This window comes from Syngnathus acus, chromosome 2 (assembly GCF_901709675.1).
Source record: "Syngnathus acus chromosome 2, fSynAcu1.2, whole genome shotgun sequence".
Taxonomy (NCBI): Eukaryota; Metazoa; Chordata; class Actinopteri; order Syngnathiformes; family Syngnathidae; genus Syngnathus; species Syngnathus acus.
The window spans coordinates 7839681-7953251 of record NC_051088.1 but is presented as its reverse complement, the minus strand read 5'-3'; the positions used below and the strand labels follow the sequence as shown (position 1 = coordinate 7953251).

General features: G+C 39.9%; 4 protein-coding genes across 5 annotated transcripts; 1 reads left to right on the top strand and 3 right to left on the bottom strand.

The window, feature by feature from the left end:
- Window positions 1-3856: 3856 nt before the first annotated feature.
- nadka (NAD kinase a) lies at window positions 3857-22781 on the bottom strand. 2 transcript variants are annotated; one of them, XM_037245692.1, is made up of 12 exons: window positions 22647-22781; window positions 21880-22028; window positions 19139-19222; window positions 11496-11625; window positions 11297-11405; window positions 10684-10769; window positions 10496-10598; window positions 10298-10416; window positions 9111-9210; window positions 6731-6888; window positions 6141-6223; window positions 3857-5888 (listed from the first exon to the last, which is right to left on the bottom strand). In XM_037245692.1, exons 2-12 carry the CDS (start codon window positions 22026-22028, stop codon window positions 5741-5743), a joined length of 1269 nt encoding a protein of 422 aa, XP_037101587.1. In that variant the 5' UTR covers window positions 22647-22781; the 3' UTR covers window positions 3857-5740. The 2 variants fall into 2 exon arrangements, with proteins under 2 accessions (XP_037101587.1, XP_037101588.1); XM_037245693.1 differs by lacking the exons at window positions 19139-19222; window positions 21880-22028; window positions 22647-22781 and adding an exon at window positions 16655-16984.
- Window positions 22782-23445: 664 nt separating this feature from the next.
- On the bottom strand, window positions 23446-47095 carry gnb1a (guanine nucleotide binding protein (G protein), beta polypeptide 1a). Its single transcript, XM_037245694.1, has 11 exons — window positions 46692-47095; window positions 35806-35912; window positions 34550-34588; window positions 33730-33836; window positions 31368-31431; window positions 30734-30896; window positions 28837-28903; window positions 28292-28493; window positions 27696-27912; window positions 26222-26337; window positions 23446-25348 (listed from the first exon to the last, which is right to left on the bottom strand). Exons 2-10 carry the CDS (start codon window positions 35860-35862, stop codon window positions 26231-26233), a joined length of 1023 nt encoding a protein of 340 aa, XP_037101589.1. The 5' UTR covers window positions 35863-35912; window positions 46692-47095; the 3' UTR covers window positions 23446-25348; window positions 26222-26230.
- A 5280-nt stretch (window positions 47096-52375) lies between these two features.
- On the bottom strand, window positions 52376-83132 carry cfap74 (cilia and flagella associated protein 74). Its single transcript, XM_037244294.1, has 39 exons — window positions 83055-83132; window positions 82709-82808; window positions 82325-82415; window positions 81689-81841; window positions 80086-80184; window positions 79878-79982; window positions 79377-79550; window positions 78542-78649; window positions 78155-78257; window positions 76927-77084; window positions 76384-76591; window positions 76168-76308; window positions 74544-74699; window positions 74349-74467; window positions 71898-71964; window positions 71669-71758; window positions 71140-71334; window positions 70918-71044; window positions 70306-70412; window positions 69444-69566; window positions 69235-69356; window positions 65297-65425; window positions 61003-61090; window positions 59548-59721; window positions 58962-59095; window positions 58639-58888; window positions 57881-58003; window positions 57665-57786; window positions 57311-57445; window positions 57107-57219; window positions 56968-57023; window positions 56497-56616; window positions 56204-56359; window positions 55835-55973; window positions 55339-55493; window positions 54648-54780; window positions 53480-53598; window positions 52907-53041; window positions 52376-52729 (listed from the first exon to the last, which is right to left on the bottom strand). The coding sequence occupies exons 1-39, from the start codon at window positions 83070-83072 to the stop codon at window positions 52625-52627; spliced, it is 4950 nt and encodes a 1649-aa protein (XP_037100189.1). The 5' UTR covers window positions 83073-83132; the 3' UTR covers window positions 52376-52624.
- Window positions 83133-84604: 1472 nt separating this feature from the next.
- gabrd (gamma-aminobutyric acid type A receptor subunit delta) lies at window positions 84605-99145 on the top strand. The gene is made up of 9 exons (XM_037243638.1): window positions 84605-84998; window positions 91484-91599; window positions 93492-93559; window positions 94080-94300; window positions 94780-94862; window positions 95545-95682; window positions 96099-96254; window positions 97208-97419; window positions 98179-99145. The coding sequence occupies exons 1-9, from the start codon at window positions 84931-84933 to the stop codon at window positions 98500-98502; spliced, it is 1386 nt and encodes a 461-aa protein (XP_037099533.1). The 5' UTR covers window positions 84605-84930; the 3' UTR covers window positions 98503-99145.
- The last annotated feature ends 14426 nt before the right edge of the window (window positions 99146-113571 follow it).

The window sequence follows — 113571 nt, the reverse complement described above, 5'->3', positions numbered from 1 at the left end:
AGGGCAAGGAAAAACTCTAAAAACCCATACTAAAAGAAAGAAATAGTCGTATTATTTTATTTCATCGTATTTATATATTTATTATAAATGTATTATTTATTTATAGAAATGTATTATTTATTCATATAAAGGCCGGTCCGCGAAAATATTTCTGACACGTAACCGGTCCGTGGTGCAAAAAAGGTTGGGGACCACTGATCTATTACTATTTGCTTGTGAGCTGCTCCATAAAACCATATATATTCCATGTAACGTAAGCGAGGGTTCCATAGGGTAAAGAGTCTGTGTGATTCCCTCGATAAGTGCACCTGCGTGAAAAGATTTAGCTCCTGCAGAACGTGAAAATGACCAAAAACTTTTCATGCAGGTGGAGTTAACGAGGGAATCTTGGAAAACATGTTGGAATGCGGCCCCGAGGACGAGCGCTTGACACCTGTGACCTTTGACCATGATATTTCCCTAATAAAGTGGCTTGTTATTAGGTACACTTGAAAATGGCGATGTACCTAATGGAGTGTCCGTGTGATTCCCTCGTTAAGTGCACCTGCGTGAAAAGTTTTAGCTCTTGCAGAACGTGAAAATGACCAAAAACTTTTCACGCAGGTGGACTTAACGAGGGAATCTTGGAAAACATGTTGGAATGCGGCCCCGAGGACGAGCGCTTGACACCTGTGACCTTTGACCATGATATTTCCCTAATAAAGTGGCTTGTTATTAGGTACACTTGAAAATGGCGATGTACCTAATGGAGTGTCCGTGTGATTCCCTCGTTAAGTGCACCTGCGTGAAAAGTTTTAGCTCCTGTAGAACGTGAAAATGACCAAAAACTTTTCACGCAGGTGCACTTAACGAGGGACTCTTGGAAAACATGTTGGAATGCGGCCCCGAGGACTAGAGCTTGACACCTGTGACCTTTGACCATGATATTTCCCTAATAAAGTGGCCTGTTATTAGGTACACTTGAAAATGGCGATGTATCTAATGGAGTGTCCGTGTGATTCCCTCGTTTAGTGCACCTGCGTGAAAAGTTTTAGCTCCTGCAGAACGTGAAAATGACCAAAATCTTTTCACGCAGGTGCACTTAACGAGGGAATCTTGGAAAACATGTTGGAATGCGGCCCCAAGGACTAGAGCTTGACACCTGTGACCTTTGACCATGATATTTCCCTAATAAAGTGGCCTGTTATTAGGTACACTTGAAAATGGCGATGTACCTAATGGAGTGTCCAAGTGATGTCACAGATCAAACAGCCAATCAGGAGGTGGGGGTGAGGGCGGGTGCGGCACTTTTCACTTAAGCTTTTTCCCTATTGAAGTAGCCTGTGATTAGGTACACCTCGTGGACACTACAATAGGTACACTACACGAGGTAAAAAAAAGAAAAAAGAATAAATAAATAAGAAAGTGTAGTGAACGATTCGGTCAACGATTCTTTTGAACAAATATTTTGAGTGAACCGATTCTAAAGATTCAGTTCACTTTACTGGAATGCACATCACGAGTACAAAACATTGCAGACGACCACACGATTCCAGGTCGAAATAGCCTACTGGATAATAGCACGGGCACTTGCTCGGCAAGAACTTGGTTCGATCCTAGATGTGAGAATGTACATAAATGTGCTTTTATTGTGCAATGAACCCTTTATTTATTTATTCTTTTTTTTTTTACCTCGTGTAGTGTACCTATTGAAGTGTCCATGAGGTGTACCTACACATATTGTCATATAAAGCAGCTAACCAAATGTCTGATTTTTATGTTTTATTTGGCGAATAAAAAAAACAAGGAATTTAGCAGATGTAATCTAGGGGAAAAAAAGGTCAAACAGTGGTGAAACTTTTAAACTACCACCCAACTTTTTATATATTCATATATATATTTTTTAAGAATTTGATTTTTCATAAAAGCGTCTCATCTTTCAAAGGTAGATTAACGGATGAGAAAGGCTTTACCTATGCAAAATTGTGGAAAACATTGCCATCTACAGGCAAAAAAGCACAATCGCAGTCTCTCAAGGTGGAACGATGAGCCGAATGAAGGGTCCACCATTGATTCAATAATGGGGTCAATAATCATCTCTGTCATGGCATCAGCAAAATCGGAATGCAATATATATTTATAGAAGAATATGCCAGTTGTTATGTTTCTGTACGGACAGAATCAGCATCAATGTTGGGCCCTCAACTATTTATTTTGCATATTGATACAATTTCTATGGTGTCAGAGGTATTGAAGGTGGTGTTTGTTGAAGGCAGCAATTGTTTTTGACAGAAAAGGAACAACTCCTTCGTAAGCTTAAATAAAACAAAAATAATGTAAGTCAGTCAGGAGGAACAGGACCCAGTTCACTCGTGACCGTCATGGAGTTAGTGTGAAATGGATGGAAGGCTGTTGATTTAACATGTTCTGCACAGGGCGGCTCGGTGGCGCACTGGGTAGCACGTCCGCCTCACAGTTAGGAGGGTGCGGATTCGATTCCACCTCCGGCACTCCCTGTGTGGAGTTTGCATGTTCTCCCCGGGCCCGCGTGGGTTTTCTCCGGGCACTCCGGTTTCCTCCTACATCCCAAAAACATGCTTGGTAGGCCGATTGAAGACTCCAAATTGTCCCTAGGTATGAGTGCGAATGGTTGTTTGTCTCTGTGTGCCCTGCGATTGGCTGGCAACCGGTTCAGGGTGTCCCCCGCCTACTGCCCGATGACGGCTGGGATAGGCTCCAGCGCTCCCGTGACCCCCGTGGGGACTAAGCGGTTCGGAAAATGGATGGATGGATGTTCTGCACAGACACATTGAGAACTCCGAACACGTAAACAGGAAGTTGCCATCGTTCCATGAGTTTGTTTTTGTCAAAGTGAGCATTTCAACTATGCGTGAGCCAAAAACTTGACATGCAAGTTACTCAAGGTGTCTATATTCTCTTGTCAAGGGTTTGACAGTTTGATGATAAGAATCGCTTTTCAGGTTAGGGTCATCTGTTGGATGCCACTACATGAAACCTTTTCTAGATTTAAAATCTTCAACTACTTCACTGTAGGTGTGTGTGACCATTTCACGACCTTTTCCGCTTGACAAAATGATGTTCTGTGCGTGCGGCTTCTGTTAGACCTGCAGGCCCAGGGACTGCAATAATTATAATAATATTGCTCAAAAATTTGGGCTTTTCGTGAAATTTTACAATAAACATAAAAATGCACTATAACCTTTGCAAGTGAACTCAATTTAACCTTCACTAAACTTTTGAAAATACATATCTAACTGCTCAGTGTACATTTTACAACTTGCTGTTCTCCAACAAAGAACTGAACAACAAAACTGCCCAATTGTGTTATTTTGGGAAAACTGGGGGGTTAACTTCAAATTAATGGAGAGGAAATGCCCGGCTTGCTGCTCAACATAATGTACAGTAAGTGCTCAAGATAGAGACTGGGCAATATGTATTTAAAAAAAATAAAAAAACTGTGCCACTGAGTCAAAAATGGATGCAATAGCAAAGAGGAAAGTAGTAATTGGTACTGTGAAGTGGGGAATACTCAGTAATTGCGATCCAGTCGCCTCCACTCTTGGATTTGTACGGAGATGAAATTCCTTAAGCATGTCTGTGTAGTGATCCAGTCGATACACATCAGAATTTTTCAGAATGTAGGCCAAGAGTACATTGGGGATTTTTCTTTTTATGGTTTTAATCATGGTGTTCACACAGATAGATGATTTATTACCAGCTATGTTACTGCTCACAGCTCCTCATTGAGGAGCATTCCCACATAAGTCACACCTAACAAAGGAATGCAATTTGTGCAACTAAACCCTCACTAGAAAAAAAAGAAAAAGAAAACCCAAACACTTCCTGGAAACATGAGGAGCACACACCTTTTTTAATTGACAAGCCTGCATACATTCCTTCCTTGAGGGAGGTTTTGAGGAGACTTCAATTCACTACGCTGGTTTAACCAGGTGTGTCGTCCTGGACATGTTTATCGATAATTACTGACTGGACTTATACACTTCCCTATAGCCTAAGTTGGATGAATGATCCAGATCAGTTTAATGTTGTCTTGGCCAAAGAATATTCAAAATGTATTTATTTATTTATTTTTTAAACAAGGTCTGTATAGGCTCATTATGGTTTCAGGTGGACAACTGACACCTCCTTCTGAGACCAGGTTGCCCGCTAAGGAGTTCAACATATGAAGCATTGTGACTTCCTAGGAATGTGGAAGAAGTGATCATTAAAAAAATGTAAACAATTGAAGAGCAATTGTGTTGTATATTAATTCTTCTAACTCGGTAAATCACCGTCCTAACACAAACCACATACAAACTTGGTATTCACGTTAAAAGTTATCTTTTACAAATTCTGACATTGCTCTTACTTAAATGCTGTTACTTTACACATGCAGAAATGGCACTTGTTGTTTTAGCGACCATTTCATTATTGCCAATTTAAAAAAGAATACACACCCAAAAAGATGTTGAGCTTTTTTCCTAACCCACTCGCAAGGTAAGCGTGGATTTTGAGCAGATTGGGTGAATTATTTTGACCAGAAGATTGGGGTTTGCTAAAGCCGGTCGCCATTTTAGACACAGTATTGTCCCAAACATGGATAGGAAGAGGTGAGTTGAGAACCTGAATATCTCAACAAGAAGTCACACTCTTCACATTTATTAATAGAAACAAGAGTAACAGACTAGCAGTCCTGTGCTGTGCAATCTTTGAGGCCAAAAGACTTTTCAGGTGTTTTTTGCACCCTGAATTGCTAAAAATTAACCTTGTTTTCCTTCATCTGAACTACCTTTGGAAAAGTGTAGACAAAAACATCTATCCTTTTTCCTATACCAGATTGAAAAAGAAGTTCAAAAAAAAAACGTACCAGATTTATTTCCCCCTTTGATACAGTGTAAACGGGTTAATGAAAAACATGTTACAAAATACATCTTATTAAAGCGGCACATATATCCAGTATGTACTTTTGAGTTTAAGAGCTCAATTGGTCCTCTGCTTGTCTTTTCATTCTAAACTAACAGTCACGCGGAATGTTGCCATGCTGACAAGAGAAAGTATCTTGGGTTCGGCCAAACAGATGCTTTCACTATGGCTTACAGGTCTAAACAAACAAATTGAATTTATCATATAAAATAGGCTGCAACTACAATTGTGGTTGGCTACTGTCAAAATACATTGGTATGATTGTTTTTGTTGTCGTTTTGTTACCCCCGCAAAAATACCCATGATATAAAAATGGAGAAGTATTGTTTTCACATTTTCCACCATTAATCATTAGTGTAAGGCACTGTGTGCAATATTGTCTCACACATGAACGATATAAACAAGAGATTTGGCCATGAAGGTGCAACACCCTCACCTTGAAAGAAAACGTATAGTTTCTAACCAAGTAGTAGGTTAAAAAAAAAAAAACACCCGTTCTTAGTGGTATCATAATAATAACCTTTGAGGTTGTGCATATTAGCACAAGAACATCCCAGAATCTTGATTTGGCGCCTTGGGAGGACAAAGAAAAAAGGATGGTCCCGTGCCAAAGGTCAGCGATTCAAGTCCATTCTTACATCTTTAGAATGGAACATCTTTGCATTTATCAAACATCTGTCTTCCCATTCTAATACGATACAGAACTGGTGCTGGTCTTACAGTAAGAAGTTTTTCAATAATGCTCAAGACCTACTACCGTTTAAAAAAGGGGAACGTTTAAGAGAGCAAGGTGACGTTACAACAAAAAGTCGGAGTCTCAGAACTCATCGTCTTCTGAGCTGAGGTAGTTCTGCTTCTTTCTCACGTTCCAGTGCAAACACTGGGCCAGGCTCTCGAACCAGTCGTTGACCGGGTTGCGGAAGCAGATACAAGGAACGGGGAAGCAGGAAGTTGTGATGGCAATACTGGAGCAACGAGAAAAACAAAGAAAGAGATTCCGAGGTCACATGAGACTGCCAGACTTCCTTGTGAAGCAACACTGTGAATTTGTACAATGATTATGCAACAAGTCAAAGCAGTTAATTGACATTGTGGGAGTTACACAAAAGAAGAGGTGCCATTCTTTGAATGTTCAGATTGGATTATGCAAATCAGCGCATTTGAGTGCAAAGCTAGTTCCACTTCCAATTCCAAATGGTGTCGGTACACGGACCCACCTGTCTCCGTGACAGACCTCCTGTCGCCGTCTCCCGTCGAACGACACCCATGCCGTGTTTCTGGCATCATGTGACAGCATTATCTAGGAAATGACACACGTCACATGAAAAATTAAGCGCATACATTTGTTTGTCACATAAGAGGAGACATTATGTTTTTAATTGTTTAGTCATGCATATTTTAGATCAGGGATTGGCACACTTGTACAGTGTGTTTGGGCCATGTTTGATTTCTAAAAAGGCCAAACCATTCAAAGATGCAAAAAAAAAAAAATGTAAAAATTGTTTATCTAAAAATGAAAGAACTTATGCACATTTTAAAATCTAGAATTGATTAAATTGTAAAGATTCAAACAATTACCTAAAACATTTAATGAGTGGCATATGTCAAATTTTGCTTTTTTTTTTTTAAAGAAACACTTGAACCTACAGTTTACAATATCTCTATTAACCCATTATTTAATCTAATATGTATTTTATTTGACCAAATTTAGTGGACGTAACTATACTTTGGCTAGCAAGTTGTATTGCGTATGCTCATGTCCACTTAAAAAAATCTCGCAAATGGCTTGAGTCAATTGTGCACGTACTTTCAACTCCACTCCGGCAGGCACCACGATGGGTCTGAAAGAAAGGGAGTGCGGGCAGATGGGCGTGATCATAATAGCTGGCACGTTGGGGTGAATCATGGAGGCCCCCGCAGCCACGGCATACGCTGTACTGCCCGTAGGCGTGGACACGATCACGCCTATGGGAACAAGAAATGTAGCATTGCAGGTTCAAGACTAATTTAAGACTTTGTTGAGCCACTTTGATCAAATAAAAGCTTTCATTTAGTCAAACATGACTATTAGGAGACTTCGCAATGCAGAAGTTAATTTTTAAGAACTGGTGATAGTTTCTTTTTACTACTTTGATATCCATTTACAAAAAACCCTATTTACTGTTTACATTATAGACACAACAGCCACATTATATACTTTACCCCTCACACACACACTTGAAACATACGTTAACCACTCTTTGGAGGGAAATCAACAAAGATCTAAGTGCAGGCATCCAACCCCCACGAAAACCTATCATCCAAAATGGATTGAATTGAAAACATGACTACCTACATGCTTTACGTGACTTGTAAAACGACTGCATGTCAGACGCATTAACCTGTTTGAAGCAATTTTGTAATCGGCTCCATGCATCGCTGTTTGTCCGTCTGATTGCATTTTCAACTCATTCCTAATGACATGGAGCAGCAAATGGACTAATCGACTTGACAAACATCACTTCAGCAACATATATATTTTCATTCGTCAACAATTTTGCAAAGATTGCAATGGTCTGTCAGTGTATGTGTACGAGCTGTCACCCGGCTGGAAGCATAGTTGTGACGTGATGTTTACCATGTTGACGAGTCCACGTGTTTTTTTGTGTGATTATGAATAAGTCAGAAGCAATGCGATCAGACCGACATGCGTATAGCGGTTATGCGTTTAGTCGTTCTCAGAGCAGATTACAATTTTGCTTCAACATGTTAATGCTTCTGTTTGACATCATTTTTTTATTACATACATATATGCAAACTTGTTCTTGTTATCATTGATTTCGGCGCTTATGAGTCCAAGGGTGTGTCAGGTGTGACCTTTAAAACAACGTGATTGTGACGAGAAGCCAGTTTACATGGTTGACACGTATATGTTGAACAATTAACGTGCCTTTGCTGGGGAACTTTACAAGAACATATTTGCACTTCTTGATTTGAGCTTCCTACAGCGTAGTGGCAATGCTGCTGAGCTGAAGGTGTTTATTTCTTAGGGTTATGGTTTCAAATCCCGCTCCGCTATTATGGTTTATTTTTTTACTATATTTACAATTTCTTGCAGCTAGACTGAAGTTGTAGAGGAAGTTTTGTTTGTTTATTGAATAATTGACCTATTGAGCAGTTGAAGAATTTTGACAGATAGCGTGTGACAAATCTATAGACAGGAAATACAAAATTACTGGATTGACTTTGCCACATCTAAAATTGGGAGCGAGTGAATCTGGAAGCCAGTTGAACGTAACGCCACAAAAGGACCAGGATCACATGTGCCACCTTGATAGTGATCCAAACTTGTCTTTAGTTGTTTTGTTTCGGTATTCAAACCAATGTCGAAGGGAATGATGGCACCAAGCGTGTCAGCAACAAATCAGGTGTTACCACTTGCCCATCAAACTTTGATGGATGTGTTTGACAAATAAAATTAATTCATGAAATATTGCAACACAGGACCATGATCATAATTAATTAAACAGAGAAATAATTAAATATATACATATTCGTACATACAATCAATGCTAATTTAATAATGACACATTGACTTGTTTTATTCCCTATTTAATTACTAATAAATGAAACATTTGTTTAATTAATGATATATTTAACTAAACTTTTAGTGGCCAATTTATTTATTTTTAATTGTGGCCCTGTCAGTCCTCCACATTAAAATTCCTCTAATTAATTCAATACTTTTTCTATTTGAGTCTAACCTAAAAATAACAATTACTACTTCTTTGCAGGGTTTTACACATAGTAGTGTTGTCTTTTGATTATGTGATTATTGATGTTTGATGAAGAGTCATTTACATTCGTATGCAAAAGTTTGGGCACCCCAAATATTTTTCAAGATTTTCCTTTTAATCATTGGTTGTTTGGATCAGCAATTTCAGTTAAATATATCATATAGCGGACAAACACAGTGATATTTGAGATGTGAAATGAAGTTTATACAGACTTTAGGGATGATGAAATGTGTCATTGCACCGTGTTGTAGCTCGGAAATGTTTTGAAATACCGGTGTCTCAAGATAAAAAGTACATTGAGCAGACTTTACAGCGTCACGAAAACACACATCCTTGTTAAGTCTAACATAAGTGAAGAGGTATGAACAAAGGCCAAATTCTGTGTGGGAGACAAATTATGTGCTTGCTCACCATCTCCCTGCACGGTGGTGATAAGGTGGCCATCCAGGAAAAGGTCCACGTTGGAGAGGTAGGAGGAGGGGCCTCTGTCCACTACCACCTCATTCAACACCTCAAACATGTAGAGGGACAGCGTGCCATGATATTTCACATCTGTACCTCATGTCAGTGTCTACTAGCTCAAAATGTCAGCGTCTACTAGCTCAAAATGACTTTTGGTGAGGCTGCCACAACATGTGGATTTATTTCAAAAGTCACACTTCCACTGCAACTCAGCTCTGCTCATTAGCTTTCCACTTAGAAAAAGTAAACGGTGATGTGGGAAACTACAACAACACATTTATGGGGTAGACTGGGGACAGCAAGAAAACAGACCCTTGCAGCAAAATGGAGATTCCCATATTCATGAATAATTTCAATAAATCATTGAATATAACTGCTAAAAAAAAAAAAAACTGAAACAATTACTACTGGATTCTTGAAAATGCGGGCCGAATTACAGAATAGGGTGCGGGCTGTGTGGCTCGTATACCATACCTCACACCTGGGATAAGATAAAGTCAGGATGTGCACGCATTTCATTTTTTTAATTGTCTGTTTTCATGCTTAACGTTAGCCTTCCGGCATCAGACTGATGCATTTGGAACACAAAAAATACCTTAAGGCGTAATGTGCTTTTGTTAATGGAAAAGCCTGAACAGCAAGTTCAGCTACAGTAAACTAAGTACTGCAGGCAAGGTGCAGTGGAAAAAAATTGAATGGAATGTAATTAAAGACAAAATGAACATAATAATTGTCAATGGAAATAAATTAAAAATAAACATAACTCCCATCACACAACCGTCTGTCAAATCTGATCGGATCATGTTGTAAACTGTTTTGGATGACTCTATCAGTCAATACTCCCTGTAGCAGATAATTTTCCGATCACTCTCAAGGAAGCACATCTGAGATTACTTATTACTCTTGCTTGGTATGGTTTTAAATCAAACCAAACATACCTGCTGGTTGATAATGTTGAGCTGCTCAACTCAAACGGACAGGTGTCACGCAAAGAGTTGACTCGATGTTACGAAGGGGAAGAACTGCTCTAGCAGCTTTGGATTCCAGGTATGTAAACCAGTTGGATTTGAGCTTGTAATGTATCGTGTCTATGGTTGTGCAGAAGAGCGGTGTGCAATGAGCAGTGCTGACATTACCTGATAGTTTGTGGTTTTGCGGCCAAGGTCCGTCTCGCCATTGGTCAGAATAACACCCTTGTCCCTCTCCCGGTGCACGCGCACTTTCAAGCGACTTCGTAGCACTATGGCTGCATTACCTAAAACAGTGCTTATTTTAGAAATGACAGTGTTTTTCAGCCTGTTTCTAAAGCTGTTTGTTGGAGCAGCATATGATACCTTCAATAATTTGAGTGACCTGAGATTGATAGGTGTCAAACTTGAAAGGTGTCAGGAAGCCAAGAGAGCCCAGATGGAAGGCCATCACTGGTGGAACGCTCTCCTGCATGGCGATGATAATGCATAAAAGATTGAAGAGTTGGGCTTCACAAAACTGATTGTGATAATACACACAGTAAGACATGTACCTGAAAAAGCGAAGACGCGTAGAGCAAAGTTCCGTCTCCACCAAGACAGATGATGAAGTCCACACGGTTGGAGATGTCGTCAAGCTCTATGAAACACAAAGGTACACTATTAATAAGTGACGCGCACTCACGCACGCACGCACGCACGCACGCACGCACGCACACACGCGCACACACACGGTAACATATACAAAACAGGTGATCCATGCAGTGTGATAGCTCAATTAATATTACACGCTTGAACATTTTAAAAATGTATTAAGGGTGGTGTCTCCGCAACAAAATGGAAAATTGTTTTATGCATAAAAATGTATCAGAATTATGAAGTTGATATTAGTTATTGCTGGTTGACTTTTCCTTTGAAGTGCATGGGACTGTTATATAAGTATAATAAGTATACATATATAATAAGTACAATATGTAAGCATAATAATATAATATCCTTCTGTATATTGGTAAAACAAAAGACACACATATTTTGTCCTTATTAAAAATGTCTTTTCATTATACATCTTTAGGTTTGGAAGTGCATGGTGCTATGTGGCCACCCAGCAACGCTGATGAAAAATTGTGGCTCGCTCCATTATTTAAGAGTTGTTTAAGGTCTTCATACCTTCTCTGAAAGTGCAGAAATTCTTTGTAAGGGTCTTAAAGTTGTCATCGCCAGAAATAGCTGGGTCGTCCAAAACTTTCTGTTCTACATAAACAACCATGTTTTTAACCTAAAACACAAAAACAGAGACACAAGAGGAGCCATTTAACATGTGCATAACACCAGTGCCAACTGTTCAGCATCCACCTCTCTGCCACACCTCAGTGAGGAATATGCAGAGCTCCTTGAAAGGCTGAAGCAGGGACGCGTCTCGGATCTTCTTGATGACGAGGACACTCTTGGGGGGCGTGTTCCAAGTCAGCCGTTGGGTGGCGGGATCTTGAATGTGCCTGGTAAACATGTAAACAAAACCTTTAACAACACATGAGCCTGGCCTCTTAGGCTGATGTAAGGCCTCTTAAGGAGCTGAAGCGTATGCAAACAGCAGTGTGTGGCCGCGATCCTATTAGGCTTAAGGTCTGCAGTAGAATCTCATGCACCGTCTGCTGGGCTTCACCCTTTTGCAAACTCTTGACAGCGATTGACAGATATTTTGGGCATGACACAACCAAAGACAGGGCATAGTGACAGCATATGAATTAGAAAGAAGATGATTACACAAAGCAAATAGGAATTCATTTTTTATTACAATTTTGGGATAAAATGTTGGAAAAAAGATCTGTGGGAACACCACGTTTCAAATTATTATGCAAATGTTTTTTCAGTTTTAGAGCCGCTGTTCCTCCACGTTGAGAGGAGCCAGATGAGGTGGCTCGGGCATCTCACCAGGATGCCTCCTGGACGCCGGGCCGGGCATGTCCCACCGGCAGGAGACCCCATGGATGACCCAGGATACGCTGGAGAGAGTATGTCTCAGCTGGCCTGGGAACGCCTTGGGATGCGCTGGACGAAGTGACTGGGGAGAGGGAAGTCTGGGGGTCCCTCCTAAAGCTCCTGCCCCCGCGACTCAACCCCGGATAAGTGGAAGAAGAAGATGGATGGATGGATCAACATCCGTTTTTTTTATCCATTTTTTTTTATAGTGTATGCAAATGGTACTCAGCCTAAATTTTAAGTTTTTAAACAAACCTCCAAATGCAAACAGTATTTAAAAAAACTATTGTGTGTCATTTGTTGAGTTTGCAGAGGCATTATTTGGGAAAATAAATGTAAAAGACCAAACACTATTTGTGATTTGGACAAGACCTGCTTGAATTTCTTTCCGCCCAACCTCAAACATCTTTGCTTGAGGATCCTCCAAAGGTTTCTGAACAGGATTGAGGCATCGGATGATGGGGGCCACAACATAGGTTTGGACACTTTTATAGCCATAGCAGCCAATGATGCAAATGGACATGAAGAAAGAATTCTTGGTTTTGTTTATGATTTTGCTAGGAGCATCAAAAAAATATACATTCACTGAAAATCAAGCCAAATATTTTGGGCAACTGAAATAAGGCCTCCACAAACTCAAAGTCAACAAGCAACTTGGCCTTGTGTGATTAATATTCTAACTATCATTTGAAAGCTTAAATTAAACAGACCTCATACTTTCACCTAACACGTGCCTTTTTTTCTTAGCTCAAGGCCATTTGAGCTGTTGCACATTAGTTTCTGCACGCCACTGTGACATTTGGGCTAGTCACATGTGGAAGCTGGTGGGCTCATATCCAATTAAACCTGACTAGCAAAATCAATGAGAGGGTTGTTTTTTGATTTTACATATGCTATGACTGTGCTGACAATTCCTGGCTCACACCCAAAATCAAATGGGACAGGCTCCAGCTCACCCGTGACCCCAATAAAGACAAGGAGAACGAAAAATGAACAGATGAACAAATGGATAAACAAAAGAAAAATCTCAGATTGCTGGATAATGTTGTTTTTGGATACATTAAATTCTGTTCAGATACAGTATTTAAAATGGGGTTACAGCAGTTGTTGGTGTTTACTTGCTTAGTGGTCCTTCAATGAAAGACCCAGCCCAAATCGTCCTCACTTCGACGTGAACTCGACGTGAAGTGTGAAAAGAATGTTGGCTTGGGGCTCAATACAGAAAAAATTAAAAAAGTATTATGAGAGCTGTGGGAAGGCATGCGTGCAAACTGTATTAGTCATGAATCAGGATGCTTTAGAAGATTCTAACAGCTATGGTTTCTCTTAATTCATTCAGGTTGAGGGTCAATTCGACCCATTTCAAAACTTAAATAGCCAGATTTTTTATAATCTAAGTGTGACAAACTCTTAATGCCACCATTCAACAACATTCACATGGGTTTGCGTTCTGATTCTGTTTAGTTTATATCAAAAATTTTATCAGAGGCATTTTCTATTGATATTGATCATGTGTCAATGGTGATTCATATTAATTTTATGTTAAGCATGGACTTTGCAGGGAAAGATTTTTTTTTATATTGTTTTCCCTCAAAAGAAGAACTGATTCCTTCTCCACCCCAAGATGGTGCAGGTACTTTCGAATGCAGAAGTTTAACAACTACAAAACATGAGTTGGGGAACTTTATTACGATATACAGTAGCAGTTACACAACTTCCCTTCATTGACCAATGGAAATAAGTAATCAATAAAAAAATGCAGTTATTTATGTCATTTAAATATTAATTTCATATTTTTAATATTAGTAAATTTCGTACTCATTTTAACCTTCTGCCACATTGCGCAAGGGTGTCAAACTCTTTTTTGTCACGGGCCGCATTATAATCATAGTTTCCTTCGGAGGGTCATCATGACTGTCAATGCTATACATCAGTGGTCCCCAACCACCGGGCCGCGGACCGGTACCGGTCCGTGGGTCACTTGGTACCGGGCCGCCAAGCCGCACAGGAAAAAAAAAAATATATATATATATATATACCGTAATTTTCGGACTATAAGTCGCACCGGAGTATAAGTCGCACCAGCCATAAAATGCCCAAAAAAGTGAAAAAAAACATATATATGTATATAAGTCGCTCCTGAGTATAAGTCGCCCCCCCACCCAAACTATGAAAAAAAACGCGACTTATAGTCCGAAAATTACGGTATATATATATATATATATATATATATTTTTTTTTTTTTCATTGACGATCAATTCATTCAGGTTAAGACGCTCGTCCCGGTCACGTGACATGTTTCCCCAGTTGAGCCCGCAAAGCTAGCAAAAATGAGTAAGAATTTATTTTGAAAAATATAAAAAATTTGGCGAATCTCTCCCAATTACATCTGTCGGTGCATCTGAAAAATAAGGACTCTTGACACAGGGCGCTCGTCTCGGTCACGTGACATGTCACCACAGTCAAGCCCGCGAGGCAAGCAAAAATGAGCAAGAAACAGAGAAGTTTGGAAAGCTTCTTCGGAAAGGGAAAAACGTCCAATGAGGACACTGAAGAAGAAGAGGCTACGACTTCTAAGAAAAGGAAAGCTGCATTTAAAAGAACATTTCTGGAGTCCTACTTAAAATATGGATTTATCGCCACAGGTGACTCTGACGCGCCAAGTGCACTCCGCATATGTGGCGAAAGGCTAGCTAACGAGGCAATGAAGCCTTCAAACCTGCTTCGGCACATGGAGACCAAGCATCCTGCATTTAAAGACAAACCTTACCCACTTCGGGTGTCATTGTCTCCGATTACGCCTAGATGGGAACGGCTCATTTCTGAGAAAAGAGCTCGGTGCTCCCACTAATTCAACGTTTTATTTTTATGTGGTTTATATTTGTTTTTATGCCAGTCGTATCATTTTATTTCATCCTATTTATATATATAAATATTTAAATAATAAATATATAAATATATTTATTTATATAAAGGCCGGTCCGTGAAAATATTTCTGACACGTAACCGGTCCGTGGTGCAAAAAAGGTTGGGGACCACTGCTATACATGATATACAGTAGGCTACAGGCTACACAACAAACTGATAAGTTTTGAAATCAGAGACAAGTAAAAACTGCTCAAGTATTTTAAAAAGATGCATGGTGATAGAAATTGAGCAATATCTCTAAAAAGTGAAGACAATTTGCAATTTTTGTATTGACACATGAAGTCGATGCAAAATTTGTCTTCGCGGGCCACATAAAATGATGTGGCAGGCCATATTTGGGTCCCGGGCCTTGAGTTTGACACCTATGCTATACAGTGTACCCTCACTATCCACAGGGAGGGATATGGACTGGGTTGACCTCGAAATAGTGAATACTTGCATATAATTGATACCCATTGAAATGCAACAATGAGGCAGGGGGGTGAAATAGAGAGAAAAATATATTTTTTTAAAGAAAGGGGGGGCGGCGATAATAATATGCCAACTCGTGCGTTTCTAATGGTCCACTCTATACTTCTAGCGCCCACTGGCAGTTGCCATAATTAACAGAGTTCATGCATTACAGATTTCCGGTGCATTGGCAATCTCATGGTGCATGTGTTAAGAGAAACGGAATTCAATTTGGATAAAATAAAATAAAAAAGTGGATAAAATCAATACAGGATCAATGGACACACTACAGCTGATTGTTTACTTTTCAAACTTGCAGCAGACCTGTGTGACGTCATGCACGCTGTGGTCATGACACCTCTGATCCACTGGTGAAATGAGACTGATTGTCTCATCTCTAACTGCTTCAAACAACGAGGCATAGGTAGGAATATGTGTTATAGTTGTATCATTATCATCAATGTTTGTGATTTATTTTGTTGTGTTATGTTATACTGTATGCTCTGTAAAGCTCTTTGTTACAGCAACAGCTGTTGTGAAAGCACTATATAAATAATGATGTACTGTATGTGTGGCATATAAAAAGTTATGGTGCAAAGTTTAAGGACCGTATGGATGGAAGAATGGATCACACCACTCTCCACAATAATTGGTTCATCATTAAAAATGAAATGCTATGCAACAAATCACATTGGTAAAGTCGCGTTACTTTTATCACAAACCTTTTGAGACGGACGGGATCAACAGCGGCTCTGCTGTTGCCACTACTTAGTGCATCTTGATTTTCAATTGCGTCACGATGCGATCAAAACCCCAAAATTCAAATTCGTCTTCAATTAGTAACACAGATAAATGATTATGCCAGTCCTTAAATGTAATGCAGCAACTGTTGGTAGTGAACCTCCACATGATTTAAAACAGCCAGATTGCATTGAACCCCAATCAAACACTGACATCTGTAAACTGCCGCAATTTCAAATATCAGGACCTCAAACAGAGATAACCTATGATCTATTCATCAAGCTCCTCATTGAACACCTCAATACACGCCCCGCTTCAGCAAGCGAAACCAAAACCAGACCGTACCGAGTTGGATATTCCTCACTCACCACTTTCACTCGGCCTGCATATACTGACACAGCAAAGATGCTTAAATAGTCCTCTTACCATTTCCATACTTTGTTCTTCTTACTGCCCGCTGACTCCTGAAGTACCACCTTCCTGGCTGTACACATGTGACACGCTTGGAAGTCACTTCCGTCTACAGACAAAGCTGGGGAATGGGGATCTCTCAGAACGGCAAAAACATCCTTGAAGCCGAGAGATGAGCCTCTGTCCACTGTGAGGGCCTCTGCGTATGCGAAGAGGGGGTGTGTCGGGGGGCAGGGCGCAGCAAACAACCTTACGAGCTAGACTCACAAGTGCTATATTTGTCCCAGAGAGGACTTAACACTAAACCCTTCGAGTGCATTCTCTTGCTGAATCAAACTTCTCACTTGTTTTAAGCTTCCTCTCAGCCATGCCCACTCAGCTCTCTGCTGGCCACGCCCATTCCAGGGCAGGGCTTGCCTACATTCATTTCTTTTTCAACAGGTGTGTTTAACAGAGCTCAGTTGAAGACTGGTTTTGCCCAGAAGCGCTTCATTCACTGTAATGCTACGCCGCTTTCAAACAGGAAGAACAGTTCCCGACAGGTCTAATGTGTGCAAGAGCGTTTCAAAACAAATGAAACAAAGAGACAATAGGTTCTACTTTATGCTCTAGTTAAAGATGGAAAGGTTTAAGACCACCTCCCGGCCGGAGGAAGTAAATCACACGAAATGACCTTATGACGTATTTTTGGAGTTTATTATTGCACTTGCCCACTTTGCACTTTACCATTGTTTGTAACATTTAAATGTACCTTTCATGTTATACAAATGTTTGATATTCATGGTATGAAATGGAGTTGGAAATGGCTTGTCACCACTCCACAAAAACAACAAATGTTATGTGCTTCGTGCTGTCATCAAAGTAGGTCAGGTGAAATCATCAGTCAAGGCATGTGCGTGCTTTTGTGCGGTAGAAACGCAATAGTGGAAGCAGACCATAACTGAGAAGTCTGCGCATGTTGTAAATTATATTTGCCGCTGAAGGCTTTAAACTTTTCAAAGAACAGACAAGAGGTATTACTAAATATTTCCAAAACCACAAACTTGCAGCTACATGACCTGCTGATGGCGTTGGCTGTGAGCAATGTTACAATGAGGACCATTTTCTACATCACGAGATTGTGCAACATCAAGTTTCAAAATAATAAAATCAAAGTGGGAGATCTTTTTAAAACTGATTCCGTCACATAGGATTTCTGAATACCGTAATTTCTAGAGTATAAATGTCCCCCCCTAAAAGAAATCATGAAAAAAAATCAAGATGGGCGTATACATAGAGCTAGGGGGGGAAAAGCGAAAGGCTGAATCAACATGTTGCATCAATCACTGACTACCTGTTATCTTGCAAATGAGTGCCGAAGTAATGAGAAGATAATCGTTAAATTTTTGGGCATGGGTACCAGCTAACTGGAGGAGCATTATATTGCATATACACGAGTAGAGACAAAAAAAACAAATTTTGAAGGGTGATTTGGGGGGGTTATATTTGCGAGCCTATTGTACTGGAGAAAGGACGATACACCTGCAAATGGTTTGTATGAAAACAGGTGAGGTCATGCTCACAACCGCTGTGGAACTTGGCATTATCTTCCATATAAAGCAGAGACAATGATAAAAGAAACAAAGCAGTCAAAAGATTTCATTCCACTGATGATGGCCACATTATTGAAATTCACTTCAGGGTGTGGGCAGGAAATCAAAGGAACCAAGATGACTGCTGGAGCACAAAGTGATGGTCAAAAAATAATAGAGGTGACCTGCAGAATTGCCAGAATCTCAACCGCAGCCCTTTCGTAGGGTCAACAAGGAGTGTGGGAAGGAGGTGAAAGCAATCAAGATGAATGCTGGAGCACAAAGTGATGGTCAGAAAATAATAAAGAGGTGACATACAATATTGCCAGTATCACAACCGCACCCCTTCCGTAGAGAGTCAACAAGGGTTTATCATTTCCAGTTTGGCGAAGTGAACAATGCTTCATGAGCTTGACTGGTGCAATACTGAGTATGAAAACGATTTTAAAACATTGTACTGAAAAATAATTTAAAAATACCTAATTTTACATACATTATTTATTATAAAAGAATTGTTGGATACTACAAATCTATTCTTGTAAGCTTCTGAGAATAAAACATTTTTTTCTGAAAATAGCCATAATCTTGGACCAGAAAAAGAACTAGACTAAAGCTGTAATTTGAACCGGTCACAGCCAAAATTGCCACACAAACAGTTTGTATTGTCGTAATTGAGCAGTAGCATTAACAAATATTTACATGGAAGACATAGAAGGATTTTCAGCATATTGTAATTTCTCTGCAACAGGCGCAACCATTTCCACATTCACAAACGGTAGAAGGTAAATTAAAAAAAATACTCAATTATTCAATCAACCCTGAGATTGAACTCAACCAGCCATGCCTTATGTCTGCTGTTGTCACAGGGTTCATAGTTAGGATAGGACAGCTAAATTCAAATGTTAGAATAATGCCCTGCTGTACTTACATTACTGTGTGTGGATTCTGTAGCATGCATGCCTTTGGGCCAAATGTAGTCACAGGGCTTGGTCCATGTAGAGACTGGGTCCTCCTGAAGGGAAAACAAAGAGCATCAGACAATACGATTATCTTGAAAGAATCAAATATAAAGACTTGATTGGACCTGCGGTATTTTACAGGAAGAAAGCACAAGCTATCTGTCTTTTATGGAAGGTCAAAGAAGCATTAAAAAAACATGAAAATGACAAAGTGAATGCTGCATCACAAAAGACAATCCTATTTGTTCTTTCACAATGGGGGGCTGAAGAAGCATGCAACTACAAAAGCGCTATATATATAAATTGAGTTGAGATACAGTGATATCTAGTGGATTTCCTTAGCATAACATTACTCAGCCAAGAGGAAACTGGCTCAATCAGCTTGAGTTAATTAAGTTTGCCACTACTCTTTTTGAGATCTTATGACCGAAAATATATTTAACCAAAAGGTTGAAAGGAAGCAAAAGATTTCACTTTTGCTTAATGCATAGTCTACAAAATATTTTGTTTTACAACATTTTTGACAAGGTGGGAAGAATAAGAGTTGAATGAGGATATATACATACACACACATACATACATACATACATACATACATACATACATACATACATCGAAGCAGCAATACATATATACACACATACATATATACACACACACACACACACACATATATACACACACACACACATATATATATATATATATATATCCGTCCATGGTCTAAACTTGTTTCTGGGCCAAAACAAAACACTCTTTTTAATCTCACACACACTCTTTCACACACACACACACACATACATATATATATATATATATATATATACACACACACACATACACATATATATACACACACACACACACCTACACGCTTCTAAAACACGATAATGTCATATGCCACAGATGAGTGTCACTGAGAAGGGGTGGATATTGACAAAATGAATGTCAACATTAAGTTATTCGAGTATACAGTAAAAGATGGAACAATTCAGCTGGACGTTGACAACATTGGAAAACAATGTCTTTCAATTTTACTTCCTACACAGAAAAATCCCATTGCAGTTGCTAAAGCACACCCGGATAGATTTTGCAACATTGATGGTGAACAAATGTCGATGACTACATGGGAATTTATGCAATGTGATGCAATTGAGCTCAGTCACTTGTGTTTTTGAAAATACCACAAATGAAAGACAAAAAAGGGTCTGACAGTGAAGCTGCTGCTCTGATTGTGTATCTGTACCACTCCCTTCCGTCATCATTAAATATCTCACCTGAGGACGGCAGTCTTGAAAGCAGAAATTTACATACACTTAAAACACATGCTCCCCCCCTCAATGTCTGATATGAAATCAGACAGATTAAAATCCCTGTTGTAGATGCAATAAGATTACCAACATTATTTTGATTTTCTACATGCTGGAATAATAACAGAATCACATTTTTCATGGCTCTCTTTAAAGTTAGAAATTTAAATACATTTAATTAGTATTTGGTACCATAGCCCTTAGGAAGTTGGCAGGAATTTGGGTCCGTCCCCCTCCCAGAAATGATGTAACTGAGCCAAGTTTGTAGGCTGCCTTATAGCCTCTCTAAAATGTTGCCTTTGTTATTCTTTCTAACCAGGTAGGCAGCATGCCTCAGGTCTTAGTTTGGAAGACCCATATGCGGTCAGGTTTCAACTTCCTGACTAATGTCTTGAGATGTTGCTTCAATATTTCTACATAATGTTCTTTCCTCATGATGCCACCCTCCAGGGCGATGAAATAGTACACTTGCCTTATTTTTAAATTCTTCCTTTTTTTACATACTTTACCCACTTTATTGGTGAGAATTTATTCTAGAAAATATCACGCAAAGGTAACTCAAGTAAACACTTTATTGATGAGGATTTCTTCTAGAAAATGTCAGGCAAAGATAACTCAAGGGTTTTAAATGTTTAAAGAAAACCCCAAAACATTCAGCACGACCAGTTGCTGTGTGAAAAAAATACTTGCCCTGCCTCTTAATGAATATTAATGAAATAAAAGTCTGCTGTTATTTTTGTCACTGACCACACCCAAGCCTAATTACCCTGATATCTGTTCCATCAAGAAACCACTGAAATAGAATCATCCAACGAAATAAATTTGGCCAAAATATCCTATAATGCTTACAAAGGTGAGAACTATTAAACATGAATGGACAAAAACATTGAACCGTGCTGAACTTTCCCAGAAGTGGCCTGCTACAAAATGACCCGACCAGCGACAATTCATCAAGGTCACAAGGGACCCTAGACAGGAACTGCTGGCCTCTCTTGCCTCAGAAAAGATCAGTGTTCATGATTAGCGTTCCAATGTAAAAAACACTGCTGACCAAAAGTGCAGACTTCTGATCCCCCTCCCCGCAAAAGACAAACAGAAAAGGTTTTGGAGGGTGTGCTTCTCGTTAGATCTGCTGTAAACTTTGGAAACAGAACATCCGTACCAACTGTTAAACATGGTGGTAGTGTGATTTACTGGGGCTGCTAGACTTATTCGGGACTTGAACAACTTGCTGCGATTGATGGAACCATGAATTCTGCACTTTACCAGGAAATGCTGAGGGACAATGCTCGGCCATCAGTTTGTAACCTCAACCTGACCACGCCCCCTCATACTCTCCGCCGTATTAAAAACACACCAATAATTAGAGTGATGGTAAAGGCATTTGAAATGGGACTTACTTGTACTCAGACGAGCTGGTGGCTGAGGAAGTGCTCAGGCTGCGGGTCTTCTTGCTGCGCCGGGCCAGGCGCCCAGTAATATTCCCTCCATCACGCGCAGACCAGCAGTAAGGAGCCGCTTTCACTCGCACCTCATCTCCACCGTCCATCTCAAAATCCAACGGGATACATTCATCATTCATAGTCTAACACTTAAAGATGGAGTCAACTTTTCATCGAAGCATCAATTACGTACCCCAAAGCGCTAATAAACCGCAATAATTTGCAAAACCTCAACCAAAAATGAGCTATCATAGGGTGCAATATATGTTCAGCTTTGTGGTACTTCATTGGCTGGGTTAGCGATTTGCGCTTAACAAAAATAAGAAAAAAAATGGCCATACGCTTAAAAAATACGTCGTTCCACACGAAGGGACTATATTATGTCGCTGTCGCAGGATGAACAACTGGATGAACAAAGTTACATATATCTTCAGATCTACTTCATTATGTAAATGCGGCTTAGGCAGCTCTGTTGTGACGTACGCTAGTTATATTGCTTAAAATACTTTGACACTGCTCAAACATTTAATTGCTTGAATAAATAAGCAATTTGGGGGTGAAGCCTTAATGTTGATCATGAGACCTACTCAGATTTGAGCGATGAGCAACAAGTGACTGAATGATGACGGATCCAACTGCCGTAGTGCTAACAATGCTACCACGAAGCTACTTTGCAAAATACCGTTGACATACAGTGCAAAACCTAACAGCTTGCATTCTATTACCTGAATTTAGCTTGTCCTCACGATGTTCCAGTCGGCGACACAAATGCGGATCTTAATTCACCGTCGTAGAGTTTGACCCTCGCTCAATGGTCATTACCAATTCACCCTCTTAACTTCAACTATCAACAATCACCACTTCCGGGTAGGCACCGACCAATCGGGTAGCGTACATTCGTGACGCAGTCGGTAATTCAAATGAACTCCAAATGTGGTAAAGGTAAATCACCTTATTGTAAATTGTATAATTCACACAATCTTTATAATTCAGCCTAAATATGTGAGCTTTGTTGTAAACATTGGAAACTTGTCACTGTTCATTAACTCCAACATTACTAAACTGAACAGGCATTTTTGGGACGTGATCTCGTTAAACTTGAGCAAGGAGTTCATGTGACTGGTGCATGGACTTGCACTGGGTTCAATCGGCCGCAGGTCAAGTCATTTCACACTCTATCCATCAGATGGCGACCGAGATCCAAAGTCAGCAGGTTCAACAGGGTTATGAGGCAGGTAGAAAAGGTGATTTATACTCTCGAACTTGAACAAAAATATTTGAAACCGAGCAGCAAAAATCAATCAAGTGTCACAGTTACACATCTGAAGACAATGCACGGTCAACATGGTCAGATGATACAAATCACCAAGTAATGGAAAAATAAGGACGCAAGCCAGAGGGCTAGAACAGTGAATAAGAAATTGTTTATTTATCGTGAACATAATTACAAGGAAAACCAACCTGCCCGTAACATTCTAGCTTCAGTGGGAACCACTCTAAGTGAATCACACTCAACACAGTATGTCATCTCAAACTGCTTTTTATTACATCTTTAAATAACAGTACATTTTAATATAGTTTCTATCTTGCATCCAGCTTTCGGTTGTACACTGACTGACTTGAAAATGAAATACAAATGGTGAAAAGGGAATAGAAGGGGTGCAGAGCTCTATGGTTATTTGATTGAGAATGAGAGAAAAGCAAAGGTATTTAATGTTGCCTTTTTTTAAATTCAGTTTTAATTTTTTTGCCAACTCCAGGCCTAAAACACAATCACAGCACATCTTTTTGTACAGACTGTTGCAGCGAAAAAAACAATGGCACTACTGCTAAAAGGAAGAGCGTCTTAAATTTACAAGTGAACAAAAAAGTCTGTCATCCAGATGCTGCAAGTTTTTTTTAAATTATTATTAAAGAACAGAAAAAAACCTTTATGAATTTTGTTTGCTACAGAAGGAATGAAAATTTGCCCTATTGGTATGTTTAGGTGATTAAATGTATTTATGCAAGTGTGTACAATTTACATTTGGTTCTAAATAATTTGTGTAATCCCTCCCAAGTATGGACTAAGCAACCTTTAATAATGCTGAGTTTGCTTCTCGTGTGCATAGCTTTGACATTTTAGTTGTATTATGGTATGCACGGAGTAGCAAAAACAAAGAAAGTCAAAACTGGGGGGAAAGAAAAATAAATACCACTGTATTTCTATATTCAACAGGTTCTTTTCTTAAAGAAAACATCAAAGGACTTAATTCCATATTATGCACCTTTAAGCAATTCTACAGCATGCGATTCTAAGAGATAACCCACCCATTGCAGACAACCAAAATCTTTTTTTTTTTAGTTTTTAACTTAAAAAGTTTCAATATTATTTTCAAACATTGATTTATACAACATGTCATTCACAGAGTAGTAACTGCATTTCCAAGCAAAGAATGGGCACCTGTTCGAGAAAGTTCTGAAACGCAGTTTGGCTAAAATGGAGCAACTCCCTACCCGACCACATTCCCTGGTCCCAACCACAGCAACACAAAACTACAGGAGGGGAAACAAAATAAAATAAAATATAGAAAGGGTTGGCTGGATTATGATCAAATAGGTTAATGTTCATTTCATTAGTCTAGACTGACGCGAGACCAAAAAAAAAAAAAAGAAAAAAAAAAAAGAGTTTCAAGAATTGTTAAATGGTTTTGTTTCTTTTTTGTGGTTTTTGCATTTGAAAAATGAGCATTCATTTATAACAGCATGTGCTTGGTTAGTTAATTTTTTTTTTCTTTTGACAATATTTCTATATATGCAAAGTTTACATTTTTGTGCAAACAAAGATTTGCGGACTACACTGAGGGGGAAAGAAAGATTTCATGGGTCTAAATATACAGCAGGGCCAGAAGTGGCTTGAGGACTCCCTGTTGAAACAAAATTCTCTCACTTTGTTCTCCTGTGGGATAAAGCTGAATTCCCAAGGATATCTTCAAATTAAAACATTCTATCAAACATGTAAAGATTAGCAAAAAAACAAAGATTTGATCCTCATTTGATCCTCAACAGACAAGCTAAAGATCTACTTCGACAGAGATGAAGGGGTGAAAAAAACAAAAATTGAAAGATGGCCCAGACGCTATGAAGCGGTAAATCGCTGTCGTGTAATAATCTTCACTCAAGCTGTGGTCATGAGTGGAATGAACAACTTTTCCATTCGTTCATTCAGAGACAACCAAATTCCTTGACCTGCACAGTTAGAGCTGAATGATTGACAGACAATTGTGCTCTTTTAAAGAGGAGGAGAAAGAGAGAGAGATTTTTGCCCTTACTAGTTTTTTGGGTGTTTTGAGTCAGTATCATGTTTTGAAAAGATTGGATATGCAATACAATTAAACATTGTGATGTTGGAATGGTCTTCCACGCAATTTTGGAGTCCGGATATAATCTGCAAATGAACAAACCACTGTTAGTTGCAGATAGAATTACTCAACAAAAGGCTTGATGCTCAAATAGAGTGATACGACCACAATGTCCTTTGCGACGGCTGCTAGTTAAAGCAGCCACAATTAGTGGGAGACCATGAAAACACAGGCCATCAAAATTCCCCAGATTATCAATGACAGCGATTCCTAAACGTGAGCCGCAACACAATTCCTTCAGCATCACTGCATAGTAATCACCTCTGCTCCGCACAAAACATAGCTCCCACACATAGCTCATTTTACAACATAGAAGATGACCGGTTTTATTTTAGGAACCCTTTATAGTTAGTTTTGACTAATTATAATTATTTAATGTTTTTATTTCATTTTATTTACAAGAAATTAGTTAACCAATTATTTTATTAGATAAATAAAACAATATTTTAACCAACACATTTTATAAAAAATGGTCAAATGAATGCAATAAACCTGATCAAATGTGCCAGGTCAGTAATAGATGGAAGTGGGAATAAAAAAAATAGCCTATTTTGTTAAATTAATGCATTTTCATTTTTAATCACATCATTACAATTAAGTGAATCATCATTAATCAACCTATTTAATTTAGAAAATGTCATGCTTATTTTACCAATATATTATTGTTTACAAGAAATCCTTTAATAAATTATTTAAATGCTACATGGATTAAAAACAGCAACACTGAAGACATTTTAGGGGGAAAAAACAGCTGCATGAATGAAACTATTATCATATTTGTGGACTCTTGAATGTAAATGGTCAGTGGGCCGGATTACAGAAAGGCACGAGCCCCCCGAGCCATTCTTTGACTTATGTGAAAAAAGCCACAATGTGAACATCCTGGAATCTTTTCATACCTTCAGACTCTAGTTCCAGATCTTGAGGAAGCTATCCCAGGACCCTGTTGCCACTGCCATGCCATCGTCAGTCACACCCAAGCAGCTCACCCGGTTATCATGACCAGCCAGGACGCCTGTGGACACAGTGAAGACTCAAGAAAAGCACAGCCAACTCATCTGCAGCTATGTAAATAATTAGAGATGGCCTGGTCGAGTTTGAGTCTTTGGTTATAAGTATCTGTCAATACCTCAGCCATGCATTTAAAAGAGTGTGAGACCCGCATGCGCAGAAGAGATGGCAGCAGCACGCAGAACCTAGTAAATGTGGTCCCGTGTGTATCGGCTCATCTTTTCATCATCTCATATCTACAGATGAGCCATGCAAGAAATGTGAATAAATATTTTGGGGAAATGAGGCAAGGTTTTTCTATCTCCAACTACACTTCCCCAGAGGTCTTCAAATTTAATTTAGGGCTTTAATATTCAAGATTTAATGATGGCAAAAACTGACAATAAATTGTCAGATTCTATATCCTATGGTGTATTCCAATTGTAGTAGAAACAATCCAGAATGTAATATTGTTAACCTTTAAGGTTCCACACACTACAGTCACAATTGTGCTAAAAATAGCCACAAAACACACAGGTGTGTGTTTGAAGTGACCACAAAGTGATCAATAGGTGTAAAGTATGCATGCCTTCCTATGGGGCTCATCAGCTGTTGCAGGCAATATCTGGTGTTTTAACTACAAAATGGAAAATTAACCTTCAAGTTATGTCATTGCACACTAATGCTATATTAAACAAATGTGACAAATTATTTGTCTAAATTTAACCCAACAAATGTTTGAGAAGAAACAATGAAAATCAATCAACAAAGTATTTAACAATCAACAAGTACTGCCTGGCAGAGCAGGCCTAACATCTTGATAGGTCACCTTTGAAATAAAATCAACACAAAAAATTCAGTCTCTAACACAGTGGTATAACTCAGCCTACGTGTGACCCAAGTTATTCAAGATAACAATCCACAATTGCAAAACGCACTTGACGCACTAACAAATCTCGCAATGCAATTTCCGCTACTTATAACTCTAAGTAACGGATATTTAAACAATCAGTAACAATAAGAAGAATCACCTGTGTACAAAGACGCGAACGTTTCTCATCGTTCCCTTGCTCTTACACACTCGCAACGCACAATTTTTTTTTTTGCCATGCCAAGGAAACTCAAAAATAGCCGGAGATTTATGCAGATTGAGAAGGTTCAGTTCTGGAAGAAAAAGAAAATCTGCGCAAGAATGAATTCGCAACTGCCTAACAGTGAATGTGACCCTGCCCAAAAAAAAAAAAAAAAAAAACTCTGCGAACAAGAGAACTTGTGGGTGCTCAACTGCAAGTATGCAGGGGTCCACTGAACATCCACCAAGCTAGCTATATAAAAAAAAAAGTCAGTAACATGGCAACATGAACCACATCAAGCAAAGTTTACCTGCACGATCGGCCTTCAAGGTGTCCCAGACATTGCAATTGAAGTCATCGTAGCCAGCCAACAGTAGGCGGCCACTCTTGGAGAAAGCCACAGAGGTGATACCACAGATGATGTTGTCATGTGAGTACACCATCAGCTCCTGGTCGGCACGCAGGTCAAACAGCCGGCAGGTGGCATCGTCTGAGCCCGTGGCAAAGGCATTGCCATTGGGGAAGAACTGCAGACATTGGCAATTGTCATTTTCAAATAAAGTGTTGATTGTATGCAATGTGGATTATTGGAGGCACTGTTAGGAGAATGATGATTCAGAAAATTTCAAAGAACAATTTGGGCCACCGCACATTGCGCAATTCTGTCTAATCTGACTCAGACCCGACAATTGGAAAATACAACAGCTGGTAACTCTACGCCCCCCCCCTCACGCACACACATTGGGCGAGAGTAATGAATGGACGTGCTGTAATGTGACTGGTGTGAGCATGTATCGGGTTCTGAGGCTCACACATTTTGAACCGCCGCTAAGCCAGTGGCCAAGACTCAAATTATCATGGCGATCTTTAGTATGTGAATAATATGTACGAGTAAGGGAGCCTTACGCAAATGGCATTGATGTCAGACTCATGGCCAGTGAAGGTCTGCCGGCACATTCCTTCTCTGATGTCCCAGAGTTTGGCTGAGGCATCGCAGGCCCCAGACACAAACAGCCTCGTGTCGGGTGCCAGAGAGAGGCTCATGACATCACCGGTGTGGCCAGCAAATGTAGTTGTCTGCTGTCCAGTCTCTATGTCCCACAAAGCGCTAAAATGAAGTGAGAGGGACACAATCAAAATAAGGAAAATGGGCGAGTCAATCTTATCAGCTGCAAGAAGGCAAAAGAGATTGTAAGCGCCAGAGTGAGACCAACATTTAGTCCTAAATCGAGGCGGTCAACTACAATCAGCAATGTAACTGCAAAGTGGAGACAAAATGACATTAAAAATAACATTAAATGAGACAAATACTAAGAAAAATGAATAATCTGAATTCCATAGAGTTGAATAAAAAAAAAAAACCCAGATCACTAATAGAGTTAAGAAGTGTAAAGTCGTGCTTGAGGCAGAAGTTATGTGCAAGCTACATTGGGTGCAATGTAAGAACTCACCAGGTGGTGTCTCCAGAGCTGGTGACAATCTGGTTGTCATCCAGGAAGCGACAGCAGGACAGGTAACCTGGTAACAACAGCATCAAGACCCAGTGTTTGTGGCTCCTTTCGGCTTTTTCCCCGAAGGGGTCGCCACAGCGAAACACCCGTTTTTGTCCAGATAATTCGCATGAGAAGTGTTTGGCACAGTTTTTACGCCGGATGCCCCTCCTGACGCAACCCTCTGCATTTACCCGGGCTTGGGACCAGCACAGGGGAGACACTGACATGCCCTATGGTTGCATATGGTTCCCTGACCGGGAATCGAACCCAGGCTGCGGGCGATGAAAGCTCCGCATTCTAAAACTGGACCATCAGTGAAAAGACCCAGTGTTTATTACTGATAAAAACTTTTAAGTGAAAAATAAATCTTGCTTCCTTTATTCTTCTTAAGTTAATCAAGATTGTGCTTCCCTCCCTACGGTGAAGGAACAAGAACATAAATGCTGACACTTCCTGTGTCATGTGACACTGATCAGATGAATTCTTGCCTTCAAGCACAAAACTTTCATTGGTAAAGGCTGTAGAGCTACAATATATTGAGCTACAATATATTCAGCTACTGCACAACACTCATTAGACCGTAGGATTAGAATATCCCTGATGTGAAAATCAACCAAGAGCGCTAAATTATGAGTGAACGCTTGGTCAATGTGCATACGGAGAAAAAAACTGCACCGGAAGTGTCCGCATGACAAAGACATGGGACCTTTTGCCCTCTATTCTTGACTTCTTTTACAGTATTTTCCGCACCATAAGGCGCTTTGGGTTATAAAGCGCATACTCAATTGCGGGGACTATTCTGTACTTAATCCACACAGGGCGCACCGCATTATAGGGCGCATGTACACTACCGTTCAAAAGTTTGGGGTCACAAAATTGTTTGGGTGACCCCAAACTTTTGAACGGTAGTGTATTTATTTATTTAGATAATTATTTATAGATGATATATATAATCTTCTGTGTAAAAAATCTTATAATATATATGTATACTTATATTCATAGATTATATATAATCTTATACAAATATAAGATATAATTTATAATATTTAATTCATAATATTTTATTATAATAATATTTACACTACCGTTCAAAAGTTTGGGGTCACCCAAACAATTTTGTGACCCCAAACTTTTGAACGGTAGTGTATGTCATGACTTACAGTAAACGAAGGAAAACGTCACGGAAGCAAGACAGTGAGTTCGGTTGTACTTTATTCTACTATTTAACCATGTACTGGTAAATTGATATTAAAACACAAATCTAAAGTCCTCATCTTCTCGACAATAAACATGCCAAGTTACGGGCTGTCATTGTCTCGTCGTTGTCACGTTGCTCTTCGGCAATGATCCGGCTTTCCAGAAAGCTTGAATTGTGCCTCGTAGGCATGTCTCTTTATCAATGTCATTTTAGAGGGTCCTTATGCTGTTTGCTTTGCACAAACCGATAATATTCATTTTTCAACCGCAGTGGAGGTACATACTTTAAGTATTACGTGCAGTTCTCTGATTGGTTTACCGCCCGGTCTATGTATTTTACGTACAACGTAATGTCATCTGATTCTGGTTCATTGGGTCTACATATTACATCCCCTGTGGTGGCAGCCACACAACATTTAAAGACTTTGGAATTCGGTCCACACAAAACATACACCTTATAAAAAGGTGCAACTTCGGTTTTTGAGAAAATTAAAGGCTTTTAAGTGCGCCTTATGGTGTAGAAAATACGCTAATTGAGTCTTAGGATCCCTCACCAAAATTTCCAAGAGGAATTCGGACAATGTAAAGAGTAGTAAATCGGATTTTGCAAGGCTGTGGTGACTGGAGATTAAGCAAATCAATCTGGTGTGCAGCCTACCTGTGTGCCCAGCCAGCTCACGGCTCACCCGCACATTTCCCTCACGGGTCTTCAGGTTGTAGATGGAGCAAATGTTGTCCAAGCCACCACATGCGACATAGTTGCCAGAAGGGGCGTAGGCGCACGTCATCACCCAAGAGGAGCGCAGCGGGATGGCGTGGACCTGAAGAGAGGGACAATATTGAATGTTATAGAGCATATAATGACATATGTTTCAATGTTTACCATTTTGAGGGAACAATATTAGAGGAAATGCTTCTTGGATAAAGAATCAAAGACTCTGAAATTGGGCACGTGGCCTTAAGTACAGTGATTCTCGACTGGTAGACATGAAATCCCAAATGCTTTATGTGCATTTGATGTCTTATCAATAATTACAGTAGTCACGTTCCCCCTCAGTTTGTGTTTAACATCAAAATGTGAACATACCAAATTTACTTAATTCGTTTTAATACAAGCAGTCCTTCCTCACTTTATTAATACCCTTTGCACAAGTAAATGTCAATTTAGGTTAAAAATGGGATGACCATACATTTTCACAGGTTATGGAAAAACACCTTTTCTCCATATCTATTCGCTTCCAAAATAACAGGCAGTCAGGCCATTGCCAATGATATACAGTTAACTAATTTACCTTGTTCGTGGTGTAGCTGTCCCAAATAATGAGTTTTCCATCCTGGGATGCACTGACCAAAAGCCTAAGGGGGGAGGAGTAAATATTGTTTAAATTATTTAGAATTTTGTCACTCACTTTTTTTTTATAACAGGGAAAAAACCAAGTGATTAGTACTATACACAAATCGGTGGTCGTACGAACAGAGTAGCTCTTGGGCATTAAATTTGGATTATCTAAACACAAACTCGAACTCTATGTTCTTATTCGCCTTCTACTTCCTTTCTTCGTCTTGCCGGCAGCCACAAGGACCATTTACAACACCAATGTGTGCAATAATAACCGACCCAGTTCCTACCGTTGGCCACAATGCAACGTGAGATTCTACTTAAGTTGACCCATTTGGAACAAAAATAAATAAATAAATAAATAAATAAAAGACAACAATAACCCATAGTTGGAAAGTAATGGCTGCAATCTGAGAATTATACTACATTTTCTAACAACAATGTGTGGCTTTTCAAAACGTTTTGTGCAACGTATGGTGTAAATAAAGCGCTGCATAAGTCTTCTGGAATTACTATTTAGGATATTTTTTTTTATTTTTCTGGGAAATGGATACATAGACGTTTTCTTTGAACAAAAATGGAAAGCTCTGGGTAACTGGGGCTGAGCTCTGTTGGGCAGGTGAATCCAACAAGTAACTACAGTGACAGCTCCAATGCACAGAGGAGCAGGAGAAGCAGTGAGCAAAGTACATCAAGGCCCACTGGGAGCCTGCTAATCTTAACTACCGTATCTCCGCACCATAAGGGGCACTGAAAAGCCTTTAATTTTCTCAAAAACCGAAGGTGTGCCTTTTGTGTGGACCAAATTCCAAAATCTGATTCCGATTGAAATCATTCCAACCGGAGATCTGTGGTCAACTGTTTACATGTGACGAGCTATTTCTGTAGTGTTGTGCACGAATAAGTCGTAATTTGTTCACTCATTCGATTGGGCGTGGCTTATCGATTTATAATTTTGTAGACTTGAATGAGATGTGTGATGTCACTGGAACTAACATTTTGTTTACATGGCAACTGTTAGTAGCCCTTCTCATCTGTCAACTTGTGTGGGAAATAGCATTTGCTTCCTCCAAAGAAATCTTTCTTCCTACTAATGTAGCGGAATAGGAGTATGAGCCTTTGACACAGTAACTTCAGCAATTAAAAGGAATTCGATCACTTGTTGGATGCCCGGAGTGAGCCGACCGGTTAGCTTTGTGCTAATAGCAAAAGGAACACCACAAGCGGATGGATTTAAAATTGGACCAAAACAATAACTAGTTCAGGAAATAGGGGATCTTGGAGATTAAAGTTTTTTTTTTGTTACCTTAAAACTAACATGTACGATGCAGGTAGGCTGCTGCCGGAACAGACATCAATACATAAAGCTTTTACGGCAATGGTCTTTTTGTTAAGGCCCCGATTATAATATGACACGGACGGAAATATGGCTCAAGAGAGATTGAGATTTTAACCTGGACCTCAGAACTGTGGGGCAGAAATGCTAACCTAGCTGCCGTCAATATAAATATGTTGCTCAAAACATTTGTTTTTAAACCAAAGATCAGTGGTACAAATTTCTAGATGTTTGTAAGGTTAACAATGTTCGCAGACATCCAACTTCACCATTTTGTGTCCAAGGGGCTAAAAGGCGGACACAATCGAGATGCTGGGTCAAAACATGTGACCTTTTTTCTTGGAGTCTAAATCTCAGCTGGTAGTCTAATAAATACCAAAGCCTTCAGGCGAACGTTAGTAGATGAATCAGAGGAAGGCTGACACTTTCTCATGGAATTTAGACTGCTACGATGGTGGGGTAACAGTATTTTGTTTAGTTCCAGTCATTGGGCTGTGAAACAATCTACGCAAAAGTTTATTTTTAAGTAAGAAATACTGTTCAATGAAACTCAATGACTGACCTCACCGCCATCTTGGGTCGTTTCCCTACCCACATGCCCAACACCAAAACCATAAACAGGACCCATAACATAAGACACACTCTAGAGGGGTGTGATTAATGCATGTCCAATAAGCATTCAACAAAAACAACAAGGATTATACTGTTCAAATACATTACAGTTGACTTGTTAGAACACTTGGTTTATGTTAGTCTCATCGACGATGGCTTTGGGCAGATGTTAAAAATAGAGGAGAGCTTGTGGATGCAAGCTGGAGCTATTGTGTAATTCTAGGACTTGACAAGTGCCCTAAGGAGAAACTCTCAGCAAAAAGACATTCAAGTAAGCTTTTACATCTACTTCCTGCATTTAGGCAAGGGCATGGGTCGATGGCATGAAATATTTAGTTAATGGACTGACTGCAACTGAATAGAGTACCTTGAATCGGTGCCCCAGTGCATGGCATAGATTTTAGCCAGATGCCCCCTCAGTGTTCGGCGAGTGCGCATCTGAATTCGGCCAACGGGGTCAATGTTAGCTGTGATCTAGACGGGATTAAGAGACATTTTTACTAAAAGGCAACATATCACCATAACAGTTAAAAACACTACTGTGTTTCAGAGTAAATCAACGTGAAAGGCATTTATGAAATAAAATATCTTGACTACTGTATTTTCCACAGCACAAGGTGCATTAATAGCCTTTAATTTTCTTTAATTTTGAGTGCACCCAATTCCAAAATCTGTAAATGTTGTGTGACTTTGGTAAGTGCTCTGCTTGATTGATTGCCGGAACATTTCCTGCCAACACAGGGACATCCAATACGTACGCTGGAGCGCTAAACCAATCAGAGAACATTAATTAATACTTAAGAGTACGTACTCAGTTCCGCCGTGCCGAGGTATACTGCCAGTATGTGCAAAATATTATGTTTGGCTAATGAGCCCCGAAAATGGCACCAGCGGATCGGTTGTACATGAAAATAGAGCAGTCATGAGTTCAATTTGGATACAGAAGATAAGGATGGATTTGTGGATGAAGATTCATCAAAATAATGTGAGTAGCACGTCCATTGTTAAATAATAGGATAAAATACAGCCCAACTCACTTTTTGGATACCGTATGTATAATGCAATGCGCCGTGTGAATGGGTTAAGTACAGAAATAGCCTCCGTAACTGACCTTTTGAACCGGAGCGCCTTCAGGTACAGAAAATACAGCAGTTTTACATAATAATTTGAGAAAGACATTTCATTACCTGAGACAGGGTAGCATCAGCACACGCTTTCCTGGCATCCTGAAACACAACACAAGTACATTTGAATTAAGGAAGACAATTGTTTCTATATTTGTAACCCACGCTACAAGTTGTACTGCAAGTTATGTACTGTTGAGTGCACCTTAATATAAGGTGCAACCACTAAATTGAAAAAAGAAGATAATCCTTACGTGAATAGGTCACACTTGATTTATAACCCACAGGCGTCCATGTTGCGACATGGGATATTTACAGAAAATGACATTACAAGGACCAAGTTTTAAGAAAAATAAACTATGTTACCCCCCTCAAAATTACTGTTCAAAAGCAGTTTTTTCTCCGTGTTCATGTATTATGCACTCCCCTGATTTGCTAGTATCCATCCTCATAAAGTGAAGAATTATTGGGACTGGGATTATTGGGGCTGTCCAAACCTGTATTTTGTTGTGTGGGCAACAATTTTCCCCCAATGCTCTCTCACCTCAGGCACACTGTAAACATTGGGGATGGAAGGTTTTTTATTTTATTATTATTATTGTTATTATTATTATTATTATTTTATTAGGATCTTTTGTGACATCACATGAAAGGGCTTCATCCCACATCAGAATGTACCTTGCTCACTCGCAGCATGTATCTAGGAGCTGTCACCACTTTCTGATGCGAGACAAAGCCCCCTGAGAATCGGAACACTTTTATTCTTGTCAATGCGCACAATCGAGGGCTCGGGGTTCAAAAGGAAGATGTAGAATTGGAATTGGCCCTTAAAATGTATTGGCAGCAGGAAGCTTGTTATCCTGTAAAAATGCATATATTAGCCACATCATTGTTTAAGATGCAGGGTCTTAGTTCAAAGGATGTGGGGGGGGAAAAAAGCACCCTGAGTTGGTGGCCAGCAAATTGCAGGGCACATATAGACGAACAACCATTCACTCCCATACACATACATAAGGTCAATTATAGAGTGCTCAATTAACCTACCATGCCGTTTTTTTTTTTTTTAGAATGCGGGAGGAAATTTAAGCACCCTTGGCAAAGCCACGCAGGCACAGGGAAAACATGCAAACTCTACATGAGAAGGCCGGACCCCGGAATGGAACCCACAGTCACTGCACTGTGAGGTGGACGTGCGAACCAGTGCTCCATTGTGCTGTCTGATCTAATTTACATTTAACAGCTTTTAATACTACTTTAAAAAGTTTAAAAAAAAAAGTCCTGTAAAGCAAAAACCTGATGGCGGGTTGCAATTGACTTACTCGGATCTGGTTCTTCAGCTGCTCAGCCTCCTGTCGTAGCTGATCCAGTTCACTCATTTTCCTCTGCTAATGGTGTGCTTCGCTCCGCCGCCTAGATTCTTTCTGATCTGGAGGTGACAAGATAGTAGTAGTTAGTAACTTTAAAAGTTGTAATGTGGCTGTGCAGTAACACTACTGGAATAGGAAGTGCAAACTTTGTGCAAATTCATCAGAGGATGTGTCCCAAATCCAGTCAGCAAAACACAAGATAGCTGAAAGCCCTTAACACTACGACAGTAAGAAATTATTTCAACAAACAACAAAAACATAGGACTTAACATTACCCAACAAAAGGTCACCAAAAGTAGGCAAGGTTCCAACTATTTAGAAAAACAGAAGGCTACACCACTGCAACACTACTTTGGCTTTTGCAGAACTACAGATAAAAACACCGGTGCTCACCGATTGGTGAGAGGCAGCTGATGAAAATGTTGCTGCTCTGGCCTCAAGACTCTCAACTATCCTCTAATGTCATTCCTGTAATCCTGGGACACAGTTGATTCAGCTCCTCAAGCCAAATCCGTTTAAGACAAAACCTGCTGATGATCTGAACAGCAGTGGCTATCCAGTTGACCCCAATCCTTGGGTTGAGGCTCTTAGCATCAACACGTTCACTTTCCATACAAACAAGTCATATTAAAAAGTAGAATGCAAACAGTGGGGACAGGGATATACTACAGCTTTCAGTAGACCCAACCACAACGAATGCAGGAGAAACTGTTTATTCACCTTGCTCATCCAAGTTGAAAACTAGCTCAAGGATGAACCAATATATCAAAGGCGACAAAATGTCCATTTTTGAGACGACCTTGTCAACTCCAACACTCAAACGGTCAAATTCTTTGGCGAAAAACAAACATTAGCTTATCCTACCTCAAAGTTTCTCTGTACTGCTTTCCAGGTAGCGTTGAGAAGTTCTAACGGAACACCTCCTTGAGTGAACAAGCCTCCAGCTACCAGTCAGCTGATTGGTCAGTGTTGGGTCTACATCTCGGCAAGGCGCCTTAACTACCTACGGTAATCTTCCCGCTGAAAGATGTAATCACAGGCTAATTCTCCTCTTATATATTGAGGAGATAAAGGTTGAAGTTGAATTGAAGATACAAATGGAAAAGATAAGAGTTCAGTGGACTATTATTCAATAGGTGAAATGTGATACGCTATTTGTTCAATTGGAGTGCCGTAGTGTGACATCGCACACAAGAACATAGACTCTTATTTCTTCACAAATTATTCACAACTTTTTACTTAGGTTAGTTCCTGTTTGTATTTTGAATGCATGTTTCGCATTTTCATTTTATGAAACCATGACAGCGACCGGTCTCGGAAACAGACTTCTCTATGTGTTGTTGCAACTTTGAGAATGAGAGACATGGGTTTAAGGGTCTCTCCTGGATTTGGGAGCAGAAAAGGGTCAAAATAGCAGGTGTACCTTGGGAACAACCAAGTGAAACAACGTACGACTACAAATATTTACAAGTGATTTTTCTAAACAAGAAGCCCAAAGCAACCGATGATATGCGGCCCTGGCAACCATGGCCGCACAGACCCTTCTACGGTTACAAGAGCATGAGTGCCAGCCCAAGCACAACAGAGATTGGACATAACTTCACCGAGGGATTGCTTCTCAACTGCTTGAACAGGCACATAAACATACACGGTAACATACACATAAATGTATGCGTGTAAAGGAAGTACCGCGGTCCATTAGGGCGTATTGTACCGCGCAGAGCGAACCAAACGGTTCAATATTTTGCCGTGTATCGTTTCACCACAAGTTGCGAAAATTGTTTTTAAAACTATTCGATTGTGTTTGACAGCCCGAACAAGAACATCAAACCACTACCTACTGTTGCAGTTACGGGTGAATAACCTACTGAAGTGTTTCTGAGCTTTTTGCCATTTATTTATTCTATACCACTTATTGTGTGCAGCAGAAACCCATCACACTTCAACGGGACAATATACATATAGTGTACATTTTAAAAAAAGATAAAGGACCTCAAGGTCCGGAACGGGACAGGCAGTTTTCATGTCTCAAAATGATCAAATAATGTCAATAACTGATATCAGAATTAAGGCGTGACTGAGGACTTTTGCTGGTGTTGAGGCCACACTGTAGCAGCCGAATAGAAAATGCATTGACTTCAGTGCCTTCTCTTTCTGCCTGCTATTTTTAGAGGTAGAGGGGGAGGGGAAGAGAAAGAGGGGAGGGATGGAGGAAAGCAGACTTCACATTTTCCAGCCACCCCTATCAGTAACGACATCTCGTGCACAGCATAGTAACGAGTAGGGAGGAAGTGCCATGCACACAGGCACATATCGGCATTTCTCATAACTACAGAACAGACCACGTACATCTCTCTCCTTTTCACACAGAAAAGAAAAATCAAGCTGAATCTACTACGGCAACCTAATTATGACCCCCCCCCCCCCTTTGGATAATATGGGTGTGTGCCTCCCCAGTAAAAGACACGTGGTGCAACACGAGTCAAGGAATGTTGATTTTAAATTGGAATTGATTCAGCAAGATTATGATTCAATGTGGTACGGTTAGGTTTACAAAGGTATGTTGCAATGAGTTTCTCGTCATTTTACACTATGAATGACCTCGTCAGTCGTAAATTAGTCATTTATCTCTGTTATATCTCTCCATTACAAAATTATTTGATACATACTTCGATACCCTATTTTAAAATAGAACCACTCTATTCGTGTCGATGCACCAACATCCTTTGAACAAAACCGATTTTCCAACTCAAATAATTTTTGTTACACCTCTACTGAATGTTACAATCCTGCTTAACTAGTACATATACAGAATAACACCTTTCAAACATCCATAAAAACTGACAATCCTGCTTAACTAGTACATATAAAGAATAACACCTTTCAAGCAGCCATAAAAAGAGTAAAGGGACTACAGTATTCTTTTCAGGTGCATTTCTTCATATGAGTGGTGTGCAGACGGAACATTTGGGGTTTCACAAGAGGCTTCTCTATGATGACATAAGGGGTGAGCAATGACCGTCTCCGATACAAAAGAGGATCGAGGCAGAAGAATCAAGATGAAGGACAGGGCCAGATTAAACTAATGCGAGGAAAGAAGGCGAGAGTCGAAACCTCAATTTAAGCCCCGGCTGCACAAATAAGTGTAACTCATCGTATATATGCACAGTGGGTTCAAAATGGGCACCAAAAGAATGCAGGTTAGTACATACATTCATAAAAGACAAATCACAATTCCAACACAGCTTTATTAAATGTTCTTCGCCTTGTCGAGGTTAACTCATTATTTGTCAAATAATTCATTAACAAATATATTTGCTATTAGCAGGGAATAGAGACCGGTCCTAGGGTGGGCACTCCACATACACTGCCTCGCTAATGATGAGGTGAAATAAGGAGTGGCGTGGTAAAATATTTCCCACATTCACTAGTGGCCAATATGTCAGTTATAAATGACCTTATTTAAAGAAAAAAACAAATTGCATAGTTAGGGGTGTCACGATCCAATATTTTCACTCCAATAAAAGGAATCTAATTATTCACTTGAATGCAGCCGATACGGTACATAGCTCTCACTACATTTTGGCCACAAACTTTTAATTTGACATCAATTCATTCTCTGTAGTACTGACCCTAATCTGTCTGTACCAAATTAAGTACCAACTTCAGTTCCCATGCCTCCCATCCGATGAAAGTACCAAATTCCTTATACCTTGTTTTTAGGGGTGCACCCAAGCCCTAGTCTACCAGTTTGAAAAAAATAAAAATAAATCTAGACTGCATACAAATCCTTACACCACCACTGAGTGTTGATTGCAGATGATCTTTGCCAGAAGTCTGTCAGCAGCTAACTGCAGTTTCTTCCTGGAATGATGTTTACAAGGTGCCGCAATCTTGAGGACGGAGCATCACGGTACAGGCGTTTCCCCCATTTTTCTGTTTCCTTTGTCAAAACATTCAGCGGATGTGGCGATAAGAGTATACAAGCACACGGTGGTTTCTCTTACTCCAAAAACGCTTGCCTGTGCTCATCCAGGCTTCAAAGAATCATACTGTATGACATTACCAGGTCACAGGATACATCCTGACGGAAGAACTGATGTCAACAGCCAAACATGGAGCTGAAAACATGCCACAGAGGTTTAGGGCTGTAGTCAACCCCCCAATTATTTGTCGACTTTCAGTCGTCAATATTTTCGACCATCCGATTCATTGGTCACTGGGGGAAAAGAAAAAATAATATCCATTATCTCTAGATTAATTTAATGGGCTACAGTGCACCGACTGGTCCGTAACACAACGCTAAATCAGACCAAATAATGAAATGTGGCAACATGCTAATTGGCATTGAATAGGACAAGATGAAAAAGGGGATTTAGCTGCGTTGCTCAGCGTCATGACCGGGTTGCGCTGGTGCGACCACACACATGGGCCAGTTGACTGGTAGCACATATCAATCCAGACAGGCTCGTCACTCAGAATCGTCTGGTCACAATTTTAATCCCGAATGCCATCCAAATGTTGGCTGGGCCTCCAGCGCCAGCCAATGCATTGGTCTCTCCTGTTGGTTGAAGAGATCAAAACTGTGAAAACTGTGGGGCAGATGCTTTCATGCCTATGACTTTAAGACTGTTATATTTGTGAAGAAAAATACATCTCAATTTTACAGTCTAATTATGTCTCCCGCACCCATAACAATGATTTAATTCGAAGTCTTTTTCATCCCGTGAAACTGACATCAGCGATTGCTGAACTAATAAGAATTTGGCCGGACAGTGCTTGTCAAACCACCATCCAAACAACCAAACAGCAGACATCAGACCTCGATGGGTTGCACACAGGAAACTCCCCGCAAGTTTGACGTGAGCAGAGGCTGATCATTCACCTGAATTAAGTCGTCTGATGTAGATTAGGCCATTGTCTTGTGCCAACAGAATCAGAATTGTCTTCATTTGCCAAGTATGTGGGGAAAAAAACAAGGATATTTCTTCTCCTGTAGTATGTGGCAAACTAGTATGGCAGTAACAAGATGTGACACAAAGGTGGAGATACTTAACGTAATGTAAGGATACCATTAGTACTGTCATACTGAACGACGACAGCTGTGCAAATGATGCGCAGAAACTAAATTAACCAGTTGTGTAAAAATTACACACAATGCAGAGAATCGTCACATAGTTTAAAGTGACCGGTAGAGTTGTAATTATGATCAAGTCGAGAGTCAATAAAGAATGACTGATAGCAAGATGCTAAGTATAAACCAAAGCTAAAAGGTTTGGATAAATAATTTGTGGAAGTCATTTGAGATTCATACCAAGAAGGGGCCATCACTAATGGCACTTCAATGTGACAAAAGATTTGAACCCTTTGCGCATGTGTCTTTTATCCTCCTCTTCCTCCTGGTTGTTGGGTGAAAGTCCCTCTAAGTGCTTTTAGGAAGTGGTGCATGTCAAATGTGGCTGAAAAGTAACCAGGTCACAAAGAATGCTGCTACAAGGGACTAGGGGTAGTAGAGAAAAATACTGAGGGATATTTGCTCATGGACATTTTATAAAATCATCATCAAGTCAGTCTGACATCCCTGGCAACACACAGCTTGTTGTTGGGATGCATATCATAGTGTAAAATTATTGTGCAATAATTTGACAAGTAAGGGAATTCCAGCTTGAGCTATGTTCATTTCATTTCAGAAAAATCCCTAGACCTGCTGCAATGATAACTCATTAATTTCCCTGACGTTTATTCTATTAATTAGTGTCCTATGTCCAATGACAGAATCGGACGTTTGAGACATGACCGAATCGGACGTTTGAGACTCTGAGCTTAAACGGTTTTTGAGTAAAAAATAAACCACAACAGTGTTTAGGGACAAGCCGAATTTTTGTGTCGAGTCCATCATTGTGGTAATGTGATGCTGATAATGTCTGATTACAGCAGAACTTACATGGATAAAGTTGGCAGCAGAAGTTGATTGATTTGGGAAATGTTTCACGAGGGCACTGACTAGACTGAGTACAGTGTAGATAAATATAACCAATACATTTTGGCCTCGTTCAGACTGCCAGCCAAAATCAGATATTTAGCCCAACCAGATTGAAACTGACTTTTTTTTAATAATCTGAACAATCACAAAGCACATAAAATGCAATTTTTGCATTTGGATCGAAACCACATTCGGGATATGATTTTAAATCCGATTTGGACATGATGCATCTCAGGCTGAGCAACTCCAAACATGCAAATTCATTTTGGCTCTCCGTAATGTCACTACACGACACAAGTCTCAACACAGCAGAGCACTCCAAGCAAAGCAATGGGGTGTGAGTGCTAGTAAAGTAGGGGCGGGTGAGTACCGATACTAGCCTTATTTCAAGGTAACAGTACTCCCGGAAATTGCCATTAATTTCATCAAATTTGAAGGAAAATGACAATACTAGGATACATGCGTCTTCCTTCAAAATTATCTCATTGTCTTTGGGGTGGGGACTTTTTATGTATCATAAGTGCCGGTTGACTCTCCAACTAAAAAGCGATCACCGACTTAAAAGAACGAGACGTACTTATTGCGTGTGTGTGTGCGTGCGTAAAAGCAAGTGGCGCACTGAGATCACTTGTGCTATGTAACAGGTTAGAGGCTTACTTCACCTAACTAAGCGCTGTGGGCTGGCTAACAATCTATAAAATTATGGGGGTGATATCAATTTGCTTTTATTACTTCATACTTTTTACAGTAATGTACGCAGAGAAATAAAATTATGTGCGAAAGATGCTTGCATTGCTACCGATACATCAGGCCAATATTCGCTATTACTTAATTCATCGGCCGATATTCGTGTTTAGTAGCGCTGACTTAAAGTCAGGAACGTCAGTGGGTAGCCCCGTGTAATTGGTGCGGAGGAACATAGAACTCTAAATATCGGCATCGGCAATAGAACACCCCACATCGGTTGATCTCTAATTGCTATTTTAGCTGCACCAATTAGTAGCCAATCTGTCATCCTGCTCATCAATTTGTACTGTAATCCATTGTCGATCAAGTCCACACAATTGTAGTATACAGCAGCCATTTGAGTATCGGATCGAAACACCCTTAATAGTGACAAAGTGGTGTGCACCGTAGGAGATTACATTATTTTTAACACTCTGTCAGCATGGTGTACTTCAAAGTTCCACTGGTCTTTGCCACGATCCGGCTGCTAAAAGAAGAGATTAGTTTCACTCCATAACCACCAGTGTTGCATACCCCCACTTTATTTTGCCTTGTCATCACTACTTCTTGGTTCATTGTCATCTTTATCACTTCCTGTGTGATTCATTCACTTTAGATAGGAGACAGAAGATTCATTTACCAAAGGGTCCATGAGTTAAACTGAAATGGTTATCAAAAGCCGTACCAACATGCCAGCCTAAATTGCGATCAATATGAATGTGGCACTATATTTTATTGTTGTTATAATTAGAAAATGAAAATATTACAAATTTCATCCATGACAGCAAGTTGGCCAAGGGAGAGTGCTGTGACAGTCTGATTTTCAAGTTTCCTTGGCTAGGAGTGCAATGCATTTGTTAAACATAGAGCACTAAGACTGGGTTCTAGATGGGTGATAGAACATAATCTTTAGATGTGTGGTGTTCTGTGTTGAGATTATCTGAGCAAAACACAAACAACTTGGCCAAAACTGTTAAATGTCTGATTATCTATCTTTATATGTAAGGTCTGTCACAGAAATAAAAAAAAATTATGATTAAAATAATCACCATTTCTGTCTCCAGTTTTAATGTACACAAAAGCATCCTACCACAACAGGATGATAAAAACAAACAAAGTTGGTGCCATATTCCAGGATTGTATACTCCAGATTTTTTAAATATAAGAATAAACAAACCATTAAATATAGCTAAAAACAGAATGTCGTTAAGGGGAAAAAAATCTGAACGATTAACCGACCAAAGCCATATAATCCCACAGAGTGGAACACAGACTAAGAATATAATCCCATTTCTATCTAGCACTTGAAGATTAAAAATACACAATATGAAAATCCTTTTTTTTTCTTCTTTTAAACAAAAGACCACCCCCCCCCCTTGCGCAAGTGGCTAATAATACTAGCTACAATAACAAAAAGGAATGTTGCGGTGACGCTTGCCATAATAAACACTAAACACCCATGAAAGACAACCTCCTGACACATACAAGTAGAAAAAGTCATTAAGCCACAAGAAGATGTTGACCCAGGATAGCAATAGTATTGAGAATTGGACAACGTTTTAGCGAAACACTCGGCCACTTGATTGACTGGCGATGACATTATTTTATTTGTGTCAGAGAAGGAGGAGCCCCTTCTCTTCTGTTGTGGCATTGTATAGATGAAGCAGCTATGTTCCTATTTCGTAATCAAAGTTATGCAAGAAACGCAGGACCAAGTGACATTTCGACTTCGTTCTGAATGTAGCAAAAACAGAATGCCTCCTTAAGTAAAAGATAATGTTAGAAAGTGCTTGTCGGGACAATAAGCGGAAGCATATGGTGCGCTTTTTCCTCACTCTGTGAATCAGTAAGGGAGTAAAAAAAACTGGATTTGAATTAAAAAGTTGAATTGAAGTTAAAATATGCTAGCGCATTAAATTCATGAACAGGCATTCAGCCTCTTGTGTTCAGTGCATGTTCATGACCCCACATATGCAAAAAATAATGCTAACAGACTAGAAAGACCATTCTGTTTTAAACAAAATGAGATTGGTTAAATTCAGCACAGCAATTAATTATGTTGAATTGTTACTCAAATTCTTGTTGGTCCTTTTTTTAAAGTTTTGTTTTTATTTATGGGGCCACTTTGGCAGTGCAAATCGTTCCAAAAAGGAATGGATCTTGGATCCGATCTGAGGTTTGGTAAAATGGATTGTTAATAGAACAACAAAAAGGCCACAAATTACAAATAGTTATGTTGACATACATACTGTCCAACCAGAAATGGATTTGCAAATCTCACTGCTATTCATGCTCAGTCAATTCCCCCACCATGTTGTCCTACATCTGACTGCATACGCCAGGAAACATGTTTCTGAAAAAATACTTGATAAAATTAAAACGGGATATTTTCTAAACAACAGTGTATTATTGGAGGCTAGCAGGTCCCAGCTACAGGCCCTCCGACGCTCGGCAGCTGACTACGAGTGGGAGAAAAGGCGCTGATGAGGAAGGCTTTGAACGCCATCTTGTTGAGTGCAGCTACACGGGCCCTCAGTACAGGAACCCATTCATTGGGGGCGGTGGAGGGAGGGAGGGGACACACTGCCCAAATGAAGCCCCACCGACAAAATTCTGACGATTATTAGAAGACAAGAAAAAAAAGCGCACACAAAAATTAAATCGACAAAACGTTCGCGAGTTTCCGGCTCGACGCAGCCCGGCGGGAAGTTGCTCAGAGCGGCATCTTGTTGCCCCTTAGTTAGGGGGAGGCGCACGACTCAGCAACACGTCCGACTAGCCTCTTAACTTGCTAGGCACATTAACCTCCTAATATCATGCAAACGAGGCCACAATAGTGCTTTAGCGTCAAGAGAAATAGCATTCGATCGGGTTCTATATCACGGTGAACGATAGAAAGCATGAGTCGGCCGGGTATGGGACATGGCCGGTGGAGATGCTAACAGCTCGCCCCGCAACACATCCGAGGTCGAGATAACAGGATTGCACAGAGCCAATTAGACTAACTTTCTCTACATTACAAAGAAAAGATCAGCCACGACCTAAAATGGAAAAACATTTTACACATCAGGGCCCAGGGTCAAAATTTTAACTCTTGTGATTTTGGCTCGAGTCAACAATGTTGCCATAGGCTAATTAAGCTAGTATGAAGTGGCATCCCCGTAAAGCCTGGTCGCCGTTTATCTTAACAGTAAAAACTGATCCAATAGCACCTTCAGATCGGTTTTGCTTGGGACCACTGAATTAAAAAAAAAAAAAAAAAAAAAGACGAATTTGACGAATATCCTCCAGCCACAACACTACGCAAATAACGCTTCACGCAAATAATCTAAGCGGAGCAAATATTAGCAACGCCCTCCAGGTTTAAACAAACGCCGTTCCCAAAAACACCCCCCAAAATCTGGCCTAAATATGACACACGATCGAGCGAAACACACCCATGAGAGCCACGCCAGGCTGCGGCCACCGCTGGGCTAACTTGCTTGGACTCGCTATAGAAAACAGGGGGTGGTGTCGGCGGTGGTTCGGGTTGGCGAAGAAGCCATTTTTAGACTCAATTCATGCATGATGCTACGATTTGCAGCACGGCAGGAAGGAAACACAAATTCAGTATTTTTTAAAAGTGTTTCGCAAATGCCAGAAGTTGCATCAGGAATCTTACAGTTTTCAAGTTTCGAGGGGAAAATATTACCATACGATACGTGGACGAGTTTGGGATTTAGCGTAGACATGGAAAATATGGGCCGACATGTCGACTTGTTGGCAACAACTGGGATAGGAATTTGCACTTTAAACTAGCCCCCGTGCTGTACAGGAAAATTGTCTTAAAAGGGTCAAGTTAGTTGGCAGCTAGGGGAACTCGTTAACATTGCAAACTCTTACCTAATCATCTGTTTTAACAGTAGCGCATAGTGCCGACTTGAGATGGGTGCATTTAATTAAAAATCTAGACTAATGTCCCAATTACAATCTATTACCTTTCTATACTGTCCTGGTTGGCGAGTGGCAGGCTAACGACAACCAAATAAACTAACTAGCTAGGTAATCAACTAACCAACATAGTTAACCTCTTGTTTTAGCTGAAACATATATGGATTACATCGAGTATGGGTAGAAAAAATATCCTTACCTGCTTTCAAATGAAATCAGCGCTTAGAATCACATTAGCTGGAAACAAGTAAGAGCTCGTCTCTCCTCTCTCCAGCCAAGCGCTCGGATTTAGCTCAGTGAAGCTAGCGAAGAGCGGCACTCCCCGAACACAGTTTTGACCCGCCGAGGAGGAGGAGGAGGGGGGGCCACACCGGCACAGTAGAGCAGATGCGAGGTGGTGTTTCACCCCGAGATAGGCCTTCTGAGTCCCACGTGAGTGCTCTCCGGAGCCTCCACAAAATTCCACCTTCACGGCCAAAAAGATCCCCTCGTCCTACGGCGTCGTCGTCCCTCTTCACTTCCTCGGCGTCAAGATCTCAGTGGCTTCTTCCTGCGGCCATCAAACAGCAGAGATGGGCGCGGTAACCCTGCACTCAGCTCCGGGAAACCCCACGCTCAGGAGGCGTCACAACGTACGGGCCAAGGGTCGGCGACCACTTCAAGAAATCAGGAAATACTACTATCTTTGGTTAATCCTGTCAGACAGGGTGGCCCAAAATCATTTCATTACAACTTCACGTCTTAGGTCCATTCAACATTTTTTCATCTTGTATAGTCATAGTGTTTCCAGCCAAGATTCAGGTTCCTAATGTCCCTCCCTTGCTTCTTTCTTAAATAAAGAAATGCCTACTTTTTGCCCACTCTATGTAACTACAAAAACAGTTTTTAAATACAAGTACCCCTCAAATAATATGCTGTACAGTATAGCATACACAAACTGCACACTTCATTACAAAATTGGCCCTGCCTGTTCCCCTAACGCTACTTACTGTTGCATATTTTCTCAATAATCAGACGTGTCAAAATTATGTTATTTTAAATTTAATTTGAGCTCGGTAAATTAGATTAACAACTAATTGATCATCAAAATTATATATTTTTGATAATGGTTAATCATTTTGAGCCAGTGTAAATTGCATCACTAGTTATGTGCAAAACATGTCATTGAAATGCAGTCGAACCAGAAACTAGTATCCATTTGCATTACTAATCAGTAGCCAACAAGAAGTTGCTCTCAAATTTCAAAAAGGCTGGTGAGAACAACATCCCTCGCTTTTGTGCAATACTGGCTCAATTGTTGTCTATGCGGTTTGGTTTCATTTAATAATTAAACAATACTAAATGAAAAAAACTCTGTTAATTAAGAGCAACCAGAAAAGTTGTATTTTGGTTTAAACTAAATCCAATTATTCAATTTATCACTTTATGAATAGAAAAGCAATGGCATTTGCATGCTATTAGGCTGTCATGTGCAGTGGTACGTATCCAGCGTTATCAATTTCTCAGGCATTTCAGTTCAATAAGAGCGTATCTCACCATTCAGATGGACATGCACACTTACCATGCTGGTCTGTAGTTTTTTCTACACATTAGTGTGATTAGCACTGCTACACTAAAATTGTACATAACTGGCCATTCCGTGCAGTTTGAATGTTTTTTTGTTTTTGTATGTGTTGTTTCCTCTCATGATTTGTTTGTCAATATGATATGGTGGAGAAAAGGGTCAGCGTGTGGCGTACATTTAACGATACATAGAAAGGTTGGGAGGTAGTATTGATGAATGACTTACATTTTTTTCCCCTCTAAATTTTAATTGCAATTTAAAATGTGAGCAATCAATATATTTGCGAGACGTTAATCTGTATTACAATGAATAATATCAGATGTGTGAGACATAAATGCCTTGGCTTTAAACACTTTTACTTAATTTACTTCTTTTAACACTATGGCAACTATACAAAACTCTACCAAACAAGTGTGTCATAAACATGAGTGAGCAAATAATAAATCAGATTAAATCTGCTACTTTATTTCAAAATGCCATTAAAACATTTGAATCCGAAAATTCTGCTTCGGTGTTTGTTTTTACTTCCTGCGCATGTTTGTAGAATGGAGACAGAGACCCCTGAGTCATTTTGACCTGTAGTGCTCCCAGGAGAGTTAATACTGCATACTGAGTTAAAAGCGGTACTTGGGGAGATGTTGTCTTTCGGGAGTGTCTTAGTTGAACGGAAGACGGCAACTCAAGTTCGACCGGCTCTGGTTCGGATGTCTAGTGAGTAAAGTTGTGCCAAAGCCCAGTGCTTGAATTGTGAGAACTGCAGTCTTGTGATGTAATTTTAGATGCATATTGTCATGTTAACATGTTGGGGAGTTTTTATGATTTGGCACATTCTCAAAACATGCATTTTAGGTTAATTGGAGACTAAATTGTGCTCTAGTGTGAAGAGTGGTTTGATTACACGTGTCCTGCTAATGGCTGGCAACCAGTCCAGGGGATAGCACACCTGGGATAGGATCCAGCTCACCTGAGATTTGGCTGATTTGGGTGGTATCGCCCTTTCTTTGCACTTTGTTTGTGGTTCTTGCAGGCTTTGTCTAAAATGTCTTTACTGTTCCCAAATGTGCCTTGCACTTTATTTTGCATCCATTGATAGAGTATAGCTTTTAACAATGACAAAGTAAAAATCTTCCATAACTGCAGTAATAGTCTAAAATGTGCAAGGTTAATGGAAAAGCTGAAATACCTCGTCATAATAGTGTGAATGTATACCCATGGAAGCTTGTTTTGTGCTAACCACTAATTTATGGAGCATTGTGTGCACATAAGCACCTTCTAATCAAGTCCCTGATCAAACCACGAGTTGGAAACACTAACCCAGTGTGTGTTTGCTTGTCATGCAGAGTCCCTGGGTGTGAGTTTCCATTGGGAGTCATCTGGCCGAGGGAACTGCTGCTGAGATTTAGTTGCCCCTGGATACGCTCCCTCCAGTCTACATGCATGTGTTGTGAAGCTGCTTAAGCTGGGCTTCAGGCCACTCAGGGGAAAAGTTTATCGTCAGAATTGACGCTTTTGATGAGCCGATTGCAAAGGAAGAAAAAAAAACCCCACATTTGACCATTTAAAAAACATGCATGCACTCACACATGCAATAGTAATCCTCATAATACAGGCAGTATGCTGAGCACACGCACTTACTTACAATATAAGCGTTATTAAACCATGGCCGGCTTTGGGTAAATTGAACATGTCTTTGCTGAAGGTGAGTTGAGTTGATGTGGGCATTTTTCCATATGGTGGCATGTTTGGGTCTTGTCTCTCAAACACCAACCGCATCAACCAGGCCTTTTAAACTACATTTACAGGAATAGTTAAAAGAAGTAAATCAGTGGACCCCCAACCACTGGTTACCACGGCGACAGGTTATATTACCACACAAGGAAAAATCTGCTGCGAACAGCTCTCCAATGAGCCAATGATGCCTTCAAAACTGTTTCGCCAACAAACGTCAATGCCTTGAGAGCGTCATACTTGGTGGCTAACCCGCATTTCTGAGATTAAAGGGGGAAGTCAATCCCCAAATTCTTTTGCCAATCATATGTTGTATGTCCTCACTAGTCTAAACATGGTTTTCTTATTAATATTGTGTTTGTGGTATATGAGTTAAGCAGAAAAATCCACCTGTTTTTATCCATCTCAGGGGGCGGCCATTCTGCCACTTGCTGTCGACTGAAAATGACATCACAGTTGCCAGGTCTCAGTTCTCCACAGATCATGGCTCATCAATTTACTAAAGCTGAGCCGTGAAAAATTATATGCATGATTATAGATTATATGTTTAAATGTGTTTGTATCAATACTAGGGTATTTCTTTATTGTGGATTTCACTGACTGCTGGGGTTGTCTGGAACAAAACCACCGCGTTGGAGGGGGGATTACTGTACTTGGATTAATTTTAGGGGTGCGAAAGGTTTCAGCTCCCCCATAAATGGACTATACACACCTCTGATTCATTGCATATGAATTTTCTAATATTAATCCAGTGGGTGTTCAACATACAGACACACCACAGTCAGAGGTAATAAGTAGCATCATCGCTTAGCATTAGCGCTAAGAGATCACTGCAAAGATTAGATTAGAAAAAGTGGCAAAATAACGCCGCCAGTATTTGTCTAATATGATGTTGCACACGCTTCGTAAAAGCCATTGACATTACACGAGGCTAAGCTCATAATGACCTTGCCATTTATAGGCAGGTTGGAGTGCATTAATCTGCTTTAGAATAATCTCCTACAATCTGTGATAACTGCTTACTACATGTATCTGAGACGAGGCAACAGAGGTCAATGGACTCCTCTGAGCCATTGCTGACATCTGCTGTTCACATGTATAAACCAGAGGGGCATTTTCTGATGGCTTTGTGGAATTCATTGGGGCCAATTATGGTTTTTGTCAATAGGATTGAGATAAGGGCTTTGTGATGGCACTAATAAAAAAAACAACAACTTTGTTATTTTAGTTCGGCCACTTTGTAACCAGTTACTCGAAAAATAAAATAAAAATGTCCCTACATAGTTTTTGCAGAAGACTTAAGAAGCGCTTATCTACATCCAAAACGTTTTAAAAAGCTCGGCACTTGCTGGACTGATATGTCGATCAACCAATAGGCATAGAGGTTAACCCATTAAAGACTTAGTATCCGTCTGCCTAACAATTCTTTCATTTCATTTCTTTCCAAAACTATCAAAATATAAAATAAATAAATGTGAAAATAAAAATGAATACAAAAAATTGAAATTGAAAAAAATTGAAAACTGAAAAATGGCGGCACGGTGACGCACTGGTTAGCACGTCCGCCTCACAGTTCGGAGGGTGTGGGTTCGACTCCACCTCCGCCCCTCCCTGTGAGGAGTTTGTATGTTCTCCCCGTGCCGGCGTGGGTTTTCTCCGGGTCCTCCGGTTTCCTCCCACATTCCGAAAACACGCTTGGTAGGCCGATTAAGCACTCCAAATCGCCCCTAGGAGTGAGTGTGAGTGCGGATGGTTGTTCGTTCCTGTGTGCCCTGCGATTGGGTTCAGGGTGTTCCCCGCCTACTGCCTGATGACAGCTGGGATAGGCTCCAGCACTCCCGCGACCCCCGTGGGGACAAGCGGTACGGAAAATGGATGGATGGATAATTGAAAGAATATATGTATGGGGAAAAAAAACACCAAAGAATTCATTACTATAAAAGTAAATATAAATATAACAAACATAAAAAAATAAACAGCAAAATGAATGTGGAAATACAAAAATAAATATATTAATATAATTAAATATCAATTTATCTACATTTTAATGTATTTTTATAGATTTATTTTCAATATTACTTTTATTCATTTTTTATTTTGGCAGTTTTGGTCCTCGATAATGTCATTGAACGTAGAATAAAGCTTTTGGTTTGATTTTGGACTGCATACAGAAAATGCCATAGAGAGAGGCCAAGGCAGACACCAAGTCAAACATGCAATATTTTTGTTGCAAGGCCACAGTATTAAGCACTCAATGACTGTGCTGTTGTAACAATTTCCTTTTTCACAGCTGAAAAGGAATGTAGTTTGGGGCCAACGTTACACATGCATTGCTCTGCACAGTAAAACAAAGTGCACTAAGTGTTCAGCCAACTTATTACCTCAGACAAATTTTCTGGAAGCAAGATGATACAAAGACTACTTAACTGATCTCTAAGAAGTCATTACTTGGTACAAGGGAGGATTTTTTAAAAAATATAGTTGGGTCTGGATCTAGATAAAGGTGCAGCATCAGGAATTTCTTACGCATTTGTAAAAAAAAAAAAAAGAAACGATAGCAACTTGTGCTGTCTGCTGTGACTAAATTGTTCTAAAGGTTGTGCACATGATCATATCCAACAGAAGATCTACTTCAACATTTACAATGATTTCTTAATGTTTATTATTTTTGTTTCAATCTGCAGTTGTGTAGGATGACACTCCATGATATCAAGATTCGTTTTCAATTTCTAGTGTAAAAACAAAAGTTGGGCAACATATTGTGGTTTACTGCTGTTCTGACTTTCGCTTCGCCTTCGAAAACCGAGCTACTTCTTTGGAAAAAAAAAAAATCCAAGGAATCAGTCCAAATGAGTGGAGACTAAAGCCAAGAGAGTGACGCTGTACACACTCGTTTCATCACCTTTTAATGCGAGAGGCACACACATCTTCACCACTTCATTAGGCTGAAACACAAATTGTTTATATCATTACTACACAATTTTGCTGAATCTGCAGCAAAAATTTGGAATTGTATTAACTTCACTTTGCTGTTGGATGATCACGTTTCATTTGTTGACACCACCGCCCTTTTTTGTCTTCGTATTACATAACACAGAAGCAAAATGTGAAAAATGTCTTACCTTGTGTCCACTCTGCGGGGTCCAGGTGAGCTTGATGGTGCGCCTGGTGCCTGCCTCTACATTGCCTTTGCTGGGATCCACATCGAAGCCCTTCTGCTGCAGGGACGCCATGTTGTCCCAGTTAAACTCACTCCCCTGAATGAGTTGATCCAAATAAGCAATCAGGATATAATCAATGCATTGGCTTATTGTATCAAAAGCCAAAATGAAAATCCTCTTTTGTGCCGGAGTTTGGGTTTAGCCACAGGTGTCATTTCTTTTTTGGCACAGGTGCTTCTTTCTACTCAAGAGCAGGTTGGTTGAGTAGAAGCATCTGTAGCTTAAGCCAAAACCCGGCAGGGTTTACTTTCTGGCCAGGATTTCACACCTCTGTCAGATCGGAAGATTTGCATTCTGCCTGTCAATATTCCATAATTATAATGATTATTTAACTTTTAAACGTTTTGATGTATGCCTTAAATGCTGCTCCATCAGGATAATAACACACAGTAGAATAATTACAACAGTGAGGACAATCGTAAAGGCTCTTTATAACACAATAGGTTTTTACAAGTTTCATATCAGCCTCATTACCTTCTTAGTGGCCCGTATGCAGCCTACTTCCAGCTCTCTAACTGCGGGTCTGATGGTCCCCATGCTGTAGCTGGCCCGCAGGGTGACTAGTACAGGGATTTCCGTGTCCGATGACTGTCCTGGTGAGGAAGAGCATGAAATGTTACCTTTCCCTGAAGTTGCGTTATGACAACTAAAGAATATACCAGCTGCTACAATAAACATCAATTGTGGTATTTGGATATACAATTTGCATTAACAATGTCTTTGTCTCCTTTAAGAGGCTTGCTGTGAAATGTAATTGAACATCATTCCATTGCTATCCACAGAGTAGCATTTCCATGCACACCATTAATCGTTTCGGGGCATATTCTCCTGTTTGAGTCGGAAAAAGTGTGCTGCTGTGCTGAAAATGTGTCCCTACTATATTACAATGACAGCCGTATTATCTTAGAAATTGGTGGGGGAAAAGGATTGGCGCGAGCTGACGATATTTTTTTTCTTCAGATGTGAGGAGCATTTAACTGACTGAACGCTGATCACAAATACAGTCAAAGTCAAAGTCTGCTTTATTGTCAATTTCTTCACATGCCAAGACACACAAAGAAATCGAAATTACGTTCCCACTATCCCACGGTGACAATCATCGTAATATAGTTTTTTTTGTATTTAGATTGTTATTTATGCGCGCATTGTGTTGCTTAGCAACATGGTCAACACTCAACTTGCATCTTCTGTTAGGCGTTCAGTTATGAGCACGGTATTCTTATTAAATTGCTTGTACAGGACTGTATTGAATTTATTAAAAAGCTAATGCAAAAACACAAATAAAGTAGCTTGTTGATGAGCTATGCACACTGGTAAAGGTCAGTATAAGCGCTCATTTTCACATTTAAAGGCTGACTACTTTCCAAATGAAGCTTTACGGAATTCACTTCACATGAAAACTCCACAATCGGGAAACTAGGTCAAACCTTAGCCTTCACCGAATCATGCCTTTTTGGTGGTCGAACTTATATTTGCAAGGTCAGATAAGGTGTACTAGAAGTCTGGATGGAAGAATTGCGGCACCTTGAAAGAGTGCCAACAATTTGACTTAAGCGCAAAAGGGAGAATATGCCCCCTAATGTATTTTATAATTACAGGCTGAGAACAGCAGAGATGAAAGAAGGAGATTTCGTATATATACCTTCGAGCTGAGTTTGACTCGTAATTAGTGGCGGAAGAAGGGATTCAACAGGAACTGTCAGTGGATCTCCTCCACACAGATACATATTGTGGGACGACGCTGCGCCTTTCAGATCCAGTACGCATAATTTTCTCTGGCAGACAGAAACAGAACCACACTTAATTTGGTTTATTTGGTGCAAACTATCAAAATGCCAGGGTTCTCAAAATGGAGCACACAAGACCCCCAGGGATCCAAGAGCCGTAGCTTGAGGGTATACTAAATAATTTGTAATGCATAATTATGTTGTATCTTTTTTTAAAATAATGCAGAACCACATATGGACACCAGCATGTGAATTAAATAGTAAACAACTAGTCACTTTATTCATGAAATAATTCACTGGATTTTAAGCTAAGACGAAAAAAATTAAGTGGACCACCTCACCACACAGCGAAAATCTGCTATTAATTGATAGCCACTATAATTGTCTTTAAAAACATGCAAAACAAAAAAGGAAATAAGTGGAGGTTTCGGTGAATAAGCAACCCATAGAGACCAAAAATACATTTAAATAGGTGAATTAGCAAATGCTTAGCTGCTAATATGGTATGTTTAAAAATACATCATATTTAGGTTACACATGGTAGTTACAGTAAAGATTTCTCCCTTCAAACTGATCTTGTGGCCTTTGTGTGTTGCTTTTACCGACCTTATTGACAAGCTCAATGGTGAGTTGATCAGAATAGTTGACGGAAGGGTGATCAGGGTGAAATGTGACTACAACGTCCTGGCTTTGTCTCGCGGCAATGCTTCCCTCCACTGGCAGAACACTGAAAACACTAAGCCCATTGTGGTTCTGTGTCCCTGCACATAGTCCAACAAAATGCATGTTTTTACCACTGCTGCTGGCTGTCTTTCAACTTATCACAGCATACACAATGTATATTTATACTACCACGTTTAGCACAGCTATATCTACTCATTTTACTGATACAGAAGGCTGATTGTAAAACACGCGATTACCACGTTTGTCGACCACAATTACACCAGATTCACATTTACAAGAAAACTATTACTTCTTTGTCTTATGAAGTAATTTCACGCAGAAAAACTGAACGTCAGTATGCGATTGTGTATACCAGTTTCCATGCACAACCTTTAGCTTCTTCATCTGTCTTCCGCATGCTACCTACTGACCTACTTACCTACAACAGGCTGGATCTTGGAGTCCGTGTAACCACCCAAGAGGAGGGCCACGCCTTCATCGGCACCCTGAGTCTTGGAGGGCGAAAGGCTGTACAACATCGCCTTAAATCCCACTGCAACAGCCGAGCTGTTCTGGAGCTACAAGTTGTCACGGCGACAGACACAAAACCTTACAGTTGCGGCATTCAAAGTTGTTATGCAGACTGTGCAATGCAAACATCAAAAGTAACCAACTTATCCAGAATACCATTTGCTTAGACATTACTGGCAAGACCATTGAAAGAGTAACCCATTTCAGTTTCACATGTTTACTTTATGATCACCAAAATGGAAATTCAGTTTGTGCTGATGTAAATATGCTGGCTCACCTTCAGGACATGTGAGGTGCTCTCCTTCTCCAGCACATAATCAAAGTCCAAGAGCCCTCCAGGGTGGGAGGAGGTGATGGCCGGCACTATGCCCTCCCCACGCAGAGTCACAGCCAGGGTCATCTTCTGACAACGCACTTCCAAAGTCTCACAGTACTAACAATCAAGGGACCATATTAGATTTGGCTCAACATATAAATCATTCCATAGAGAGACAACTGAGCTTAATTCACGTTAATCAACTGTGCAAATGACTGACCCAGCAATGAGCAGCTGTAATTTAAATGTGGCACCTTTTTCTCCAACGTAGGACAGAAGGCCAACACCAAGGTGTGTTGCTCTCCGGGTCCTATCCCTCTGAGAGCGTTAAGAAGTAAAAAGGGTCCATATATATCCAGCAATGATGACTTCAACTTGAAAACAAGCACAGAATTGTGGTGACATGATAACAGTGTTTAGGTCTCAACACCAGGAGTTTAAGATTGACAATACTATTTCTGAAAAATATGCATATTTAGTCAGTAGCCAGTGATACAAATCTAAATAATAATAAAAAAATAAATACATATTTGTCATAAGGATTTCATATTTCTTTTTATGTACAAAGTCTGGTGTGTTGAATATATGCGTAATACTACTCATACTGCTACTACTATTAATGATAATACACTCTTTTGAGTGTCTGTTAGAAGGATATAAATCATAAAACTGTATAAAGTATCATTAAGGAAAATCATATTCAATGGTTGACCACGAAAAGCTACCTCTAGAGATTCCGCCGAAATGTTCTTGACCGAAAACCTTTTCGTCACTCTCTCTCCTAAAAATCAGAGGCCGAAAAGCATGGATGACGTTTAGTGCACAACTCTACATAGGCCTGACACATGGGCATTTTGTCCTCACCTACTGCCACTTGCTGGAAATCCAAGGCATAATTTCTAATATTGCTGGATACCACCACTAGAGGGGGCTGTACAGCAGGGCACTGGAGCTTTAAGTAGACTGTATTGAGAGGACTGTTGACATGTTGGATGGGAGATATAAAAGCGTTACTTGTAAAATGCTTGGCGATGTCACAAACTTTGGATGATATTTCTTTATTTTTACCTCCACGTTGGCTGAGCTTGCCTGTCCTCCTCGGGAGGGTCACCATCTGACACAAAACACGGGATGGTGTACTCACTGTAGCGTGAGGTGAAGGAGTGCAGCAGAGATGCCCTAGCTTCCTCGAACCTCTGACCTCTAGGAAAATAAATTTCACCACAATCTTCAAGGAAGATGAGATTGACTTATGGTGAGCTTTATAAATTTATGAATTACAGCCAATTTAGACCCTCAAATTGTAGGGCCTATTTTGACAACTTGACCAAGTTGGAGACTTGGCCAAGCACTTCCCAGATGTGTAAGATGGTTCTTTTAAAAATAATTAATTCAACGTACTTTGGTAGAAGACACTCTTACCCTGCGTCGATGCTGTCGGTCGGTGACGTGTATATTGGGCTTGCAGTTTTGGCAGAAACTTTTGATAATTTGCTGCTCTTGGACAGTTTATTCCCTTTGCTGGGCTCCACCTCCCGTTTAGCCTTTTGAAACATCAGTAATAGAAATGACATTATTGACATGGAAGTGAACCAAATATCAATGAGGTTTGCGTAGCACATGCGAGAGAACTTGCACCTCTTCTTCAAGTAATTGTTTAATGTCTGCTTTGGTCTGCTTGGCTCTGAGGAGACGCAAGGCCTCTTCCTTGATATTGCGGTCTTCAAGTTTGGGATTAAATGTGACCAGGACCAAACACCTCTGGAGTGCAGGAACAAGAAGACAAACACTGGTTAATATTGTTGCATGATTACAAATATTTATTTTTTGCCAAATAATATGTAGGCACATATATTTTGAAACTCCATTTTCTACACCGCGTCCTTCCTTATTGTCATGGGTGAGGTGTAGCCTATCCAAGCTGACTTTGGGGTGTGAAGCTGGTAACAAACTAAAGCGCATTCAGACGCCACAGGAAGTCTTGAGCTTTGATTGGAAACCTGAACCTCAGAACTGTGAGGCAGGTGTTCTGTTCTGCCTGTATTTTGAGAAAGATGTTCACTTCTGTCACAATTCCAGTAGAGGGAGTCCTAACCCCAAAGAAGAGTCATACCCAATGACCTAGCAGCATCCTTGTGGTGTACTAATTTGAGCATGTATCTGTTTTTGAAATTCTATTAGCTTATTGACATAATTAAATTTAAAAAGAGAGAAAACTATGTGGTGCAAGAATAACAGAAATGAAAAGTGAAATTCAGATGAATGCACAAGCACACACACACAAACGCTATAAATTGCAAGCAGAAAATATGTCACCACTGAATCAGGTCAGAGTACTGATAAAAATTGCCCATTAAATGTCAGCCTGAACTTGTACGAGGTGCTCCTCCTCTCACCTTGCCAGGTAGCAGGCGTCCTGCAGCAGGAGTGATACTGATGCTGGAGTCTCGAGGTGGGGTGAAGGAAAACAGCAAGGCCCCAGTAGAGGGTCGTTGTTTGGACTGGTTTGGGACAGTTTGGTTATAGGTGAGGTAAAGGAGAGCGGTGGACTGGTCGCCAACTGCTGTGGGTCCAAACTGCACCAGGGAATGGGAGAGCGCCAACGTAGGGCAGACACCCATGGCACGGCAAGCCAGGGGAAAAACTCTGAAGACAATTACAAATGGATAGAATTTAATCATCCATTTGGTGACATTACAATAGAGGGCTACAAGGTCACCTGTTGATTCCTGATTTGCAGCTCAGATGGAAACGGTACTCTTTTGCTTTGCTAGCACTAAAAATGATATCAATCTCCAGTGTTTCTTGCGGGAGAAGCGTGCCGAAGCCATCATTAGGTTGAACGTCAACAAACTGTTGAGTGAGCAGAATATAAAGTGCGCAAAAGTCTTTTTGTACTTTTGGATTAATCGAGCAATCATTTCGAGACTGTTTTAAATTCAAAATTTTCCACATTCTTTGGATTTCAGCTTGCCAACAATTTAGATTCTCCATGAAAGTAAATGTGCGTTGAATCAAAATAAAACTTTTGCATTTACTTGGGAAACCAATTGTCAGCATATTCACCAAGTTTCCTAAATGTTACAAACCAAAACAGTAACTGAATCATAATTATTTCAAATTATTAGTGCAGACAACAGAAATTAAGGTTCTGTTTTTGAATAAAGGGACAGAAATAAAAATGTTTTTCTTCCGTTGTAATCGTAGGTTGTGGCCCTAAATAATTTTCAGACCAATTACAAAGTAAAATTGGATCATTATCCACAACACATGATAGAACATTGATTGGGCATCATAGGTCTCACCTCTGGCAGGCCAACAAAACCAAACTCTTGAGGTAGAAGTGACATGTTGGTCAGGCGTACACTGCTTTTGAATGACTGGTAGATAGAACAATAGCCAAAATCCACCTCACTCTGGCCAAACTTCAAGTCGGACGAAGTCACAATGGCTTGGACCGTGTAAATGACAGGCTGCACCTAAAAACATCAACATTAACTGTTTTAAACTCTAACCGCTTTTGAAATTCATCTGATATCAGTAACATGCATACAGTATAGAAAGTATTAAGACACCTTAACAAGCGTGTTGTGATTTCAATATTTTAAGTTTTTTTTGGGATATACCGTATTTCTTCATACAGTATATATTTTTTTATCCTTCTCAAATAGTGCTAAGCCTCTATTACTTAGAATGGCAAGCACTATAGCAGTATGATGTTGTTCATATAATTGTAATATAAGAGATTTTGCACCTAAATCATTTGCGTTACTAGATAAACAAATATGCATTCTAATGTTTGGTAGTACAGTCCCTGTCACTCACTGAAGGCTAGATATCAGCCATTATTGTTTTTGTCTGGAAACTCTTTGGTTGTACTAACACTAATGCCTCCCCCCCACATCCACCCACTCCACTATAGTCTTGACAAATTTCTCCCTGGGATCATTTAAGCAATCTGGAGGGAGATCTTCTTTTGCATGAGTGCTTTCTATAAAAAAAACATAGCATGAACTCCAAGTAGTGTGTGCTCTGGTGAAGATATCTGGGAGGCGCCCACTTAAGGTGTGGCGTTCTTTCATTCGAGTGGACGTCGTGTATTTACTAAGTGGTGGCAAAACAGGAATACGAATCATCATGTCTTGCCATTATGTCACCAAAGTCTTGGAATAAAAATCATATCCCACCAATCCTAATGTCCATCTTATTTTACAAATATCAGATACGAAATGCTGGAGGCTATACTGCTTCGTGACCTTAAAAAATGGATGTGCGTTTGTTTGTGTGCATGTTTTAGTGCCAGAAGCTTAGGGCTTGTAGGCAACACATTTGGTGCACCACAGGAACATCCTGGCCTTGTCTTTGGCTCCTTGTCAGGGCTTTGCCTCCCATCCGTGTCCGTGCAGGGAGAGGCAATAATGGCCAGAGAAAAAAGGAAGGAGGCAACAATTTGGCTAGAAGAAAAACACGACTGGACACAGTGCTATACCAATGTTTAAGCACCTTCACGGCATTTTAGAATCCAGGCTTCAGTTGAGACATTTTCCTTTAGACAATGTAGAACAACCTTTATGCTTGGCTTGTTACCACCCATGAATCAACTGGGCCTTGGGGGTACGAGATAATTCTAGCTAACAAGCTAAATAGGTTACAACCCCCTATGGCTCAGCTTCAGTTTGGGATAAGCCAAAGATGTTTCCAGAATCACATGGAGACTTAAAACAGACCGTGCATATTACTCCAGTACGTATAACACAAACCTGCCCGGCAACCTGCACTGTCATTGGAACCTCCAATACGCCAGTCGCACTGTCAAAATACTTGCCAGCATCTTGGGGTAAGGTGTTTCTGGGAGACAAGAAGAGAGTAAATATATTCATCATATTTTGCAAAACTCAGTGAACAATGGAAGCATCCATCCATCCATCCATCCATCCATCCATCCATCCATCCATCCATCCATCCATCCATCCATCCATCCATCCATCCATCCATCCATCCATCCATCCATCCATCCATCCATCCATCCATCCATCCATCCATCCATCCATCCATCCATCCATCCATCCATCCATATCTTCTTTACGTTTATAAAAAAAAGTACAACACAGCCATCAATTTGGGTCATGTCTGATGACAAAAGTTAAAAGCCACAAGCGACCGTGCTTTTCAAAGTAAGATAAGGATTCAGACCCAGAAGACCCATTATTTTACTTTAACCCACAACTGTGGGATCAGCTCGCCGGGGAAAGCAGGAGAGAGACGCAGAGCACGCCTCCACACTGCTGTAGGTTGTAGCCATGGTGATGGGAGACATAAATATGATTCAAAGAGACCCACTGGTGCACATGTAAAACTCCAGTCTCTCAATATCCCTCACAGCCAAGAGCTACTTGCTTAATGAATATAAGCGTAGACTCAACATGGATGTAAAAGGGAGCTGCAAATCATCGTAATCATGTGTTCAAATGTCAAATCCAGTTCCAAATATAGATCTTCCGCCTCTCACTTTTTCTCTTATGAAGCTGGCCGCTCTTTCGACAACCTGTCTCCTCCTGTTTTCCACCCGTTCTCTTAATTTAGGATGAAGGTTTGAGAGCTAATGCTCCAGATGTCAGTTGGTTTCTTCGCCAAATGCTTTACAGGCAAGCCTTGTCATCAGGAAAGCTGTCATATTCAGGGTTTGAGGACAGGCAGCATGAGGACAGGCATGAATATTACAATTTAAAATGTGTGGTTCTACTCTACGAATCAAGAAAATCAATCACTTCCTAAAATGTCTAAATGAAACGCTGGCATTAACAAAGGGGAGTGATGAAAACTGAGTCGCTGTAGCCTGACCAATGAGTGCACAGGGTGTATTTAAGGAAGCACTCTGCTGCTGCTTGCTAATAGAATCGCTGCTGGAGAGTCACTCTTGAATTAGCTTGGCAGGCCCGAGTGGAAAAGCTTGGCGGGATGTCGTCGGGCCCATATGCTCTGGAGAATTCTGTAGATGGATGAAGTCTGATTTGTCAGCGTCCTTTTCAGATCGATGTATTCTTTTTCCATGTGGCCAGATTATCCACAGTGTGATGCACAAATTATGTTTGTGGTTTATGGAAGCGGAAGCCAATGTGGAGTAAAATATTTTGACTAGTAAGTACGTTTCAAACATACTTGCGAGTACTGAGCGCTGTGCCTGCCCATGTACATACAATGACATTCCACTGCAGCATGGACCCTGGCTCGGATTTGGCTTCACTGGTAAAAAGTGATTATAAAAGGAGTGCAACACGGATTAAGAAGCTTAGCGATATTTGACTTTGTACAGACGGATAAACAAAACACAATATGACCTCACAAGGTAGCTGTCAAACGCTAGGCAAGTGTGTTTGCTCACATTTGTTCCTTAAAAGTACTACTAATGGTGGACGCAGCATTGGGCTTTGCAGTGGCAGGCCTGACCGTGCCCTTCACGTAATCTGTCGCAGCAAATCTGCAGGAAATCATCCTTGTAATCTCCCTTTTATCAGATGGAACCACAGCTGTAGGACACTCTTCCGAGATTAAGCCTAAAACCGCTGATTCAAGGGATACATTTCCAATGACTTTGCCATCGGGTTAACGCCAACAGAGACTGGCTCCTCCGAAATCTGAGGACAGAGATGGCATTTGGAGGAGCTTGATTCTGTGCTGGGTGAACCTTTTCTACAATTTTCAGTATCCTTCTCCAATAAGAGTGTCATTTAAATAAAGACTTTTAAGTAGGGCTGCCAATGATTATGAAGGGCACTGCATCAGCAAACTTTGGTTTTTCGTTTTCTGCTCAAATTTGTTCACCAGTGTTAACAGGTCTGTTGGTCATTCATCACTTGAGTGAAACCATTAAAATTATTCTTTCTTCTGTGTATGTTTCAATGAAAAATCATTCTAATACCATGACCAGGGTCACTAGCAAATTAACCGATAACCTCGATATTATGGAGAGGGATTATGGAGAATATGGAACAATACCATGGATTTACAGGTGGGGGTGGATATGGGAGGCGCGTGTTGGATGGTGATTAATAAATGTGGAAGAAGAGAGGGATGCAGTGAAGGAAACCTGGTGGGTAGGCTGAAGTAAAACTGTGGACAGGAAGCAGAGGAAGAACCTGCAGGAAAGCTATGAGTCATTCTTGTTTCTAGATTTAACAGCACACTGAACAAGTGTGTGTGCCTGCGCGTGTGCGTGAAAGAGAGAAAAAGAAGACTATGAGTGAAAGCAATGAGGAGCAAGGGTTTGAAATTCAAACATGCCTATGGGTAGGAAAGCTTGGCAGTTTAATTTTGAATAAAATACCACAAAAGCAACCTTCCAAATATATGCACAGAAGCAGGCCACAGATGACGCATGCCAGAAAGCTGATACGCTAGTCATATTTCCCTTCCATAATTTGTATTGCGTGGTGGGGACTGCTGGTGTAGTGGTTCTTTACCATTCACTGAAAATGCGAGTGTGTACGGTTGACTGAAGTGTTGTTTCTGGCGGCATATTTTAGTCTTAATTTTCTTCTAGTCTTTGTGTCATGCTGTTATTTGAAGTTTTTTTTTTCTGTTTTAGTCATGTTCACACTTTAAAGAGACCAAAAGTTAAATTGAATAAAAATCTGATAATGTATTATTTTAGTCTGAATTGTCGAGTTGAATCTATTTTCTGTTTACAACTGTAACACTAATTGTCTGTCTCTGTCTGTACATGCTCTGTAATTGACTGGGTACAAGAATCCACCTTTCATCTGAAGGAAACTGGGATAGGCTCATTATGACCATGGTGTCTGAGTATTGTCATGAATACGAAGCAGATATCAGAAGGTCCATTCGTATTTGGTCAATGACTAAAGTAACAACGACCAAAGCAACTGAAGACATTTTGAAAGCCAAAGACAAGGAATATTCTTCAATGCCAAAGTCAATGAACTAATCTCAAGACAACAGAGCATTCCTTTCACCCCATCTGGCTGAAGTTTTATGTTTTCGATTTTACATTTTAGTTAAAATATCAATAAAATATTACGAATTTAAAAAAATAATAATAATACAAATGTGTGGTCAATTTTTTTTTTCTTGTTTTCCCAAAAACATTGCAATATGATTTAGACTAATATGGCTAACAAAATACCTCTAGAATTCAACTATATGCATGTTTTGTTTTGTCAACACTTCTTCAGAAAATAGTTGAGTGATTAACTTATTTGGGAGTGTCTTTATTCACATATAGAAAAAACTTTTCAGAAAAGATTGAGCTTTTCAAAATGAGATCAGATTTGCTAAAAGAGTAAAAAGGGAAGCTTTGATTGAACTGCAAGGGAGAGGTGTTGTGGAGAATAAGAAAAACAAATTAAGGAGAAAAAAGGGAATTAATTGTTAGCACAGAGGTGAAAGGCTAAGAAAATACCATTCTGTGTGAGAGAATGGGAGAAGCCACAGCGAGCAGTTCAGAAGCAAACAGAGGACAGAGGGAGTAAGGAGGGGGTGGAGGGCGAGGCTTGTGCTCAACTTCGCGTATACAGGACCAGCAGCACGACTCGCACTCTAATCCTCACATTAAAACCTCTGCTGATTCACTAAAGTAGATTACTGCCATTTCCCCCACTTTCCCCCCCCACCTCGCTGCTCTGGAAAAGCCCCTAACTCTGTCATTGGAATATAATTTGGCATATTGTCATCATAATCCGTAACTTCTTAGCTGTCAATACATTAAGGATGTTAAGATATGAAGAAAAAGAGGGTGGGAAGACGAAAACAAACGCCTACATGCATCTCATATTTGCCCTTGAGGTCTCCCGGTCGATCTCTTGGCATTCACTACTCCGCTCAAATCTTTTCGTGTGTGATTAGTAGTACTAAGTGTGCTTTTTAATAAATTGACTTCTTTGAAATCACAGCCTATTGCGACTGGGTCACGGCATGTGTGCAAGTCCTTTTCTCCAACTTTTCGGAAAAGGTTAACATTAACTGCCTTGGAATAAAATGAAAATGTGACTATCGCCGCGCCAGTGATTCCATTATGACTGCGTCTACACGTCATACCTTGGCACAAACTTAAGGTGAGCAGTGAAGCTTGACTGAGCCTGGAGAAAGCCTGTCCTTGGTATGATCTCCATGTGTTTCCTCATCTCCGGCCACAGGTCAAAAGTAAGCTTCAAGGCTGTGCTGGTGCTAACACAGAAAACCCACAAATGATTAACATAGGCCTGACAACTGAAAGATCATGTACTATCTATGTATTGTATATGATATTAAGTAAAAAAAAACAAAAAAAACACTTCAGCCCCTAGCATTTTCGCAAACACATGTTTTTGAAGTATATTATGATTTATGCACCAGTTATGGAGATGGACAAATAGATCTAATGATCCAAAGCATACCACATCATGTGTCAAACAGTGTTATGAAAAGGACATGTATAGCTGCTGATGTGATGGATTCACAGGTGTTTAAGATATGTTACACTGCTTCTGCTACTATTCATTTTAAACAACCAGATCTTTTAAGGTCATTTCCCCCAAAATAGTATGGGCATTGGACAGGTAACCTTTAAGGCAAATTAACCTTTGGTTTAGGAAAACTCCATTTGAAATACATCACATACAGTTACACTACAAATATGGCTTACCTGGCGACATTGAGATGTTTGATTTTCTGTGGCAACAATAACAAAAATACACACAGAATATTATGTACTCTACCTTCAAAAGTTTGGGGTCACTTTGAAATGTCCTTATTTTTCAAATAAAATCAAAAAAATTTTTCAATGAGGGTAACAATAAAATAACCAGGAATACACTCTATACCTTGTGAATGTGGTAAATGACTATTCTACCTGCAAACGTCTGTTTTTTAATGCAATATCTACATAAAGACCATTTTCAGCAACCATCACTCCAGTATTCTAATGCGCCATTGTGATTGCTAATTGTGTCAGAAGGCTAATGGATGATTAGAAAACCCTTGTGCAATTGTTAGTTTTCGTGGAAAACACTAAATCTCTTGGGTGACGCCAAACCTTTGAATGGTAGTGTATAGTGCTTTGCTAATTGGAATAAAATTTCAACACACATCTCAGTATGAGGCCATTTCTGATGGAGACACAAGCACAAACCCACTCACATTAAAATCCATTTCCTTTTTCCTTCATATTCTGTTGCATGTCTTCAGCTGAAATTACCTCATAATGAGATGTGCACCCGAGGTTCATACCAATTAGGTCACCCAGTTTCCAGGAGCTCCAACAGATGGTTGTGCCTGTGGTGACAAGTCTCAGTGAGAGCTTGCTATACAAACGGCTTTCCACCATGAGAATTTTCAAAGCCACCCAGCCCCCCCGCTCACACTTTAAGAATAATGAGGAAAGACACAACGACTAACTTTCTTGTTTTGATCGCTTTGATTGGATGAACTCTGAGCAAGAGGTTCATGCTAAGACAGTTCCTCACTCATAGGTCGCACATATTGAAAGAGGACTCACCGTGGAAGGATAATACATTTCTGTCATTAATCTGGCCAAGGTCTAATCTACACATTCATGGGTGCCTTAAAGTTCACAATTGTTTCTTTGCTCGTACATTACGGAACACTATGAATGCTAAAAGATATTTCGTAGAATTTACAATCAATATTTGCAATCATCTGTTTTGACTCAAGAACTAAATATCCATCCATCCATGGATTGATGGATGGATGGAAGAACTAAATAAACAAACAAAATATAACATACCGTGTGCACCTTGTAAACCAATAGTAGATAAATCAAAGATAATAAAAGATTTAACAGAAAACAACAACCATCAAGATTTGTATACATATAACATACAATACATATTAGACAAAAATAAAGACTGAAGATTTCTGTTGTCAAGGCAACCAACTAGCACCATATGCTAGGTTGTGAAGCATTACAGTGTTGTTATCTAACTTTAATTCAACTTAAGTCATAAAGCATAAAGTGGGTATTTGTAGTAACATTAATAATTGGCCCGTCGATTAGTAACGATTCCGGCGTCAAAAAAACCCACTCGATGCCCACCTCTGAGAGCAAGGATTTGACAAAATGTACCACTGTGCTTCCATTTGCTTAAAAACAAGCAAATTGATGCATTAATTTCTCCATGTCCGAAAGCAGAAATGTCCAACTACAGCCAGCTACAAATGCAAAAATTGACACGACCTGCACTGCTATCGGGTGTTAAAAAAGTTGTGTGGTTGCAGAGATGGAGTGAGCCGTCAAAGACAATTTATTTTTCGTCTAATTCACTGGTCGCGCTGCAATGATGTCAAACTGGGATTTAAAATACCCCATGCATTTCTTTCTGTGGAAACTCACCCACTGAAGCATACCAAATAGAACTGTACAAGCTGATGAAAATGCGGCTATACTAAAGCTAATTACAGCTGGTACCAAATGTTACTCTACTTTCCTGAAGAACTGAAAAGGAGGCATGTTTGTTTAAACGGAAAACACACTACAATAACTAACTGCGGCAGAGCATCTATTAGCGCTGAGGCAACTATTAGAAAATAGTAATGAACAATTCTGCGTGATATCTGCCCATCATCTCAACAGGCATGATAGCAAATGTTGAGATGCTAGAAGACAGCTCTGTCCACCCCCCGAAAAACTGTCAAGACACGTTTTAGCCCAAACTGCTGGAATTTGAGTGACATATTTGGTGGTTTGCTTTAAGAGATGTGGTCCACACTGAGGCTGTTGTCATTGTCATGTTGTCACACGTCGCACCAGATGGCAGTTATCATAAAACAACCCCCCACCCATGCGCTTGCTCTCCCACATGATGTGTCACAATGACTGTATAGGCAGTGGACCACACGCCTACTCATGTTACTATCTCTCCCTGCTGTGCCTGTAATCTCATATATGATCCATATGATATTAGTCATCATTTATGGTAAATCAGTTCTCATCTCATTTATTTTAATGACATATTACATTTCTTGAATTTGGGAATCAAAGGTATTTTATGTTGGTTTGTTGGAAAAGCAAGATTGTAACTTTAAAGGGATTTTGAAAAATTATTTTTCTGTGCCAAAAAATTAACGTCTTGCCATAGTATACAATCGTATACTACAAATGGTATGTGAAGTTGTATTTGACACCTAGAGTCGATTACAAATGACCCACTCCTGCATTTTCTAAACCACTTGTTCTCACAAGGGGTCATGGGTGCGCTGGAGCCTATCCCAGCTGACTTTTGGGCAAGAGGCAGGTTATACCCTGAACTAGACGACAGCCCATTGCGGGGCTCAAATAAAAAACAACTTTTCACATTGACATTCACATAACAACAATAATAATATAGAAACCTAAAATTTGTTCCATTCATTTCAATTACTGAAAACATTCTTGATCAAAATGTACATTCTCAAGTAATAATAGTTTGTGCATTAATTATATAAACAGTACACAGACCTTAGCATATGCAGGACAAAAAAAAGCTGCAGACTAGGACATATCATTTGAACAAAAGGAAAAACTAAGTCGCTAAATTAACAGCATTGTGGCAACAAGGTGTCTCTAAATGTCACGACAGATGACAGAGTGAAACATCACGATAACGAATTACATTTCCATGCCTCTTCTCAAGCAAGGTAGGTAAAATATCGGCGTTAATTTATATTTAAATGTATATGGGCTGTAAATTTATCTGACAACAAGGCCAACTATCATATTACTGAGGCATACTGTATCTCTGATGTATTTATGGCTTCAGCTAGTTATTGTGTCGGTTGAACATTAATACATGACAAGATGCAAAATGTTTGATTCTAGCGTTGTATTTGATTAATTCATCATAAACATGTTGTGTACATATATTATACAGTACTGTATTAATGTATCACCACTAGTGAGTTACAGTACAGCTGTACACACTTTTGGTAAAATTTAAAAAAAAAAGAATTTGATTTGACTTTCTGTAAGCAAGTGCATCATCTAAAGTGAGAGGACCTACCTGCTTTGGAGTGTGACAACCTCTTGATAAAGGTGGTCAAACATGCAGATCTTCATGTCAATATTCGGCTCCACCACCCACACTGGGAGGCCTGCTCCCTCACCCTTCACCAGGATGGCGATCTGTTGGAGCCAGCGTGTGTTCAGTTCCCATCTGGTAGACAAACAAATCATCCTATAACAGATTATGATGAACATTCTTTTTCTTACTGGGAAGCTTGTTGGATCTGAAAACTTGATGTAGAGGTCCAATTTGACTTCTCCAGGAACAGTCGGGGAGAATATTAGCTCTAGTTTGACACTTTCAAAAGGTCCAATATCTCCTTCTCTTACCTGAAATAGAAAATAGAAAAAAAAACATTCTGCGTTAACCATGGTAATGTAACCTAGAATAAAATACATCATGATGATTTCACATCATTTCACGTTTGGAAACAGAACGATACGTCATTTAGCAATATCGCATCCATCAAATTCACTCAGCTGAGCCACTTAAATTGACACACAAGCCAACAGCAACAAAGCATGAAGGCGATGATGGAAAAAAATGACAAATGAGAGATGTAAGCCATTCAAGCTACAATATCAAGCCATTAATATGAAGCCGGGATAGCGTGATGTATTATCTGTCATTATACAGCACGGCCTCCAAATGGGCTATGTGCAAGTATCAGTCAAGATGATAATGACTGAGGGGCTGGCATGCAAGCACATGCAATAATGCACAACCATAACAAATGCAGAGGTCTTGCGCCATTGGCCCCGGCCACAGAGCTGTAATGAACCCCAAACAACTCAAGGACGTTGCACAGGCTACACGTTACATAAACCACAAGTGCTCGGAACAAGATTTGGACAGGCTCACGATCATCGATCATCAGTCCTACAAGGATGACACCTTAGTGTCATCATTCACATCATATCATACCTCAATCAAAAAATGTACAATGCTTTATTTAAGGACTGGTCCCCAGCCAATCCTAGTGCTATTTACAAATATAACGTGATGTACCGAACATAGTCATTTCAACTCATACCACTGACGTACATGTAAATACACTACAATACTTACGTTGCCTATACGTATGTCACAGGCGTCAGACAGGCCCTCTGGGATCTGGGGGAGCATGCTGGAAGACACAGGAGCAGCTCTTGGAGCTGGACTTGAAACCCGGGATTCTGCCGACAAACACGGGAATGCTAAGCTTTTTTGGTTCTTGGAGTACTCAACCTGCTTGAGGAGACACCTCAATCAATGCTAAGGAAAGTTGAGCAAATAGATGACATGGCACAATTTCTCGAGTCAGCATCTGCTCAGGGCTACACGAACATAGAAAAAGGAATTAAAAAATATAGGGCCCTATTTCTAATGCAGTTTTCTTTCTTTGGGTATTTACACAGACACATTAGAAACCGGTGGTTGAGCTGTTGTCGGCGTGAACGCTGCTGACTTGCTGGATGGCTATCGAAGCGGCTACTCTTATACCCTTTAAACTTTAAATGGATTTTCAATTAATAGACACAAGTCTGTTTAAACTTATACCATATATAGAGGAACGTTAAATTTGTTGTAGTTTTCCACAAAAAACAAAAACGCAAGCACTTGGTTTATGACTCCTATTTCCTTGCCCAAAATAAGAAAATGATCCTAATTATCACAAATTTGTTTATGCATCCAATTTACCTCGTTGGGATTGCTGGGTTACAGTAGACCTGGTCAAAACATGTTCCATACTGTGCACTTCCCTGGTGATCATGGACGCAGAAGTCTGGCTCAGATCAGCACATGTTGTGCTGACTGTGGATGTGTCCTGTCCAGCCATCACCACCAAAAAATTCATTAGTTCATAATAGATTTGACAACAGTTTGCTACTTTTCCAACATTAACGAAAGACCAGATTTTACTGTCTGTCCGGCCTGCTGTGTGTCGGCCGAGCGATGGGATGGCATCTGGACCTGGTGAATTTCTGGAACAGGCTTTGTAGTATCCAGGCTAAAGCGAGTTGCGAGGGCGCCCTTGTTGGTCAAGGTGATAGTCCGCGAAATAATTTGGCCCACTACATGCGAACCAAAGTCAATAAACTGGTTGTCGACCTCCAACTGGAGATAAAGACAGTAAAATAAGTAAAAAGCATCAACTTGCCAAAATGCATATTAACCAGTTGGTCAATATGAGACCTGTATAGCATAGCTAGGTTGCATGGACTGTAGCATTACAATGGCTGCAGCGAATTTGCTAAAATTAACTATGCTTTAAAAGATATGTTGAGCATAATTTATGTAAATAAAAAATGAGAATGCATTTCCAAGCATAGCATAAAATTGCATTTTTATATTGTTTCTTTCTGTTGCATTACGATGACCAAGGAATGGACGTTTACTGCAACTCAGAACCAACAGCCAGCCTGAGGGCTTGAGCCAGCCGACTACTTACATCACATCTCTTGATGGTGCATCTGACAGGCACAGAGAAGCGACCTGCTGCTGAGGCAAAGTCAACCTCTCCTTCAAGGTCTTCATTGATCTAAAAGGGTCAGAGAGCAAGAAGGTGATGCTTTAACCTATTCAGAGGGAACCATTGCAGTGAGATAAGTTGGGTATAACGTGTGGCTTTGAACTGCAGTCTAGTTTTAAAAAAAAAGAAAAGCATAACTGTTACTGACCGAAGGGTGGAAAGTAATGTGCATTTCACAGGACATCCCAGTCGATAAAGGACCAGGAGGTTGAAAGCTGTAGAACAATATTCAAGTTAGTGAACAATGAAGAGCTTCATGATTTTTAAATGCAAGATAATTTTTACTGTAATGTGCTTTCAGTGGATTTCTGTGGTGTATTCTTTAAAAAATGGGAAGTCAGTGTGCTACAGTGCAAAAATCCAAAAAGAAATCTATAACATAAAATGCCTGTGTTTTCCAATCAATAAAAGAACAAGAGTATAAACCTTCTGAGATTACAGTACATAGTGTCTATGATCTTAACACAGAGCAGAGGTCATAAGTGAACCCGCTTCTCAGTTCCTGTTAACAACAATTGTGATATGGAAGGAAACAAAAGATTCAGAAAGCAGCATATGCATATCTTAGCACGTTTACAGCCAACTTTCAGCGGCCCAAAGGAACACTGAAACCTTTTGCCCTCGCAGACACAGCGCTGATGAATATGAAACTAAACGTTTTATATGCCAGGCAGAAGAAACAGACGATTCCAGCTCCATCTATTTAAAGTTACAAGCATAATCACCAAAGGTTACATATTCTAATTGATTCTGATCTGGGTTGCACCTCTATTGCGTTCAAAATAACTCAAATTGTCAGGTGAAGAACTCAAAGCTGCCGGCACCGTTGACCACAGTGACCTGGAAGTGTATGAAAGTATTCCACCTGGCATGAGCACTCTGATGCCAACTTGAAATGGCACAGTTTCATCACAATTGCTCTCTCATTCTTTTTGGGCAATTCTCATTTTGTGTCATTCTTCTGTTCTAGTTCCAAGACATGATGTGAGAAGAGGGGTACAAAGTAAAATAGAACAGTTCACTGGGGATTAAACGCTGAATGAGACAAAATTGGAAAAAGCCTACCACAGTACTATATAAAGCGCTGCAAATGAGGCCATATGTATTGCAACAGCATGATGCCAACCTGCTCAATGCATGTTGCTCAGCACACTGCTAGCACATACATGTAGGCATGCGCAAGTATGTGTATGTAAGTCTAGGTTTGTAACATTTTTAGTGGTGAAAAGTCAAGGAAGAGCTGATTCTGGCATTATGGCACAAATGCACCCACGCTGACCACGGAAGGGGGTGCGGCTGGTTAATTTTTAGAAACTCAGGGGGTGTACAGGGAAGATGGGCCGGTCTGTCTCTCTCACTCTGTCTCTCTGTGTCTCCCATCACTCCCTCTTGATATGGAAAGGCTTGTACATTGTTTATCAAATTTAATTAAAGTGTAAACAAGCAGCACAATTTAGTAACACAGTCTAAGGGATTGAGGGCTAGAATGCGCAGTTTACTGACACCCTTCAGCCAATGAAACAGTCGTGTGAGTTACGATACGAGTGCAAAAGCTTATATGTTCAGACAATGTTGACAAAAGATCATTCGGAGCTCGGGAGATCCTGTGCTATGAGGCAAAAAGAAATCTAATCAAAGTTTGTGGGTGTGTACGCTGATGGAAATGTCACATGCAGTTAGAATCCTGGTGAACGATGCATTCCTGGTGCACCCCGAACAGACCGGGAGTGAAGTAGACTTGACTCACAGCAGTTGAGGGGCTTTAAGCTTCGTGATGTGAGCTGCTATCCGTACGTGGGAGGACAGGCTTGCCTCTCACGTCCACTGCGTTGTTAAAATGACAAGAGCTTGTGGCAAATCGCGGTACATAAGCAGATGTTTCCAAGTGATAATGAATACTCTTCAGCCTACAAAATTGTTTAGAAGATGCTTTGACAACACTGTCAGTGAATGCGTTGCGTTACGATAAGTAGTTTGTGGCATGTCTGCGGCGAAGCATTTAAATATTTGTAAGCCAGGATTTTTGTCGATGATTATGTTCAATTGCACCTGTCTATACCTACTGTTATTCCTTGTGGGGTCGTATGATATGGACATTGAACACAAACAATGCTTGGGAAAAAATGCTCAACGAATCAGGCAATTTGCGGCATGCATGGTCAAATGTCTTGACCTTTAAACACACAACACGGTGTTGCTTTTATAAACAACCTAAAAAGACTGATTTGTCCATTGAAGTATCCACAATGAACTCTTATTAAGTAAGGGTACTTTTTTAAAATGGATTATAGATTCAAAATGTTGTCATTAGCAAACGTCGTTACCATAGTTACCATTGAAAGATTCATTGTTTTGACATTTTTGACTGTTCACAGAGGTTACATCCGTTTGACAAGTGTGTACCCTACAAAACAAATTGTGTCGTGATTAACGTTTTTAGGATGGCAGTTTGCTATGGGGCAAAAAAAAAAAATACAAACCCAGCAGCTTCCCAGAAGTGTTGTGCTTTACATGACGTACGCAATCTTTCAAATGAATAAAATGAAACTGGCAATGAGTCTTGGACTGGACTCTTTGGATTCTGCCCCCGGTTACTTACTTGATCATAATAAAATCCTGTAGTTGAGCAGAGATCCCAAGAAACTTGCAGTGATTAGTAATATAGCTGATGTTAGTCAGGACTACTTTCTTTTTGTAGGTTTCCCCCACTTCAAAGTCCTAAAATAGACATTAAAAGATAAAAAGTATTAGACTTAAAAAGCTTTATAAATAGCCACCACAATTGGTCCCATACCTTGAACAGGATGACTTCTGGCTTACTCGTGAATGAAGGCCCTTTTATCTGTTTTCCACCAACTTTTTTGGGAGTTGTCGTGACCTTTGGGCAGATCACTGCATGTTCTTGTTTCACATCTGTTGGCGTCAGCCTTGCCTTCTCATTCAAGGGGGGCTGTAAGCACACAAGGATGGAATTAATGATGGAATCATAAATACTGTATAAACCCTAAAACATAATGAAATCAAAGGTCATTGGCATTAAATAAAAAAAGCAGCTTAAAATAAACAAAGCACTTGCTGGTTGAACGTTTATGGGTTGTTGTTTTTTTCAACTATAGGAGCAGATTTCAAAGTTAATACAATGAATAGTTGAATGTGATGAATTATGTCACCTTCACTACTTGACGGTTCAATAGAAAAACGACATCAGAGACATGAAATCATTTGTTTTTCACATACAAAGAGCCCACTTGAAGCTAAACGGTCCTTAACACAATCTGCGTTACACTGGTTAGAAAGTCTACACAACACTGTTTAAATGCCATTTTTTTGTGATATTGAAAAAAAAAAAAATTAAAAAATAATTTCAAAATATTTCCCACCATTAATATGACTGCTAGAGACGTGAGCATGTCATGCTGTACCGAAAACAAATTCCACCAACTTGTTGTGTGGTCATTAATAAATGAACCTAAAATCTGAACACAGCCACATTATCTCAGTTGTTTATTTTTACTTGCCCACTTGAAGATATTTCATTTGTTTTGAATGTTGTACAGGCCATTATAGTTTTTGGTCTATTTCTGTGACAAAAACCTGACATTTAAAGAGGGGAGTGTGGACTTTTGCTATCTACTGTAAGTGGATACTAAATGGATGCCAAAACGCGTCATTTCATCTTCTATTCTGTAATTTTGTTGTGTCATTTACCTGGCAGTAATCCATCAATCCACGAGTACGCTCCAATTTCTGTGCTCATCTATTATCGGTTGATAACTACGGAGCTTTTGATGAGGGCCCGAGTCACACTCACACTTCACTTGTCACATGCCCAGGCCTCGGAGCTGCACTCTGGCTCGCTCCGAGGCATCAAAGGCACCAGCACAATGAGAAGTGATGCCTGTCGCCCTACATTTCATGTGTGGGCTGCTGGATGAGCTCGAGAGCCAACGCACCTCAGTGGCAGTGAGCGAGAAGACCCACTGCAGTAAGTGCCACAGAGCTGTCTTGGAGCAAAGCATCACACTCGTTCAACTTCATTATATGCTGACTGGCCACAAGATTACGACCACTTTAACAACCGAAATAGAAAATGATTCTCCAACGCAAAGTCAGGATTGTATACTTAATTAACACGAACGCAAAACGGCACTTCTACCACAACATCCTAATGTAGAGGTTTAGACTTGTGTTGTTGAGCAGTGTGAACTGTGGGCCTGTGAAGCTCTTTAAGATTCTTGCGTGATCAAGGGCAACACAGGTAAACTTGTAGTGTACGCCATTCCAATTAAACGTGTGGAATAAACGGTAGGATCACTTTGTGATTTACATAAAAAATGCTATGCAGCTATTCAGGAAATGATTAATGAGGTTTTCATGTTTGCATTTTGTGTGGACTCTCGCAAGGCCTTTTATTTCACCTTGAAGTTTTGATCCCACAGCCCACAGAACTCGGGCTCTTCCAGGCTGTCGGGAAGGCTCAGGTGCTGCATTTCTTTTTGGATGATGTCTTCCTGGTAGTCCGAATCTGATGATGAGCCGCTAGCACTCAAGTTTCTTAACTGATGAGTAACACACGTGATCAGTCTCCTTCCAGTCATTTTACACAAATAGCATCACGCACGAGATCCACTCACTTTTGTCTCTCTCTCTGTGCCTGATGGGTGTACGGAATCCAGGTAACGCAGAAGCTTCTCGCGTATCTTGGCTGGGGAAAGGATCTTGTATCCTGTTTTGGTTTTTGGCAAAGGTGCCTTTTGTGCTTTTCTACTCTTCACCAGCTGCTCCTCAAGAAGCTTGTCCACAATCTCGATTTTCCTCGTCGTCTGTCTCTCCTTGAATTCCCTAAGAGCAGCACAGGATTGTACAGAAATGGGGTCATGTATACCTCGGTACACAGCGAGCGAAAACACCTACACACTGCTCCGTGGAGTGGGAGTGAAGGACATGCATGTGGGAAAGCAGCAGAGAGCATAGGAGAAGAGAGGAGAAGCTGCCTGTTCTTATGCTAATTTAGTTGCATTTTGTGTTTGCTGTAACTCGTATAAAATCATATTCTCATCAAAAAAATCCTCCTTTTTTGTGTCGGCCTGAAAAAGCTCAAATGCAACATTGCAGCTTTTCATGAAATTACCTTCTAAATTCTCAAGAGAATACGCCGGGGACAGGGGAGGACTCACTCTTGCTTTCGTTTCATCTCCTCGTCTTGTTTCTGTTGGTATATGTGCCTGGTGCTGTTGATGCCTTGGGCCTGTAGCGTTTCTTTCAGACGCTTCTCTTGCCGTTCTTTCTTCAAGGCGTTTGCTTTGGCTCGGCTCTGTCTGACCCGCAGGTTTTCCTGAAGAAAAAACATGGGCCTCATGAGGCAACACTACAACAACCTAGTACATGCGTGCAAACTTTAAAAACTTTTATACAACCATCTAGTATAGGCAAATGTTGACACTTTATCCAAGAAAACAAAATGCAGGGAGAAATGATTGCAAATATTTTAAATACTTTGACGAAAGCAAACCAGGTCCACGATTTAATGTACCAAATTCTGGGACATTGTGGCTCATAAGAACTCATATGGTGACCAGATATGGAAGCATACGGTATGTACGTTGTGTGTACGATTATGCTATTTGGCAGGAGTGGAAAATACGCCAGTACGTCCAATAGTTGCCCAAAAATTACAGTAGCACAGAATCTCATTGAAATCTTGTGTATTTGTTTTTGTGATGCCGCCAAAGAAAGGTTCCGGAAACACCAAATACAGTAAGAGTTTCGATAATCATAGAACCACAAATATAACATCACTCCCATTTTTTTCTGTAAATTCTAAAACTACTTGTCGCGCGACCAGAATGTGAGTGGATTTATTTTAAGCTTTATATAGTGTATGAATGTTTTAACATTTGTAGTGCCAGTTTGGATTTTGGACTGAACGACAAAACAAATGTTGTGAACTTCAAACAAATAAAAGTCGACCAGCCTTCCATGACTGACTGTTGGGCATTCAACAAATGTGCTTTTTAAACAAGAATGGGAATCTGTGTGGCCGGCCACATTATACTTGTTGTGGATTGCACCATCCATAAAAATGCAGCTAAACCACCTCAAAATACTGTTTTATTTACTTTAGTTGATTTTAACTCCTTGCGAGGATACACTTCAATTGTTACCAGGGTTGCACTGAATCAAAATTCAAATTGATGTACGCTATTTTGTATCATTACAGGGAGAGTTCAGAATGGTCAACACAGCATCTTGCAAACTGCGCCCTGCTTCTTTGCTCAGAGTAATATACAATGACAGTTAAGGCATGATTTGTGTTTCTAACAGAATATATTTACACAAGATTGTGGATATCACCATTTCTCAAATTGAATATGCTGTATTGGCAGTGAAGGGATTTCTGCTTACTTGGGTTGCTTCAATGTTGGACTTCAGTAACTTGACAGCCTGTATTCTCTTTTGCATTGACTCTCTCTTCTTCTGCTCTCTCTCAGCTTCTTGCTGTTGCATTCTAAATGAAGAGGACAGTCACAAGGGTAATACAATTACAACACAAAAAGTGGACAGTCACAAGGGTAATACAATTACAACACAAAAAGTGCCCTTGCTTACAGAAGTGGGATATGTGGGTTGTTTCTATAACTTTCGATCAACAACATTCAGGGACAAAATTCCCAATTAAACAAACATTAGCGGATTTATCAGTATATTTGTGTCACAGAACGTTTGTTTGTCCTTGCAATGTAAAATTAAAGCCACTTTTATACTTGTGAGAGTGCAATCACTTGTTATTACCTTAAGACAGTTTTCCTCAAGTACTTGGCCCCTACTTTGCAGTTTTCCTGGACATCTTCGTTTTCCTTCTGGCTCAAAGTTACCGTTTTCTCCATGTCAGCATTTTTCCTTTCAGCACATGGGAGCACACGCAGAGAGCACACCTTTTCAGTGTCTACGACAATGATCCTCCTTTTGAAAGTTGTTTTATTACACTGCAATTGCATTTTATTGTAAGCCAATAGTCTTCTCCCTTAAGTACAGTGGTGCCTTGACTTACAAGTGGCCAAACTTGCGGGTTTTTCACCTTTTGAGCCGCCACTTGGTCTATTTTTTTTGTAGTGCTAGCAAAAATTTGAATTAAGATTGAGTCAAAAAAAAAAAAAAGAAACGTGACGATGCACCATTTAGTCGACTGCATAAACACAGGAACGGTGTACGAATACTACAATGTGTGAGTGACTTAATACATTTTATAAAGCCAACTATTTTATTTACATTATCTTTTAAGGTTTTATTATGTTTCAACATTTTAATTTTGCACTGCTGTGCTATTTTGCCTTATTAAAAGAAAAACATCCATCCAACCGTTATTGCAACCACTTATCAAAAAAATTTTACTGAGGGGGATTGCAACATTTAATGGTATTTTAATTTATGTTAATGTGGAAAACTAATTTGATATGAGTCATCTGAGTTACGCACGTGATCACAAAACAAATTAAATTAGCAAATTAAGGTACCACTGCATGGGAAAGAGTCATACAGTTCGTATACCAAGATGATTTCTAAAGGCTGCATGCAAAACACTAAGCTGCATTCAAATGTATCAAGCCAAAACAAGAAAGATTGAAACTTTTTGAGATGTTGAATCTTTAGCTGCAGGGTATGGCTGTTGTTCATCTCCTGCTGTAGCCGTTTGACTGCATTCTGAGCTTTGTGGACCTTGAAGACCCGCTCTTCTTCTTGCACCTCCTTCCGCAACACGGAGAACTTGCCAACCTCCAGCTCAATCTCACTGAGCTCTAAGCTACATACAAGACAAATCCATCATGACAAAATAAGTTTTGGCTGAACCACACAACATCCTGAATCCTATCATGAAGAAAATTTCAGAACCGCTTTGACAACTAAGCCAACTATCAAATTTCTGATTTGACTCTTACAGCTTCTGAACTAAATACGCTCTTAAAGGGAGGTTTGGTACTCATTTTGTTTCGCACAACTCTACTGCAAAGTGGTCAGACTTTCTCAAACTGCATTTTGCCAGGTTCCTTTATTTTTATTACGCCATCTGTGGTTGCAGACAACTACAGTTAGTCCCTGCCAAAACACGTTTTTCCCCATGGATACTCACTCTTGTTGCCTCAGCTCATTGTTGGTTTGGGCCTCAATTTCTTCTTCCCTTTGCAGCTTGTAACACAGAGTCTTATGCTGAGCCCGCAAACGAATAACTGCCACGCTGTATTGTGAGAAAAACAGTGGCTAGCAGAGACTGAAGGAAAACAACTCATTCTGTGATATTATTAACAACTCTATGATCTTAACATTTGTGATGAACAGACCTGTTCTTTGCTGCTTCTTGATGTTCTATTTCTCGCTCCAACACATCCCGCTGCTCCAATAGACTCTCAATGCTCTGACGCAAGAGGCTGAGATCTTCTCTTGAAATGGAAACAAACACGAGAGACCGACAGCTTGTAAGCGTTGACAGAGAGAAAACAATTCCAAGCTTCAGATTCGTGTGTGGCCATTGCAATTAAAAAAAAAGTCTAATATAGAAACGGTGCTGGGGAAAAAAAACATCGTGACAGAGAGAAGACATTTGCATGAAAAGAAAGTGATGACGCATGGCATGTGTCAAGCGCCACAGATGCTTTAAAAGCTGGGCGTGCTTGAGTTCCATTTAACTTGTGTTTGATCAAAATGCAGCGTAGCACCATCATGACTTTGAAAGGTTTTGGTGCTAAAGAAAATGACAGACACATTTGCTGGCTACTGCAGCATGTATCATTGGGTACAGCACAACTCACGCACCATACAGAAAAAAGAAGAAAATGGACACCAAATGACAGACTTTCTGGAAACTGCTTCGTTGGAGACGACAAAATCCATGGCTACAGAAACGTTCCATGCACACAAAAGGCTGGTAACTACTGTATGTTTACATTATGCTTTGAGTGGCCACGGTAATCGCAAATCAGGCCACCTTGGACGACCGATCTGACACAATGCAGGCAAATGGGATGGGCAAATGTGGTAGGACGTTGTCATGGCCTGTCGCGTTCGACCATCCTTGGACATACGTATATAGTGGACATGAATACAGTATTGTAATAATAACTCTCTTATCAACAATTTCATCTTGTGCTTCTCCTTTAGTGCATGGGTGTTCTTTAAAAAAACAAAGTTCCAAGATTTTTCTTTGCAAGACACTAAGTGGAAACATCAAATTCCTACTGTACATGTTACTCAGCAGATTATTTGTGGGTTACAAAGAAGAGAGTGGGCTTGACCTAACCACATTTACGTATTTTGAAACTGAAAGACCACAATTTACAAAACAGTTATATCCTTAATAGAATGCCTTGCCAGAACATGGAAAAAGGTGTCAAGAGTTTGATATGAGGGCCCCATCCAAATGCGACTGTCATTTGCGGTAGACCAGAAGCCGAACCATAGTGCTCCTTTGAGCCTCCTTGACACAATAGCAGGGGTCACCAAATTTGTCAGAGGGTCAGAATTCTAACCACCTTGGGGGCCTGACCCTCAAAAAGAAATCAAATTAAAAAAAAGTTTGTACTGTCAAATTTTGAACTGTTATTTGATGTTTATTGTTTATATATATTTTTTCATATCGCAACAAAACTGCAGGCATTTTTCTGTTCAGTCCTCATAAATATAAAATCTAGTCACAAGCCATTTTGGAAGACTCTGCGGGCCGCCAGTTGATGAATCCAGCTCTAGTGCCTCTTCCCCCCACAGTCCATCACAAATATCGTGATAGACCATAAAAACTTTGCACTAACTTGGATACAGAGGAAAAAATAGACAGAATCCCACGACACACAGTATTTAGGGCAAACGTGGCTGTCATGGCTGCGGGCAACATAGTGTGCAAAAGAAAATGACAGACTGTAGCATTAGGCATCAGTGTGTATACCAAACCTGGCTTGCAGGAGCGCACACTCCTTCTGTCTCTGGAAGTTGTCCAGCTGGTGCAGGTTCCGTCTCAGCTTGAACATCCGTGCTGTCTCTAAAAATGTCCTCTGCTTGACATCGCCTTGCTCACTGGCAAGGTCATCATCACTATCATTCTCTCTTTTTTTTGTCGGGCAGGTGGGGGTGGGGGGAACAAAAGTGAAATTGTTACGTGTGAAATTATAATTTTTGTTTGAGAAAAATAATTGACACAATAACTGCACATTAAAATATTGAGCTACAGTGATTTTAGATTAATTAAGACAACTGTATGGCTTTGCAACGTTCGAGGCACGCAAATGTAAAATGCAAACTAGCTCTTGTGAAAGATGCCAGTCTGTTGCTGCCTTATTATTTGTACAAGGTTCCAACATCTAGTTCAAAAGGCACAGCACTATTTTGTGTCCCTTTTTACGCTTCTTATGTCTCAATCTTTAAAGACCCTTCATGTGTGTGATCGGGTTTCTCTGTGTGGTGTGCAACACCAACATATATGACAGCGTGAGAGTTAAATTTCCCCTCAAGGGATTATAATGAGTGTAATAAATAATGAATAATAATAAGATATTGTGTCATTATTAGAGTAAATCAAAAATGACCCACTCGTACAATTCTTTTAACCACTCCAGATCAGGAAGCTCATCTGCTTCTTCATCCTTAAAGTCATCCATCTTAAAATCATCCTCTTCATTGCCTTCAGAAACAAATAATAACAAATAATAATAATAATAGTAATAATAATAATAATAACAAATAATATTAAATGAAAAGATAATGTCATAAAAGCTACAATTGACTAAAAATGACTGGCAATAACATTGGGATAGTGGGAAACGTAATTTCGATCTCTTTGTGTGTCTTGACAGAAATTGACAATAAAGCAGACTTTGACTTTGAGCTAAAACTAACAGCTGTTTCTGACATTTTGTTCTTCTCCGAGAAAAAAAATGACAGTCCATAAAAAAATGTAAAATGTTGAACACCCACCATCGGTGTCCTCATCAGAGCTAAGCTGGTTGCCCGTCAGTTCACAGGTGTCAGACGCCATCTCCCATTCACATCCATTGTCTGTCTCCTCCACATTTCCCTGTGAATCAAGAACCTAGAACATTTGATTTGACATGATAGCTGTCGCTACAGTAAACCAGCATGGTTTGATAAAACGTCCCATGCAAAAGTATATTGCATTGACATGGCATGAAGTTAGTTAGTTCATTTTTTTTTGCAGCAAATCAAAACCCTTCATGACGTGCATGTTCATCGCTACGGTAATTGCAAATGTGCCGAAAGTTAAAAAGTCACAAAAAACACAAGATTTTTAGCGATCAGTTACCTCGCTCGACTTGTCCATTCTTTTGACTTATCGTCGCTCTTCACTTTTTTTGCCCTGTTTGGTGGTTTCCAAGTAACACGGGAAGCGGAAGTAAACAAGGACGACAGTCGGCAAAATTGCATTACAGCTAAACAATGACAGTAGCTTTATGATGTTCATGACATATAGTTTAAAATGTTTTCACTTTGATTTGGTGGCGGCTCCTTGTATTTTATCCAGTTTAATCAAACTGTCACGCATTTTATGTCTTTTAGAATTGAGACAGCACAGTGTGGTTTATCCAGGAGTGCACCAGCCACCCTAATGAGAACATGTACGCGATATTGAAGATGCAAAGATGGATGGATAATTCAAGTACTTAATAAGGCAATGCAACACAACGCAGATGCAGCAAAAGATTCAGATATTCTTTGACACACATCTGCGTCGCTACAAAATCAAATGGCAGGACACAATCTAGAATGAAGACTTGTGGGAGAGTGAGGCAGGAGCCAGTGGCCATGCAGATACTGAGAAGAAAAAGGGGCTGGATCGGACACAATTTCAGGAAGCTGCCTCCACACACCAAGCCCAGACCTGACCATAGTTCAGAACATATAGTTCCATCTAAAATAGTTATAAATTTTAATACAGAAATGCCACCCTAACACTCCCAATGTCATTCTGCAGTGCCATAGCTGATATTTCTATAACCACATTCAGCAGAAAATGTCTGGACTGGTTCAGAAAGAATGAGAAATCTGTGAGCTATGCAAAATCTTTTGTTACACATGCCAGATACTGTCACTATCAGATGAAGCTCTACTGGAAAAAAAGACATTGACAGCGCATTCTAGCTGATCAGCATTGAAGCTGTACAGTTTTTTTCATTTAACAGTGTCACTGCCATCCATCCATGTGTTTTCTATATTGCTTGTCCTCATTAGAGTTGTGGGTGAGTTGAGCCTGACTGTATGTCGCACATTACGCAGTAGCCTGGTCGCCAGCCTGTCATCATGTGCATCAAGACAAACACGCATCTTCACAAATGTGGACAGTTTAAGGGTCTCCTATCCCCCTAACATGGATGTTTTCTGAATGTGGGAGGAAGCTGGAGTCGGCCATGCAAGCTGCATCCAGGAGGGCCTCAAACCCAGAACCGTTCAACTGTACGATAGACATGCAAACAATATAATCGAATTTAAATGCAATTTCAATCCAATTGCTTACAGAGTGGTGATGGAGACAATCTGAATAAAATGAAAATTCAAAGAGCGTATAAGGATGACTTATTTGCCCACTCAGCTTTGTTGCATCTTGATTCGTCATTTATAAATATCCGGCGAGCTACAGGATTGCAATGGTGCAAAACCAGACACCATATGATCTAATGGGGGTGATTTGTCCATATATCACAACATTACATAAGGCTGAAATAATCCAAGTCAAGCAGGGCGAGAACAACAGATTAGTCTCTCTCTCTCTCTCTCTCTCTCTCTCTCTCTCTCTCTCTCTCTCTCTCTCTCTCTCTCTCTCTCTCTCTCTCTCTCTCTCTCTCTCTCTCTCTGTCAGCCTGGTGCTGGAAAACAGGAGGTGGAGGCTGCACTGCGCTGCTGTCGGATCGGTTCGTTGCGGTTTGGAGCGGGACTTTTGCGCTTTTCCTCTAGTGCGTCTTTTCCCGGTGCGCTCTCGGACAACATGGTGTCATCATCATCACCATCAAAATCATGACAATTGCTCCCATTTTCATCTGCATCAGGCAAGCACTTTTACTTTGTTGTTCCTGGTATCATCGGATGACAAGGAGCGCTCCTTTAAATAACATTTGAAAAACTCTGGGGTCGATTTCCACTGAGGACAAACTGATTTTGTTCGGTTCTTTTGAACACACGTGAAGATGGATCCCTCAGATTTCCTGCTGAGCACTTTGGCTCTGCTCCTTGTCGGAAGAAATCTTTTCACAAGGTGAGTTCATCATTGATTTGACTTTTCCAAGGTATTGTTATATTTGAACTGATTGGTGGAGGATCTTGCTGTTTGCTTGTAAAGAGTTCATTAAATAGGTGAGAAAAGTTGGACACAGCCCAACAGAAAACTACTGCATATGGGATTATTTTGATGTGCGTTCATTAAATCAACACATGATTTTTCTTCTCTCCCTCACTGTTAGAGTTCGTAGGAATTCATCCTTCCGGCTGCAGGTCTACATTAATAATACTATTATTATATACTACTGATACTATTACGCGGAAGTGAATGTGAACAGCAGCAAAAACAGTCAGCAACGTTGAATGAGGCAAAATAATTACTGATGAATAGGCTAGGGACAGTAACAATTATGCATGAAAAATGTTACTTGTGTTATACATTGTACTGTATGGATACATAAATCCATATACAATAGTATGAATGGGAAGCAAAAGTAAAAATAGCTTTGTACTAGCCTACATGGAAAGCATTTGAGAATGAAATAAACATTAACATAATTAACTCTGGAAAAACATTAACATAATTAACACTGGATTAACACTGGATTGATGACTACCATGAATTTGAAACAAAAGGAACACAATTTGACAATTTTCCCACGATTGGATGATTTCACTTGTTTTTCCAATTTTAGGGTGAAAATTTTTTGATAATTCCTAAATGTTTGGCGCAAACACAACACTGTTCATCACCAAAAGAAGATCAGTGAAGAATAGTGGTGGCAGTATGTGCAAGTTATAGGGACTCACTTGTCACTTGAGTTCAGGTTATACAGTCAGTTGGTCACATTAATGGTGGAAAGGATTAGTTATGATGTATTTTGCTGGCAGTTGAACAGGAGTGTGTGGACCTTTTATATCCACTGTGCATACATGTATGTCATATTTTATCACAAGTGCTATTTGTGCATTTAATTTAAGTCACATGCACCAAAGCACCAGCAGCTTGCTTTATTTCTGTGCTGATGGACTCAATGACACAATTTGCATAATACATATGCATAGAAGGAGGTGACTTGTTTGTTATGGAGATGAATGCCAAATGAGTTGGGCAGGTGCACCCGTGTGTAGTGGTTACAATGTCACTTAGACTCACTCACACATCCGGGCCTGGCCAATAGGGGTCAAACATTAGGTGATGGAAGAGAATAAGCCTCTCATGTGTAAATATCTCAGTGGAGGTAACACAGTATGCTATCGGTCTATGCTCGCTATATTATTCAATTCAATTGTTCAGTGGTGTCTTGCAATATGAGCTTAATTTGTTCCGTGAAAATGCCCGTAACTCAAAACAATCTCAAATCATCCTTTCCGAATGCATTCAAATGCAAATTATTTTGTTGCCCCCCCCCCCAAAAACAATAAAACAGCAGCATTTTTGGGGTGTAATTTATTACAGGTGCAATTTCCCCAATGATTCAAAAAGCATATTGGGTCTAGTTGACTTTTAAATTGAAGCTGAAAGCTACCTAAGGTTTTGGTTGAATTTGATCAAAACATTATTTTCAGTCCCCTGGCTCTTCACTGTCAGTTAATTTTCTTTCTTTCTCTCTCCAACTAGTCACTGTATTATTTTCTTCTCAGTACATTGCAAAGTGTAGGCTGTGCTTTTTCCACCTCGCTGTGTGTCAGCTCTCTTGCTCTCGGACACTCACGCTTACAGTTGCAGCCTGCCTGCATCACTACAACCACCCACTCATTCGAGAAAATAATGACGTTTTCTTGCGCCTCCATTTCAGCAAAGTTGCTTGTGGCTAAAGTTAGGACTTTGCCGCCATTTTCTATCCCAGATGTTTTTTGCTGTTGAGCTGTTACCTTTCAAATCATCACCCTGAGTCGGTAACTAATAATAGATGGTTTCTTTTGGATATGCAAGGAATAGTGTGGTAGAAAGCAGCATCTGGTGAAATCGTTCAGAGCATCCATGGTAAATCAGTACAGTGCATGATCATGAGTAATTGTGGTGTTGGTTTAAGAATAGCATAGGATGGCTTTTCTTTTACTCATCCTAATAGTCTGTCTCTGGTGAGGACATGGCAGCTTTGACACCTTATAGGGCCAAGCGATGTTTTTGTACACTCATACTGCAGAAATACGAGACAGTAAAGACCATAACATCGGATTAAATATCCATTCAACATTGATACAATCACTGGCAGGTCGTGACCTCACAAAGATCCATGAAAGGCACAGTCAGAGTGAAATACTGTCAGCTATGTAACCGATCATAAAGCTGACTTATTTTATTTGTTTTTAAAAAAGAATATTTTATTTTGTTTATTTTTTTATTTTTATGATTATTTATATATTAATTTTTCAGGAAAGGGCTTTTTGAGTCATGTTTGATGAAGTACATTTTTTGTTGTCTGTGTTTTCTCTGTGTTATGGCAATTCATGATCAATTGAAGTTTCAGTATCAGGGAAGAAATAAATCCCTGACTATAGTCTAGAGCTGAACATTTTGTGGAAACCTTGATATACAAGGAACTAAGCTACGTAAGCATGAGCAAATTCTAAATTTTTACATGTGCTTTTAATGCCTTGATCAGTTTTTTATTGCTTTACACAGTGCAGGACACATTTCTACAAAGATACTTGAGCGCTGGTGTGTGAGCAACTGTAGCAACCAATAAATCTGAAGGTGGGATCAGGCAATTAAATCTTTCACTTTGTGCTATTAGATTCTAAGTGCATTTGGGCCACATAGACCAGTGACCCATCGGATTCAGCAAATGGAGTTGTGAAAAAGAGTAGCTCTCTACGTGTAGCAAATGGCACCTTCTTTGTAAATCACAATGCTGCCTGCCACATACGGTACAAGTGTGCAAACATGTTGCCCAGCATTCGCTTTTCTAATGCTTTTCCAAACCTGTTGAGGTTAATTTGGGCTGGGTGCATTTCTTTTCTACTGAGTGTTGCTCTCATACTATAGTGGTAGGTTGGACACTCACAAGGATCCCTCACACATTGGCTACTTTTAGATCGCATCCAATGTAGCCGTGATGTCAAGATGAAGACTGCTCTGTGTGAAAAAATTTGTCAAAAAATGTTTTGATTTATTTTTTACAATATGTCCTTTGGAGAGGACAACGGGACTTGGTTGTGGCAAATGTGAACTTAGACTTAGACTTAGACTTAGACAGAACTTTATTGTCATTTTGTCAACACTAGGTGTGTACAAAACGAAATTTCGTTGCATACGGCTTTCAGCAATGTAGAGGTATTTCGGCTGGTTAAAAAAAAAGTGACATTCTATATAAAAATATGAGATAAGATAATTATAAAGTACAAAGTGCAGCAGTGATTAAGTATGTGAACAGTGCAGGAGACAAAAACAGTATTTACAAGTGTGCAGAGGAATGCTACGTTTGAATGTTCAGCAGTCTGACGACAGCAGGGAAAAAACTATTGCAGAACCTGGTGGACCTGCAGCGGATGCTGCGAAACCTCTTCCCAGAGGGCAGCAGGGAGAACAGTCCATGGTGGGGGTGTGATGGGTCACTGATAATATTTCGGGCTCGGGACACGCAGCGCTGGGATGACAAGTCCTGAATGGAGGGAAGAGGAGCCCCGATGATCCTCTCTGCTGTCCTCACCACTCTCCTCAGGTTCTTCCAATCGGAGGCGCTGCAACCTCCACACCACACCGAGAGACAGCTTGAAAAGCCTAGGATGACGTCTGTAAGGGCCAACAGAAACTAAGACAGTGGCATGTATGAAATACATGTAATACGGACTAAAAACATCGAAACACATATGTCCTCTACAGAGGACAAAAATGGGTCTCAGGAGGCTATGGAAAATTCAGGTCCAGAATGTAAGATCCTCCCATAGTTTGGATTAAGGCAATTTGTGGGATGATTTAAGGCAGTAGGCGTTTCACAAAATGGAAGAATACAGAAATGGGTCTTTGACCATTCCTCTTTGCACAATCTCTCAAACTCAGGGGTCGCCAACTGTTTTGAGGGACAGCTACTTCCTCAGTACTGATTAACACAAAAGGCTACTAGTTTGGGATATACTTTAGAAAAAAAAGTTTGCTGAAAATACCTTGAATTATGTTAATTGTTAAATGGCGTTATTAATAATATTATCATTCATAATTAATTTAAGTGAAGGTTTATGATTTTGTTTTCCCAACAATTAGAAAACATACATATCAATATGCAGCACATTTCTATTATTTTCAGCCAGTATTCACATTTTCAAGTGATCACTTGCACACCATCCCAAGGAAATTACAATATCTAATTTTAAAAGAGTCCCCTGGACTACTCCTGTTATCCATGAGCAACTCTATGGTGACACCTGCTCTAAATCATCAAGCAACCTGGGTCAGGTCAAATGCCTGTAAAAGATAAATTGGAATGCATTAACATTGTTTGTAATGCACCTATCACCTATTTTATTGAACTCGGAGTAAAAGTTAATGCTGACATTTGCAATGTCATCAGAGCACTTATTTAGTGTACAGTCCTAAATGCAAGGCAGGATTTTTATCGACATGAACATCGTATTTAAGGCTGTTTTTTTAATGCAATTGGATAATTTGTTCATTTGCATACTGCTGAACTTAAAGCCCATTAAATTTAAAGAGTGTCTCCAATTGAGGATCAGGGGCCTGCGTGTGTGTTACTAGACGTGCCACTGTCTAAATCTAATTAGGTCTCAAAGCTTTTGCTGCGCCTCAAATTCATCCAAAGATGTTGGCTGACACACAGACGGGTGAAGATCCGGGCCTTGAGAGAGAGGAAGAGCTGAAGAGAGGAAATTGACTCTCTGAATTGTTTGTCATGGATGGAGGGGTGCAAATGTTTAATGCTCCTCCCCTGGGGAGCAATCAAACGTGTAACCCTGCACGTGTCTTTGAAGAGCACATATTCTATTTTCGACAGCTGTACAGTAAATTGAACAGTTTCTCATGCTATTAAATGAGAAAGTGTCTCCAAATTTATTCATGGGTATACTGTACCTACTACCACCTACTGTACTCTGCAAAACTGCATCACAGTACCTTTCAATTTGACACCACTTTTGCCTTTTTCCACATTGTATTAGGCACAAAGGGAGTGGTGCCAATTTAGTTCGTGAAAATTGTGCTGTTTTGTTTTTTCACATTTTCATCCATTATTTTGTTTATTTGTGAAAAATTCATTTATGGAACAATTCATGTGGAGGTTTGAGAGTGAAGAAATGTCTGCCAAAGACAAACTATGTGGCTTATCTAATATGGGCTGTAATATATCGTTAGCCTAACATCATAATTGCCCCAGTCATTTTCAAATACCAATGATTTTGTTAAAATTAGTATTGTTCATAGTAATCTGCAGTAATTCTTTTTCTTGCTTTTTATTTGATAAATGTTCCAATAGTACCGCATCTAGACAACTATGCTATTGAATTAACGATTTGCAGTACGCGAGATGTGATGACTAACTGAAGCCTGTTTGACCTTGCTGTGTCAACAAAATCTCCTGTGAAGGAAAAGAAATATGCTTCATGTCCACATTTAGAAGTGATCATTTTGTGAACACAATCCAGGAGTCACGCAGTGATTAATACATTTGCACAATGATCCCATTTATTTCAGACATGGCAGTTGTGATTGCCAAGCTAAAAATACCGCTTCTGCTCCCCAAGGGAATGATGGCAGGAATACCATTTAGTTGCTGGTCATGTGAATGAATAATTTCAAATATTTGCTCTTCATAAGAGTTGAAAGTCACACTTCCGTGTAGGTGCAATGCTGTGAAGGTGACTTTCATCAAATGTTATGCACTTTTTGCAAAGGTCACTGTGATGTTTTGTCTTCAATCAAGGCCTCGTGTATTTCTCATTCAATGTCGCCCATGGACGCTCTGTCCATTATGAATGTCAGCCTCGTGTATGCTTCCATTTATTTTCTGCAAGCTGTCCCGTATCAAAGTCAGTCTGTGGTATGAGGTCTTTGTATTGAGTGAAAACTCATTATGGAATAGGCGCCTCTCATGGCAGGATGGAGGAGACTTGACGTTCTGTCAAGTGCAACAAGATGCAGAGTGTGCTATTTATTTGCAGGAGACATGTCGACCCTCATCTCAGGCTTACCGTTTTAAAATGCAAAACTGCCACCTAGTGGTTTTAGAGCTGTACTGCTGGAAGATGCCATACCCATACCCAAGATGAATGGATGGATAATATAATAAGAAAGAGTGACAAATTTAAGAAAAATATGAAAGTAAAAGGAAAAATGTGTAGACCATTTTATGAATTTGAATTCATGCGTGCCCTGTAAATTGTAAATTCAGAAGTATTCTTTAAAATGTAACCAGGGTGAACCCCCCACTAAAAAATAACAAACAAAACATAATTTTTACTTTATCTTTTTTTTTTATCTTGGATTAAATTTGTAGCTATGTTTGAGTCCTATTTTACAGCTGACTGACTATGATGACTGCTGTGTTTACTTTTTGTCTCCTTCAGGGCCATGCTGAGTGACATTGGGGACTACGTAGGTACAGACATTGAAATATCCTGGTTACCTAATCTGGATGAGCTCATGAAGGGCTATGCCAGAAACTTTCGCCCTGGGATAGGAGGTGAGTATGAGATCTACTGCTTGTGGCATTGGTTCACATTTCATCCCCTGACATTTGCAGCCATCCTTAGCATAACTTGACTTTAGATACACTAACGTTTTTTTTTTTTTTATCATTATTTAGTGAGATTCTTTGCGTATGTATCGAGTGTATACAATAATAAGAAAAGAAAGACGGACACAGTGTTGATGAGGATGGAAAAATGCACTTTGCTAAGAATGGCTGCAAGATGTGACCCATCCAATGACCACACGGATAGATTTCTCAATCTCACAGCTTAACTCAGTTGTGCAAAGGTGCACAATGACCATCATCATGCAGCACCCTGTCCTAAATGCAGACTGATGGATGGAACATTGCCATTTTATGTAATATAATAATATGAAGCAGTGCTCTGACCATTCAGGAATCAAATCTGTTGTGCTGCCATTCCCCTCATTCAAGTCGCTTACTTGATATACATAACCTCACAAAGATGGATTTACAAGTACAGTATGCTTTGGATCATGATACTTCACACTACCAACGCAAACAGTTGAAACAAGGATACGTTGATAGGCTCGTCTATATGGTCGCATGTCATTAATAATATTTTAGTTTTTCGCATGACTCGCACCGCATGTCGTATTTCTGCATTTGTGACTCTCATTTGGAATTTGCGAGTGACTTAAAGAGTGATGTTATTTATTTAAGGCTTGTTGCATCATCTTTCTAGAATACTGCATGTGTTACAAGACCAGGGTTGACTAACATTTTCATACTGTGGAACCTCTGCAGTTCCCATAGGAACTGTTCCTCTTTCTTCTTCATATTCTCTCGTAACTGGGGATTGAATTCTCCTATTGAGCCAGTGAGAACTGCAGCTGGATAACTCCGTCTTTGTCATTTTTCAGGAGAGCGATTTAAAGTTTTATGGCCGCAGTAAAATCTGAGAAATGTATATCTTGGCAATTTATATAACAAAGATTATTTGTGCTGGATTCTTGTGGCATAGCCAGCTAACTAACTACATGTCACAATAGTGCCAGATAATCGCCAACAAAGGTGCGTCACTCCTTGGGTAGTGAGGGAGGGGTAATTCTTGCAGGATGCCCAAGCGTGTCATTAGGTGCTGTTTTAGCTACACCCCTAAAATCAGGAAAACTCAAACTGTCAAAAGCAGTTTAACACTCTTTCCCCACAAATGTGGACTGTGTAATCTTTTAGCAATTATCTTCCGACATGTACTGTATTTCAAAACATATCTCTGCATTTCCTTTACAAAGTATATATTATAAGCAAGAATCCACAATGAGAATGTAAAGCTTGCCAGTTCATTGGAGCATCACAACACTATAGGGGCCTACTCTACTCTTAAGACCTTGATAAGCACAGTTTAGTAAACACGTCATTATAAATAATCCCAAAGCACTCGTGCAATGCGTGGCCAATGGAGTTTGACTTGCCATAAACAGTTCCCGGAAAGAAGGTGCTGAATGGTGGGGAATGGCTATGTATGATTCCATAATGTTCAGCATAAATGGCCTCTATGTTATGTATAACTGAGCTCCCCCGCTTATTCGTGCCTTCGAGCCTAGCGGGCGCGCTCTATGCTAATCATTTGGCAAACTGCGGAGTGCGAACCCAGCCACGTGTGTGTGAGTGTGTAATCATACTGTTTATGTGAGTGTGCATGAACGCCAGCTGAAGCTTGCCCTGTGTGAGCCCATGAAAGCTCAGTGGTGTTTATGACAGCCCGTGGTGTGATGTGCCACTTAGCATGGTTCAACTGGATGATGCCTAATCTCTGTGCACCGTAGGAGTGATGGAGATGTGGGAGGAAAATAGATGTGCCATGTAGTAGTATGTGTGTGTTTGTGTTTGCTCTTCTCTTCTCACGTCTCCCCCCGCAGGTCCACCCGTGAACGTGGCCATGGCAATCGAAGTGGCCAGTATCGATCACATCTCTGAAGCCAACATGGTAGAGTAGAGCATTTCCTTCATACGCACAGCAAATATCAACCCCTTGGAAAAGCTTTGCTATTTTCGTAAGCCCGATTTATCCCTGTGAGGGCTTGGAAGCTCTTAGCTTGCACACGTTTGACACATTGCCACATTGAGTTGTTTCATCACTTATTCCATCGTATGGAAAAAAATGACATCTGTTTGAAGAACCACCTTCATACCAGGCTTTGATTTTGTTGTAAACACGTTAACATGTGCAAAATCCACTGAGAACAATGATTTAATTCTGTGTAAAGACTTGACAAGAGCTGGGCATGGTTTGGTTGAAAAAAATCAACGCAATTCACAGTGGCACTTTATTCGTCTTTACGGTAGAGGTGAGAATGACAAAGGATAGGTTTCCCCCTAATACCAAGTGGTTCATTGTACTCCAATAACTCAATAATATGTTTCATTTGCCTGCATTTCAACATGTGTCCTTAAAAATTTAGTGAATTGCACTGAAAAAATCTTGCTCGTGGTGTATTTCTCGACAGGACTACACCATGACCGTGTTCCTGCGGCAGAGCTGGCACGATGACCGCCTGTCCTACAACCACACCAACAAAACTCTGGGACTGGACAGCCGATTCGTCGACAAGCTTTGGCTGCCCGACACCTTCATTGTCAATGCCAAATCGGCTTGGTTCCACGACGTTACCGTGGAGAACAAACTGATACGCCTGCAGCCCAATGGTGTCATTCTATACAGCAGCCGGTACGAGCGCAATGTTGCCCATGAAAGCAGCTCAAGTGTTGATAAAGGAGGCATTCTTTTGTACAGCCTTCAAATGTTTACACTTGAGAAAACATGAGTGCGCTGATGTCTCCTACTTACTGTGCCTCATTATTCATGCCACAAGAGCCGAATAAACACAGTTTCTATGGTAACCTCTTAAGTTTTTACTTGTACGTCTCGAAGCGCCAGCAACCTCTGCAGCAGAATTGCACAACCTCACTACTGTCATGAAAGATGCATATCATTTCTCAATGTTTTAACTAAAACCTGCAAGGCTCCAGAAGAAGTGGAGAAAATCAAATACTTTTTGACAATGGACTGACCGTTATTTTCTAAATGTATGCTTGTGGTATTCATTCATTTGATACAAAATATTGACTCATTCCTAAAAAACAATACAAGCATGATGAATACACTTCAAGGTTATTGATTAATTGATTTGTTTCCTCCCTGCCCAGAATTACCTCAACAGTGGCTTGTGACATGGACCTGACAAAGTATCCCATGGATGAACAAGAGTGCATGCTTGACCTGGAAAGCTGTAAGCTGCACATTCAATGCTTTATTTTTTCATTTGAGATACTCTTCCTGTACACAGGTTCCAGAACGGCCAAGCACCTAGCATACAATATACTCTATACAATGTATTTTCATGACTTGGCGGTGTCTTGCTTCGCCTAAAAAAGAAAATCGCGATGTGAAATGGAGTTTCTTGCCGCATTGCTAAACCAATGAGATGACGGCGGTTTCATGGCCCTGCATTTTGGAATCTCCTCAGAGGAGGTTCTGAGAAGCAGGTCCATTGTAACCTGAAAAAATGTAATGGAAAAGCAACCACACAGGACGAAGCCATGCAATTTTGGGTTACAGTGGAAAAGCTGTTTTAGACACCTTAATCAGATAAACTATAGTCTGCATTTATTTCATGGCTTACTTTTGAATATTATTATTATTTATCTTATTCTATATCGTTTTTTCACGGGTGGTGCGGGAGAAGCAAGGTATGAATCAATTATGGTTTAGGTTGAAGGGTGTGTGTGGCTTAGTTGTGGTACTCGTTTAAAAATCCATCACAATTTCAGACTGAAGGTTAAAAAACCTTGAATATTGGATTGGTAGACCCCACATTCATGTAATCCATGCTTAACTTTGGTTGAAAGTATTGCACATATCACTTGGCCTGGAAATAGCCTAAACTGTATTTATATATCCTTCTGTTTTAGATGGTTACTCCTCAGAGGACATTGTGTACCACTGGTCGGAAAGCCAAAGGCATATTCACGGCCTGGACAAACTGGAACTCTCACAGTTTACCATCACAGACTATCGGTTTGTCACAGAGTTGCTGAATTTCAAATCTGGTGAGTTTTCCTTTTCGTCAAAGCTCTTGTTTTAAAGTGCATTGTGTAGTGCTGTGCTGTGACGTCCTCCTTTTGAAGCAAGATATTCTTTTGATTGAGTCCCCTTCTGTGGTTATATTCTATGCACAGAAGGAATGCATGAGGGCTTTCTTGGTGCTGAGCCACACGGAAGGATTAGGAGATGATAGGAGCAACAGTGAATAGCATGCATGTTGCCGTCGACAACTCTTGTTAATGTCTAACAATGTAAAGCTTCAACTCCACTAACTCACACAAACGGCAAGGAAGAAAATTCCCCAAGATCATCATGTCTGAAGAACAGCTGAATTTCAATTCACAAGACGTGTTCATAATTGATAATTACACACTTTAAAAAAAAGCAATTAACCACTCACTGGTTGTCCTTTTCTTCTCAGCGGGGAGATTTCCAAGGCTCAGCCTTCGCTTCGAGCTGAGACGTAACCGAGGGGTGTACATCATCCAGTCATACATGCCCTCCATATTGCTGGTTGCCATGTCCTGGGTGTCCTTTTGGATCAGCCAATCAGCAGTCCCTGCTCGCGTGTCCTTAGGTTGGTATTGGACAAGTAAAAAAAATAAATAATAATAATTAATCAATAATTTACTGGTAGGTTTAAGGATTTACACAATGATTTAGTTATCATTAATGTTTTATTCAACAATTCACTTAGAACCCCATTCTGTAGAATGACTGTTTATGACTTGAATCGAACTCTTATATAGAAAGAAAATATGCACACTACTTGGTGGCAATCAGCAGAGGCACTGCTGATTCAGTTGCAACTAGTTTGGTGTCCTAAAACGTGCCATGACATCATCTCTGAAGTGGCGTGCATAACACAGTGGATGACTAGGGTGGCAGGCCAATTTTGATGCTCCTCGAAACATAATTTGTCACCGGGGTTGGGGGCAGATCGAGTTTTACTAACTCTGTCACATCGATCACAGCAGGCTGCCCTTCATCCAGTCTGCCCCAGATGCTGCACTCTTGGCCCCACCCACTAGACACCCTTGCTTTGAAACACTAACCTGAGTTTGGAACCCTACTTTGAAATAAAACCACAGTTTGAAGCCCTAATTTGAAACCTTAACTTTTGGAACCCAACTTTAAATTGTAACCATAGTTTGAAATCCTTCTTTGAAAACCTAACCCAAGTTTGAAACATTTAGCCTAATTTAAAAGTCTACGATGAAACCTTAACCTTAATTTAAAAACCAAACTAAAATGAAGCATTAAAATAAAACTAACAGAAACTAATAAAACCACCCAAAAACTAGCTGAATTTAAAAAAAAACGAGAAGAAATACAAACTAATTATAGTCAAGATGAAATAAAAAGTAATTATAGTGTAAAGCAAAATGTTTCTCAAACTGACCCTACTTTAGATGGCTCACAGCAGATAACCTAAACATGTATTGAAATTCCAGACTTGTCAAAAAGTCTCATATCCAGAACCTCAGTCCCATCTTCGTAAGCATCGATATGACACGTGTGTCCCAACAGGCATCACGACCGTTCTCACCATGACCACCCTGATGGTGAGCGCCCGCTCCTCTCTGCCTCGCGCGTCAGCCATCAAGGCCCTGGACGTTTACTTCTGGATCTGCTACGTCTTTGTCTTCGCTGCTCTAATCGAGTACGCCTTCGCTCATTACAATGCCGACTACAGACTCAAAGAGAAAGCCAAGGTGAAGGCCAACAAGCTCGGCTCGGAGGTGAGGAATCCGTTACCGTTCTGGTTTGGCCTCTCGGCCGTTAACTGGTGTGAGCGATGTTGTGAGTAATGAGTAGGCCTTCCCAACACAGACCTGCTCTGGCTTTTGAACCGCAGAGCTGACGAACATCGATAGTACTGACCTTGGGCACAGCTATGGAATTCCATAGCATATGAAGGGAATATATAAAAGATATCTTTACAGGGAGTAATGGACATTTTATCATTCTGTTCCTCTCACTGGGCTAAAACGCCAACCTTCTCCATACACACACTCCAAGGACACCTCATAAGGTTTAAAATGGCATGATCTAATAAGATCACATGCAATTTTAGTCTTTTCGTAGAGTTAAAAAAAGGTAACCAATACATATATAGGTGTCATTTTTTTGTTCATTGTTTTATTTTTTAAATTACTATCAATATAGAGGTATAAACTTTTTGTTGACTGGCATCAGAAACCCACTGTCTAAAAAGGCATTCAATTCGACTTTTAAGTTGAATACATTCACTTTTATTCTGGAGAACGTTTTTCCTCTGTCTCCTTTATAAACTGAATGTTTTCATTTTCACTTTGATATTAAGAAGAGCAAAACAACAACAACAAATAAAAGTTTTGTGCAATTTTGGGGCATTTTTCTTCTTAGAATTCTAGTTGAAATACAAATTTCATGATTCCCGAGGGATTATTAATAGCTATAATTCAGACTATTTTTTTTCTTTAGAGATTGCTTACAAACCTCTCCTTGTGTCCTTGCAGTCCATCGTGAAGAACGGCAAACAGGCCATGGTTCTGTTCTCCCTGTCCGTCACCGGCATGAACCAGGGCGTGGTCATTTCTAACCGCCACAGCCGCACGCAGCGTTCCAGCAACGAGATCCCTGGGGAGGCTGTCTTCGAGGAGTTCGAGTCTAGGAGGAGGTCCAGACAGATGAGAGAGAGTGAGGAAGAGAAGAAAAAGTGTTGTTCCAAGTGCGTTTGCAAGCCAATTGACGCCGACACTATTGACATCTATGCCAGGGCCGTGTTTCCTTTCACCTTTGCCGTGGTCAATGTGATCTACTGGGTAGCGTATACCATGTAAAAGGGAAGAAAATCATGGATGCTGATGGCTTCTGTCCAGGATGGACTGTATATATACGATACTGCTGGATCTGTGCCACATTAATGTTGGCAGTCTTATGCAGCTGAAACACGCTGCGGGGAAAAGGAAAAAAAACTTTAGAGGGAATGACTTGTTTCAGCCAATGAAAATGGCAAATGTGACTGAAGGACAGATGGGACCTTCAAATCTAAACAGACACGGAATGCAAGTATGCAAGGTCACATGGTCCTGGACAGCCTTAATGAGTGCATCACCCTGCAGTAGTGACCCTTCCCCGAACACACACACACACGCACGCACGCATGCACACACACGCGCACACACAGTATATCCTGCAAACTGTTGTTCGCTTAGACCCGTAAGTTCGAGTTTGAAGTAGGCCATGTGTAATCGTAGCACTCCTCGAATAAGGACAACAAGATGAGGCGTTCCCACTATTTTGCATGGCTGATAACTCTCTTATTCTCTTTCATCGCCATAGCTATCAGGCCCTCTTGCACCTTATCCTTGTTGTGGAGAGCCACAGGTTTCCTTCCAAATTAAATTTTTTGTTTTGAAAATGTCTGGAGGGTCTCCCTCCAGTTCTGTCATTTTCCTCACCATTAAAGGACTTCTTTGGCCACTGGTCTCAGTGTGTGTGCCTGTACAAAACTGTCAAAAAAGATTGTGTGACCACTGAAGAACTAAAATTATTATTCATGTGAAACAAAATATGTGACGCTCTTCTCGCACATGCTGCCTCATGTCTGTTCACATTATATGAACGAGTACAAAAAAAACTCTAACCCAAAAATCCAAATTGGGTATTAATGTATTTATGTGAAGTCCAGGAAAGAAAGGCTGTCTTTTCATTTGTTTTACTTAAAAACCAGTAGACCATTCATGCTAAATGACATTTATAAAAAAATGGAAAATAAATCTTCTAAATTAAAATATTTATGTCAAATATTTCATTTTCCTATAAAAACAGTTTTTAAATTTAACAATACACGCCCACTTAAATGGCAAAATCATTTTATGTTAAGCAGGATGTAGTAAGTAATTATTGTGTAATGTAATATTATGTTCAGCAGAGTCTAAGAATTAAATTAACTTGTAATCTAACTCAGTTACTTTTTAAGTAAAATAATCATAAAAAATGAAGTTACTTTTGAACCAAGTCATCAGTAAAGTAACTTAATACATTTTTAAGGTCACTGGCAATACTGTTCACCAACAATTGTTTTTACTGTACTTTTTTGTGTGTGTGGGGTAACGAGGGGATTTGTCTTGAGTAAAAATAAACCGAGGCTAACCTCCATGATGCAAGCTTCTCAAGGATGAGTGTTTAGTGTCCCACACCTGCTCATCGAAAAGCTGAACGTTCTTCGACGCACAAGCTTTCTTCAGACCTCCCGCTTTTTTTGCGAGTATTACTTTGAAGTTCTCTCCTCATGCAAAAGGCTTTGTGCACTGTCAAGTGGGATTTGCATTTATGATGAGAATAATTGCCCCTCTGAAAGAGGATACTTTCAGAGGGAAAAATGGACCTCTCTATTGTGTATTGCGTGACTCTTGCCCTTCAGAGTTTTAAGTCTACTATGTTGCAGTGTCTAATAATTTTCGTAACATTTGTGAGCAGACCGACATTTACAATGTTACTACCAGCAGTCACACCACGTATCCACAGCAGTGAGCCTTTTCATTTAGCATACGTGACCATGTGCTAAATATTAAGCTATGTTTTTGACACATGATGTGGTTTGCTTTGGATCATGTAGATCATTTGCTCCTCTCTTATCTATGTTCCTCTTCTGACCACAATACAAGTTGATCTTGATATTGGTTTCTGTCCAACGAATGTTATGACAGACAATTTTTTTAAGCTGTTAAATGCAACCAATACGTTATACTTAGTGTTTGACATTTATAAAGACATCTCTTGGATTTATTTATTTCTTAATTTTTTACAATGACTTATACTGCCTCCAAAGTATTCTGGGCAAATGTTGAAATCATGCGATAATTACAAAATCAACCTCCTCTTTTAGGGTCTCCCCAATGGTTCTCCTCTCCTCCATTTGGGTCATGGAGCTGTTGCAAGAGCACACTAAAAAGAATTTTTCAGAGAGGATCCACAATTTCAAAGGGATACATGTGTCATTGGTAGGCGTGCTACCTCAAAACTACTTTCTTGAACCTCCACCCTCACTCAGCCACATTTGGCCTAGCAACAGAATTAACGAGCAGGCAGATTAATTGCCGGAAATGTGTTATTAAATAGAAGAATAAATGCACATTGGGGTCTGGGGAAAAATGATCTCCATTCTTCTAGGATGGTTTTATTACTTTCTTTCATGCGGTATTCTGGAGTTTATTTTCTCAATAGCTCTGTTGGAATTTATGTGGCAGCTTTGGATATTTAAGAAGTGTCAAAAGTGTATCATTATAATAATATAATATACCGTATTGGCCTGAAAATAAGACGACCCTGATTATAAGACGACCCCCTCTTTTTGAAGACTCAAGTTTGAAAAAAGACTTTTTGAACACCAAATTTAATTTTTATACAGAAAATAATTACAGTGCATCTGAAACAAATGATTATAACAATATATTCGAGAGAAAAAGCATGTTATTTGGCGGTCTATCACATCTTAATATCTGAACATTTAAATATGCAAACTAAAGTGCAATCACATTTATAAATGAATGGCTTCTGGTTTTTGAAATGTAAATAAACCTATCTACTGTGATAAAACTACAAAATTGCAATAACTGCATTAACCATCAAAGTGAAGTCTAACTGTAACTGTATTCTTGAAACAAATCTGAATAAGGAAAATAAAATAATCCAAACTGCTACCGCTATTTTTATTTTTATTCTTCGTGACAGGGGTTCGCTTTGGCCTGGGGAGTTAAGTTCAGCATTCGCTTTAAAGATATCTGGCGCCATCTAGCGTTGTGAATGGGTATAATGTCTAGACCCCGAATGTAAGACGACCCCCACTTTTTCAGTCTTATTTCAATGCAAAAAACACCGTCTTATATTCGGGCCAATATGGTAATATGATATAATATATAGTATAATATAGTATAAGCTGAGCAACCACAAACATAGTTTCTTCACAAATTATATTAAGACCTAACTCTTTACACTATCCCATTACCTTCATGCTATATTGGACAGATGATAATAAAAACAAGATGTATCAAGTGTAGACCTCCAAGGTTTATTATCCATCGGTTTATTTAGCCCAGTTATCACTTTAGGATCTGTTGAGTGGCACGCAATAAGATTGGTGTTGAACGCTCAAGAAAAATGCTGGAGAGCGCAGGTTGTTATTTCCATCGCCATGAGATGGCAGTGTTGCCAAGACAACTAAACATATCAGAAGCGAGAAGTTAGAATCAAGGGAGCAAAGCTGTTTGAACCTGAACTGCCTCTTGCTACAAAGCATAAGAAAGTGTCGGTGATGTGACAACTGCAGCTGAAAGATTTAAGCACCTTCAGGCAACGAATTGTAATCAACAGCCTGAAGACGCCCGAGTAACAAGTGCTATGAGAATGAAGTCTGCTTCATTTTTAAAGATTCTCATTTCCCCTGAGCCCGATCAGCCCATTTGAGTGCTCCATGCATTTTTATGATGTCTGAAAAGGCCCACTTGCGATTATGTGGGAGAGGTATTCAAGTTCGCTGTGATTTGCTCTCTTTTTATTTTTTGAGGGTTGGAATGAAATGTGCTTTGGAAGAATTCCTCTGCAGCTCATAAAAGAAAGCAGGAGGCGATGGCTAAGAGCCTACAAGGACAGATACTAAGTGTTTGAGCCACTCTTGCATGGGGATAAATGGTTGCAGCACAACCTTCCGCCTCCTCTTAGCAGACAATGCCTCTCCTTTCAAATGAGGGTCTGGATGTAGCCCTCCTACGTTTATGGATGGCACTCACACCTGTCTTCTCTCCCTCCGCGGGGTGTGTATGAAGAACGGCAGCAGCCGTGAGTCGTCAGTTGTCACACGGCCCCTCGGCTGCTGCCCCGCATCATTCTGTATCAAATTGCTGCACTTCACCCCAACACGCAAAATGATGGAGGAAGCGATTCTCTCAATGAGGTAGGAGGAAATAAAGAAGCAGACATGAGTGAATGTTCCCCCTCAAAACAAAATTGAGTGAGCACCGTTTTCTAACGGCTTCCTCAAGAACACTAAAAATGGGCTTCCAAATGTAGTGGCGGCAAATTCACCAACTTGAATAGAAAATATTCCCGTTAGTCTATTCCATAAAAACAACGGCTAGACCTTTAATTAGCATGCAGAGATTTTTTTCATGCATTCTTACTGTGAAAATTCACATTCAACAATCTGAACCACAACAATATATCAGTGAAAATATTTTCTCGGACTAAATTTTCAGATAAATCCGAGTTACTTTAAGTTTCTTGCTGTATTTACTCAAATTGCCGCTTTGGATCTAATTGAACTTATAAACCCTGCACCATACAGTAAAAAGATGCCGTCAGGTTGCTGTGCTTGACTTGGACTCTACTCCAAACAGGAAGGACGGAGCAGACAATCAGACCCCATACGTGAGATCTGTGACGATGATGTGCTAACCATTAGTCCACCGGGCTGTGCCATATGCTTTATACTTGTCTGTATATGTAGTTTGCCTTTTTCAGGCTTCAGCTCCAAACAACCTAATTGTGGTTGAAAATTGGACCGACCCAGGAAGTGGTTTTGCCTAACACAATTTATTCTTTTGTAAAACCCAACAAATGTTTTTATTTTTTTGTATAATAACCCAAAGTTAGGTCAAACTGTGCGCCTTCAAGCTGTAGTAATCAAGCCGGGGAGCTTCTTGTTTTTCTGCCACTCATAATGCTCTTGCGATCTTTTTTTTGTGTCTTTTTAAGTGGCAACTTGTGCCAGTGCGTTTTGAGGTAAAAATGTTGAACTGACGCGCAAAGTCTTGATCCAAGTGACACTCCCGGTGGGGAAAAGGGGCACCATAGGGAGCCATGATGAAGGGAAAAGTCATCCCGACACCTGGGTTTAAGACAAACATGAAATCTTTTGTGACAACGTGATGAAAGAAACACAATGGCATGATGAAAGAACGACTTGGTAGCAAAGAGAAGCCTTTTCCTCTTCAGATTAACTGCATGCTTTAACAAGATTGTGTGGGCATGTGGGAGGATGGGGATGTCAGCTGATGCACAGGCTGCCCTACATAGATAGAGTGAGAGGAGGATCGCATGGAAACCGAAACCCTGCGACTCCAGTGCGCATGGTTTAAAAAAAAAAAAAAAAAAGTTACAAAAATTGACGTTCACAAGCTCATCTGTCTGTTCACATGAAGAGAGTGATGGTGCCTTCAAGTGCTTCCTCTGTGTTTCTCCATGCGCTTTTCTGATTACGTACATGAATAAAGCCCTCCAGTTTATTTTCCCATATGATACAGAAATATATATTTTTTAAGATACATTAAAGACAGCCCTGGGAGCATCTCGGCTGAATAGGCAATATTCTGATGTGAAGAATTCAAATGGTTGACATTTACTGTAGTGTACTAGGTTTGATTCTCAGCCGTTTTTTTTTTTTTTTACTGTTTGCCCCTCATCCTGTCTCCAACAAAATGCATGTCAATTCATTGAAGACTGTACATTGTCCATTGGTGTGAACGTGAGCATTAAATGCTTGCTTGTCTTTATGTGCCCTATGATTGGCTCACACGCTACTGAGGATAAGCGCTATAGAAAACGGATGCATCGATGATTAGTGAATCTCGTGTTTTTGTTGGAAAAGACAAACATCAACAAAAAACAACCAACAAGCATTGGTTGGCTTCAACAAATTACTAAAGTGATTTATAAGTACTGGCAACCAATTCAGGGTGTACTAATTGTCTTCTAATCGCTGCTTCTTTGGATGGATGGCTGCACACAATTTAAGCAGCCAATCGTTTGTTAAAATAATACAATGTGGAGTGAAATACAGAACAATTGCCAATACATACGTCATGTTTCTTCTGTCATTTATCATCTGATCCACCAAAGAGCTGCTTAGTGACGTGTGGCACATTTTCAGTGCTTGCAAGTTACTTGAAAATTGTAGTGAGGTAAGCCACAAGCTATATTCTATCTTACATTTACCTTAACTACACTGAAGCTAAAACCTGGAGAAAATGTGAAAAGTAGTTAGACTAGATAAAAACACCTTGAGATGGGTGGAGTGCCTCCAAAAGTACATATTAAAATGTACATTGTGAATGAACACTGAATTCTAGACTGATTTTTCTTTTTTTTTTTTTAATTCATTGGCCCCCGTCAGCTATTATTTTTTATTATTTAGATTTATTCAAGGTCAATATACAAAAATAACACGTGAAAATAATCTACGGCCTATTTTTTCCGTCATAGATTAATAGAATTTTGCGATGAAATTATTTGTGTCGTTTGGGGACATGACAGTGGATAAGTCACTAATCCGATGTCAGGCTTGCATTGATAGGGTATATCTAAGGAAGTTATATATCATGCATGTTTTTTCCCCTCTCCATACTTAATCAGAATGGAGTCACTATATATAGAGAGCAGAAAATCTGAATTGTGTCACTCACTTGAAGTTAGTATCATAACTCCATGTCTGTAGACAATTCTAAATTAGATCCTGCCATGAACATATTTGGAAAGCACCTTCCTTCTCTCATGGCAGCTGTTGCGAGAGAACTGACACTTTCTCTGTTAATAGGGATATACAATGAAAAGGCACACAACAGCAGCAGTTGAGGCAGTCAATCCCAGGCCACAGAGGATTTTTTGTTGAAATATTAATTGGTTGCCTCCTTTGCCATCCCCTAGTTTTCTCTGAGCTGGGAGAGCTGCCATGTCATTCATTTCCAATTTACAACAGGGCCTGTGGTCATGAAGCCCAGGCCATGTCGGAAGACCAGTCCTAAAGAGGAAACACAGTCAGCCGTCTGACGCGATCGCTTAATAAGGACAGTGAAGAGACTGCTCTGAATAAACACATATGTGAAATTAGCTCAAGTATTGTTTGAACCATATGCCTGCTGATGGCTTTGCAGTGAGATGCCCATGTCCCAATTCTGTCCTGTTCAAAAAGTGTTGGCAGCTCACAATTTTTTTAACCAGCAGAAGCCCACAGCCTTGTTGAGCCAAATGGGCAAGCAATGTTATTGAATAAGTGTTCCAAAAAACTGAATAACACATGGTCAGATAGGGGTTTTCACCAAATGAAGTTTTTGTAGTTTCCAGTACTTACTATTGGAACCTCATTCCGTTGAGCCTTCAATGGAAACACCATTTCTCCATTATGGTCACATGTCACAGTTTTAGAAAATAATTTACCAAATTGCAATACAACAGAGTGAGAGAGGCATTTGGCATATTTGGAATGAATGAATATCACAACCAAAGTATGAAGCACAGTTAACGCTTTTTCTTCTTTCACACAATTCCAAACCTTCACACTACAATATAAGTCAGAGTAGTTTACTATCAATATTTAAACACAATCCATTGTACTCAGCAGAGATGCTGATAGTTATCCTTTCTTTGGTCCTCAGAGCTAGCAAGTCAACTGTGTAGCTCAAACTGCTACTCTGCAAGTGCCAAATAAATCATCTTCCGTGTCGAAACAAGCCAGTCAGCAATAAATAATCAATTAATGACTTATAGTGTAAGGATGCAAAAGCCTTGGGTTGTTTCTTGTTCTAATCAGTATGTCCATTGTGTATTTTTAAAATGACTCAGATCCACCTCAGTGTGCTTCTTCTTCAATTTCAGTGTCTCTGGAAGATTGTTCTATACTAGTCCCAGGGATTTAGTCTCTTTCTGACTGACTTCTGGCTCAGCATAACAATGCCAGTCTGACAGGACTTTCTGCTTCACAGCTTTTGGCTCATAAGAGAAACAACAAGAGCAAACACATCTGGAAACACCTGTTGGAGACCATTCTGTTGCAGGATAACAGCTTTGTAGAGCGATTTGTAGAGATTTGTCACTCTGCTTATCCCCTGGCTGGCCTTTCTTGACTTAATAGACATGATTGTGTTACAATATTGATTACTTTGCATAATTGGACTCATCATTAAGCAGTTACTTTACTTTGATTACAATATACATCCATTTTCATCAGTGCTTGTATTCGTTAGGGTCAAAGGTAAACTACAAGCCTAATCCATCTGAGATACTGTAGACTCTTGAATGGTGATAATATCAGTGCATTAGCTCTACCCCTCTTACCTATTAGGATCACAGGTAAGCTGGAGTCTCTAGTTCACTTAACATGTAAGATGTTGGAATGAGAGTGGAAGAACACGCACATGCAAAATCCAAATGGGAAGGCTGGAGCGTAGAACTGTGAGTAAGATAATGTAACTACTACCATTCCCTGGTGTTTTTAGACTATTCTGGATTAGTCATTGGTCAGGCAAACAACAGTAAAATAAAATGAAAGAGAAGAGCATGCATGTTTTTTAGGATGCTTGAACAGATTAATGCTATTTCCTTTCATTTCGACAAGGAACTATAATTTGATCTATGAGTTTTTTGGGTTACATGTGCGGTGTGAATGAATAAATCTCGTATCTCAAGTCAAGGTTGTACAATGAAACGAAAAGACTAATATATGATGTAATGGCTTAAGGAGTGAACCCCTTCTGTAATGGCAGAAGTGTGACCGAGCGGGCTGATATAATCAATGAACACAACACAGATGGAAAGTGAGGGGCCTGTTCCTGCTAATGGCCGAGCCAATGAGCTGTACTAGCGACATGCTGCAATATACGTAAGATAAGACATGAAAAGCTGTTCTTTCACCTCGAGCCATTATCGTTCCCTCTTTGACCGGCTTCAGTACCCTTCCTGCATTTGGAATTCAATACTGGCGTAGTCTAAATCACAGGTGTCAAACTCAAGGCCCAGGGGCCACATATGGCCTGCCACATCATATTATGTGGCCCACGAAGACAAATTGTGCATCAAATTCGTGTGTCATTACTAGAATTGCAAATTGTCTTCACTTTTAATAATATACACTACCGTTCAAAAGTTTGGGGTCACATAATTGTTTGGGTGACCCCAAACTTTTGAACGGTAGTGTATATATTTATTTAGATAATTATTTATAGATTATATATATAATCTTCTGTGTAAAAAATCTTATAATATATATGTATACTTATATTCATAGATTATATATAATCTTATACAAATATAAGATATCCATCCATCCATTTTCTGAACCGCTTAGTCCCCACGGGGGTCGCGGGCGTGCTGGAGCCTATCCCAGCCGTCATCGGGCAGTAGGCGGGGGACACCCTGAACCGGTTGCCAGCCAATCGCAGGGCACACAGAGACAAACAACCATTTGCTCTCGCACTCATACCTAGGGACAATTTGGAGTCTTCAATCGGCCTACCAAGCATGTTTTTGGGATGTGGGAGGAAACCGGAGTGCCCGGAGAAAACCCACGCGGGCCCGGGGAGAACATGCAAACTCCACACAGGGAGGGCCGGAGGTGGAATCGAACCCGCACCCTCCTTACTGTGAGGCGGACGTGCTAGCCAGTTTATAATATTTAATTCATAATATTTTATTATAACAATAACGGTAGTGCCGTTCAAAAGTTTGGGGTCACAAAATTGTTTGGGTGACCCCAAACTTTTGAACGGTAGTGTATATATATATATATTTTAAATATTTAACCAGTTTCTACTCGTCTGATTTGAAAACGAGTTATTTGTCAGTTTGTTTTGTAGCTTTTACTGTATTTAATATGAGGTGCTCATACATTTATTTGGGTTGACAGTCATAATGGCCCTCCGAAAGAAGCTATGACTACAATGCGGCCCGTGAAAAAAATGAGTTTGACACCCCTGGTCTAAATTGAGGAGCATATGCTGTGAAGCATGTGCACAAACTACTGTTGTGCAATAGCCACAACACCAGCGGGATGCACGCGAATGCTTCGTATCGGTGAAAAGTTTCTGGCAGATCCGTAGTCTACCAATGCTAGCGAAAACATATCTGTCTCACAAAGCAATCTAATTGGAGGACGCGACGGACATGATCACTTTACAGAAGTCGTGAGAATTTGTCTTGCCAATTTGATAATGGAACCCTCAATGTAACATGAAACAATAAATTGGATTTTTTTAAAAATTAAGTCAAGAGCATGTGGATCAGTGTGAGAAGAAAATTATGAGTTTCTTAACAAAACACATCTGTAGTTTGCCATTGTCTTAAAAGCCTATTTATGTAACATTCAGCTATATGTTGAAAAGAAATGTCTTAAAAGCTCTTTATCATAATGACATGCATCTACATATCATCGGCACAATGGTGAGCTAAGTTCTTATAAAATGGGAGTTGTTTTGGTGGCTCTTTTGCAAACCTGGAAGTAAGATGGGCACCTGTCCTTTCTTACCTGCTGGTTGTGAAGGTTTTACCCTAATCCACCCCCTTTTTTTGTTCTCCTTCGTTCATCTGCTTTAATTCAGAAGGTTCAAAGTGTCAAAAGCTAACACAGCTCTTTTGAAGCAGCAGAATCCAACAAAATGTGCAGCCACACTTAAATTGACTCGCTATGTTTTCTCGTAATATTTCCTGAGAGAATATTTGGCCCATAATGCGTTGGATGAGCTTCCTCACGGCAACATCTGTTCCACAAGTATTCACAGCCAGATTGGCGTATTAAAGAGCAGTTTGGGGTATAATCATCTTGTAAAGGGAAAGTTATTAGGTTGTACCTGTGTGTTTGACTGTGAAACCAACCTGGGATTGAAATAATCTTTATTTACACTTGGTATTATCTCAATGTTATTTTTCTGTTATTTTTCAACTATTTTCAACTATTTTATCTTAATCAAATGATCATTACCAATCAATTAGATATATAATATATATTTCAGAAGCTTGGCGATGAAGTGCCGCCTCTACGCAAAAAACAATGAGAGCAACTGCACTATGAGAAAGGTTATTCAGCACAGTTGAAGTTGATCTGCCATCCTGAGCAGAGCTCAGAAATACAAGAAAAGGCATCATTAGTTCTGTTTGGGTTAATGTGCCTGCTGAAGATGAACACAATGGATAAAAACAGATATCACTGTCTTCTACCATTACAGTTATACACTTCAATGCATTTTTGTACATTGACAGCTTGACAGCTATTTGGATTATTGATTGCTTGGCTGACGATGACAGAAGTGATTGTGATGGCGATGATGATGTAAAGTTTGGTGTCTTTTTCTTGTTTTGGTTTCAATAATTACATTATGTAGGACATGGGAAGCCAGAAGGGCTTTTTTCTCTCTCTTTGGAACACTTCAGAGAGTGAATAGAGCCGATCTATTTCAGGAAGTGGGTTAGTAGCTAGGCGAACAGACTCCATTCAGGGAATAAACATATTTTACAAATTGGGATATTTGTTATTGTACCATATAGCCCTTGGTGTCACCAAGGTTCATAAGAATTAGACAACCTAAGCATTACAATAAGTTCAGGGGTCACTGTTTATATACGTGTATATGACTATATACATATGTATACAGAAAGAAAGGTCAAAGCTCAGATTCAATCCCAGTACCCATATCGGTGAGGCATATTTACACGTCACATGTTCAACTATGCTGCACCATTTTGTAAAAACAAAACAGAACAAAGCAATAACGTAACAGGTCAATTAAGTCATGACAACTTCAAATACGGAACTTGGAAGAAGTATCGTCCCTTTTGTGTAAATTAAAAAGCAATCACTAGATTGTATTTACTTGATAATTTTAGCAAACTCAGCAAACTATCAATTGACTGAATCCATAGTCCAAGGATCCTTAGACTATGGATTCAGTCAATTGTATCGATACACTCCATTATAAAGTAGCCCAGTTTCCTCAACAATTTCACAGCACAGACTAAATGCTTAACACTCAATGATCATGGCCAAATGTAAATAAATAATCATAGACGAAAACAAAGGAAAACAATCTTAGTAGAGCCCACGCCATCAGAAGATCGCTCAGAATCGTCCACAGATATCTAAGAATTGAGCTTATTCTGACTTTGATTGAAATGGAAGGAAAATGCTCAGAGCTGGCCTTGCTTCATGGGTGTGCCGTGCTTTACCTGAATGTGAGCAATTTTTTTCATGCCATACTCAAAACCTGATTTTCATTCCTATTGTGCGCTACCACTATGGATGCCCTTTGCTCATCCAGAGCTGTAGACAAGCATCAAAGCTCACCGGAAACAAAATGACGACTAATGGACTGGAGAGCCCTTGTGATCTATGCTTGTATTCCTTTAACGTGACAACGCATGGAGGGAGTGCACAAAGTTGCTATGATGATTCTGCGCTGAAATCATGACATTCAAATCCAAATTGACAGACACACTTTGATGCAGGTGTGTGCTGGAAATCAATGCTTTGAAGGCAGACTCCCTGCAGATATTCGTCAGCAGTAATATGCAAAAATGCAGAGTAGTGGGCTTCACCTTCTATCTCTCACAGTTTCAGGTCTCTACACAGACAACCACTGTCACATCTGGCCTGCATGGCGCTTATGTACTGCATATGCAGACATGAAACTATGTTCCAACAAATTATTGGCATTGGATAACAAGCAAAGAGGCTTAGCCTGCACTAGTCTGTCATTGGCTTTCTATACACTGATAACATAGTATACCTATATGCAGCTTGAGCTTACAATGTGAATCTTTACATGACATGTTATGCTGTCGTATGTGCCTCACAGCTAAAAGATTACTTAATCCAGACAGAATCCTTTTTTGATGATCCCTTGTTTCTCAACAAATAATTGTATTCGCCTACCTAACGCTTTGGGGATTGAAAGAAAAAGATGGGGAGACGCATCAATATAATTGAGGCTATAAAAGGATGGTGCAAACTCACCAACACTGCCGGCAGTCAGACTTTCAATCAGTACCTCGCACGAGGATAGAGATAGAGACAGTCAACAGGAGTCGAAGAGGGATCGGCAGTATAACAATTTTGTTGTGCAATTGTTTTTGCAAACTTATAAGACCAACATAAGAGAAATATTTAATACTGTGTTGAACTGAGATTTCTAGGAGAAAGCCTTAGGAAACTTTGAGTATAAGTCTTATCAAGAGGTAAACCTAAGGTGACAGACTTGCGAGTGGTGCGTAATTGAGGAAACAGAAAGCAGCTTACAATGCAAACTTTGAAACCAACAACAACAACAAAACAATTTTCCAATCAATGAAAGTTTCCATTAATTATTGTTAGGAATAAATCAACATTATGATGCTGAAGGACATTGTTGCCGAAATTCACAATCTAATATAGGTGAACATTCTCAAGCACTGCAAATTAAACCTCATTGAGCACCTTAACCATCAACAATAATTGAATCTTCTATTATTATGTTGCTGCACACTGTTAAGTCACCAGTAACCTTAACCTTTCGAGCTCAAGTTCTTGGGGGACTAGAAATCCTTATAACTTCAAACAAAACCACAGCATGCAAGCGTTTTCTACACAGAATATGTAAAATTTCTCAATAGTAATATATCTCTCAGAGACTGCAGTTAGCCTCCATTGAGTCTTTTGGACATTTAGTATTCCGCAGTCGCTCGCACTTCATGTTGCTTCTACTAATTGGATGCCGCACACCTGCTGTCCTTCGAATTTAATGTTATTGTGTTTTTGCTTAAAGAATGACTCAAGCTCGTATGTGTTGTCTAATATTTACTGAATCAGTCCATGCACGGCAGCGGGTGTTGATACAGGGTTCAACAATTTGTTACCTACTGCTTTACGAGCCCCTGTAATGGGCTATTTAAACTGAATCAAAATTGTAGAAAGCCGTGAAAAATTTTGAACTTGTGACACAAGTTGTTTGTTTTTCTTGTCCAGTTTTTGGGACAGAGAAAAATGTATCCAAGCATCGGACTTTAGTGATTTATCTTTCCCATCTACTCTGCATCAGTTATCCTGTCAGACCCACGGGTAGAAGGAGCTTATCTCAACCGATTCCTTGCAAAATGCGAACTTCACGTTGAACTGGCTGCCAGTCAACCACAGGGCACGGATTCTTCATTTAAAATGCTAATAGTTCAAACTAGATTTAACGGTGCAACATTTCTCTTTGCTGTTAATATCATTTAAAGTGGTATTACTGTACAATGGTCAGCGTAGTGCCATAGTGTTTGGCAAATGTAACCTAAATGTAGAGGTAGATATGTCATATGCGAGGTGACAGAACAACCTTAGTTCTATATTTTCCTTCAGTTTTTATTTTCCAATCCCAAGAACATAATTAAACAAGGACTACGCAATAGCAGCATATTGAAACAATAAAATGTACTGTTTACTGTCCATCCATCATGCAACGGGAATAGAGGATCGAAGTGTCGGGAAGCAAGGATGCGGGGATGTGGCTCAGTCAAGAAATACTTCATTAAAATGAAACAATATTAGCAAATAAGGCACTACTGGTCAAAACATTTCTGAAGAAATGAAAGAGTAACAAATAAATACCAACAAAAAAGACCTGAACGTGACTTGGGGAGCACAAATACAAAATGCATGGCATTGCATGAGATAGGACAAAGCGCATAGGACGGATGACAATGGACAATGATCCAACAAAGACTGAAGAGAAAGGAGGGAACTAAATACGAACAAACTGATGAGATAACATGGAACACCTAGACAAGACAAATGGCGGAGAGAGCTGATTCGAAGACTCAAGGGGCGGGGCTAACGAGAACAGGTTGAAACAATGATCTAATGAGATATACAAAGAACCTCGGGAAAAAAACAGCGACAAAAATAAAAACAAACCAAAGTCCAAATCAAAACCAACCAAACAAAAAACATGACACTGTTTGTCTGTCCATCCATCATCTGAACTGCGGAGAAATCACAGGCACAATGGATTGGTCAACCACTCTACCATGCATGTCTTTGGAATGTGGAAGGAAACCACAGTACCTGGAGGAAACCCACACAGGCAAGACCAAAGCCCGGATCTGAATCCACAATCTCTGCTCTGTAAGGT

What these genes read in the sequence shown, in the direction of transcription:
- nadka (XM_037245692.1), bottom strand. Translation starts at nt 22,028, where the DNA reads ATGGACGGTGGAGATGAGGTGCGAGTGAAAGCGGCTCCTTACTGCTGG. An exon ending in TCTGCATATTCCTCACTGAG is followed by an intron (nt 11,406 to 11,495) that starts GTGTGGCAGAGA and finishes TTTGTGTTTTAG; the next exon opens with GTTAAAAACATGGTTGTTTA. An exon ending in CACCACCGTGCAGGGAGATG is followed by an intron (nt 6,889 to 9,110) that starts GTGAGCAAGCAC and finishes TTGTTCCCATAG; the next exon opens with GCGTGATCGTGTCCACGCCT.
- gnb1a (XM_037245694.1), bottom strand. Translation starts at nt 35,862, where the DNA reads ATGAGTGAACTGGATCAGCTACGACAGGAGGCTGAGCAGCTGAAGAAC. An exon ending in AGCTGAAGAACCAGATCCGA is followed by an intron (nt 34,589 to 35,805) that starts GTAAGTCAATTG and finishes GTTGTGTTTCAG; the next exon opens with GATGCCAGGAAAGCGTGTGC. An exon ending in CACTGGGGCACCGATTCAAG is followed by an intron (nt 31,432 to 33,729) that starts GTACTCTATTCA and finishes CTCCCCCCTTAG; the next exon opens with GCTTTTGGTCAGTGCATCCC.
- cfap74 (XM_037244294.1), bottom strand. An exon ending in CTCTGATGAGGACACCGATG is followed by an intron (nt 82,416 to 82,708) that starts GTGGGTGTTCAA and finishes TTGTTTCTGAAG; the next exon opens with GCAATGAAGAGGATGATTTT. An exon ending in TTGAGGAAAACTGTCTTAAG is followed by an intron (nt 78,258 to 78,541) that starts GTAATAACAAGT and finishes CTCTTCATTTAG; the next exon opens with AATGCAACAGCAAGAAGCTG.
- gabrd (XM_037243638.1), top strand. Translation starts at nt 84,931, where the DNA reads ATGGATCCCTCAGATTTCCTGCTGAGCACTTTGGCTCTGCTCCTTGTC. An exon ending in GGAAGAAATCTTTTCACAAG is followed by an intron (nt 84,999 to 91,483) that starts GTGAGTTCATCA and finishes TGTCTCCTTCAG; the next exon opens with GGCCATGCTGAGTGACATTG. An exon ending in CCAACAAGCTCGGCTCGGAG is followed by an intron (nt 97,420 to 98,178) that starts GTGAGGAATCCG and finishes GTGTCCTTGCAG; the next exon opens with TCCATCGTGAAGAACGGCAA.